At 40.4% G+C, this 144,179-nt stretch overlaps 4 protein-coding genes across 5 annotated transcripts; 2 read left to right on the top strand and 2 right to left on the bottom strand.

Moving 5' to 3' along the window:
* Nucleotides 1–102,260: 102,260 nt before the first annotated feature.
* On the bottom strand, nucleotides 102,261–103,001 carry LOC115914989 (translation initiation factor IF-2-like). Its single transcript, XM_030967899.1, has one exon. It carries the CDS (start codon nucleotides 102,999–103,001, stop codon nucleotides 102,261–102,263), a length of 741 nt encoding a protein of 246 aa, XP_030823759.1.
* Nucleotides 102,659–104,801, top strand: C1GALT1C1 (C1GALT1 specific chaperone 1). 2 transcript variants are annotated; one of them, XM_030967609.1, is made up of 2 exons: nucleotides 102,659–102,706; nucleotides 103,176–104,801. In XM_030967609.1, the coding sequence occupies exon 2, from the start codon at nucleotides 103,181–103,183 to the stop codon at nucleotides 104,135–104,137; it is 957 nt and encodes a 318-aa protein (XP_030823469.1). In that variant the 5' UTR covers nucleotides 102,659–102,706; nucleotides 103,176–103,180; the 3' UTR covers nucleotides 104,138–104,801. The 2 variants fall into 2 exon arrangements, with proteins under 2 accessions (XP_030823469.1, XP_030823470.1); XM_030967610.1 differs by lacking the exon at nucleotides 102,659–102,706 and adding an exon at nucleotides 102,725–102,768.
* Nucleotides 104,802–106,248: 1,447 nt separating this feature from the next.
* On the bottom strand, nucleotides 106,249–113,150 carry MCTS1 (MCTS1 re-initiation and release factor). The gene is made up of 6 exons (XM_030967845.1): nucleotides 113,025–113,150; nucleotides 112,290–112,442; nucleotides 111,483–111,580; nucleotides 110,264–110,397; nucleotides 109,175–109,242; nucleotides 106,249–107,323 (listed from the first exon to the last, which is right to left on the bottom strand). Exons 1-6 carry the CDS (start codon nucleotides 113,033–113,035, stop codon nucleotides 107,242–107,244), a joined length of 546 nt encoding a protein of 181 aa, XP_030823705.1. The 5' UTR covers nucleotides 113,036–113,150; the 3' UTR covers nucleotides 106,249–107,241.
* Nucleotides 113,151–116,156: 3,006 nt separating this feature from the next.
* On the top strand, nucleotides 116,157–141,265 carry CUL4B (cullin 4B). The gene is made up of 20 exons (XM_030967399.1): nucleotides 116,157–117,345; nucleotides 120,006–120,121; nucleotides 124,498–124,601; nucleotides 125,421–125,490; nucleotides 125,968–126,041; nucleotides 127,053–127,215; nucleotides 127,316–127,405; nucleotides 127,680–127,762; nucleotides 128,800–128,867; nucleotides 129,932–130,050; nucleotides 130,876–131,068; nucleotides 132,127–132,231; nucleotides 132,530–132,640; nucleotides 133,370–133,455; nucleotides 133,998–134,105; nucleotides 134,354–134,467; nucleotides 135,388–135,493; nucleotides 135,568–135,740; nucleotides 136,280–136,432; nucleotides 137,558–141,265. Exons 1-20 carry the CDS (start codon nucleotides 116,814–116,816, stop codon nucleotides 137,651–137,653), a joined length of 2,664 nt encoding a protein of 887 aa, XP_030823259.1. The 5' UTR covers nucleotides 116,157–116,813; the 3' UTR covers nucleotides 137,654–141,265.
* The last annotated feature ends 2,914 nt before the right edge of the window (nucleotides 141,266–144,179 follow it).

Genomic DNA, 144,179 nt, shown 5'->3' with positions numbered 1-144,179 from the left:
AAAAGATACTACCAGAGCAATTCACAGCATTCTCTGAGACTCATTTCCTCCACCAAGATCTTGAAAAAGTATTCTTCTCTTTTGGTTAGCTATTAATTGTACTAGAAAATTATTTATACTAAAGAATAGCCAATCCAGCACAAAAGGAGTTTATTGAATATTTTCATCTGAATAAAAAACATGGTTCTGTCTGGGAGCAGAGCTATGCCGGCTGCATTACATTATTGTCAAAGTCAAATTCAACACACCAGTTTTTCAAGACTGTAAAAAATAAAGAGACAGAAATTGAAAGTACATTTAAGATCCTATAAAGCATGATTTATAAGGCAAATGCACATGATTACCCTGTATTAGAGGCATTTTATTTTATTATGTTTCATTTTCAGTAGATTTAGATTTTATTTTTCCTCTCCAGAAGGGGAAGTTCTGATTCATCACTATTTATGAGACTATTCTGACTGGGCTTTATGGCTGCCTGACCCAGCTGTATCTAGATGAAGGGTCAGCTGAGTTCTAGAATTTAGCTCTTTTGCTCTTTTATGCAGAGGGTCCCCAGTGTCAAGAAAATTCAGTGTCCACAGTGGAGGCATCTGAAACACCTCTCTCCTTACATCTAAATGACTTTTTTTGGAAAAGCTCTAGCTGATCAAATTTTCAAACCCTGGTTTGTGTTTTCTGAAAGTACTGTTTAAATTTCTTTTAAACAAATTGAAAGTTATCATATCAGGCCTTGAGCTACACTTTATTCTAAAATAAAACTTTTAAGCCAAGGCCTTTCAGTGCCAGGCACACATGACAAAGCCTTGACTAAGGACTGCAGTAGCTACAACAAATAACTCAAAAGGAGCTGTTTAACAGGGAAGATGCAGCAGCAATCCTACTTCCCACAGCCACAGATGAGATCTAAAGCAGAATACAGACAGTCCAATGCAGGTATTCCAGTGTTAACCATTTAGACTCTCAGTTCCCAGGTCTGAGAGTTTAGCCTCAATGCAGGTGCTAACCCCACACAGTCCTGTAAGTCTAGAGGACTTCCCACACTGGATCCAAAGAAACTTTCCTGAGAACAGACACCTACTGTTTTTGCAAGTGAAGTGTCACAAAATGTGTCTAACAGTACAGAATATATGTTATCAAAGAGAGATAATAGCAAATTCTTCTAACCTGCCAATGATGTGTATGCTCATGTTCTAGCTCCACACCTTAGGGTGCTCCTGTGCCCTCTGAGATAGGACATCATTTAACTGGGCACTCACAGACTATTATTACCACAAGTTCCTGTTACTGACAGCCCAGATAGGACAAGAAGTATTTTGAGATCAAAACAGCTACCTCATTTCCCCAGGATATGAGAGGCTTCACCTCTGAGGTGCTGCTTTGGTGGACTTAGGCGAGGAACAGGAAAGTGCAATCCCCCAGAAACAAGATGCAGGCAAAACATGATGAACACAAACTGGTGTCCATCTTCCCTGGTTGTACACCTGCAACGTTTAATAAGAATTCTGCTTGCATTATGTACATTACATACATGCAAGAATAGTTCATTTTTCAAACAGTTCTTGTCAAGGAAGTAAATTAGGAAAAGTTACTGATTGAGAGACGTTAATTTTGTCTTTTAGTTCTTTCTAGAAAGGTTAGGGTACAAACAAAAGCAAGCTCTCACTGAAGTACAGAGTGTTACTTAACATGGAGTAACATCTCCATGTTACTCAGCATGGAGAAATACAAGTTTTTGACCTCCCATAAAAAAAAAACAAACAAGAGATATCTCCCACATGAAAGCTATTTCTGACTACCTACTTTAGAAACAATTGTGAACTGGACCAGTAAGATCAGACTCCTTCCACATGTTTCAAGTATAAATTGATTGGAAATGTCAAAGAATCAAAATCTCATTAACAGGCATTTGTCCTGCATTGATCTGACCCTCCTTCCAGTCAGCAGAAGTGTTGGGTTGTGTTTCTACAGTGGAGAAATACCATAAATGGATGGTTAAGCAAAAGAGAAAAAAAAATATTAAGCAGGAATACAGACATGTTTTTAGCCTGAGACAATGCAACAGATCTATGACTATTTCATTATTGAAAGTTTAATTATCCAAGCAGCTTGTGGCATTGTTTGGAGGTTTTTTTAAACTAGGAAGATGATTTATTAATCCTGTTACATGGTTCCCATCACAAACTGAAGAGCTATTGAGCCTGAGTCTACTCCAACTCAGACCTGGTAAAAAACTGAGGTGAAGATGAAGAGAAACAGGTTTTCAAATTATACCAGTCACATACTTGCCTGTAGTGGGAACACTATACAGGGCAGCTCACCAACAGGTGAGGAATTTAGGAGGCTTCAAAGCCCAGAGGCAGTCTTTAAACATTCCAAAAACAAAGAGCAGCTCATGCAAATCTACAGAGTTCCCAATATCACCTCATGCCAATGGGAAATGTCACTTTTTCTAAAAAGAAATGTATATTGAATAGCCAAAGAAAATTGCAGACTGCAGTTAAAATGAAAGTTTCTATTTCCCAAAAGAGATGAATTAAATAATTTCCTGATATGAAAAAGAAGTAAGGCATAGGATTTCTCAACAGTCAGTTTAGGCACAGCCTGATACTAGATATGCCACAAGTATTGTGCCCTCCTTTGCCTAAGGAAGGAAATCTTCATTTTCTCCTGATCTCTGCCACAGGTGTCCCCAGCTGGTGGGCTCAAGCCTCTCCAAAGAGCCCCTGTCTTTTCTATTGAAAGGAAGCATCTGCACTGAAATTTGCTCCGCTGAAATATTGTCTCTGTTGTGACTTCCCTACGTGTCTCTAGGTGCTGCCTTTTTCCTGCTGCAACATCTTCCCACCCCTTCCTTTTCAGCACACACACTTCTCAGCCTAGACCATCTCTCAAAATCCTGCACAGCCACATTTCCTGCTACTCATTTCTTATTCATTCCTCTGCTCCACCATCTTTTCTTCCAGGTTATTTTCTCCATCTTGTAAAGCTGTTTTACATCTTTCAGCAGAGAGTGCATGCCTGATCTGAAGTTATTCAGTTATTCTACTAGAATACCACCCAGATACCACCCCAATCTCCCTGACTCTCATGAGCTGCAACTGCTGGAGCCAAAATCATTATTCACTTTGTTAGATGTGTCCCATTTTTAAAATATTCCACCAAAATTTTGTTGCCCTTGTTTCTAATGTGCCTCCTCCATCTACTTTGGGAAACCATTGTTATAACCTTCCATCTCCTAATTTTGCTCCTCTTCCCATCCTGAATAATTATTCCTCCTTGATCCTCATACGTTTAAGATACTTGTCTGGTTATATCAGAGACCCATCATTGTCACTTAGCCAACTCATATGTCAGATTCTTCTCCCTTCCTGGTATGAACTATGTTCCCAAGTGAGTTAATTTCTGAGATGGTCACTGTCTAGGAATGAATGCCACAGAAAGATTTCAATTGTAGGTTATGATAGAGCAATCACTAAAAAACATCTATGGCCACCCCCTAGCAGTTAGAAATTATACAAGTCAAAAGGTTTATTTTCAGTCTTCAGAGCAAACCAGGTGTCTAGTTAACATCATGCAGCCCAAATTCATGACCCACAGAGAGAGAAATATTTCCACACTCTCTACCTGCTGCTCTCTAGAATTTCTGCTAATGTTTGTTGCCAAGCACCAATTGACTGCTGCTCTTTGTTGTTTCCCTGTTTGTCAGTGGCTTAAGTCAGGAAGCTTATAAAACATTTAAATGGACATTGGTGTGTCAAAAGTTTTACAGCAATAAACAAGACAGTACATACAGAGCGAGAAGCCGAAGCCCACCCCTCATCCTTACAAACAGCTGTGGAATCCCACTTTGCAGAAGGTGCTACAATGACACTGCCTAGAGTCCAACCACTTGCTCCATAACTTGATGAATTTGTCACTTGTCATTTGCCACCAACACTTATGCAATCACAGGCAAGACCAAGAGACTTGTTACAAATTAGTTTCCAAGTTATAAACAAAAGATAATAGGACTTCCTTCTTTCACAAGGGTTTAGACAGTGTAACTACCTTGATGATTACAAGGTGCTCAAAAATTATGGCAGTAAGCCGGTATAAAACCTGAAAATATTGATACCATAAGGGGATATTCATTTTGAAAATGTGACCTTTTGTCATCAATCCCTCTTAAGGTAGAAAGGGCAGATCAGGATTCTTCAATTTACAAGCTTGAAAATTGCAAATTGGAAAAAATTCACTTCTGCCCTCTACTGTGAGATAACCAAGTATGAGTGACAAGAAGACGTTCCAATTTTATTTTCCTTTGAAAGCCCTTGCAAAAACTCCTGTTCTCTACAATTCTTACAGTGAATCACTGAAGTAGAAGACAAGCTCTCAATAGTGATGTGAAGATGATGAGGAGACATTCATTTCCATCAAACACATTCTTCAAATATGGCATTTCGTAACAAAGCAATTGTTTAGTGATTTTCCAAGGTAATGAGCCAAAACAGAATAATTAATGTCACTGGTAGATAATGAACCCTTAGAGGTAGTAGGAAACTCATTGCCATTAACACACATTATTGCATCTAATGATTCTGATTTTAAAAAGCTCCTGTAAGGAAATTGCATGACCACAAGGAATTACTTGCATTCTCTACATAGCAAGAAACAATTGGAGACAAGACCTTTGTTTCAGTGTATTTGATTTGTGACAGAATTAATGTTGTGGAATTGATGTTCAGTTCCAGATACTTCTTTGTTTGATTTTCAAACTCACAAGTATTACTGCTTTTCAGGTTATGATTGAATACAGCTGTATCTGACAATGCAGGTTTAAATACTGTGGAAATATCTAATAGTCCTCCAACAATATTTTGTCTTTTAACAACTAGGAACCTATAGGAAAATGCATATTTGCTCATAAACAATGGGAAATATTGTCTTGCCATGGATTCTACCCTAATTAGTGTGATCTAAACTAAATCATAGATCACAGTTTAGTGTATAAACTGAGTTTTACCCAAAAGACATACTTTAAAACCATCAAAGCTAAAATTCATGTGTGGAGCTACAAGGTCCACATGCTCTCCCCACCCTTCCCCACTCCACAGTCTATCCCATATTATGTCTTCCAAAACCAGTTCCTGTCTCAGTACTCCTACCAAGCATTCAAGGCAGAGCATGTTATGCACTCAGACACATCGTTGTGTGGTGAAATTCTACCTTTCCTTAGTCTGAATGGAGATAAAATGGAAACATTCTCCATGCTGCCAACTAGGTTTGGAAATGCCCATAGACGTAGCTACTGCCTGCTTTCCTCACACAGGAAATCATTCTTCATTACTGACTGCACAGAGCACTGTGCAGAGGTACACAGGAGAGCTTTCAAAAGCCACACTAGGTCCTAGAAGCCAGAGGTCAGCTCAACACAGGGTCAAGTCAGGTACCATAAATACCACTATGCTCCTTCCTGTACCACTGCTGACAATGGGCACATTCATTCATGGGGACCAAACCTACCAGCCATTGTCAACATAGCAAATTTCACTCAGCATAGAGACCCTGTGGTGAAAAATATACAAGGTAACTGTAAAATCCAGCTTTGTTCCTTGGGACATCAGAGAAAATCAGCAAATATGGGACTCCCCAACCATTCTGTGATTCTGTGACTTTGTTTCCAAAGAACAGGGATAGGTTTCACATTTTTTCTTGGAAGGTTCAGAACATATGATAAGTTTTTGCTCAGTTACAGGCATCAGGCAGAGACTGAAAGTTCACATGCATACTAAGTGGTACATCAGGCTACATTTAATAATTCAAAGTGCTCATGTGTCTAACATGCATGTTTCTGAAAAAAATAGCAGCTGTTTGACTGTAATTAGCTGTAGGACTTTCAATAAATTGAAGATTAAGTGCAAGGGCAGAGAGAACAAATCTTCTGTAGGTCATTAGCAAGATCAAACACAAAACTGTCAGCATTTATGCACTCAAGGTTTGCAGGGGGAAATAACAGACCTTAGCAAATGGCAGCATTATCATTGCTAAGGTCACTTCTTAAAAAGGACATCCTCACACAAACCCAGGGCATTTCCCAGGTAAATGCTACCCAGGTTAGTGCAGTTGCATTAAGAGAGATGCTCACTACTCCTCCACCTCCTTTCCACTCTTCACAGCCAGGTTACAGGACAAGATGAGAGGCTTCCCAACCTTTGCTGCAGAAAATTCCTAGGAGAGCCTAACTGGCACAAGACAGCAAATTTCAGCTTGCACCCCCAGATGTCCCAAGGCCACACAGACTGGACACAAAGCTCTTGTTTTGCATCCTTCTCTCAGCCATGCTACATGGAACCCAACAGAAGCTCTCACAAGTCCACAGAGGACACAGGGCCTGAATTCACACAGTGCAAAAACTTGGATCTTCAACAAGGGCACAGTCCCAATGTGCCTAGCAAGGGCAGCAGAGCAGGGCTGTGATGGCCACAGGGATCACCAGAGGCAGGTCAGCAGGGCAAGCCAAGAAGCCAAGTCAGCAAGACAAGGACCAGCAAGGCACCTGACAGGGCACAGGCATACCTACAGCACAGCTCAGACCAGAGCCAAAGGCAAGGTGTTTGAGCTGACAAACACCTCCGAATCCCTTTCATCTGACTCAAATTTTGTGGACTCATTGATCCCCCCACCTTTGCATCCTGCAAATATCTTGATACACCTACACTCAAAGCATTCTCATTTGAGATTCTTAACCTTTCCAAAGAACAAATACCCTCCTGATACATTCATGTTGCATTCAACTCATTAATCTCCCTACTTGTCAAGGGTACTCAGAATTGAGCAATAGCACCAAAACCATCCATCCTTTTGTCATAAACCACCCCTGGGATCTGCATAAACACCCACTCACAGCAAGAGGCCAAACCAGTGCTCACAGAAAAGAGACTTGTGTGCTCCCAACACACCTACTTCTAATCTTTCTCTCAGACATACAACAGGGAAATTGGCATGAGAGATGCCCTTCGTATATTTCTATGCATTTTGGGGGAAACTGGACTGTTTTCAAATCTCCATTTGAAATCCTTCTGCTCCTTTAAGTCTAGAGAGGGAGTTCATATTTTTTCATTGGGAACTGGAGCAGCATCTTGTTTTTATGCTATTGATCATTGCAATGTCTGTGTGGAACACCTAATGTAACATAATGCAGTCTTGGAAAGTATGAAGACTGTCAGTCAGGGAAGTCTCTAAATGTTTTGATAGCAGCCTTGCCCCACAAAAATAAGAAGAAAACAGCAAAAAAGAAGAAGCAAGGAGGAAAATCAAGCATTTTCAAATATTTGCCCTAGCCACTTCCTAAAGACCTTGCAAAAGGCCAGAAGAAGGGAAGCAATAAATGACACGCAGGAGCAACCTTGCAAACAAAGATGGCTCTTTCTGCAGATAATTTCGATAGCAGACATGGTACTAGTCTGGGATTCAAGTGGCAGATGTCTTTGCAAAACTACAGATCTCCCTGATGTTCTCAATCAAGTCACTTTATCTTAATTCTTCTTCCCATCCTTGCCTGCTCTTTCCTTTCTAAACGAAAGCTTTCAAAAAAACAACAAAAAAAAGCTTTGACAGCAAAGACTTGTTCACTCCTCTTCACATAACCGCATCTTCAACTGAAGTAGTAGTTTCAACACGTTATCAAAACATATTTACCCAAAACACGTGATAGTAGAGAAGATTAAAACTGAAGTTATTGTGACCACTGGAAGGTCTGTTCAGTTATAATAGGAATTCCAGTATTCCTCATCTCCCACTGTCCCCATGAAGAGCTCAAGAGAAGGACTGCCTGCCAAAGGCAGGCACCTCTCCTCTTCCTTGACAAAATCAATTTCTCACATCCCACATGAGGTGTCATCTCTGTAACACTTGGGGAAGCACTCCTGGCAGGAAGATGCTGTGCAGGCAGAGCTGCTGCTAAGGCAAAATTGAGGGCAGAGTCTACACTACTGTCACTGCTGTGGTGATACCTAAGGCACCTCTGCTTGTAGGTACACATCCAGCCTAGGAAAGCAGCCCCAGTACCATGGAAAATTGTAAGACTTTAGTTTAAGGCTGGCTTCTGTACTTTTTTGTCAATACATTGGGGGAAAAAAAAGAAAGATTGTAAAAGTAAATAGGGATTTAGGGGTTGTTTGAGGAATTTTTTAAAACTCCTTTCTTCTGCATCCTAGGTTCAAGAATAGCCTAAGAAATGTTCTTTAAAATTGTTTCAAGACTGATTAAAACTGACAAGAAACTTCAGTTAGAGGAAATCATCCTAAACTCAGAAATTAGTCAAAGGCTGCATACATTGTATTTGAAATCAATAATCCTGCACGATTTGCAGCCTAAGCTCCTTCCTCCTCTCTCACAGCAACAAAATCACATTTGGGAGAATGCTGTCAAGATCTATCCAGCATAACCAATAATAGCAGAACCCTGAGACAACTCCAGCTTTTGCAGATGCTTACAAACAGAGAACATACCATAAGCACTGACACCAAGCAGTCACCAGAGCTGGTGGGGTTGGCTGTGCTACTGAAGGCCAAGTTCACTCCAAGAGCAGCTCATGTACCCAAACCACACCTACAGAGCCATTTGTCTGCTTTCTTGCTCTCTTGGAAATTTGCTGTCATCCCCATCGCTTTTCACCAAAAGAGGCATTTGATAATCTCAAATCCAGCCTTGGATGATACAAGGTGAATCTTGAGGCTTCCTTGTCAAAAAATCTATTCTGCTTCACTCAGGGGATACATCTCCATTTGACTTACTTCTGCTCAGCCAAGATGCAAAACTCTTGTTGCTAAGACTTGTCTGTCTCATTGCTCCTTTCTTTGACAAATAAATGCTTTTAGAATTATCTATTTGTTCAACACATTTAGTGTTTGCATTCAGAAGAATACAAAAAACGGAAAAGGTTCTGCAGATTTCTATGACACTATCACCTCACAATAAAAGTCTGTAGGAAATGAAAATCCATATATTTTCCATTTCTTACTAGAGTAGTAAGTAAAATAAGATGTTTTTAAAGCTAAAATGATACAAAAGTAACCCAAACAAACTTAAGAGTTTGTGGTGGGTTTACTCTTATTTTACTAACTTGCTTCTATCAGTTTCTGACCAAAGCCTTTATCAGTTTTCGCAAAAGCAAAAATAAAGGTGAAGGATAGGACAGTCCCCATCAACTGACATTTGCATTCACACATAGATGTATTTAATTTCCAACTTCAGAAATTAATGACAGCATCTATTAAATTCACCTGATCAGCAAAATATAGTTAAGCAGAGTAAAACTAGCATATTCTAAAATATTTTACAAGTAAACCAATTTCAAGCTGGGATGAATTCAGGATCAAAACAGCAGATGAAGTGGCAACACAAAGCTGGACACTAGATCAAAGGCTCTCTGCCTCCAGACCCATTCAAGATATATTTGCATTGCTACCAACAAGACAACCATTTACTTGCCATTATTGTCACCAGGTCATGAAAGAATTTATTATCTTAACCATAACACATATTATTTAGTGGGAGTCCTTGTGTGACTCTCTCACAATAATTCATGCTGAAATTTATGGGAGGCATAAAATTCCTGTGGCAGAGTGCCTGTAAGGGAACTAATGTATCTTGTATGACAGTTACTGACAGCAAAAAGAACTCTTAACTTGCAATAGTTCCTTGTTAATTGGCACCTTTGGTCTCAAAGAGGACACATTAAATGAACGTTTTTCAGTAATAAATCTACTTTATACAAATATATAAAGAAATAATAATATATAAATATATTAAATAAATAATAAATCTACTTTATACCTTTAAATTTGAACCTGTTTTGTCCTTAGAGCGTTTTCTCCCAGTCCTCATCTCAACTCATGAGCCCTTTGTTAATATTTTTCCCTCTCCTCTGTCCACTGAGAGTGAGAGGGTGAGTGAACAGCTTTTGTGGGTGCCTGGCATTTGGCCAGTGTCAAACCATGACAAGGACTTACAAAAATCTTTGCAGGATCAAGGAAACTGTTTATTCCATTTCAGTAAGTGCAACTTAAGGTTTCCAATATATATATAAATATATATCATATTTCCCTTAACATCTTGAGAAAGAATGAAGAGAAAACACGAAAGCAGGCAGAAATCAAATGAAGAACAATGGATGAAAGCTGCAGATGCAACTTGAGTTTAGCACATGCACTTAGATATCTATAGTCACAACTTCTGTGTCTGCAAAATTGAGGAACAGGGTGTTTAGGCATGGGCCTTAAAAATACAGTGAAACTTGGAGCAAGATTTGGGTAAGGTGAATGTGCAACTAGGGAGAAGAGACCTGACTCCCTCTAGGAGTGAATGGCAGGAAAAGAGTTTGTCTGGACAAATACTATGCAGCAAGGGCTGCAGTTTCAGTCCTGGAAAATGCTGATACCCACCCATCCAAGTATATCCACCTGATGATTTTTTGTACCAACATTTTATGCAAAAGTCACTTGGTGTTGATTTGAACCAGGAATTTCACACATATAATGAAGCTTCACAGGCAGTGATAAACCTCAGCATGCTACAGGTGCTGGAAAGCTGAGCGCAGAGCTGGCAGCAAAGGGAGCCCAGAGTGGCCCCAAGGCCTTCTTTATCAACTCAGTGTTGGGCCACAATATCTAAAAAAGAAACAAAGCACCCCAGCCAGCAACTACTTGGCCAATTGGTGTAAACTAGTTGTTTGAGAGCCATTAGTTTCCCAAGGAAGAGAACTTCCTTGTGCTGTAATCACTCCTCTGCACAGGCACAGAGATGCCATTGAAAGATGCAGTGAGAGCAACAGCCCCAGCTGACAAAGTTACAGCAGGAGAAACTGAGGAATAAAAGAAACACAAGCCTTAAAAGTGGATTTGGGCTCTAGACCTTTCTTCACCTACTTTAACACAAAAGAAAAATTCAAGTGTGAATTAGAGACACCACTCATCATAGGCTCAGATCCTGTTCTGGACAAGGACCTATAGCCTTGCTCCCCCCAGGCAGCTCCTTGAGGACCAGTGTGTTCCTTCCCTTGCTGTGGGGCAAAAGGCTTCCAATACCTCAGGGGGGAGCAGGCAGATGACATCTCACATGGAAAGTTTTAAAACTGGCAAGAAATAAAAAAGATGACCTAATAAAGCTTCACCCCCTGAGCCGGGTCTGGCAGGGACTGCAGCAGATATTAGAGACCACAGAGTGTATCTGAGAAAGGACAAACGGACAATAAGATAGTCTGGCGTTTCTGCTGAAGATCAGAAAAGTACACTGTTGCAAGCACAGAAAGAGCTCTTACAATTTTAGGAAACATACCATTAGATCACTAGAATATACATTATTATGTACTTCCTGCTATGAAAGGGCAAAGAATATGTGATTTGGCATAAAACTGGGACAGTGGACAGATATAAAACTTGAACTTGCACAAACCCCATCACTCTCAGTTAAACCAGCAAAACACTTTGAAGCAACAAATTCACCATGAATTGATGCTGTGGCCACACATCTGTGGCACTTCTCAAACAGCTGCAACTTCGGAGGAGTTGGATTTATTGTACTATAAACCATACAGAAATAAAAGCTTATATAATACACTGATATCCAAGGTTTGCAGTTAACCAATTAAAGTTGGCAGGCTTCAGATTAACCCTTAACTAAACTGCAAGGAGTAATATCCCCAGGCCACCTTCTGCTCATATACTGGTAGCCACATCTTATTCATACCTGTCCCTTCAGGACAGTCACAGCTGAGATACTTTTTCCTATCTTTGCATGATCAGCACCACATATCAGAACTCTTCCCTTCCTTTAACTCACAAATGTTCTACAAACAGATCCTGGCTTTCAAGAGCTCCCTCATTACACATGCAGCTCTGATAACCTTTTGTGCAAATTAAAAGAAAAAAACTTTTCAAAAGGACTAAGTCCCTTCTAGTGGGAATAGCTCTGAAATCTACACAAATGTCCATGCTGCTTTTGTCTTCTGTGTTTTGTTCTTGGGAATAAGAATTAGCTGAACCAGATGTTCGTAAGTGATTAAAATGTTAGGCAATAGCAGCAAATCAAATCAGCAGGTTTTACAGGAATATTTGCAAATACTTTATTGCTATATTCACTCAACTCCAATCTGAGCTTCTTTGGCTCTACTTCTCTCTCCCACCAGCTACTTCTTCTCTTGATAGTTTTTAACAGATTTCTTGAAGTTTCATTCCTGCTGCAAGTCTCTGTTTTTCTTAGTATTAAATCTGATTCTGTGTTAACTGCATATTGAACATTTTCAAAGAAAATTCCTTTACACTTTAATCTTAATGTGTGTCTTAAGCACCCTTTACCTTCTGTAGCCAAGAACTAGAAGTTCTGTCACCCGGTTTTCATTCCTTTCCCCCAGTATATATTTTCAAACAAAACTAACTTCAGAAATGGAGGTTACAGCATGGTGAAAAATATTAGCCAAGATGGAACCACAATACTTTCATCTCTGTATGAATCATCCAACAGAAGAAAACAAGGACACTGATTAGGCTTTTTGTGATGGAAAGAAGGGTGAATGTTCTGCAGGTTACATCTAATGAGGATACAATTTCACAATAGGCCCATTCTTTCCTGAGCACCTGGGTTATGTCAGTTAGGTGCTCAGCTGAGGGGATTGTGTGAACTTTACAACATAATAACTCAATAAAACAACACAGGATAGTGACTATGCAATGCTGCACTGCAGTATAGGCAGTGTCCCCAAATTTACTGGTTTATTTTTGTGTGATAAATGACTCTTGCTTCTGTCCCTGAGGAAAAATGACTCACTGGCTTCTTAGCTTCCTGCAGAGAAGTTTGCATTCTGCTCTGCTCCACATCCTCTGTTACTACAGTGCTTCCTTTAGGCTTTTCCTTAGGTTGTCCAACCTAAGCCTTCAGGAATAACATAAAACGGCAGAGTTGTTTTTTTTTTTATCCTTGGGCTTTTTACATCCCAAATCAAGGTGGGGTTTGTTTCTAAGAAAACCACCACAACCCAGTATCTCCTCTAAGTCACAGCAGAAGGAAAAGCAAAGCCATAGTAACACTGGTGCAACTCTAGTGGCTTTAGGATACCAGATATGATGCAACATTTTGGGGAGAAACCTATACAAGAAGGGAGTAACAGAGAAAAAGAAAAATGGCTGAAACAAGGCTGGCAGCCTGGTGATTTATATCAGCATTTTCTACAACAGCAGACTGCAAAGAGTAGAAGAATGGGGAAGACACCGGATTTTATTCCTAATACAGCCTCCCCAGTCACTGATGGAGTATTTTCAAGCAGAATCCTCCTGGCAGCCCGAGGTTTAACCCCACAGGGTAACTCAGTCCCACACAGACACTCCCTCCCCTCCTAGCAGGATCAGGGAGAGAAAAAGAAGAGTAAACATAAGACAGCTTGTTGAGATAAAGACAATTTAAGAAGTAAGAGATGAACAGAAAAGCAAAGCAGAAAAAGAAATTAATTCCCCAGGGCAGGCAGGCAGGTGTTCTGCATCCCCAGGACAGCAGGAATAGCAGTGACTGGGGAAGACAAACACCATCACTCCGAATGCCCTCCCCTTCCTCCTTCTCCCCCAGATTTCTGTGCTGAGGATGAGGTCCCATGGTCTGGGATATCCCTGGGGTCAGCTGTCCTGGCTGCGTCACCTCCCAGCTCCTTGTGCACCCCCAGCCTCTCGCTGCTGGGTGGGCTGAAGAGCAGGGAAGGCTCAGCTCAGGCTAAACCCTGCTCAGCAGTAACAAAAACATCTCTGAGTTATCAGCACTGCACCCAGCACAAATCCAAACCACAGCCCCACACCAGTTACTGTGCAGAAAACTAACTCTATCCAGAATCAGCACACAGCCTATTTCTAGCCAGAGTGACCACAGGAGTAGCTCTTGGATGTTTGCAAGATTCTCTAACTCAAATGACTTAACATGTTGAGGTCTCCTGAGTATTGTTTATTTTTTAAAGACAATTTTCTAAAGATTTTCTTTGCAGCTTAAGGTTAAGAAACACTGAAAACTAATGATTTGCAACCAAAATGAAATACATGTCTCCTATTGATTTTGTTTTATTTACTTGGAAACAATATTGATTCCCAAGAGATACATCTAAACACGAAGGCTGAGGCCCAAAGAATTTCCATACCATTGATTAATAGATGCTATCTGTCACTTTCACTTTTAATGAGACATTTTCTCTTCCATGAGATACTGTATTCTATCGAAAGGTCAAATGTGCATTCTGTACAAGAGAGAAACAGCTCACAAATAGCCACAACTCCAGAACAGCTGATTTCTTTGCTTCTTTAATTAAATCAGGAATTATTGTTTTCCTTCCTATCCCCAAAAGTTTTTCTGTTAATATGCTTTGTTCTTTTGATATTCAGCTCTGTTAACATTTAACCTATGCTTTGGTTGGAATTAGTTTAAAACTAAGACTTCTTTTGCCCTGTGGGTTTTATAGTACACAATAAAAGCCTGATTCATGACCAGGTCAGTGCATTACAAATAATAACAAACCTCATTAAAGAAATCCCCATTACTCTTTGAGGCATCCTTCCTTTGGGCCAAATGCCATTATCTGTGCAATGCTCTTAAACAAAACCAGCAAAACCAGAAGTGACAGTCGCTACACAGACATTCATAAAGGAAGATGATTTGCAACGATATCCACCAGCCCATTGGGAAACACATATCACTAGGAATTCAGCAAGTGATACAAGGGCTTATTATGTATTCAGCTTGGTAAATTATGAGAAAATTTCTTCCAGGCCTCAGAGAGAACAGCTTTGAATAAATCCTTACAGATTACCAATACCTCCAGTAGCACTTAGCAGCACAAAGACAGAATACAGAAGTTATAATAGGAAGGCTGAAAAATAGGGAATTTGCATCCACAGAAGTTCAGGGTGACTGGGTAGCAGGGCCCAGACAGAATGAGCTGGATGCAAACTCACAGACAGGAGCAGCAGAGCCTTGTAACTACTGAAAGGAGAACCAGGCTGAAATAATTCAGATTGGGATGGGCCTTGGGAGGGCTCTACCCCAAGCACCTGCTGCCTCTTGCCCTTCGAGGAGCACCCCCAAGAAGGTCCTGTCTCAAACTCCCCTGAGCCATTCCTTTGGGTGGCTGACTTTAGATTCTCTCCACCTCCTTGGTGCCAACATCCCTCAGCAGATGCTCTACCATGTGTCCAATGATGGCTGTTCCTGGAGCACCCCAACAAAAAGAAATGATCTCAGTAAACATCAGCTCTGCTGCACAGCAGGAGACTTGGAATCTGCCTAATTATTTATGCATGCATAAATGCCCCAATTTATGAGCAGGGCAATTCGATGCTCTGGAGATGAGCAAATTCTGCCAGGAAACTGGTGAACTAATGACCAGCATTTACCAATTCAAGGGATTCTCCCACACCCCAACAATGATTAAAAGAATCTGGTTTTATTTAAAATATTTCAGTCTAAAATTTTTCTTCATAATCAGAAATTTCAATATATTATGAATACATTCAGCATCTCAATTTACCAGACTTCTGAAGCACAGTAACAAATTAAATGCTATCATGCCATAAATCAGTCCTGAGAGAATATGTTTCCTATAGTATATTAGGTAAAGTATCAGCAAAAAAATAAAAAGGGTGGCAGTGACATGAACAATTGTATCTTGGCTGGAAAGACAAAGAGTACAAGGCATTTCTTTAATTATATCTTGGCAGTTCCATTCACACTGATATAATCAGGTTGCATCAGCAATTGGATTGTGAGCTCCCTTTAGAGGCTTATGATCAAAAAAGGCTTTCTAGCACCAGTACTTGATATTTGAGGTGCACATTACCAACCTTCCTGTTTGTGCAGTGAGAAGAAACACAGAACATTCAAAATCCCAGGCTCCCCTTGCTATAACATGATTGCAGATTTTTTTCCTGTGCAGTTCTTTTACAGCACTACAAATGCAGGGAAGAGCTGGAAAGAGAAGATTACTGACTGGGACAGCAGCAGCCAATCCATCTGCAAAGCCCAGCTCACTCCCACAGCCACAGGGAACCAGGGCTCCACCACATCAGCTGAGCCTCAGTTTAGAGCCCTGGTCCCAGCTGATTGTAGGTGAGCACTTTACTAACAGGAGCCCCCAAAAAATCCAATTATTCCCAAACTCTTAGGATGGGAATGATTACATACTTTTATAATGGTTATTATGGGTTTAGGGTAACTATTAATCTAAATAAGGTACCACAGATCAAAACAAATGGGTTTCTAGGTATGGTGTAGAAAATAAATGCTTTAATTAAAATCTCCTTGAAAGCAGTTTACCTTTAAAAGCACGTTCTTAAAGTTCTCCCTTAACTCCCCCACCTGCCCACATGGCCCCATGGTTTCTGCTGCCAACTTCTATAATCTCAAGGGCTAGATCCACCAAAATACGGGGCAAGCTACAAGGTACTCACAAGAATTAACTGGGCAAATCCCTGCTACCAAACAAAAACAAAGGAAAAGGTTTTCCCTGTTGAGTACAGACACATCAGAAAATTTGCCTTTAAATAACAAAATGTTAATGACAAAATGCTATTATCAGACAGACTGAGTGATTGATATCAACCAACTAAAAATCATCATGTCCTATTAGAAAGGTAATTAAAGCTGAAGCTCCATCTCTGTATCACAGAAATCTGCAATGAGGGGAACCACCCAGAACCTGGGAGTGATCAGAAGTATTCCAGGCATACTGATCTGGATGAAAAACTGAATAACCAGCTTATTTTATAAAGATATTAGATGCTCTTACAGAGTGTTTCAACATACAAATGCTCAAAATGTATCCTTTAAAATCACATACTCTAGGACCAAAAATTTATAGAAAAGAAAACCTATTTCAGAGCAATTTTAGACAAAGGGTGCTTAGCAGTACTGAAAAAGCATCAGTGGCATGAACTTCAATTTTCTCACAAATCAAAAAACTCATGCAAAACTTCTAAGCCATTTAAATTGCTGTTGTGTTGAATTGTTTCCATGGATTAATTCAGATTTATACAGGACACAGGCTGGTTAAGCAAGCTTTACACACAGACATTTCAGCATTCATATTCTGTCAAGTACACAGAGTTTTTAGAAGATTTTTCCTCCTCACTTAAAAAGAGAAGAGGGGGCTTTGAGATATTTTTCTATTCAGATCATTAGATTTGTCCCAGTTTGCAGGGCTTTTCTTATATCCAGAGGTCATCAGGATGCTAGGATGCCTGAAGAGAGACACAGATGCATATGCGACCTTAATTCCACAGCTTTAAGTTAAGCTAAGTGCTTAAGATGTTACCAACCTGCATTTTACTTCAGTTTCCATTGGTAACCAGGCAGCTTCTCTAAAGAGTCAGATTAGATATACACATGTTGTAGTTTTGCTACCTACCACACAGCTTGTATTTTGGCAAAAATAAGAAATACAGAAAGGACAAGAAATATTAGATATCTACAAAGGTGATTACGAAACAGTCCCTCAGAAGGGTTTTCCAAATGTCATATATGCTTATATCAGGCTGATTTGTTGGGGTTTTTTTAGAGTGTGCATCATAGCAAACTAAATTTTATACACTTTACCAAAATTTACCCCATATTTCTCTTAGCTTTCAATGCGCAAAGCCAAATTGCTCTGTTTTAAATATTCAGGAAGACACGCAGAACAGCTACTGAACTGAAGCCAAGAATGTTTCAATGCTTTCAATTTATATTGTGATTAAATCAGGAATTTCTAAAAACCAGGGGAGCAAGGATAGAAAGTACTGGAGGTCTGGGTTACACCCAGCCATGGGCATGAAGCAGGGATGAAGAGACGAGGAAAGGGAGTGGTGGCAGGGCTGTCCCAGTAACCTCCTTTACAGGCTCATCCTCCTCTGGAGAATGCCACAGGAGATGCCAGGGACTGCAGCCTCAGGACAGCTGTTAAGCACCCTCAGAAAATGAGATGCAAAGAGAGCAAAGGTAAGGCCTTCCTCTTCTAATAACCTGCCTTGTTATTTTAACACTTTTTAACTTTTATTCCACTTAAATTTGGAGTTTGTAAGCATCATCTCTGTATTTGTTAGCATACCCCAGGCCACCTTGGATTGTCAAACCAAGGTACTGGAACCCATTTACAGCAACCAGCTCAGAAACTGTCCTCAGCACCCAAAGATGAGTGGGTGCACTCTGTAAGCTTCACAAATTCATCTGAGAGCTGTAAGGAACTATCTGGAAGTGTATTTAGGGGTGGTGCCAATGCTTGGCGCTGCAAACCCTTGCAGAGCAGCATGCAGGCTGCTCTGCTCAAGGAAAGCCAGAGCAATGAAGTCAGATGCAGCAGAAACCACTCAACCCTTCCTAGCATGAAAGCATTCAGGTCCAGCTTGCTGGGAGTGCAACAAGAGTCTGGAGAGAGAGCATTGAGAGCATTGCATAATTACCAGCTCTCCTCCCTTCCAGAAAAGGCCTCCTCTGTGAGAATGACTCGTGCTCTGATGTTGCACTGGAGTGCAGCTCCCATCTTAAGAAACAGGCCTGTCCAAGATTATCCATAATGCTGCTCCTCTGCTACCAGAGGAAAAACATTAAAGATGCTCTGAAGAAAGGTGTTTGGATATTAGCTCTGCCTTGAAGCATTCTGCAGTTCCCACAGCTCTAATGCAAGCCTGAAAAAGTCAGTAGTTTCCCACTGACTTTGATGGTATCTGGGCTTGGTCTTTGATGGGAAGAAAAACACAGCTATCAGGATTTTAAAAGGCCTCCAGTAAACACAGCTATTGCTACATTACAGGACAAGTAAACAAAATCATTACAGGTAATTCACCCATCTCCAAGGGAACTTCCCTTTAAGAACTACAGATCTGTGGCAGAAAAAGAACATTATCCATTTTATTCCAGATCTTGGGAGAAGGAAATATGCCAGAAAAAGACAATTTATTTCCGCTGGAAAAATGAAGAAATGACTCATCAGATAGCTGCTCTGAATAAAAAGTTCATGTTCACAGTAAAGGGGAAAAATCCTATCCTGGGCTTAGGTGTCACATGGTGAGAAAAGAGATTTACAGATATCCTTAAAAACTGATAAGATCCATCAGATAAATATGAAATCCTCGTCAAAAATTTAAGTAAAAACAGATTTGAGAAAGGAATTCATGTTGTTTAAGGACTTTTGACTTTTAAATGCTTTCACACTTTTTAATACCCAAAAACCTCATGACTCTTGTCAAGATAAAACCTCCAAAGTTTCCTTTTATAGAAGAGCCACATCCTTGATGTGCTCAGCACTGCAAAGCCATTTGAGCAGAGCACTCATTTCCACCTGCAGGAAACAGAGATCTACAGACTCTGAACAGCAACAGATTTTACAAAAGTGAGGTAGGAGAGAGGAGACATGTAAATATTGCTAAAACAACATCTCATCATTTTTGTCTTCCTAAGCAGCACTCAGACATGATGGATGTGCTTCTGACACCCAGTGCTATATTGGTTGCTGCTTTTAAAGATCATGTTTTAAATCTAAAGTACAGATACAGCTACATCGTAGGCACTAATAAATAAAGGGCTTTTTGACAGCTATGGAAAGGGAGAAGTTAGACACATACTGCCAAGTTAAATTACACTCAAAACTCAGGGCTCATAACAAGTTGTAGCAAAAGCTAAGACAGTCAAAAAGCTTCCAGGACATTATTTCTTTCATTTTAATGAAATCAGTGAACAAGCACTTCTCTCAACATGCAAGTCCTGGATCTGTAGTCTACCAAGAACATCACCAAAAATGGTGCTGCAGTAACAAGTCAGTGTTTTATATAGAGCTGCTACTGAGGACAGGCTGGGTGAACCGTGCCATTTACAACAGACAGAATAAACCAAAACATCAAAGTTTCACAGAAGCACCTGACATTCCCATCTCAGCCACTGCATACAATTACATCATCACTACCCTGGACCAGATTCAAACGCAAGTATTGGGTTCCAAGCGTCATAAACATGTCCTAATTGCTTTGGACATGTTTATGACACTTGCTTTTCTCTGTTACAATAATTTACTGTTCATGCTCAAAATTTAACTGGATGGAATTTATAGGTTGGGAGAATAAGAATGCCTATAGTGCTTCCTAGATTTATACATTTATACTAAAAATTGAAAGACATTGGAAAACCTGCTTTGTTAAACAATGTTTTGTGATGGGGCACATTTGACAGGTAGAACATTCAAATACTTATCCAGCAGTAGTTGTGGGCTGCTTAGATGAACAAAAAATACAAAGAGCATGAGTCAAGGCCACAAATGTTGATTTATAAGGGGATGTCATTGTATTAGTAAAAAGTAATTCAGTCAACATCCAGGAAACTTTTAATTGAATGTAACTTTCAACTAAATAGGTTGTGAAATCCTATATAGCCTTCCATTGAAAATCATAGAACAAAGCAACCATTCTTACAAGCGACCTGATACAATAACTGAATGGTTAAATGGTTATGGTTGAAAGGTTAATTCAGAGATGGGTTACAAATGCATATTGCTAAGTACTGCAATCTCTGCTTATTCTTTCCACAGTGAACATACATTTAATTTTTTATTTCCCCAGAAACAATAACTTTGCCAGTACCAAGGAGCAGTGCAGAACTTGATGTGCACAGCTCAGGGGCAGCAGCAGTCCAGCTCACAGGATGGGCACGACTGGAAAGGACAGAGACACAAAGCAAACACTTATCAAGAACAGAAGCTTTGTAAAGCTTTACAATGCAGGAAAGCACCTCAGAGGTACTCAGTGCACGAAGCTAAGCTCTAACAACATGATTTCACACAATTGTCTATCACCATTAGAACCTTCCTGAATTCCTTGCAGGATGTGACTTCCCAGTACCATCTGATTAACCTATCTCTTGAATTTCCCTTCACTGCAGCAAGGGACACTTGGTGACAGCAACACTTGCTGCCTCTGCCCTCCACTTGTGTGCCTCCACCTTCCCTGGCACCCAGTAAGTGTGGGCAGAGCCACACACTGCAGGAGCTGCAGCAGCCACCATCAGACTCCCAGGGCCCCACCTGTCCCTGCTGGAATGGTGACGTGTTGGGGCTGAAAATGGGGATGAAGGCATATCTGCTGGAGCCCAAAGGTTCCCTTGCACCACAAGTCCATTCACCACAGCAGTACAGGGCAGCACCCCTGGACTGCACCATGCTTTACTCCTCACATGGGGCTCTGTGTCTTGAGACGGACCTGCAGCAAACAAGGACTGAGCACCACCATCATGACATGAGCCCTTATTTCATTAGGATCAGATACTGTCACCAAAAGCTGCAGGGAGACCAGACTGCTCAGTTCCTCTCAGGATCAACCTTTTCAGGTCCAACCAATACCTACAGATTTTAGAAAACCTACAAATACAGAGGCAAAAAGCCAGCAGCAGCCAACAGCCTCCTACTTTAGTCCTTTTAAGTGACTTAAGACCAGCCATACGCAAGAAAATCTGTTCTTCTCCCATAAGCAAATTCCTGCCTGATTAACTCATACCTGCAGCTCCAGCAGCTCTCCTGAGAGCACAGGGATGAAACACAGCTCAGGGCTGTAAGAGGAAGTTCCCATTTGTACAGAGAAACACACTCATTTTCAGCTAATACCCCCACAGCTCCTGCTAGTGCCAGGGGAACTTCCTCCCTCCCAGGGAGCTCCAGGGTCCTGCACAAAACACCTCAGGGAGCAGCAGAGGCTGCTGCTTTTCTGTGGGGGGTTTGTTTTCCCCCACAGTTTCCCTGGGCAGCTCGTGTTACCCAACAGCACATTGACAGAGGTGCCAATTCACTGGTAGGGGAGAGGCAAGCCAAACCTTTCCAAGGATTTTTATGATGTTCATACACTGCTGGTATCTAGTCAGATAGTTTTTCCTGCTATTTTTACAGTCAGTAATAAAAGGGTCACATTGCTGCTGCTTTTCAAGTGCATAAATCTGCTTAGTTCCACAAATAATTGAGACAAAAGCAGGCACAACATTTTTATTTTTTCCTAAATTGTGTATGGTTCAGAGTAAGAAAGAGATTACATAAACTGTTGTTAAAAGTTTTTCTGTCATTGTACTCATGCACCAAATAATAGTGCTTTCAACTGTAAAAAAAATTCAATCTATTACTCTGAAATTTTCCAGACATCTGATACAATAGTACCTGCTCTTCCTTGCTACATGCCCAAAATCCTTTACCTGGGAGTCCAATTACCAGTCTCTCACCAGTCATACAAATACAAAAAGTAGCTGTAGCTCCCAAAATAGAGATAATTTTGAACCTTGTAAATCAGCTTGTTTGAGGAGACGTCTTGCTGTTCTGGTCAGATGATTAATGAATCCAGAAGTCCCTAAAACACTAATGCACAGAAACCTTGGTAAAGCTTTCTCCCCCTATCACCAGTTAAAGAATTACACTGTACTTGGTCCTACAGTCTCCCTGTGCCCAAGGTGGGGACACAAGCCTTGAGGACTGCCATTGGAGCAGGCTGCCCAGGGAAGCAGCAGAATCACCATCCCTGGAGATGTTTGAGGCATGTGCGAGTGTGGCACTTGGGGATACGGTTTAGTGGTGAATGTGGCACTGCTGGGTTAACAGCCAGACTCAACCATTAGAGATCTTAGCCAGCCTTGACAATTTAATGATCAGTCTGACCAAAACATTTCCAAGGGAAGTCCAAGAGAGCAGTTAAGAGGTGCCTATACCCATGTAAGGTTTCACAACCCTGGCAAAGGCCAGGCTCCTGCCATTTGCCATACACACACAAGCTACAGCTGCCCTTGAAAACAGAGCCAAGGAGCAAAGCACTCCCCAGGACTCTTCTTCACTTGGAGGTACAAGAAAGGCTTAAAGAAAGCCTAACTGAAACTTTGCATATTTCCCTAGTATTAGAAATCATCACTTTGAAAATTGCATAGGGATAAGAAAAGTATAGTGGGCTGAAGAAGTGACACCCCTGCAAGTGTCTTAGCTCAGTTACAAATCCTACATAACACACCCCAATCCACAGACTTGGGGAGAACACACACAGCTGGAGGCTGCCCAGGGACAGGGTGCCTGCTCCCTCCACTGCCAGTCTGCTGTGAATATTCACTTGTAAGCACAGGCCAAGGGGAGATGCTACACCAGACAGCACCTTGGTGTCACCAGTACATTTCTTCTTCTGGCTCTACACTCCCTTCAGTCCTAGAAAAGGGGTTCAAAGTAAGGTTTTGCAAAATAGATTAGCAACAAGCACAGCACCCTCCTTGAATATGTGAAAAAAACTTGTTTATGGAAAGGTACATCCTTGGTTTCACCTTTGACAGGAATCAGAATCCAGGGTGGGAGATAATTTTTGGAGGGAAACACTCCCACACCACATTGCCTCCCTCCCTCCCTCTGCAGCTGCTGATGCGCCTGCAGGGGCAGCCTGGAGGGTTGGACTCCCACACAACCCTGACACTGCAACAGGGGCTGCATGGAAGTGAGCTTCAGAAAAAAGCACTGCTAAAGCTCCCTAAAAAGAGCTACAGCATGCTTGAAAACAGGACTCCTGGGTGCCTCTAAGTCCATTTGTGGATTTTTTAATAAAAGATTAAAAAAAAATCAAACTGTTTAGAACTTTTTGTATTAAAACCTGCTCAGCAGATATCAATTTAATTTGATGTTGCAACCAACTGCTTTTACAAACTGTAGGAAGAGACAAGTGTGAAAATTACAGTTATTTATATTGAGGCAAACAGCTGACAAGACTCCACAACAGCCCAGTAGCACAACAATGGCTCAGAGTGAAACAAATTAGCCTGGCATTTATAATTTAAAAAAATTTTCTCCTTCCTGGGATGCATCAATTTTCATCTCTTCCTCCATACCACACATTAACACAGTATCTTTAATTGCTTTTATGCAACAAACTATTCATATATTAAATGCAGAAAAATATTTAAATTAGTTGTTTTATCTGCGGAGGCTTTTCTTTGACATACATGCTATAATTGAAATTTTGAATGATGTATGCGACAATAAATTGAAGGGTGGGGAAGCTTGGAGCTGCCTTTGACAGGTAAATTGGGGGACATTGTTTCTTTTTCATTATTTTTAGAGTCTAGGTAGTCTAACTCACTTAGACCTCACTATGCATTTCAGATAATGTTATGTTATTCCCTTACCAAATTGTTTTAGTGCTGCATGATGAAATACTTGCCATGTGATCAAATGCTGCTAACTTGGGACCTCTGATTTTTCCTCAAGTTCAAGTTCCTGAGAGATTCTTAAGTTGCAGTTTGCTTTAAGAATCCTGTCAGCTTTGGTAGCTTCAGAAAAAGGAGTTAACCATTAAGTAGTCCAAAACAGGAATACAATCTTAAAACTTTGAACACTCCCTTAAAACCTGAGCCAATGCTATCATTTTCTCATCCCATTTTCTCAGTGCTTGATGCAGGAGTTTGCAATGTTGTCACAAGTCTGAAAACCTAAGAGTGCAGGTGCTTTCTGAGCTTATCACAGTAATAATATCTTAATAAACACTAGAAAGTCTCATTCTTAGCAAATTTATAGTTGCCATCTGCCACAAATTAGTCAATTATTTCTCAGTGTAGGGAAATGCTCACCTGCCATTTCTGTCCACTTTTGTTTAAACACAGGCCTCAGGGGATTTAATAAATTGAGGCAGCTCCACACTGAAACTCAAGACATTCAGGTTGAGTTGGTGGGGAACAAAATTGTGCAGCAGCATAGTTCTCCTCTGGGAAAGTAAGCATTTTTTCTAGATCTAAATCAACTTCATGTCCTGAAAAAATATTATGAACATGCTGGAATTTTCATTTCTCATAGTTTGTGTGGGGTTTTTATAGGCTAAGGAAACAGTGTATTATCTTCCTTCCTCCCCATTTGAGCAAGGATCTGAATATTTTTGGATGTGAAAATTAAAGAACACATGCTGGGAAAGATAGCACTTACTTGCTCTGAGACTAAACAAACAAAAGCATTACTTAAATTGAGCTTAATTACTCCAATTTAATTCACTTTAAAAAAATACAGAATGCATTGGCCTTTTTCTATCCCAAAAGAACAGAGATTTCTAAACTTCCACATCATCAGAATTAATTAAATATCATGCAGGATATCCCTGAGTATGGAATTATGCAGACAGGAAGGGACTTTCTATGCCTTTCAGTCCAGGACACACCTGAGGGGTTGTATGACACAAGGAACCTTAACAAATAGGGACAGAAAGCATCTCCACTTCCCAATGCTCATGGACAAGCACTCAAAACAGGGTGATGGACAGGAAAGGGAAAATTAAACAGAAAAAATTAGCACACAGAAAAGCTATTTTTTTCATGTATTGAGAATGCAAATCCACCATGGCAGTATTGCACAAACCAGTACAAACCAGATTTGAATTTCTCAGAAAATTTAGCCAGTCCTTTGATTAAGAAATGTTGATCAAATCTATCCCCCCTGAAAGCTGGCGGAATACACAAGGTTGCAACCACCTCTGCTGGCACTGACACAGTAGGTTTGCTACTGGTGACTGGCTTTTCTTCTCAGGCAAGTTGTGGCTGCCCACTAAAGGCTGCAAAGTTTCTTATTAGCCGAGAATTAGGCACTGGAACATTTTTTTGGCATTTAGCATACTATCAAACCATCTATGAAATGTTTTCACGTAGCTGCACCAACTGCCTGATCCATTCAGTCCCCCCATTAATCCCTCTGATTTTGATATTACACAATAAATTATGAGCATTTTTCCTTACTGAGGCTTAGTGCACAAAGCTATCAAGAACAAATGAAATAAAGCAGTACAAACAAGCATATCAAACACACATTGAGCTCTAACTCAAACACATCTACACATGATTTAAAGTGAGCCATACTCACTCACCGCTCATGAATGGAGCGACTTTCCTTAAATCAAGCACTTCATCCTAATGAAAGCAGAGGAGAAGGAGTAGGTAAAGGTCATAATTTTTTATCCTATTTGATACCATGAATACAAAGTATTTTTATTTTTCTTACTGAGCAGCACTGTTACTTTTATGTTACTTGGATCCTTTAATATTGTATTTCCACACTTTGAAGTGTTAAGATTTCCTTTGACAGAAAATTATTTTTTGATATGCAGTACTTGTATGGGGGATAAGTAATATTCCTCACTGAGAATTTTTTGTTCTTAAATGGCTGCAAGCATGTCAGCCTTAACTTCATCTCACCATAGGGGTTTTATGTAACTGTGAGCAAAAACATTCAGTCGAGTCCTCTGTTCTGATTTTTTTCTAGCAGGATCATTTTGATGAGCATATTTGTTACTGAATTTTGTAACCATCTACAATGGATTTTTTTGCTTGCATTGTCAATACTGTGTTCTCTGACTATAAAACATGGGGGGTTTTTTTTGTTTTGTTTTTTTTACAGATGACTAGGAAACCAGGCATCAGCTGGAAAGGTAACACATCTTCAAGTTCAGAGCATTAATGAGTCCCAAATGTCCTGCAACACCATTCTGCTTGTTAGTCTTACCATTAAACAGTCTTGCTGGAAAGCCTGAATATTTGCTTCCAATTACCAACATGTGAAAAATATGCTCATATCCTTTCCATTATCTTCCAAGACATTGCTTCTCCACCAGCATCCCACACACATGCTGAAGGATGGGGCAGACCCGAGGCAGAACCCTGCCCCATTGACCAGTCCAGAGCGTGACAAAACATCACACATCTCACCCCTTGAAATCTGGGGGTTTGTAGGAAACCTGGTGTTAATAATTTGCAGATGAACTGACTCTGCAGCCCTTGTCCAGGAGAGGCTCAGACAGCTGAGCACACTGAGCTTGGAAAGCAGCTGCTCCAGAGGGCCCTGTGTCAGACCCCATCCCCACACCGAGGTTGTTAAAGACATGAGTCAGGTTCTTCCAACACTATGTGCCTTTAGCAATACCTGAGAATGCATCATTAATTACCTCCATAAAAATAATCAACTTCATAAGAGAGTACCAACAGATTGTTCAACTGAAAACTGTACTTATAAATACCCCAGAGAAGCAGGCATGGCATAGGCCATGCCCAAAGTGTACAAGGGAGAAAAGCAGGAACAACAGTATTTAGTGCAGGCAATTTGGAGGCAGAGAAACAAGATGCCTTCACAATTATAGCAGTGATTAACCAAGCTTAAGCATGACTAACACTGCTGACATCTTCCCTGGTGCACTTCAGCAACCCCTTTCCTCAGCTGAGCACAGCCAGGAGATATTCCTAATAAACAGAATAGACCAGGTATTGGGCAAAAGAGAGGGAAGTGAAAATGTGTGCTACTCTGTGCCATTTGATCTTAGTGCTAGAGAGTGGCCATCACAAATTTTATTCACCATTACACCTGCTTTGCTTGCTACCCTGGATCTAGGTTATCCACAAGCTCATTCCGCCTTAAAGTTCTGAGCACACTTCATTCTCTACCCTGTTATCACATTTTTTTCTGCAGTGATTTGAGGAAGAATTTTTAAAAGAGACCTATAAATTAATTCAGTGAGCACATAAGATAGTAACACAACAATATTTAGTTTCCTCCCTACAATGAAGTTGTATTGCTTGCTGCTAATCTTCTGCAAACCTTGCTCATCATCCAGTTAAATGCAAATCTTGGCTAACTTTCGCTTATAAAGAATTTGCATTTACAAGAACTTTGCTATCATTTATATAGTGAAGCCTACATCATGATTTGCATGCAAGGCTCATAAGAACAGCATAACCTCGCTCTTGATGTCATTTTATCTCTTGAATCCAGCCTTCAACCTAACTCATGTTAGATGAAAACAAATCTTAAAATATTCTGTCCAGTGCCAGCACAGCATCTTTAAGCAGCACTACATTTCTATCACACCTTATTTCTCTTTTCAGTTAAGGTAGTACTGTCAGCATTCATTCAGAATTTTCCTTTATTCTACCCTTTTTGGAAAAAAAAAACACAAAACCAAACAACCGATCACCAGCAAATTAAACAGAAGCAAAGTTGCCAGGAAAGAAGCAAACCAGCAAGTTTGCCAAATAAATCATTATGTACTTAATCAAATGAAAACTACTTAGCTAATTCTGATAACCTTCATTTTATGCATGCTGGGTCACATTATAGCAAATTAAAACCTCTACATGACAACAGTAATGCAGTTTCATCTATGTGAAAGATGAAGAGAGCAGTGGCTCTACAAATTAGAGATGGGTAAAGTAAAAACTTGTACAAAACTCTCCAAAATGCATCTGAAGTCACAATAAAGAGAAAAATGTCTTGATGTTCCCAGTGTTCAATCCAAATAGTCTGAAAGCAGCACCAGTGATTGGTTTCACGCAGAGGTGGGCCCAGATGGCAAACTGCCAGTTTGAATGTGGGTGTACTTGAATTCATAGCTTTGGCTTATGTTAATAAGCATTTTAACACTTAGACCTCCTGTCAGGAAAGGAAAAAGAAGATAAAAGGCTGAGCTATTGCAGGAGAAACAGGAACAAAGAAAGAAAGAACAGCAAAATGAAACAAATCTCAAAGAATTTTGGGGATGGGTTCAGCAGAGCTCCAAGCAAGATAATAGTTCTTGCTGTCCTCACACAGATTCTCTTCCTGGAGAGCTTAATGATGTCTTTACTAATTTGAGAAAGATCACCACTGAACTGACTCTTAGACTGAATACTTAGAGAGCAGCACATTCATAAGTTGCCAGTTAACTAGAAGAAAAACAGAAGCTGGAATTTTTTTTAACATTTTGCAACAATAAATTAAAAGCTTAAAATACTGAAAAGTGTTCCCCACACAAAATTGTATATCAAGGTAAAGAGGGGAGAGGGAAAAAAAAGGGTTTATATTAACATCCAACCTCAGATGAGGATTGATGGCACCTTTGATTCTAGCAAGGATTAGGAAAGGAGACATATTCTATTAAGAATGGCCTTAAACTGACTTTGTGTGCAGGCAAGTGACAGCAGCACAAGTAGTGAGGAACAAAGTATCACAGTTTGATTAATATGCAAACCTTTAGATCTTCTTTATCTTACATTCAAGGTTTCAGTTCATTCTGGGGTGGTTTCTATTAATTTATCTCCATTTGAAGTAAAACCAAATCATTTTTCATACACTGACAACTCTTTGCCTTTGAAAATTATACCTGATTCAGCAAGAGGTACAAACAAATGTGAGTCCCATCCATAAGTCAAAAAGTGCATTTCTGCTCAGTTCATTTCTCTCACAGAGTTCTGGTGCTCTATCCCACTAATTATGGACTACTGTGTCACAGAAAGAAAGAGATGAGCATCACACTGACGAGAAAGATTTTTATGTACAGGGATGAGGATATTTAATCCTTCTTTAGGAAGCCATGTCCACTTCTGAAGTCCACCAATTTGTCAAAGCTCTCAGTCAATCCTCAACTAAGTTTTTTCCAGTGTAAATTTGGACAAATGCATATTTGTCAATCTCACAGTCCTCAGCAGTACCTGCCTGGTCACTTCCACAGCTCTTTCCTCTTCCGAAAAGTATCTCATCTTTGTTCCTTAGATGACCTCCACATCTATCGTATTGCTAAGGCCTCTATAACTTGCAGTTTTGTCTCAGGCCTCCTTCCCCAAGTAACTCTATCCATGACCTGCAACCATCTAGAAAATCATTTTATATGGCAACATAAAATCATTAAGCAATATATGAAACTTCAGTTTCATCAACAGTGAGTTTCTAACTTGCTTGTATATTTTATTCCTAATTTTTAATTGGTCTTAAGCATCTAGCACTGGCAGTATCCTTTAAAATCTCAGGATCATTCATCTTTCTCCTCGCTCTCTTCTAATATCCTTTTACCTGCATCTGATGGCATTAACTGTACTCATTCAGCACAAGACATCAGGGAAAAAATATTTGACTTATATTCCACATCACTGACAATCTTCAGTCCAAGAGTTAGGCTAAGCCTTTAACAAAAGGCTACAAACACAGCACAAGATGAATAGCCATTTCTTATAAGCCTCTTTTCCCTGCAAGATCCCTATCATCATTCTCCACCAGCAATAAATTTCTGTGAGAATTAAACATCTCTCGCACTACCCCATTGATCAGTATAACAGGCAGATGCTGTTAAGTGCTGCCTCAAGGGAGAGTGCTGTATTTCCAAGGTCCTGTTATGAACAGGAACTGGAAAAACCCTTCATTACCAAGCAAGAGTGAACTTTCAGAAGAGCCACTCTGCCTCAGAGCCATATTATTTTACACTATATTAAAAGCAGCAATAGTTGATCTTTTCTCTCAGTGCCTTTTTCTCCTCCTCCTATTACCTTGTGCACTTCACTATATATTAAACATTATCAGACAGTTAATAGCCCAAGAAAGGTTTTTACCCCTCAAACACCAGAAAATTCCAGGCATGCTCTCTCAGTCTGGCAACCTCTCTCATGTTTTAGCACACTGAATTCAATAACTGTCTTATCAGATCAGAGGCCTCAGGGATTTTTTCATCATCATCCTAAAAATCCCCTCTCCCTTCTCAAAGATCAGAGGGAGGTGCCCTGCATGGGAATTGCTGCCACCCAAATTTCAGTTCACTTTTTGCCATTTTACACCATGAGAAATCTTGGCAAATCCTTTCTGACTATGACTGGATTTTCTTTGGGTTTTAATTTAGTTTTGGAGAACAGTTGTAGTCAGACACCCTCATTTCAAAGACTAGTGCAGATAATTAAAGAAAGGGCTCATTTACTCCTAAGTAGCTTGTAGAAAACTTTCTTCTCAATATGTGGCCTTCCTCTCCTTCCCCTCCTTTCTTCCATAATCACTATTTGTAATTTGTTATATGTGCCTAATTAAATGTGGGATGAAACAGTTCTTAGGTCTCAAATTTCAGCTTATCTTGGTATTTGTACAAGATGTTCTCATTTTATAAATTAACTGACCTAAAACACAGAGAAGATTATAAATCTTCTGCTGCTTAGTACAGCCTGATATAACTACTGTAGTATTCACTGTATTATAAGAGTATTTTCATTTCATAGCCATATTCTACAATATGCCAGAGGGAGAAAAAAAAATTACACGTTTGCCTCCCAAGCCACCAGGTAAGCAAAAGGTTAAAAGGCTTAGAATGAAAAAAATGCTAGCAAAATGAGATGAGAAACAGTATATCCATGGCTAACGGCTCTGCCTGTTAAATATTGTCTGCAGGGTGAAGAAAAGGCAAGGGGAAAAAAATAGTTTTCCTGTTGTTTGTCTGTTCTGTACAACTTCCCTGTATCAATTATGAAACAAAATATCTTCCTATATAAAGGGCTGTTTTTCCAAAATTTTCAACATTTCATTGAAATGAAAGAGGAGGGAAACAAAAGATATTTAGTAGCAGCAGATTGTTTAAAACAAGGCTCTCTTTAGGAACACTGGCCTGTAAAAGACAAGGAAGGTGTTGAGGCTGCTTCCCTCAAGCCTCTACATGTGGCAGCCAAGGAGCAGAGGATGGGCTGCTGAAACACTTGAGGAATTAGGTGATATTTTATAAATTGCTCTGTTAGACTTTGTCATCTATACTTGGTCCAAAAGGAAAAAACAAACTCAGGTTGGTCTTATTTTATGATCTTGGGCTCCAGTTTCTGAATTGAAAAATCAGGCCTAAGAAGCAGGCCACGCCTGCAGCACCAGCCTTGAAGTTTCTCTCTCAGCCAGCCTGAAGAAAGCATCAGCTCCCCTCGTGAGATGATCCATCAGTGTGGGGGCACCACAGACCTCGTAGAATGGAGAGGTTGGAAAAGCCAAGCCAGAGATGAAAGGGAAATAGACAAGTCTGGAGACATTCTCCCCCAGCTGATGAGCTGACTGACTTTGGAAGAGCAGTGATCACCCACTGGCTGCCCCTGAAGACCCTCAGGGTTCCTGTGCTCTGGTGCCTGATTAGAAAGGGTGGGAACACCCTCCATCCTGCAGCATAAATGTCAGGGCAACAACTCCCACCCACTGAGTCACACTCTATTGTTTTATCAGATGCAAGATTATTTCATCAGGCCAAAAGCAAGCTCTGGCTGCTAGATAAACTAACCCAGAGCTTTGCTGCACTTGCAGGTGTAACAGCTCTGGATCATTGCTTATCCAACACCCTGCACTGGAGTGGGAATACTAACTCGGGGAAACAGTATCTCAAATACATTAGCTATAAAGAGTATACAGCAGGGAGACAAATCAAATTAGAAATAGTTTTCTCCTCAAATTTCAGCCAAAACACTTGAAATGATTTTGAAATATGATTCCCATTCAGATTTGCTTCACAGTCAGATTTGCTTTCGAATTCTACATACTGTGAAATACCTGGAGTTTCTAATACTGGATTTAGCAATTACAGATTTCATGGCAATACATGCCAATATAAACAAACTATAATTCTGGAAACAACACAACACACCTACTTTTGAATAATATGTGAAATATTATTTTTTTCCACTTTAAGTTAATGCTGAAGGTCTCACAGGCTGCAATAATGGGTCAAAGACTTGCAAGCACAGTCCAGTAAAAGCTGGAATTGTTATAATTTAATAATACATTACAACTTTGAAGATTATGCAGAAGCTTTAACAAATACACAGAGTAGTTATCACTTATCTATTAGAGACACAAGAATTATTACAGTTACTCCCTGAAGTTTTCCCTACCTTACAATTTTCTTCCAAGTGCTGGTCAGAGAGATAATTTTTATGCTTAAAATTCCATTCTGATTTGGTATAGGTTCCTGGAGGACAAGAATGAATGTAATATGACCTTCTATAAAAGAATACTATATTCAGAAATGCTATTAATCCTGCATCTTTCTGGCCTTATTTTACTCCTTTTTACTTATTAAGGCAGGAGGCAACACTGCCCATCCAGCCCCACAAGGACATTGACATTTCATTCACTTTCTCCCCTACTAAAATGCAACAGCTGAAATACAACTAAACTACAGGCAAGCATTGAGGTTTTGTCTAAGGAAAAAAAAAAAAAGAGGGGGAGAAAAATACTGCTGTACATTCTTGTTCTAACCTTGCATTATCTGCATTAGCAGAAAGGAAATCCTGTTTGAACCATGAACTCACCTTTTAACAGGCAGACACAGGTTATCAGACAACATGAACTTATTATTTTGGAGGTGAGTTTACATAACAGAACTATTCCTGCCAAAACTAGCAGAGGAGCTGGTAAACACTTGATTAAAGAGATTTTCAGCAGGATCTTTTCCCTGTTTGTATCTGCCAAAAATCATTTCTGCTCTCTAATCTGACTTACTTCTTTGAACCTGTCTGATGTAGAGACTTAAAATGACCATTTTATTCATTATCCTCATGCCCTGACAGAACAGACTGAGCTGAGCTGGGACAGCAGCAGTGTTGCATGGAAATCAGGACTCTAGGGGAAAAAAAGAAGTGATCAACTTTGGTTTAATCTTTCTATGATAATCTGTGAAGACAGACAAGATATCTTTATGACTGAAATCTAATTTTCCCCTCTAAAAGTAATGTCATGCATTTCATCTAGCAAGAAAAACCATATGCCTGTTAACAGATCTTGTAAATCCTGGTTCAAAGGAAGAATTCATCAAGTAATTGCCCTGACATAGCTGCACTAAAAGGCTAAACTGTCCACCAACAACTACTCAAAGGAAGGAAAAAAAAAAAAAAAAACCCAAACTTTTGCCTAGATGCTTTGCCATTCAGATTCTGCTTCTGTCTGTATTGCTTCTCTTGTTGTTCCACCCTACAGTTGTCAGTATAAATCTGCAGCAGCTCTAGCAGGAAGCTACAGCTAATAAAGCAATTCAATTACAAAGAGTATCAGGAGTCCCCCTAAAACTTAATCTTTCAGGACTGCTTCAAAATTCAGTTGCTGTGCAGAACATATTCCCATATTGGCTCCCAAACAAGAAAAAGAGGCTTGTTGCTATGTTCTTGTGAGAGGAAGGATAAATACAATAATCCTCTGTCAGTCTAAAGAAATATGACCCAAGATTCCCTCAGACCATGATGTTTCAACAGATCAGATCTTCACAGCTGCCTGTAGGAAACACAGACCAGCAAGAACAAAGCAGCACCTGAATAGAAGAAATACACTTGTTCTGTCATTTCTCTGATGTTTAAATCAAATTAATTTAAGCAATTTCATGTCTTAAACTAAGATATTGAAATTCTTAGTAATTAAAAGATGCATTCCATCAGCTATTCCCTGTCTGCAAGGAGAGATAAACATATTTAGATTCTGCTTTCCTGAATGGTGACAGGCACCATTCTCCAGACTTGTTACCTGCTCCCAGAATGTTGGTGCCCTGACCCCACAGCAGGAATCCCAAACAGGTTATCACTAATCCCAGTCAAAATGCACTGAGGACAATGGACGCTTCTGGAGAATAGGAACAGAACATGGTAAAACAGGAGGAAGAAACCTGAGCATGAAAGGATACATTCCGGCTTCTTGCAGTAGGAATACTTGTTTTTTCAAAAAAAGGTGTCAGCCAGAAAGGGAACTGATGCCAGACAGGCATTGTTTTGCTCCTAAGCACTGATTCTCACAGGCCTTCTGGCTGAGGAGAACAAACCACCTGGGCAGAACTGGGAGGCAAAGCTGATGTGGTACCACTAGTTCCCTTTGCATATTTTAAACATATTTGTTTAGGCAAGATTTAGTTCTTTATTTCCAGCCTCTAAAATTCAGTAAATCAATGAGAGGCAAGATATTATTATTAAAAATAGAAACCCCAATAATACTCAAAGTCAACAGTAGTCTTATTCCTTTACATATAATGTAAGAGCTACCATTATGTTTCACATATCTTATGTTTCACAATCTCTGACAATTTCCCATCTTCCTTGGTCTTTAGGCATCTGCTTTCTGCTTTATTAACTGGGAAAGAGTCCAGAAGTACATTGTGTTGGGCACATTAAAAACTGAGCTATTTAAAGTATTAATCCAAAATATTTAACTATGCAACCTTGTAGAAATGGTGTAAAACTTGGAAGTGCAAAACACATAGGGGAAAATTATCATCCAGGTTCATTTGATTTAAAACCATTTCTTATTTCTCCAGAAGAAATTTATCATTCTAGTAATTTAATTTATTAGGGCAACACCTCTACTTGTAGAGTTTTTTCCCAAAAAAAACACAGGAAACACTCAGCATAAAAAAAAAATCGATTTCACTGGTAATGGCAACCCATAGCCTGAATCTATAATGACTTTATTAATTATACATTGTTCTCAATGCATAATTATGTAAAGTGTAACAAATTTGGTCTGATTTAGTTTTCCCTTATGTAGCAAGAGTACATCCATATTTAATAAGAGCACTGTAGCAAAAGTGAAAGTCTAAACACTCTGCACTGTCCACAGTTATGAAGACAGTAAATTAGAGCTCCAGCATGGGTCCTTTGAGAAAATGCAACAATTAAAAACTGCACCCAAAAATTACATTTTTTAGTAGAGAAACAAAAATACTAAACACCACGTTCCAAAATTTTTGCTACAAAGCCAGTGATATTTTCACATTTACATCAATGACATTTATTATAGATCACCTTTCAGGTAAAAACATAATATTGTTTCAATCTGTCTGCAACAGGCCATTCACTTTTTAAAGAAGTCTACTCAATGCTTCCAAGCACTCTTTCTAATGGCATTTCAGCTCCCTTCTCCCTGACATTTTAGACCAGATCCAGATTTCTCCAGAACCTCTTTATTCAGACCTTCAATTTGTCAGTTGAGTAGCTTTAGTCACTGTTCTAGACAGAAAGTCTAGAAGACCAACCCAGGGATAACAAAGAACAGCACTGTAGGAAGGAAGCCCAGGAGCACAGCAGTTCATAGCAGTCCTTTTTCCATGATATCCAGCTTCTACAGATTTCCATTTTGAAAAAGCCCCAGAATAGGAGCAGAAAGAGAAGGACTTTGGTGGCTGATTTCTACTGCGCTCATGGAGCAACAGCTGAGGTGGTCTAAGCTCCCACATGCAATATTCCTCTAACACTAGGCTTTTCCTGGATCCTTTCCACCTTTTCTAAATCCAATATCTTCATGAAAGCAAGTCTAGCAATAACAAACTCATGAGAATATAAATCTGTGCATTTGATTAAAAGTCAGCCTGAGTACTTCAAAACAAACCCAGAAATAACTCAGTCTGCTTCTGGTAAATGAGGCTTTGAAGCCATATTCCACCCAAGCTTTTCTCTGCATCTTCCCAAACTAAAAGTTTATTCCTCTACTGTAAGAAAAGTAAAATCCACTGTAGATTTTCTTCTCTTAAGATATTTCTCATTTTAAGCACTGCTGAGTGCATGAAATTTGGCACATGAAATATCAGAGTGCAAAATAGTCTTCAAGGCCCTCAGCATAAAAATCAAATCTAATATTTATAGCTGAAAAAAAAAAGCTGGAGATGATGCATAAGGGAAACTCAGAAGAAACCCAAAAGCATCAAAAATATTAAATTAAAACCATTTATCTGAAGCAGAAGATAAGTTGAAGGAGTTTACAAAAGGAGGGAAAGCCGACAGTGATGAATATAGCAATTTGGAAACTGAGAAAGAAAGAAAAGCATGAGGAGGAGAAGTTATGGAGGAGGGAAGCAGGGAGGACTAATAAAATGAGAGTTCAGAGGGAGGAAAGGAAACACTGCGTAGCCCTGTATGCATCAAATTGCTCTCCATGGAAGTAAAACAGAAATGAGCAACCTCATCCCTCTTCTGACTTTAGTGACCTCACTAGAGCTAAAATGATAAAACAGGCTACAAAATATTAAGCTGAAGTCTCTGCTCTAAAACCCTCTCAAATCATTGCATAAAAATAGCTCATCTCCCTCACAGAATTTTCAGTTCCATTATCTAAAGGCAGTTGACATATTTACAGTTTTGATGCTGAGGCAAAAATCCGGATGGTTTAGGAAAGCCACGGCCTTCCAGGGACTGTAAGGCTGCAGTGGAGTTGAAGTCTTTCTCCTGTTTTCTCCTACTGCAGCATTTGACATACAGCATGTGAGATTTTTTGGTCTTTGTACTAAACATCCTCATTATTTTAATAGACATAGAAGCCACTTAATGATCTGCTTGCAGTGGCTTAGGAGATATTTAACAAGAACGGATATTGCTGTGAAATTCTCTGAATTCAACATCTGCTCTAAAGCTGCCTGTGACTGCAGCAGAATACATTCCACAACCCACGTGCTCCCTGGCTAGCCTGTGGTTTCAGTCATTTCTTTCCTGCTGCAAGGTACAAGAAATGTAGACCTCCAACAGCAAAGAAAGAAGATGCACAAAGCACACATTGAAGAATTTCTTCACAGCCCAAGGTTCTTTATTATTCCTATTGTGAAACAGGAAGGTTCACAAAATCAGAAATTAATTGCTTAACAATGGCAATCACTGATAGAACAGATGTTAATGTTCATTACCATATTAAGAAACTGGCTAGACAGTTAAACAAGCCTGAAGCCATATGAACATTACCCCATAAAAATAATTTTAATTCAACTAAAATATTCTTGGATACTTGTGTTGCATCTTTGGAGTGCTGACAGCTGTATCCAGCCTCCAGCCCATCTAATCAATACCCCTTTTCCTGACAGTCTATAGATGAGTTGGCTATTTATCCCAAGATTCCTTGGAAAATGGCAAAACCAAGGCACAAGGAAATATTTAACTTTGCAAAAGGCTGAAGGACATCAAAGTGCTTTGCAAATTATTCTATTCAAGTTTCTAGAGCTACAGCTCTGGTTTTTGAATAACCTTGAATAGCACATGGAATTTGTTTCTTCATCCAACAGCTTCTCTGTACTACTTATCCTGCAGACTTCCTACAAAAGCTACCCACCTTCTTTCATGCTGGCCCATACACACCATGTGATCTAGCTGAGTGTGAAAATAGAACCTTTTCATGCCACCAAACTGACCAAGGACACCTTCAAAAAAGCAAAGACAAGTGCAATCCAAACAGGCGGTGCTCTGGCCCCATGGTTTCTCCAGCTGCTGGAGAAATCAGACACAGCCTCAGCTGGAAACACAAGAGCTGAGGTGTACAATTGTACATTTTTCTGCCACTCTATATTCATCAATTAATTTAACATTTTCCCCTCCCTCCTTAGCTTTTTGGGGAGGATTTGTTGGGGAGGAGGGTTGGGGTAGGTATCCTGTTTCTGTACCTACTATATTGTGCTCCCTTCACTTTGATGGGTTCAACGCTTATCTTTACTTGCTCTCTTATACACTGATTCCTCTCATGCTTTTCAATATTAACAGCAATGACCTGAAAAAACAAGTGGCAAACTACTAACTTCTAGTTATATCATCTTGGCAAAAAAATTTTGTGCCAGACCAGATAACAGAAGTGGTGATTACCCAGCATGTGGGAAGCAGCACTGTGGGATGAGCCACTCAGCCCTGGTCCAGCAGACAAAAGGCTCCTTTGCAACTGCCATGAGCAAGCCACCATGACAGAAACTTCAGAAGGTTTTGAGACTTTGCAGTGAATTCAATCCAACTATTACACTCCTACATAAAACCTGGGAACAACCAGCAGAATATAATCCATCCATCTTCTTCCAGCCAAGCACAGACTGGAGACCCCTCTGTACGTAAAGTGAAAAGATCAGCATATGAAACTTATGAAAATGTTTTCCTTCCTTTTGTACCAAGGGAATTTATATAACAACTTGGACTTCAAGCACATTCCAAACTCACCAGGCACTTCGACCACATGCTGCTTCCTGCAAGCTCTGCTGGCTGGGGCAAAATGTGTTCTTTCTCTTCCAGCCAAGTTAATGCTGCATTTTGGATCCTTGGCTGAACAAGGGGTTGACACAGTGTCAAGATGAAGATGCCAATTAGCACATTTTACTATGACAGCCACTACATCTTCCAAAGAACCTAGGGATGTTTTAACATCTTTTCTGGGAATTGAGTTGTTAGCAAAACCTGTGGGTTCATGTTCCTCTCAAGAAAAGCTAAATACTCTTCCACACCAGAGATGCAAAAGGGTGGAATCAGAAAAAAGCTATTTTAATGCTGAGGTAGAACAAAAATTAGAAATTAGCAAAGAGAAAAGTAAGTCCTTGATGGAAATCAACTCATTAATGAAGAAATGCACAGAGTTTGCTACTGTCATTTTTCTTTCTGGAGGATTTGCAACATTCTTGATGCAAACTACTTTTGACTGATAGACTCCTATGCATGATTTGCACCTTCACAAGGAAGAAGAATAGCAGCAATCCAGTAAAAAGCAGAGCAATGTGTTACTCTTTCCAACAGACATTCCAGCAGGGACATTGCAAAGGATGATCTTAAAGTAGACTGTCACCAATCATTTGAGCAACTTGTTTTCTAGTTCACCAAGGTTTATAAACTCCTAAGTCTAGAATGGAGGACAGTATCTGGGAAAAGACAGGTATCACTTACATCTTTATGATAAAGGTATAGCATGGGGCCAAATGGCTTAAGAGAAAATAAAACAGGAATTTTCCTGCAGAGTTTTCTTTAAATCATTGAAAACATTCTGTCTTGGGGCATCCAAGCTAAGACAAACTGAAGGGCAAGCACCTACTGTGTGCTTTGAACTTGAGGCAGCTCCACCAGGAGCTCCTTTGCTCAGCTACAGACATGCAGAACCTCTGTCCAGCTCATGGGGATTCCTGCAGTCTTGGGCTTTCCTTGGAGTAGTGCAAAACTTCATTCTGATGTTTCAAGTATACAATAAAAGGGAATGATGATGAGAAGATGTTATCAGCTAACCAATCAGCAAATGGACTTTTCCATACTGCCTCCTGTAAACTCCTTTTCCAGTGGTTCAGTAGGATGTAGAGAAACATCTCAAGAATCTTACAGGCAGTAAGAACTAGCAGCTATTGTTAAGCATCTATTAAATTCTATATGTTTTCCTATAAGGGTTACACTGTTTTGAGCTGAGTGGCTTGAATTTAATTTCATCAGTTAGCCTGAGGCCACAGGAGTGCAGGAGCAATCTATTATGTGTCTTGAAGTCATTATAAGAACTGTTACCAATTTTTGAGGCAGTTTTATTTAATGGCATCCATCAAAGCCCTGCATCCCTTCATCAGTCCTGCCTCAGCACAGTCCCCTCTCAGGCAGGATAACCAAGCCTTCAGACTCCAAAGGGCACGGGAACATGCACCCTGCAGCAGCTCCTCAAAGGTCAAGGTTTAAAATTAGGTTTTGCTGTTTGACTTCATATGAGCAATTTTGGTCTAATAGCTGTCCCATCTCTTATCACTCTGAGTGGTAAGTCATACTGTGAAAGCCCTGCAAGGCACACCTAACAATGATTTCATTTTTTACTGCTAACACATTCAGGCATTCTCCTTGAGCCAGCACAAGAATATTACTTACATTACAGTCAGGAAGCAGACAGATGCTGCATTTTGATTGGTTTCACGTATTGTATTTCTAGGATTCAGAATTTGCACTCAGCCCAGTGGCTGAATACCCCTGGGACTCGTTACTAAATACAGAGTGATCTAGACAAATGTTACTGTTCTAATCATTTGTACTCCTCAAAGGCATCAGCCATGCAACTGCAGAGCAGCAGTTTCAAGGTAGATTTAAAAGACTTTTCATGCTTATCAATTTGCATATTGGAAACAGCAATACTCTTCCTTACAGTTAACAAATGAGATGCTCAATTTACTGCTGATGTTTTTACAGGTTGGCATTTGCAATTCACTACATTCAAATCAAAATGTCGACGGCCTAGTGACGTTTAGCAGAGAGGTTTCCAGCACTATATATATATCAGCAGTAATATCTTTCTACCCTAAATAACCACTGTCACTTACAACAGTAGGCTCAAGTCTGACTTCATCTAGATGCGTGGGAGTTTATGCATGAGCTCCTGATTATGCCTAGATTTTTCACTTCAAGCATAGAATGTGTGCACCTCCATATCATCAGATAGTGGCAGTCCTTGTAATTATCTTGTCTCTTTCGATTTTTCTTAGGCTTTCCAAAGATTACTCTCCCTCTCAGAAATTATTACACCCAAGAAAATTATATGCATTAAATACAATGAGGCAATGCTAATATCAAGGACAAGGAAGGAAAAGGGGTTGAGCTTTTTATCCTTTTCATTCAGGAAAGCTGAGTGAAATTATTTTTATTGTAATCCTGGAATGGGGAAAAGAGTAGTCTCAAATTTTAAATTCTATAAATCTCCAAAGCACTGTTTTCTCCCCAGACTTCTTAAGCTTATCTTTAAGATTTCAAATTTCTTCGCTGAATGAAAATTTATCTCTGTCTTCCAAGAAACATGATTCTTGGGCTAAACAAGTACCTATGTAATACCCACTCAATGCATTCAAATATCCAGTGAGATAATTCGTACTTCTCCCCTTTGCCATTTGCATTTAAATAGCCTGGCATTTTGCTGGGAGGAAAATTTCGTTTAAAAGGCTATAACCTGTATTAGTTATACTTTTGTGAACAGAAAATTAGAAATACTAAAATAATTATACAAAAGCTCTTGAGAAGCTAAGAGACACCAACAACAAAGCCCAAAGCTGAGCTAATGCAAAGTTCTTTGACTACCTAAGATCCACTCAGTATTATCTGCAACTTTGGAAGTGATGTTATTCCTCTGTAAGTCCAGTAGCTGTATTAAACTGATAACACGTGTCTATATATCTTAGGGAAAAGCAATAAACCCTGCTGTGAAACACTATTTCCGTAGTATCTTAGAGAAAAGATAACTTTTTCCACAAACTCATTTTTCATTTCCACAGCACTGTCTTCTTTTTCAAACAGGATATAATGTGATTCCACAGACAACTTCAAAAATGAGTGTTTATCCAAGCCCACTTTTTACACAAAAGCTGCCCACCTCAAGAAATTAATAAAAACAGAAATGCATTCTATTTCCCCAGAAAGCAAAAGACAGCAATGACATCAGCAGAGCTGAATTGTTTCAAGTCATTTTCAAGGCAGAAAAATCACCACCCATGGGTTAAAAGAAGACTCTAGCTGAGAAATAGCATTTTTACAAATAGCCACTTTTATTCTCCCTTTTCCCTTAGAAAAATAAATAATTTGAAATGCTAACTGCATCATAAGATCTTAGGAATGGTGATTTCCCACTTTTTCCCATAGCATTGTCTTTCAACCATTGCTGAAACAAAACTTTCTTACTGTATTTTTTCTAGAAATATTTAGAATGAGCTTTATATATGAGCTGTAATGGTGCAAAGACAAAAGCAGCAGCTTCCACAATGCAAGAAACTCTTCAGTACAGATGAGACCCTCCAGCCCTCTTCATGCTCTTAGCATCACTGACATCCACAAGGGCAACAGTTTACTGTACTTTTACAACTTCCTCTTCATTTAATTTCCCACTGAAGATGTTTTTCAAGTACTAACACTACTGTAATGAGATAATATGGTATTATAATCCTATTGAAACAGAACAACTCAGAAATTATTGCTGTCAGCAGTATAACTGCAGAGGTGACATGACTCCTTGGCTGCAGGGGTGGGAGGGAAGCAGAGCCCCACAGCCCATCCAAACTTCTGCTCCAGCACAGACAGGGACACACCAGACCTGGTTTGGGCTCCAACAAAAGCAATAAATAAGGTCTCCTCTAGCCCAGCAACAATCACCTTCTGCTCAGTGCCTGCAGTCCTCACCAAAAGCAAGGTCTGTGGTACTGCCTGCACACATGGCAGAGGTCCTTGGATTTGCTACAGACCTGTCTGGAGACTGGGAAGGCTGGGGGAGGTCTGCGTCCTGCAGACTGAATATCAGGGCAGCCCCACACAGTAAGTGAAGAAAAGGAAGAAGAGGAGGGAGTTCAAAGAAATTTCTAGAGTGAAGATAATAAGGTCCTGGGTTAATCACTTAGTTCTAATAAAGTGAGAGACCAGGAAACTGCATAAAGCCAAGACTTGAACAAGGGATTCCTGAGTGTAAGGAGTGTCTGAGCTAAGTCTCTGCTGTGACTGGTTCAAGGTGGGGATTTGAATGTAGGCCTGGCACAATCCAGTAAACAATATAATCCAGTTATCAGTGCCTGACAGAGACAAGACTCCTTTGGAGCTGCGCTACTTTTATAAATAAATGTTTGCTGCTAGCAAGATACAAAGATAAGTCATGACTTAGAGCCAGTTTATGACTGACTACAAGGTTCAGTGTCCTTCCCACAAAGTTTTAATTTATTTACATGAAGAAGAGCTGCAACTGCAGAGGTTGAGACCAAACCCTTAGAGAGTCCTAGAACACAGCCTTCCTTTCTTTTTACCAAGAGTCTTAGTCAAAAAAGTATCACAAAAAAAACTGATAAAAATGTATCTAGAGGAAAAATTGATAGCAAGCTCACAACCCTCACAATATGCAAAGAGATAGCTAGTTTACACAGGGACAAAATAAAGCAGAGTTCCTCAAATTCCCCCAGATTTTTAAGAAGCTGGATCTCTTACAATTATTATAATTCTGACCATTACTGTTAAAGATATTGCTTTCTCTGAAGTTACTGCTGAAATGGAGTCCTGAGATTCATAGCATGACATGCTATGAAAATATACATGTTTGCAAGCTACTCTATCCTCAAAACCTGGGTCAACCACAGACAGAACAAATACGCCTATTTTAGAGTATCCGAAATAGTTTTATTACTGTATGCTGGAGTTTTACTTTAGCCCACTCTCAAGGACACACTGAAACTTAGATGGCTGCTTTTCTCTTTCAAAATTGTAACACTTAGGCCAAATGGGAAGAGTTCTTAACACTGGAAGTAAAAACTAATGCACGTGTTTCAGCCCATTTTCCAGATCCCCTAGAGATACTGTTTAGGTCAGACCCAAAAGTCTTGGCTGAGTATTGTCCTTAGCCAGGTGCCATCAGCCATGTGCATGTCCAGCCTGGATGCAGGCACAGGTAGCAGAGTGGTCTGTCCTACATATACATTGAACAAGCAGGGAAGGACTGTCATGGATAAAAATGGTACAGCCCTGTTGGAACAAGAAGCACCACAACAATCAGCCTTGACATTAGGGGGAAAAGTGGTCCTTGTTTCACTTGGGGAGATTAAACAACTTTTCTGCCTTGGAAAAAAAACCATTGCCTCAAATCTCTTGACCCAGAAAGAGATTTATGTTCTATGGACTTCAGCTATAATATATACATTCATGCATGTAATCTTCACTTCAGGTAATTTACCCTTTTACAAATCCTGATACTGGAACAGAAGTCCTCAGATATAAATTATAATAAGAGAAATAATACTTTGGAGAAAAAGCATTAATGCAGATGGAACAGCCTGTGACCAAATCCAGTAACATGAAGTTTTTATGTGCTAGGAACTAGTTCTAGCAGTCTTAAGAGATAAGGGCATGGGGAATTTGTGTAATACCCCATCTGTCACTTCTAATGGCTTTCCTCTGCTGTGCTGTGGGGTCCCTCTCACAGGTAAACATGGAGGGATGTGACATGGGTCATTTCTCCACAGGGTGCCATCCTCTAAGGATAGATTGTTCTAGTTTGGAAGCAAGGGACCTCTCTGTCCATTCAGGTCTTTCACTGGATCACAGCTTTCTCTGGCCTCCACCCACTCTGGTGTGAGCACTTTTCCCGTAGGCTGTGAGTGGATCTCTGTATTACAGAGGGACGGTTTGTTTCACCATGATCCTCACCATGGCCTGCAGAGGGATCTCAGCTCCTACTCTTTAAGCACTTCCTCCCCCACTTTTTTTCCCACTGACCTTGCCGCCGCCATGTTTTTTCCCCTCACAGGTCTTTGCTTCCTTCTCTTCTCTGACTAGAAGCAAAACTGCTGCCTATAGGTACCATTGCCAACAAGTTCCACCAATTCAAAGATTCCTACAGGATCCTGCAGCACTGAGAGGTTGATCTTGTTTAGGTTCAGTGTCAGGTTTAGGTTCACCCGCCATGTTTTCACAGCTGGCCAGGCGGCCCTGCTGCCACTGTGCGGGCAGTGGCGGCTCTGGCGCTGTTTGAGGCCTCTCTTGGTGAGGGCCCCGGGCAGGAGAAGCCGCTGCCGGCCCTGCCCTCCTGCCCGCAGCGGGCTGGCTGGGGCGGCCGTGCAGGCCGGGCTCGCTGCAGGCCGCACCGAGATGGCGGCGGCTGCGGTAGCACATATCACACAGCGCCGGGGCTGAGCCGGGATGGCCCCGCCGGGGGCACCTCGCCAGCCCTGGGAAAGAACTGCCAGTGTGCTGTTTGGATTTTCTTCTTAAATATGTCATCACAGAGGGGTTACCAACCTCTAATTGGGCCAGCAGCATGTCCAACTCCAGAGCCATCAAAGATCAGCTCTGCCAGATGTGGTGGAAGCTTCCAGCAGTTCCTCAGAAGCCACTTCTGTGGCCTCCCCACTACCAAAAACCAGGCCATGCCAAGTCCTTCAGCAAAACATTCAAAACCAATCAAGACTATGGTTGATTATGCCAAATGGGTAAAATATACCCCACTTAAAGAGCACAGTGGTGTGTGGTGATGGCAAAAAAGAAAATCTCCAATAGGCTTACAGGTAAAATATACCACTGAAAAACCTGGTTACCTCTGCTAGAAATATGTGATGGTCATAACATTCAGAATGGACAGACTCACACTGAAAAGGAGAAAAAAGAGAGCACAGTTCATTCAAGTCTGCTTGAAAAATACACAACACAACATCCAGCTGTTTAAATTCAGCACCATATCCCTTTTGCTGCCTGATGCAATACTTTATGCAAAAACAGCACAGGGATACAATGAATAGCCCCTCAGGCAGGGCAGGTGGAAGGGATAAAATACTACAAAAAACCACATACCACTTATTCAGGCTACTGGGACCACAAAGGAGAATAGCCTGTGACAGCAGCCTTGATGCCTGCAACACACCAGAGAGGCAGGATTATTTGAACAAGCACCTTTTCCTCTCAGAGAAAATAACAGTCAATGAGTTTTGGGGGATGGGAGAGGTTTGAGAGAAAAAGAGCAAATCGCTGAGGAAAACTGAGAGAGACCTTGGTGCCTGTTCCATTTCACATTAAAAAAAAATTTAAAACCACCAAACAACCCACACTCACTAAAATACATACCAATTCTTCTTACTTGAAAAACCTAAGCTATATTTTGTGGTAGTTAGGACAGCTCATTTCCATTACAGACAGTCAGAACCTAGAACTTGCTGAACCAGTGTGGTCCATCATACATGTCCTTATTGTCTTCAGGAGAGCTTGGTGCCCACACACACTGAGACTGGCAGAGGAGGGCGAGCCCAGTTAACCCCAAGACAGTTGGTGTCCAGGAGAAACTCCTACCCATACTTCTGGAAAAGGCAAAGCTGGGAGACAGCCCCATCCAGACAGCTGCCACTCCTTCCCATACAAGATGTAATGATAAACAGCAAGGAGGGTGTGGTGAAGCTGTTCAGGTCAGGGTTAGGAGAGCAGCTGGAAGAGAAGTCTCTTGTGAGGGAGTGGTTCAGGGCTGCAGCTGATCAGCAGCACCACAGACCCCAAACAGCCAACAAGCTCCCATTTGTTATGAAATCTGTTGGCCCAGCACACATGGCACCAAGAAGGAGCACTGGATGCACAGCTTTGCAAAGCAGACATGGCTTCAGACTTCCAGAGTTACATTTGAAATGAAAAAACGTGAGAATGGCCAAATGGACTCAGATCAAATATTTCACCTTCCTGCGTCCTAAGAGGCATCATAAGCAGAGGTCACAGGGCAGAACAGGATAAAACTGAATAACACCTCCCTCAGGTCTCTCTTAACCTCTCAGATCCTGGCCCAGGCATTTGGTAATACTCTGGGGTTTTGTGTCATCATTAGTGAACATGACTGCCTGGTTCAGACCTGAGGGATTCATAAGAGATTGGTCCTACCTAATGGCTACCACCAACAGGACCTTCAGGTAACTCTTATTCAGTCAGAGTTGAAAAACCTCACTGTACCTTGTCATGGACAGCCAGAAGTAAAGGAATCTTTCCCTCTGTTTTATTTGCTCAACTGTAGGATTGCCTATCTGAGGAAGCACAGGACATCCCTTTCCAGGGCACTCAGCTCTTCTAACATGATCCAGATCAGCTCTATGAGACTGAGGGGCAAGGAATGCAAAACTCATTTACAGAGCCCTGCAAGCAGCAGCCAATGGTGACAGCCTGTGTCCTTGCTCTGTGATGCAGCTCCACTCTCACAGCCAGGCTCTGAGCAGAGCATACCAGTGATTCAACTCTGTGCTGCTATCACCAGAGTTAGAATGGCTGGACCAAGAAGAGACTTCACTGGATGCTCACTCTTCTCTGTTGAGTCATTTCAGCAGTTTACAAGGTACAATCCAGGGGAGAAAGCAGTTTAGCTATAATGTTAATTTGGCAGAGAACACAAGACACTTGCTTTATCCTCACCAAAGGCAGCAAATGCTTGCTTTGTTCAGTTTAATTGATAGCAGGTTCTACACACTGCAGATATAAGTGACTTTCACAGACTTGGCTTAGCACCTAGAACAAAGAGACATCTGAAAGTAGAAGGCTATTATTTGGGAAACAAAATTGCATCCTGTATTTGTAAACTCTGTGCTATGTCCATACTTCAATGAGTCCAGTAATAAGCAGCCTTAGCTTCAGGTTTCTGCAACTTTGTTTTATTTACTTCTGTTCACAATGTTCTCATAACAATCTAAGCCCTAATTTTATCCTAAAGAATTAGAAACAAGGCCTGAAATAATATTTGCTTTTGTTGCCTAACCTATACAATTGTCCTCCCCTGCAACAACTGTCACCAGAGATTTTGATGTCCTGTACCACTGCAAATATAGCAGAAGAAAACTCCCCTCCTGCACAGTTTTCACTTTTCCAACAAACTAAGCATGAAAAGCAATCCGTGTACCAAGCAGAGTTTTTCACCTGCAGCAGCCTCCCACTGCTTGATCTGGAAAACTTCACATCCTAACCATAAACCTCCCACCTACAGTAGAGCAAGATATAAAGGAAATGAGTCAGAAACATTTCTCAAGCTTAAGAACTTAAAGATGAATTCACACACAGAGAAGAAATGTAGAAAACTGCATTTAGCTTGCAGAAACATCACTAAATTCTGTATGGCAAAACATTTGGTTTAGAGTATAAGAAACTACTAATGATCGAAATTTGTTCTCAAAATATGAGGCAGACTTCTTACTTTATTGTGTAGCTACAAAATAGTAGTCCTGTCACAGGTACAGTACCACTAAATATAAGAAAGGAAATATCTATAATGACCAGCCTAGTCATCAGCCCATCACAAACTGAAGCAGGGGAAATTGAGTTTATAGACTAGAGCAAAAGGCAACACACTGAATATTGTGTGAAACTAACAAAAGAATAAAACCAAAAGAGAAACTTTGTAAATGGTCAGAGCACAAGGAGATTACTGCAAGGGCTGATCCAAAAACTGTGTCACTAAGTCCATCATGAGGCAGGGAGAGACCAGATGGACCAACAGAAGATGTTCAGTCAGATGGTCCCAGGTAATTATATAATCCACAGTTTCAAACATACCAGAAGTGATAGAGATCATCTTGCTTCTATTCCCATCTGTCCCTGGCTCACTCACCCAAAGCTTCAGAGCCTCTTTCCAAAGTGCTGCTGTTCCCAGGCATACAGAATGCACCAGGTAATAAACCTGCACGGCTTGAGCTCCCCTCCACAAAATACTTATAAATACGTTAGAATTCTCGAAATAGAAACTTTACATATACGGTCCCAAAAATTTGGATTCTAACACCATTCCAGCCAAGGCAAAAGTAGATTTCAGGCACAAATTAAGGTCAGCGTAATGTTTACCAGCACAGTCTAAATGGACAGAGCAAATGAGTCACTAGAAGTGGTTGTTTCCAGCCATTTCTTCTCAAAAAAACAACAAAAAACAATCATGGCTACACTGGTTCTCCTATAGTTTTAGTGGTCATTTTGCGCTCTACTCACATCTTGTATTACATATCAGACACATCTAGTGGTACCCTTACTACTAACCATCTGAAACTAACACCCATAAGCACAGCAGGGCTCTGACATACTCAAGAGAGTTTGCTTCCTGCCAGCCACAGACCACATAACTCATTTCTCAGCTCGCCCTCAGCATGCAGCCTCCATTCCACAGACTTCAGCTGTTGGCATTCAGTGCAGAGCATAAAAGGTTACAGTCCTCTGCTCTAAGGAGCAAGGGAAGGGAGACAAAAAGGAAAGAGACCAGAAAAAAAGCATCAGGATGACTTTCCTACAAAGCTGCCTGCATCAGCTGGGCTGGATAGAGAGCAGTCATCTTTATCCAAAATATTTGCATGTGGACAGGGTGCATAAGAGAATGATCACCCACTTGGAGACAGTTACCTTTTCTCTTATGTCTCTAAAGTCCCAGACCAGTAGGAAGGCAGCCTGTAGCCAGTTCCCATGCAAGTGGGATATTTGAGGGAGTGTTGATGAACAGGAATTCTGTTTTGAGGGAGGCCATCAGCTTTAAAGATGGCCTTTGTTCATTGTACATCCGATACAGGTTTCCTTAATTTTTAAATAACTTGTGGTTTTTATTCCCATCTCCTGCATCCAGAATTCTCTTCCCTGCAGCAGTTACTGTGGCCAGGCTATATGCAGTGGTACAGGATCCCTTCCTCCAGCTATTCTGTCCTATTTCCTAGCAGGTTGAGCTGCCTGACCTGGGACTGAGCCTTCCACTACAATCAGCTTCATCGGGGATCCCACCGCCTCGCTGTCTAATGAGCTTAGAGAAACCCTGAACATCTTGTCATGCTTTCACTTGAACAGATTATTTTTCTTTAACTGAGACGGGCAGGAGGCATTACCTCCCATAGCTGCCCTTCGGATGCCCAAGCTGAGCTGCTGAATTCAAAAGCAAGGTTGAGGTGGATCCCCCTCCCTTTCCATTTCTACTGTTCTGTTTGACATTTTGGAGTTCAGAGGGATCTATATGCCAGCAAAAGAAATAATTTCTCACATGGCCAGCAGAAGGTTCCTAACGAGAACAACAAATTAGCAGTAGTAATGGATTACAAGAAGTAAACTGGGTTTTGCTCATCTGCAGCAATGCTCTGCCCCCAAGGGACAATTTTTATAAATACAATATCATTGATATTCAAATGTTTCCCCTCAAATCCAGACTGTCCCTCTTTATCAGTGGCAGGCACTATTGTCAGTGAAAATGAACCATCACAATCATCCAAGGGAGCAAAGAGCAGACTGCAATTGTAAACAGCTCGCACAGTAGCTCCAAAGCAGGCCTTATGTAATCTGCAAGTTTCCTACTCATCTTCATAACATTCTGATTTTATACAGCAATAGTGTAAAGTCAGTTAAACACAAGAAAGGTTTCATAGGTTTCCAGAGAGCTGATGTCGTTTGGGAACTGTGTACTCCATTAATGCATCATGTCTGAATAAAACAGACACAAATCACAAAGAAACACAGTGAGTGTTTTACGAGTTCATAAATTTAAGGGTATGGATATGCAGGGACCAAAATTTTAATCTTTAAGCACCATAATTTATGGACACACAAAGATTCATTTTAACTTTTCAATATTTAGAATGTGAGCAAAAGGTGCTGCAGCACAAATATATCATGCACTAAAATAGCACTAACTAAAAATATTTTATTATCATTGCTCCATTGCACAAGTTCAAAGGCAGTGGCCTGAGCATGTAACAGTGCACATTAATAAGAGATGCTGTGAGAACAGACAGCACATGTGCAGTCCCTAACATAGGCTCCAGTTTAGCTGATTATTCCACAAACTTCTCTTTTCTCTTCCCCCTTTTGTTCTCCATCAAGGAGTAGGAAGAACAAATGCACAGCACAGGGTACCAATTCCCAGCTGGTGAAATGCAATGTTAAGTTCTTCATGAGTGTACATTCCTCTGCTGCCTATCAACACAAGTGCTGCTCAAATATGTATAAGAGTAGAAGTTTAATCAGCACTCATCTGCAGCCAGGAAGCATGCAAGTACACAGAGCAGCAAAGACAATGTGCTTCCAAAAACAAATTTTAAAAAACTTAAAACCTGGATATAATTTTACTTTTTCTAACCCAAATTTTATCACTGCTCCCCAGCTGCATCTGTCCTGCAGTAAAGCATCTCTATGTGACAGCATTTGAAAGCTACGTCAGCCATGATTCAGTGGGGCAGAAAAGTACCTTCTGTTTAAAGAAGCAGGACTTGAGCCATCTTAACAGGCAACATTTGACACTAAATGTCCCAGCAGCTTCTGGGGTGACACAGGTGACACTGTACATGGAAACATTGTCAGTTATGGGTAAGGCTCAAGTACCAAAAGCACTCAGAGGTACTTGAGATATGGCATATCACAGGATCCCACACACATGTACCTGCACACCCACACACACAGAAAGAAGGCACCAGCTGTGGTTTAGAGGAGATTCACACTATGGCCAGAACCAGATCCCTGGTTAAACACAGCAAACACGCCAAACATGAAGGTGTAATGATCACAGACATTTCACAGTGCACCAAGTCATGCTTAGGAGCTCTGCTGACTTTGGTTTAAACCCTAACTCCATTCCAAACCTGAAGGCAATGAGAACACAGAAGACACATTCAAGGCCTCACCACACATCAGAGCAAGGAATCAACCCTGTAAATCCCTCACCTTGGCCTTTCCCCCAGCCCCATTTCACTCATCACAAGTGTTAATACTGCCTCATAAGCTTACTTTGAGTGAGTTCAAGAAGCAATAATGTGTAATCACAGAAATCACAGAACCCACTGATCAGAAGCCATCCTTATTCAGCGCTGCACCACTTGGAGTCAGCAACACCTGGGCATAGCTCCAGACTTTATGGGTCTGAATTGAACTTCACCAAAACACACAGAAAACTTTTTCCTATAGATCAGCAAGATGAGGCCCAGGGTGTTCTCACAAGTGGGCCTAATACCTATTTTGTGAACAAGAGAAGTGAGACACAGATGGGTTCATGTTCATCTCTCACCTCAATGGAATCTCAAGTAGCACTTTCAACTGTGACTCCCAGCTGCTTGATGTGGTCCTGAAGTGCAGTAAAGTACAAGTTCAAAGCCAGTTTCAAGTAAAGAGAGACACAGGGCCTTAGCTGGGACCAATTAGCAAAGGCTCACTAGCTCTGTAATAATCAGGGATGTGCCACAAGTGGCAATCCTCCATCTTAACAGAAGAATGTAGATATGAGCTGGATAGTTTCAGCTGTTTCCCTCCTATTTCCCATCCTTCTATCTTTGTGACACATTGCTACCAATTTTGTTCCATTTGAAGATGACGTTCACATTTTCCTCACTACCACTTTCACTGTAATGCCTAATTAACAGCACTTGGACAATCACAGTAGGTTTTCCAGATGAAAGATTTCCATCAGGAGATCACCAAGCTTCAAATGGCAGGAGATTTGCATCATCTCCTGTTTAGAGGTGGAGAAAGAGATCCAGAAGAATAAAGTGACTCATGGACCATCCAGCAAACTAATAGCAGGACTAGATATAGAAACCGATATTCCCAGTGCCCCTGTGCTGTGCTCTCAGGCTGCTCTCCCAGTAAAGCAGCAGCCTGCTTTCTTTTCTCACAAATTAGACTGTCCCCAGGATGCAATAAAGAGTTTTCTCTGAATTCAAGCCTGTTCCAGTCAACCACTGTTGCCTGTTTTGGTCCAGGCTTCCATTAAGTTTGAAAAAGCAATTCACATAAGGAGTTGAGGAGCTAGCTTAGGACTGAAAACAAAGAAGCAATATGGAGAAAATGCTAAAAATAAAATACAGGTGGGATCTTGAGAGAATGAAAACACACACAGAAATAAATTTAAGGTGGAAGAAAACATACCTATATATCAAAAATATTCATGCATGCAATCCTAAATACTGTTTATTTTAGCATTTGCCCAGTGAAGTAGGCCATGAACCATTAAAGAAACTGCCTTTATTATTTCAAGGGCAATTTTGCTTTCCAGAGCAACATGTTACAGAAAGTTTGTCTAGCACATTCAAAGCTACTGTAGTTAAAGCAAATTACATGTTTGGATTCAATTATGAGACCCTGATGAGTCATAGTCCTCATGTGCATTTACTTAGGAAAAAAAAGTGTTGGAAGCCTCTAGGACCACAAAGAAAATTCAAAGGGAGAGTGAATTCAAGCATTTGAAGTAAAATGAGAGGTGCATTAATCAGCAGGCTCAACCTCCCAAGGCAGGAAAAAAATTTATTGCTTGTCTCAGGCATCCTTCAATCTGACCTGCAAAGCAAGCAAATTTAAAGTAACATCCAGTGCATTACTGAGGCTCACAGGCTGTGAGCCAAAGACTCACAGGCTTTGAGTTTCCATTATTTGCATTTCCCACACACATACAGACAAGTGTCTTAACCACATCAAGGTCATTCAATAACAAGACCACTAAATTCAGTTTTCCTCCAAAATGGGGACTCATTACCAAGACTAATTAAAGAATGACAAATCCTTTTGAACAGTTCCAATCCTCAGCAAAGGCTTATTCATGACTAGAGCATTCTTTAGAAATAAAGTTGGATCAAATTATTAAAAGCTGGTTTAGTGTCTGTGTGTCTGACTCTCAACATTAGAATTGTATAAAAATGCTCAGATGTATGATTTTTCTATCTACAGTTCCACCACGTGCTTTTTATTGATCTTCTGGACTCACTAGTTCCCTGGTTTTGGCAATTATCCATCAATGTTTGGAAGTCAGAATGTATGGGGAAAAGGCAGGATGCTCCATTTTTTCCTCAGGGGCAGTCTGGACTACAGGACTACTTACAGGAGCAGTCATTAGGATTTTATATTCCTGAATCAGATATGGTGTCAAAAACATGTTGAGTGTCTCTCAATGCTAGAACAGAAACAAGCTAGTTTCTCAGTGGCTTGTACAGGTAAGTGTTATTTAGACAGCATCAGACACAGAAGCAGTTTTTTGTGACCTCATCCAAAATCTGAATCTTGCATCCCAAGGACCTGATAGAACACAAAGAATGTAGGAAGACTTGGCAGTGGGCTCTCCAGAGAGTACCCATGAGGCAGACCTCAGCCCCCAGGCTGCTGCCCATCAGTCCTCTCAATCTAATTGAATTAGCCTTGCCATATACACGTCCCCAGGCCTGGAACAGCAATTTCCCAGCATTTCCACCACCACATGTGGGGTGAAATCACCTCATCCATTCAGGCTGAGGCAGGAAGGGCTATCACATCCATCTGCTCCAACCAGGCCTTGGAGGAGTGGCTACCATTAAGGCCTTTGGCTTGCAGACAGACAGAGTATTGCTCATTACTCCTCACTTCTCAGCAGGAAACATTGGTGGAACATCCATGTAGCTCACAAGAGCATTTTCACTGTGCCTAGGGAAGCTGAAAGCAGCTGGAAATGCTGCAAGACAAGCTATGAAAGATTTCATGCTGCATTTCTCAGACCCATGTTGAAGGGATGGATGTGGTCTCTTTTACATAGTCAGATCCTCCTATTGCATTATCAAGAACACAGGGGTAAATCAATTCAATTCTCAGAAATTTCAAAACAAATACAATTTTCAAAATAAAGTGTATCAACTAATAGCAATGGGGTTCTTAAGTAAGAAACCTGCCTGTGAGTAGGGAAAATGCTGCAGAAAAGAAGCTCATCCAGAGTAGCAGGCACAGGGATAATAAAGAACAGCATGCCCAGATACTGGTAAGGCACAGCCCCATGGTAGCAATTTGGAAAAAGGTGCAAAGCTTCTAAGAGGGGATTCTTTCATTTGCTCTCCTTGAAGGGAGATGGTTCCAAGAATGAAAAGAGACTTCTTAGGGTTCTGAAGAATGTGGAAAAACCTGACTCCAGAACACCTTCTAGCATATAAAAATTAAATTGATAAGTTTGCCTCCCAGGATACTTTTTTATATAATGCACATCTCTGGAAGAGGCTCCTTTACTTCATCTTTTTCTTCTCTTCTGCTCTGCTGGATCTCTTCCAACCTCACATAAACCTCTCTCTCTGCCTGTCTCTAGCCTTTGATTCTTCTGATGAACTTCTATTTGCCTAACACTGACCTGTCTTTCTACTTTGGAGGAAAACATCCCATAGAGGTAAAACTCAAAGAAGAAGAAATTATAATAATGGGCTGTCACTGTTAAATGTATTTACTCCATTCTCTATGCTTTACATCAAAAATTCACTCAAAATCCAAGTCATCAATCAATTCTCCATTATTGTAAAACGTATTATAATCCACCTGTATGCTTTGCCAATCTTAAGATTAAAAATTACACTGCCAAGAGATTTTTATAGCTTTTAATTTTATTTTTAATCCATTTTTTAAATACTTTCTCACTAGGCTTGAAAAGCAAATGTCTTTTCTTATTGATTCTGTTCTTTCCCTTTGATGAACACCAATTTATTTTTTACAAATAAATCAAAAATTAACATGTCTGTTCTGTTCCATGATAACACTTTCTCAGTATCAACTCTGCCCACCCCTCTCAGGTTGCCAAAAACTTCATCATTCATGACTCAGCACTATAAAAAGTGACTAAGCACTCCTTACAACACTACTTCTGCTATAAAGACTGAACAAACCAATCATCTGAGACAGTTCATAAAAATATTGCCTTGTGTTTGCTTTAGTTAAAATTGTGATTGCCTAAAGGACAAAAGTGCTCTGAAAATCTACGTGAGCTCCCAAGAAGTGGCAGTAGGACCCAGAAAAGCAGCACAATTTGGATTGCCAAGCCTCACCTGAGACTATTCTTAAATATTAAAACCACACTGACTTCAAGAGCTGTGTGTGGCAAGATGCACTGAACACAAGTGGGCACACATTCATGTACACACCAAGGTGAGGTCCCCACTTCTGGAGTGACAAGCAGCCACCCAGTGCTGTGCTCATCTGAGTAAGCCTCAGGACATTGTAAGGAAAATAATCCCACAATGTTTTTCCTTGCTGTGGTTGCCCACAAGAAACAAGAAAAGACTTTGGACAAGAAGAAAGGGAAAAAATAAAATTAGTATAGTGACTCTCCTGTCATCCACTAGTTTGCCCACATTAATTTTTTGCCTTTGTTAAGCTACTTGCTTTCGGGTTACACAGGGATCCACAGCACTGACATTGTGGGGATACAGCTAACAAGTGAGGAAGGAGGTGAAATTGGCCAGGTGTTTCTGAAGACTGAAAAGACATCAGGAATTTGCTAAAAGAGCAAGGGATTGTACTATCTTCAACAAAATCTTCAAGTGATCTTGTGTACCCCTACAGAATCCAGGAAGATAAGACTTGGCAGGAAAGTAGTAAGGAAAGAAAGCAGATATTAACAACAAGCAGGAAAAGTGCTCTCCAAAGCATCTCAAAAGGTAAATAATGTTCTTTACCACACACAACAGCAACAACTTCCCCTAAAAGAGGCTGAGGGTGCAAGTCTTGAAAAGAGTAATTATATCCTGAACATCTGAAGAAATCTCTGGGGAAGTTTGAGTTGGGGAAGATCAGAGACAACAGAGCAGGTGTGAACCCACCTCGAGGAACTGTCAGAGCTGATCCCCTTTGGAAGAACATGGACAGAGGGGTGGCAACAGGGCAGGGTGAGGAGGGCACAGTGGGGTTTATCAGGTACAAAAACAGGCTGAGTCAAGCTCAGGGCAATGCAGAGAAGGAAAAGACAGGAGCTGAGCAAGGATTTTTAAGTACTAAATTCTGGAGCTGAGTGCTTAATGCAGTGCTTTGATGACCAAATCTCTTCAGAGTCCTGGGAATTAGGGAAGACCAACTCATCTACTTTCAGGTTAAACTTGAAGCCTGCAGAAATCATAGGCCATGCCTGTCACTTTTCAATACGGGCATGAACTTTATCTGTTACAACCTCCACGAGCTCACTATCTACTGTCTCCCTCAAACTGACTTGATGGAAACAGATCACATCCATCTGTAACTGTGTAAAAAGTACAGTTGTAACCTGGCTAAGCACTAAGAGAAGAATTCAAGAAGGGACAATGGGGTAGGGGGGGAAATGCTTTCACTGGTGACTGCACAATACAATTTCTTTACCCTGAATACAGTGCCAGACTGTCAAAGCATGTCTGCCAGGAAGCCCAGAATTCTTTCAGAAGATATTAAACAGGCCACCCAAGATACTTATACAACACTTCATACCTGAGGGAAAACTCAGAGACAATATTAATGCTTTTCATATGATGAACAGAAAAAAAACCTCCAAAACACAAATTGCTGGAGGGAATAAAAACTGCCAGCATAACTGGTCACTGGCTTGCCTGCTGTTAAGAAAGACATCCTCACACATTTTGTACTACACTTTACATCTCCCTGGAATTTTTGACCATTTCACTCCCTAGGGCACCTAAGACTTTGAGATGTTTTACATCAGTATTTTCAGATTTTATTTTTTCTTTCTTACCTGCTCTTTCACCAAATCAATATTCTATTTATCACCCATAGCAGCCCTCCCCCTGAACATACAAATAGTATGACGCCCTTCTTATTTTGGTGTTCCCAAAACTGTCCCCAGGACTGAAGGTGAGGCCAGCCCAGCGCAGAGTGGGACAATCCCCTCTCTTGCCCAGCTGGTGATGCTGTGCCTGATGTCCCCAGGACACAGATGTCCCCCCTGGCTGCAGGGCACTGCTGGCTCATGTTCAACTGCCCATTGACCAGGACTCCCAGATGTCTTTCCACAAGGCTGCACTGCTGCCCCTTGTCCCCCAGTTTGTATGAATAACCAGGATTACCCCATCCTAGGACAAGAAGGAATATTACAGCTGAGCCCATGTGAAGGTGCAGCAATGTGGAGGGAAGCATCGCATCCCTTCCTGGAGCTTCAGTTTCCCTCCCAAATCACAGAAAACAGCCAGAAACACCGCTGTGTTTGTTGTTTGATGAAGTTTGGGGAGGTTGTTTAAGGAGAGTGAAGCCAACACATTACACTACCTCTTGGTAGAATTGTATGAACTTGAAAAACAGCCCAGGAAAAAAGTTTATTCTCATTATAACTAGGAAGTACAAGGTGCTATTCATCCTCATCCAATGGAAACTAATAGCCACAGTTCCTAAGAAGGGGGGCTGCTCCTCATACTGTTTTCTTCTCTGAACAACAAGTCTTATTTTTCTCTGCCAAAGCAGTAGATGAATTAATTATTTTTACAGGCCTATCCTACCAAAGGAAAAAAAAAGCAACAAGGAAAAGGAATGTCTTGAATGATAACATCTACAGCTCTCCTAAAAACCTGAGCAGGAGTCAGGTTGTCAGCTTTGTGTCAACAGAGTCCCAATATCCCATACAAATGAATTTTCTATTCTTGCATCCCATGAGATAGAGGAAGCTATTGCTGTTGCAAATGAGAAATGAAGCAGTGACTTATTCCTAGAGGGCTGGCGAGAGCTCATACCTAAAATGCATTTTGCTGCAGGGTAGTCTGGCAGGACTGTGAAGAGCAGGGAAATAATAAAGTCATCATTTTGAAAAATCCACTGAGCTCATAACAGGGGCAGGGAATAACTCAGCAGGCCTGAGGACAGCAGACAGAATAAGGCAGACACAAAAAGGGAAGAACTAGGAGGGACATTTGTTGGGACCAGGAGGAACTAAAGCTTACAGACCAGATTTTTGGACTTTTGCAGAACATCAGCAATGGTTTTGCACAGAACTTGAGCATCTCTTTTTCAGTCTTCCACAATCTAAATGAAAAGGGATTGTCCAAATATTCCTATCACTAAGCCATTTCTTCCTCTACTACTTGTCTCTCCAAGAGTTTAAGCATAAGAAATTAAGGCTAGAAATATTTCATTCATCTTAAGACAGGAAAAGGATTCTAGATACTAGTACAAGAATTCTTTTAACTATCAATAAATCATACACCATTCAGGCAATAATAAATGTCTCTATTTACTACTGCCCAGCTATAAGAATCACAAATCTCAGATCAATGTTACACAGTGGAAAATCAAGTTACCAAATAAGAAAATGTTGGTCAAAGTGTGTTGTCTCTGGTTTGGTGTTTTTTCTGCATTCTCCTTCCCCTGCTTCAGGAAAAACCAACAAGACTGCAGTTAAATTCTGTGCCTTTCAGACAAAGAGGAAACTTAATTGCAGTCTTCAGGAGACTGAATTTCTATTGAATGAGATAATGAAGCATAACCAACAGCATTTCAGTGCCAAGGCTCAGAAGGCAATTTGCTAAGATGCAGAGGCGTGGAGCAAGCTCCTCAGCAGAGCGATTCACTGAAGCACCGTAACTGGCAGACACAATCAGTCCAGATAGAAGGGTTTCACGGATGACAGTAAGCTTGAAGCTTGTGAAAGGCTCCAGCTCAGGTAAACTGAGAAAGACATATTACCACTGAACAGGTAAGTAATAAAAGATTGCTGTTAAAATTAGCAACATACAGGTATAGTACCTTCCCTAAGGACATTGAAGTAAAACTCTTTACTGTTAGCATAACCACTGAATTACTCATGCAGCCTCTACATAGCCCCTGCTGTCAGCAGTACCTGGATTCCACAAAACAGGATGCTGCTCAGGACAGGAATGTCTAACACTAGCCCAGAATAAATGGACTCTGAAAACACTTACTAACTCACTACACAATACCTAGTGCTATATCACAGGAAACCTCATTCTCTCCTGCTAGAAAAGACCAGTTGAACAGCTTTATTTTCCAGTGTGTTTTTGAAATGTGCTTCTATGAGCTTAAGAGACGGTCTTGAGTCATGAACTCTGGGATTCATCTATTCTGCCCATGCTCAGCTATCTGCAATTCAGAAGGTTGGCAAAGAGATATGAGTTTTTGATTCTCAACAAATTCAGTATGTCCTATAGTCCGCCATGTGCATTCTACCTCCAAAAGCAACTTACAGAATAACTTAAGCAATATATAGAGATGCCCCTTCACCTTATGCATTGCTGTGGAAACACCTGACATACTGAAAAACCCAAAATGAGCTCTACAAAGATAGCTGATCTCACACAGGAAACCCATTCTTTTATCATTGGTGAAGAAAATACATTCAACTTGGAATCAGCTTCACATTGTGAGAATTTGGTGGCTCTATCACTTCACGTTCACTTGCCCACTTAAATACCAGGTGAACCAAATGTTCACAAACAAAATCAAGAGCAGAACCAACACTGACAGCCTTCTGTAAGTATATAAAGAACCAGACAACTACCACCTAAATGAGACAGCTGCTCCTTCAAGAATACCCACCATATTTAGGTTCATCTGACACCACTACCTCACAAAAAAAGAAAAATTCCTTGGCTGAAAGTAGGATGGACTACAGAAAAAAGAATTCACATTCTTCTAGACAACTGTCTAGATAGACCCAGATAGTGTTGGGTCACACACCCCTCTCTTACTAAAGCAGAATGGGAAGATGAGAAAGATCTGACACTTTTCTGTCCTTCTGTGTACTGATTTCTTTCAAACTCTTCCTGGTACAAGACAATTTGACAAAGCAAAGTCTCAAAACACATACTCCACAGACTGACAAGATCTAAAGAAAATTTAAATTAGGGAAGAAACTGTACAGCCTTAGTCTCAACTGTGAGACCACCAACACAATATCCATCATCCAGTAAAGGCATTTATAAAATGGAAACTCAGTGGATGTCAGGAAGAAAGGGCTTGGGATTTGTAGCAAAAGCCAATTAAACAGCTTCCATCTCAACTCTCCAAGCATCTGAGATTCCAGCCAGAAGAGGGTGTCTAACCACACCCAACTGTGACAAAAAACACAAAGCAAACTATTCAGTTGCTCTAACTTCACTGTACTAACAGGAAAGGGAACCCAAATCTACACTTCCAGATTCTAGATTCTGGTAACTCTGGATTACAATGTACAGAAGTTCACAGTCCATTCCTAACCAATTAAAATCAAGACCTTAAACCAAGAACTATATATCATAATATTCCCAGGCTTTGGGGAGCTTCTGTTAGAGACCTTGCCTGGTTTAGCTGTACAGATTTGGTACAGAGTAGCTACACAGAGCAGAAGATGGGTAAAGATCACACACATTTGTCATTAGCAAATTCCCAAACAATTCAGTTTCTCCACAATTTTTAGACAGTGCTCTTCTCAAGACAGAATAGAGAGTTTCTGGACAGCCTTATTTAATATGTTAAAAAGCATTAGGGTTTTTTTAATGAATCAGAAAAACAGAACTTGTTGGTACTAACACTTTGCACACAACTAACATCACAGATTGCACAATGCCATGTACTTGAAGTAGGATTTGTGGAGGGTGGAAATGTGCCAAATTCCAGTGTCACAGGTAGAAAAAAAATGACATTCACAAGGACTGAGGGTTTGTATTTTTGCACCTCCATTTCATCCACAAAGAAACAGCACAAATACTTAACATACTGCTGCCTTGGCACAAACACCTGCCTTTGCCCTGCAAGTGGCCACAGGCCAAAGCATTCAGAGGCACTCCAACCCTGGCACAAGCGAGTTTTCCCTGAAATCAATGGGAATTTCCTCACTGAGCTAATGAGAGGAGACCATAGCCAACACCAGTCCCATCTGTACTGAGTATAATCCATCATTCTAACAAAGTAGAAAATTCATTCATACCAAAACAAATGAATACTCAGCACAATGATACATGACATTGAATCCAGTAGCATTATCAGCTCTATGACACTCATAAGTGGAAAAAACAGCATTCTTGCAGGTCCTCACTAAATGTGAACAGGCAAAAGGCACATTATTTATTACCAGTCTCTGAGCCACACTGTCTCTTTAAAAATGGTTTTAAATTTTTAATTTCTCAAAAATCTCAGCTATTGTTTATCTGTCATCCCCATCTACTAAAACACCAGTTTGCTTCCCCCACTTCTGACTGAGGATGTTGCAACTTCTAAAATCATTCTCTTAGCCCATTTTCTAGCGGGAAGATTCACCCCCCAGCATAACCATTTTACAAAGAACTTAAAGTATTATTTAATCTGTCAGATTCCTTGAAACATATTAAGGAATTTCTGCATTCCCATAGGGTCAAAGTGTCTTAAATTGTTGAATTGCTGAGAGTACTCATATCAGGCAGAAAACTGGAGAGTATTTACTTTGTTCCATGTATTCTTTCCATAGGCACCCTATTTTTGTCACAGTCAGACCGCTGTGCTCAATGGCAACTAGGAAGTATCTATGTCCCACAATGAGTCTGAAATTAAAGGCAGCACATATACATTTGCTTATATTGCTCATCTTCTGCAGTGACCAGGTGCACCCTCTATTTTATCCTTCCACTCTATTCAGACACTATATTCACTGCCCTGTAATTGACAGACAAAAATGTCATATATTAATATAAACCTACGTGCTAATTTGAGATTGCACAGGACAAGCACCAGAAAATAGCATTAAACCTGCAAACCTGCCAAAAACAATTATTTGCTTCTCTTTCCAGTGAAATTAATATAACAGTTCATCAACAGCATTCAGGGAGAAAATTCTCAGGAAGGGAATAATCATTCTCTAATTTCAAATATTTTTTACATAAACAGGTGGTAAAAGCAAAGTCAAATCTGTCCACAGATCTCTAGAAAATCTCTCCTAGAAGACATGTCAGGCAATACTTGTCAACTCCCACTATTTCACAGCCAATATCTGTTTCAGCAAGAAATTCTCAGCCATACAACATCATCATTTCATCCTGGCTGAGTTCCCTGTGCTGTCCTTATCTCCAGCTGCTGAACCTGCCTCACCTTTTCAGAATCTATTTATATCACATGCCAGAAGGCAGCAGGGATTGTCAGCTCCCACCTGCACGGGACACGGCTCCGTAGAAACAGAGGACATGATTTTTACAATAGGAAAATTGTTTGGTCCTTCCAGAAAAAAAAGCAACAGAAAAGTTTCATGTTAAAGGAAAAACCAAAGCAGGGAGTAGTTGCTGATGTAAGGCAGTGATACACACGGTGATACTTTTGCTGAGACCACTGCAATGACACTTGGGACAGTGAGAGTGCTGCAGGAAGCTCCATGCCAGGAGCACAGCAAGGGCTGTGCCACAGGTGGGCACACAGGGACCCTCTGCAGAGCCACACACACAGAGCAGCCTTTGCTCCTCTCCCTGCACACACAGGAGCTTGCCAGGCTGAAATGTGCCCCAGCCACCATGCAAATCAAACAGCAGCAACGTAAAGCTGTCTGTACCTTACACCTTTCCGCTCCCTACCTAAGTACAAAGTGATGAAGACCCACTTGTTTTGTGCTTTAACCTGTCACTTGGCATGTATTAAACCACTCAAACACAATAAGAAAATACATCTCATCAAAGCCTCAGTATCAATAATCAGAAAGTAGGAGTGAAAATTAACTGCCATAAAGCATTCAGCAGATTAATCTCATTGCTTCACCATGACAAATAACTACTTTTCAGTATCACCCACTCCTTCTAAGCACTGCAGAGTTTGCCCCAGCTGCCAGTATGATGACAACATTTTCTTCTCAACTGTATGATCCATTTGCAAAACTGTTGCTTGACAAACAGGGTTAAAGAAGTTAAAATGTATTTATAGTACATATTTTGGCCTATACTGTGCAGTGAATTGATAAGTCATCTATTATGCTTACTGATGGTCTTATCTTAACAATGACATTCCAAATACATTTTTAAAACAGTCCAGTATAAATATCAAAAAAATCCCTCTCTGCTTAGCAGCTTCACTTGGATAAAACCAGATTTCACAATTATAAAACTGACCCCAAGGCAGCAAGACAGCAAATGCTTTTGTGTTATGCCAGGAGCATCCTGAAGGGACTCCCCCACCTGATGGCTTCTGAATGACTTATTCCCATAGCAGGAATGCTCCCATGGGAAGAGCAGCAAGTCAAACACACTCAGGGGATGCAACCACATATCCTAACAGGGGACTTTTCCGTGTAGACGAGAGCACAAATACCTAATAGATACTGTGCTAGCAAGTGAAACACCCTGTGTTTGTCAGCAAGATTATCCTCTCTGAATCATCCATCTGCAAAACATGCTTTGTCCCACTCAAGCCACACACCACAATTTTGAAGTGGATGGTGAAGAACAGACTTTTGGCTGAGCAGTGTCTGGATGAAAACCCATGGAGGAGACATATGGTAGACAAAACAGGATTTTGCAAGAGTCACTGATGAACTCTGCAGCAACAAAAGAAACTCCTGACAGCTTTACCACATGGCACAGATCAGGAAAAGCACTGTGCACACCCTCCCTCACAGATCCAGCAGCATGAGTGGCAGGAGCTCAGTGCTCTCCCAGCACTCTGTAGCTCCACTATTCCAAATTTGATGTAGGTATTCAAGAGTATTTAAATTGATCTTGGAGCCATCTGACCCGATGCCAGGAAGCTCTATCAGGAAACAGTTTGGAAGTATTGTCTGCTCAGTAATCAGGAAATCTCAATATTTTTTTGCTGTTTAATCCAAACAGTAGAAGTTAAATCTTGAAATTCAAAACAACAGTTTTACCTCCCCAAGGAAAAGACAGAAAAGACCTCTTAGGGAATCATTCTAAACATGTACTAATGCTTTTCCCTCTTTCCTGCTGTCAAACAACTTTGCTCCCCAATTTAGGAGTTACTGTTACATTGATTTTTCCATTACTCAGTGTTTGTCTTCATAAGCTGTGATTTTAATAATGGTAACAAAAATACACAGATGATCTCCCTATTACACTTGTATTTCACTAGAATCCATCAAAATTTATGAATTTATGAGCTTCAATTTGCTACAAAAATATAGACAGAAAACAGTGATATACAGTATTATTTTTCTGTTGTCCTAGAACACAGCCACTACATTGCAAGTAAGCAAACAATCCTAGGGAAATATCTCCTACATTAACAAGAAATATTCACTGCTTTATTACTAACAATCCAAAAGCATAATTCATATTCACATATCTGCCAGGAATATTCATTTGTTCTTTAATAACAAGGAGTCGTTCAGCTGTTCTTGCTTTTTCCCCTAATTATGAAAAATGCCATCCTTCTAATTTTGAGTTATAATAAAAGGACTGCCCAGGGTAGTTCAAATTCCCATCTTTCTATTTGTGAATTGCCCTTGAACAAATGCAAGGTAGCTAATGCATCAGCTTTTGAAAAACCTTCCCAGGTAAGAACTGAGGAAGCACATCTGCACGTGTCCTTGAGGCACGCTGGGACATCACCTTTCAATGAGAAATCTGTTTGCAGCCTCAGCTGAAGAGGCACAGAATGGATTTTAGTATGTATTCTGCCCTAGTCACTTCCCCTTAATATCAGCAGAGAACACTCTCTGCAGATATTCCACTGGCATTTCACACATTCTAAAGCATTTAACTTTTCCACACATGCTGCAGTGCATTAGGGGAACATCTAAAGCCTACAGTCTTATCACAGCCTGTGGTTGGGAAATTTCTCCTTGTATTAAGTGACTTATAAAGCACAGGCAGCTTCACATCACTGCTGCTTTGCATTGGGCAGAGCTTCACATTTGGAATTATCTATACCACCACAAACCACAGCAGTGAAACACTGATGAGTTTTACCTCCATGACTGATCATCATGGTATTTTCTCCACTGAAACATTAAAGTTTTATATGCATTTAATTCAGGAGTGTTCAAGTTTACTCTAAATTTAAAGCTAATTACACTTCCCAGCATTCTCATTTGGTGAATTCAGTGAAGGCTTCTTGAAAGCCTCAGGCCTGGATACTGAAGTTGAGTGTGTGAAGAACACCCACTGCCACAAAGGATAATTTAAAGCAGGGAACACACTCTTGAAGAGATCATCAGTAAAAAGCAGAGGTACTGGGGATAAGAGGAGGAAAAAGGGACAGAGACATGAATGGTTGTAACTGCCAACACAAAGGACAAAAAGTTGTATTTGTATTTAATTGCACAGAAAAATCATTTCATTATACACAAAAGATAAAGTACCTGGTTTTTTAATACTTACTGTGCCAGTTTAATAAAACACAGGTGGACAAAGCCTCTTGGAGGCACCCTCATAGCTGTTCCAGTATCCTGGGCTGCCCTGCACAGTGCTATTCCAGGGGAATGTTCATCCCAAATGGATATGCTAAAGTCAAGGATAATATCCAGGGAACATCCACCTGATGCAGCCAAGGTCCAAGAAGACCAAAACATATACAATTATATTCATGCATTGCCGAGTCCAAGTTCTCTAAATTTCTGCCAATAAACATTTGTTCACCCACTTGTTAGAATTTGTTAGTGCAGCTGCAGCATGGTACCCACCACAGCCATGTGATTTTTCTGTTGGCACAAAGCCCAGAGGAGCTCCCATCCACAGCAGGTTTCTCCCTCACAGTACATTTATCAGAACAGTTTGCACATCATAAAAAACAATTTCTAAGTTCATGTTGTTTTAACTTCACCTCATATTTCAGTGACCCTGCAGACATGCTCTGCTAAGTTAGAGAGGTGAGCCTCTGTCTTAATCCTCCCACGAGGATTTTTCCCTCTGCAGCTTGACTGCAATATTCACCCCTGGCCATCACATGAAGCTGCTCATTTTGTCAAGAGGAAAGTCTCCAGGCAGACTGACAGAAGAGTGTGTCAGTCTCAATGGTTTCATCTCAAGAAAAAGATGTACCTAAAGAGCCATCCCCTTCTGTAGCAGGGCATGGATTTCTGCAGTGACTCAAGTACAAGTGCTTAACTGGGATGCCCCTGTGTCTTTTGCCAATTCACAGCCTAGGACAGTATAGCTTCAGGCACTTGAAGATATCTGGGGTTTTGCTTGTGTTTGATTTTTGCCTCGTTTCTGACACAGGTTCATGCTCTCAGAAGCAAGTAATTTCATAAGCCCTTCTACAAGATAGTAAGTAAATACATTATGGTTCTGCATGAAGGAACTGCAATATATACTGAAAATCAATGCTTGCATAATTCTGAGGGCAAGAACTTCAAGATGTAATTTTACTTCAATAACTTACATATTTACATGCTCTCACTGGGTACCAATAAAAGCTTAACAGCGTTCAGTTTGAATATAGCTTTTCTATGGGTATGTACATTTGACAAAATGTGTACTATTAAAGCAGCTTTGATCTATTCACTGTGTGACCTGTTCTTGTTTTCTACTTAAAGAACAAAGTCAGAACCAGAGAAAATTATAGTCAGCAGATTCAAAAATACAAGCAACTGTAGGATAGCAGGCAAGCAGCCTGTGGCTGGCCCAGGAAATGAAGTGCCACTGGATCGTCTACATTATTTGCACATGGCAGCCAGTTCTCATGATGGTTTTGACCTCTTATATCCCAGCAAGGGCTCTTGAAAGGGGCCCCCCAGCTGAAGAGCAGTAGGGTTTCCATGCAGCAGAGAGGAAAAAGAGCAAGTCAAGCAAGAGCAAAGGGCAGCAGGATCCTGAACAGTGCTCAGAGTGTGAAGCTGGAGCACACAGACCTTGCTGCCCCATAGCACTGCCAGACAAAACCCAGAGACAGCAGCACAGACAGACAAGCAGCAGACATCTTGAGCAGCCCTCCATGCCCTTTCAAAGATCCCTCTGGATGGGAGGTGTATTACAACCCACTTTGCTCTTGCAGTTTTTCCTGCCCCTGTTTCAAAACAGGTACTGCAAGGCTCCGTTTCCCTGGCTAGGGTTATATGCAAGCAGCAGAGAGGAGTCATTTTTCCCAGAGAGCACTTGCTTGATATATCTTTTATTTTAAATCAGATTCAAAAGCTTTGTCTTCATCTTCAAAGATATTAGACAAGCAGCATAAGATTTCATGCAGGGCTTAGCTTACAAGAGACTATGTACCTGTCAGCCATCTTTCACAGCAGATTCTCTCTAATGCATCTAAACTAATATATCTAAGTGAAGGCTGAAAGAATGAAAAACAATCTCTGCACTCACACGTCACTTGCAAATCAGTGCGCCAGTCAGACTTAAGGAGAGACATCTCCATAACGAAAGGAGGTCCAATTTTAATATTCACAGACTTCACAATTAAGTCCACCTGATAAAATATCAGCAGGGGGGAAATTAACAAAGAAAACTAAGTATTGGGTTGCTTCCTTCGAGTTTTATGAGATTTAGGAGCTTGTTCTATTTTAGTTTTAAGTCTAAAGTTAAATAAGGCCTGGAAATGTCTGATGGATTTTACTGTGATGAACTGAAGACAGACAAAATCTCCTATGGTTTCACTGCAACTGATACAAGAGCTCCAGCACACTACTGGGTTGCAGCACAGCTTTGCACATGTAACATGTAGTATCTGGAATGTGCTGTGACTTGTCCGAGAGGATATTCCACAGAATTTATCCATAAACCCCTGAAGTAAATGTAAAAAAATAAAAAACCTTGGGAAAAGGTACATTTTAAAACATGAATATTTTTACAAGGTTTAGTTAAAAATACATCATTTTCCTTAAAATGACAAATTGATGATTTTTTACATACTTCTAGTAGAAAAGCAACTGCTGCCTTCTCAAGCCTTTGAAACCTCCCTGTTTGGCATCCTCTGAACACCAGGCAATTTTAAATATCTCATCAACTAGGAAATGCAGGTGGAAAAAGAGGATTGATTGAGAACAGAGATTGAACTGTAACTCTGAACAGTTTCTCCTGTGAAGGAGACAGAAGAACAAATTGCAATACAGTTCACATGAGTAAAGCGGTATAATTGCAAAATGCAATCTCTCTCCATGGATGAGAACAAAGTTTCCCTATCAATATTTATAAGCTTGGTATTTCTGAATCTCATTAGAACATGTCTGATACATCACAGGTTGCATAGAAAATAAAAATAATGGCATATTTGCCATGGTTTTTGAGAAATGCCAACTTCTTTTTAAATAAACACCATCCTGCATCCAGCACCCTGTGCTCACTGAATGTTCTGTCTGATGTTCTGCTTTAGGGAGTGTTTGTTGCTGCATGTAGCAGAGTATGTCACAGTAAAGTTCATCCTTCAAAAAAGTCAAGCCTGCCTAACATATGTTGTTCTCCAACCTAGTAGAAATAAATATTTTAGTTACTTCCCCTCTTCCGCAGTCAGGCTAATGCTTTTCTTCTGCTTCTAGACACAGCCTTTTCCTTTGGGCCTCTTTCATTTACACAACTTGATAAAAGAAACACTCTTCCAAATAACTTCATTTAAATTAAAAGCTTGGTTGGCACTTCCTTCCCCTTTGTGCAAGATCACCAAAGCCACCAAGGAGATTTCAAATAAAAAAATTTAAAAAGGCATTTGAAATCACCACCCAAACTTTGTACAACTCAAGGGGTGGGTGGAACAAACAAACAACACACACATTTTTCAGAACTATAGAAGCCTCAGAGACAGGTCATAGATTCCTGAAAGGGAAATGTACACAAGCGTAGACCTCCTTTCATCCTTGCATTAATCCAAGTGCAAATATTATAGTCTAATTCATCCACAGGCAACATTCTTTCACAAGCAAATCATCTTTATCCTCTGTAATTCTCTTTATAACAGAAACATTTTTAAAGTTCATTTCGAGCCATAAGAGTGACAGAGAGTATATTAAAGGCACTAAAATAATGAAAATCCTGCATTATTGAAGCAGATATATCAATAGAGGCAACACCCAAAAATACATATATTTCTATGTTATCACTCTTCCTTGAGCAGATCAGAACAAATATGAACATTGCACATCATTCAGCAGGAGGATATGGTTCAGCATGTTCAAACCTGGGCAGGAACAGTAATGAGAATAAGGGAACTCTTATAATAGAGAAGTCTTTGCATCAAATTCCATGTTGAACTACTCCACTCCAAATAAATCTTGACACAGTTTCACATTTTCAACTTCATTCTAAAATCTTATCCCTGCTCTGCTAAACACCAAGAACTCCCACTTGGATCTCCAGGACTACTTGGTATAAAATACAATCCTCTTCCAACTTTAAAAACAAGTACTCAACTACTGCTGAAGAAAAGAGAAATTAAGGATGAAATTCCTCTAAGAACAAATAGCAAAATCACCACTGCTGAACACAGAGAACCACTCTGCATGTTTGTAATGCACTGCCAGAAATATTTCACATCTCCCTGATATAAAAACAACAGCATACAACAATAATACTTCTTTCTCCTTTGACAGAAGTGCTTAGATATAAAAATCCCTAAAAGACACAACAGAAATCTAAAACAATTCAAGAACAGCAAAATGAAAAGTAAATATGAAAAGATGTCATTTTAGTATGATCTTTCCTAATTAGGAGTAAACAATAAAATGTTATGTAAAGAGCACTATATTTTCCTTCTGTTAGTTCCACAGAAACTGAGCTAGAACAGGAATGTTTCAGTGGCATGTCAGCTTCTTTCTTTCCTTTCCTGAGTTGCTGCAGGCAGTAATTAATGCTTCTGTAGGGACTCAGTCATTCCCTTTACCCAGTAAAGTCTCAGCAGCCATTCTCCTTTTGAGCCTCAGAATCAATCTCAATAAAGTGCATCAGAGATCCACAGCAATCAGAGGTCAAATCCCACCACATGAAGTGAAACTTGACTATATTGTAAGGAATCATTTGCTTGTCTGAATTTACCCCTAGAACAAAATTAAAGCAACACTGTAATCACAATCAAAAACTTCCTACCACTTTTAATATCACAGCTGCCTCACACCAAACTCTTTCAGAAAGGAGGAAAAAAAATGTTTACACACATACACATTCCCCCACTGTTACAATCAGGAGGTTTAAAAGACAAAGAGCTTACTTGGTCAGGAAAAGAGCATATTAAGCTAGTACAATGTTTAACATTCATTATAGACAAAACCATCCCTCCGCAGCTATGTGTGTTTTAGGGACATATGGCTACACTAAAAGGCATTTAACTGTTTTACTACCACCCTGAAATTAAATTACTCTCCATGATCATCAAATCAAGAAGAGTCCAGAAACTTCCAATACCACGTTTTCTTCATAAGAATAGCTCTGTCTTACAAAAACCTATGCATTTGCAATATTGCCCATGCCAAGATCACCAGCAGGATATTCACAAGGGCCTGTGAGCTAAAATGGTCCCAAAAATACACAACTGCCTCCTCCCCCAGCAGCCTAACAAAGAAGCAGCAAGGTCCTAGAGGCTTGGATAAGTGACTAAACAAAGAACTTCTTTAAAAGGCTTAGAGATCCTTTTTTTCTTTCAGAATTTTCTAGACAATTACTGAAGTCAGCAATGACCAGGAAATAATTAAATGCCTGTGGCGTGATAAAAGCCGGATTTGTAGGCACAGCAAGATGGAAGAGAAGATGCCTAGACTGAGCACTAACCCACTGGGAGCCCCCAGTTTAAATCCTTATGTCACTGGTGGTGTCACTTGGAGGAGACAAGAGCTCCTGTGTGCAGCACTGGCCCACTCCTGGGGACAGCCCTGCACCTGCAGAGCACTAAGCAGAAATATTTTGGACACTGAAGAAATTCAATACAGTGTCCACAGGGCACAGGAACCCGTCACAGGGATGGATGCTGGAACAAGTCAGGAGGTGTTGTTTCATGAGGCAGCCTTTCATCTTGAAGTCAGAAATCAAAAGACAGCTGAAGACACAGCTGACAATATTTACCCTTTTTTTAACCTTTTTATTGTGCCCACACTGAGTCATTCCCACACCAGCTTCTCAGCATGCAAGGTCTGCAGCAGAGAGGAGTTTACACCAAAAGTTTAGGGAGGTATAGTGGATGATGAAAAGGTAGCTCCTTGCCAGTTGTATTTCTGCTCTACAATAAGTACAGCCAGCCCCTGGGTGCCAGAAGGGAAAGCTTGCATTGGACTTTCAGGTATTTAACAAGAGGCACAGAATGAAGCCCTTCCAGCCCAGCTCACAGACACCACAGCTCCCCACTGCCTCTGGGTGCCCATGTTTCCCAAAGCCCAGTAATAGCTGTCATTTACAAACCAAAATATTGCTAGGCATTGTCCACCTGTCTTGAACAGCATCTGTGACATGAAACTGTTGATTGAAGTGGTTGTACCTGAAGAAGTGACAACATTTTGCCTCATTTTCCTTCCCAAAATTCAGGTAGCAAGGTCAGGGACCAGTCATATAAACCCTGCTTTTACCATTTAAAAACATTCCAATAACATTGTTCTGTAAAAGTTTACTTGGGCAAACTGCACAGCCAGTAAACAGCATCTCTTTTTTTGCTCACTGGTAAAATACCTGCCTTGAAGAAGGCTCTGAATGCAGATCAAACTGAGGGAGCTGCAGGCAGGTCTCACATATGAGCTGTAGCAGCAGGAGAAGGACTGGCTTAACAGTCAGACACTCAGTAAACACCATACTGCAAACTTCTTCCACCCCTCAACATGGGCAGGGTTGAAAAGAAAGAGCTTCTATCAAAAAAATACAAGCAGCTAAGACTAGTAATGCATTCCTTTGATATTTAAGTGCATAATCTCCACAAATTAGGCTTTTACTTTAACACCTGCTAAGGGTAGAGCTGTTAAGCACCAACAAAGCTACCCTCAATTGCCTATGCCACATGTGACTTTCTCAGGTCTGGGGATGGTTTCCAAGGACTAAGGATGGATATGAAAGTTACACGAAAACATTATTTATTTCTTCTCTGCAGCTTCACAGTAACCTCCTAGATTCAAACCCCATTTACTGGCAAAAATAAATATATCAAAACATTTAAACTGTCAAAAAATTCTCAAAAAAGCTGAAAACTGAAGGGACAATCCATTAGAAGGATAGGTGTTTAGGATTTTCACTTTGGCATGGAACAAAACTCTCCTATCTCAAGACAGCATGAAAAGATTCTACTCTTCTGTTCAGCCTCCAGAACTCCAGTTACTCACAGTGCTTGTGATGGAGACCAGCACTGCAGGCTGCCTCTCCCAAGGCCCAGCCTCCAACAAACCATTGCTCGTGCTCTGCTGCCAAAAGCTGTTCTTTGTGGCTGGCAAATAAAGCAGAGAATTTCTAGAAAATTACTGTGCTGGTGACCTGGTGAGTTCATAACTCCTGCTCTTGCACACCATGTTGATTAGCAGCTCAGTCATGCCTAAACTGGACTGGTCTGCATGTACATCATTCTGCAGCCTGATTTTATCAGCATTTGTTCTATCATGGCAGCAGTCATTGGAATATTAATGAATTCTGACACATACCACATCTATTGCCAGCTGCAACTGCAGAGGAAAACAGGTAATGTTATCACTCATTGGAAATAAGTGGATGGTGAGACAACATTTGCAATATCTGAGCAAAAAGCTTTCCTGTACAGAACTTCTCATTTTATATCATTCCAAATATGACTGTATAACAGAAGGTGCAAACTTCAATCTGTTTTAATTAACAGTTACAGGGTTTTATAATGGGCATACCACATTTGGGATGACTATCCTTCAAAAAAGCACTTTAGTAGGAAAGTGTTATTGATCTAATGGAAAGAATGACTATCCCTAAGGATTGCTACAAGCAAATCTAATAATATAATATAAAATATACATCCAACACAGTAAGAAAAAAGCCTGAAGCACCTAGGAACAAGCCACAAGAAATTGCTACATTTGTCTACAGGGTAAAACCAATACATTATTACAAATTAACAACTCTTTTAATGAAAATCAGCATCATAGCTCTGAAGTTATCCACTAGCTTAACTTTTCAAGTTATCTTTTCAGTTTTTTAGAGAGGTGGTTGGATTGTATGCAAGTATTTCAAGAGTACTTGTCCAGGCTTAGCCAAGACAAAAATGTTATGTAAGGTCAAGTCAACACTGATTTGCATCATACTGTCCTGCTTACCAGGGAGTTGACCCAGCAACATAAGTCAGGTTACAGCTGCATTTCAAGCCTGTCCCTATCACTTGATAAGGACAAACTTCCTTGGGATTCAGAGAGAATAATTCCAGAAGCAAGTTCTGCCCCCCATTAACAAGATTTCAGGGTGAGGATAACCAAAATAAGGGCACAATTTCTTTACTGCAGATAAACTAAATGAAAACAGGCATCTATTGAGCCACCCAGAGGGCAGAGGTGCCTAGAAAATAATGCTTTGAACAGACAGCCTGCCTGCCACTCTTACTGTCCCCTGCCCAGGATGAAGCCCTTCACTACAGAAGCAGCTCAGCACTGGCACAAAATGTGCCAAGAGATTTGAGTGTACTTGTTGCAACAGACAGTACCTGAGCACAAAGGGAAAAGAGCACAACCAGTCCAGAGGCTCTTCTGCCTGCCTTTGGGACTGGTTATACTCCAGCAGATGTTTGGAAAAGTCAAAATATCTTCTGAGTTCTGAGCAACCCTAAGAATCCAGCAGATGAGATCCTGTTTCAGCTGAATCACAGCCATGGAGATTGTGCCAATGAAAGCCTGACCAGGTGTGATTGTAGGAGGTACTGAATCACAACCAGCTCTCACAGATGATTCACAAATGCAGAACAAATTCTTCAATGCAAACAGGATGCAATTAGTGTTTAGGGATCAAGATATCTCTTCCAGCAATACATTTAACTCAGCAGTGTTTTTGAAAGGGAAAAGATCATTCCATAAGGTGCTGAAGTACACATGATCTTCAGGCTAAAATTAAATTTTAATTCAACAGGGAAAATTGGGCACATCCTTCCCATAGAGAACAGAATCTACAGTGGTCCAAAGCTCAGATAATATAACCCAGAAAATCTTGCCAGAGAGGAATTTTCTCTTTGTTGTGAAGCATTTTCCCTGGGAGTTGCTCTATACAGATCTCTATATCAGCTTTCAATTGAAAGGGGCTCCTGGTGACAGAATCTTGGCCCAGGCAGAGCTCAGTGTCTGTGTGCAGATACACACAGGGCAAAGCCACTCCACTTCAATTATTGGCAATTAGTGGCATGGAAAGAGAACAGCCTCTGCCCAGGGGCTTTCCCATGGGCCATTTTTCATCTGCTTTAGAAATCCTTGAGCTGCCCATGTTGGGACAACAAGACAGGACCCTACAAGCGTATTCCATTTGTCAAAGACAGAAAGGTCCTTCTGTATCATAACCAGCCTGGTCAAAGGGTTGGTCTGACCCTCCCCTGAAAGCTGCTCTAAGGGATCAGAGGCCCTTTCATTTGTCAGTCCTTTGTTGACTGATCATCACCTTCATTGTGGTTCATGTGCCACCACTGCCCAGGGACAGCAGCACCAGGGCTTTTACTTCCACAGCCAGCAAAGCAATAGAGGTTTTATGCCCCTGCAGAGGCAACAGCCTTTCCTTACCAAGGAACTAAGCTTTAGCTGGTCCCCAGCTGGAGCCTTCTCCCTGCCTGATATTTATCGCCTAGATATATTTACAGGCAAACATATCCCTCTCTTGGCCTTTGCAATACCATGTTAAGCAAACAAGCCAAGCTCTTCTAGTCTCCTCTCATAAAGTAAGCTCTCTGTTTTCCTTATCACACTAGCAAGCTTTCTTTGCACCAGTTTATTTCCTTGGACACGGGTCATCAGATCTGTACACAATATTCCAGAAGAAATCAATTCAGGTCCTTGTTAAGTAGCATTTATGCTCCCCACTGGAAGCAAATTCCAACACTCAGTCTCCTGCAGCCACTCCATTTCCATTTTCTGCACTCCTGTCCCCACAAATGCAGAGCCCAGAGCCACCATTTCCATACCCAAGGCACAAGTCTCCAGACAGCAAAGTGAGGATCTCAGGGAAGGCAATACCCAGCTGACATTCCCCACTCCGCAATAGTCAGGGATAGTAGGACACAGATGGTAAAGTGTTGTTATCTTATTGCAGGGTTCCGTACTGTTGTCTCCTTATCACAAAAGTTTCATACCTGCTTGGTGTTTCTCGTGGGCAGTTCCTCAGAGCACTGACTCTTTCGTCACAAAGCAGCCAACTGACTCCAGTTCCCTTCTCACCCAGCCACCCCACTCTTTTCTAGCACTCTTCTTCTCATTGGTTACACCTGTGGCCTGTTAAAGTCAGGCCTGTTCCTAATCTTTGATAATTGGCCCAGCTGCAACTCCTTAGGGGTAAGATTATTTTCTACACTATTTTCTTATATTCTATCCCCCTACAGTAAAGTTCTGTCTCAGCTGGAATTTTGCAATGTTTGAGAGCACAGTCTGGCCAAATTTGGACAAATCTTCCCCAGGTATGACCCTTGACATAAAAATTGCAACCAGATGAACTTGGTTTTTCTACATTTCCTCCACAATAGGCATAGAAATACCAAGACAAGTTAAAGGGCTGCCCTACTTGTCTCATCTACAGCATTTTCAGAGTTTCTTATGGGTAATATTACCAACACATTTCTTTCACAAGAAACCTTCCCTATAATTCTTTTTACTGGAAGTCCTCATCTTTTTGAGTTACAACTGACAATATTATTGACCTGGTTCTTAAATTTTAACTAGAACACTGGAAAAAAAAACCCCACTGAAGTGAGTATGCAGCAACAAGCACTCTGCAAGGAAAACCTTCTGGCACTGGGCAGTCAGAGCATGTTGCATTCCAGTCCTATTTACACCTTATTCCATTGACTGAAAGATTTCACTGGATGGATGCAGCTGCTTGGAAGCCCAGTATAAAATGCAATACCTGCTATCTAGAAAAAAATCAGACACAGTGATATCAATTAACTGTGTTTCACATTGTAATACACACAGCATACCTATTTTTCAAAGAATATGTACTTGTTACATATATTTTAACCAGTAGCCTTTACATAATTCATTTCCACAACTGATCATATGCTCCAAAACTTTGATTTTAACCTATTTTCATTTTCAAAATATAATTTGGGTTTGGAAAAGGAGAATCTAATTAGAACACTCAGTGTCCTTCAAATCAGACTTTTAAAAAAATCAACACTTAATGAGACTATACATTAAATACATATATTGTTCAAAAAATTAATGTATTGTTCATCCTGTTCTAGAGTCATGGCCTTCTGCTATTAACAGGAGCCTTCTCTGACCTTCAGTTATTCCATAAAGAAACATTAATTGAACTATAAAAGTTCTTGGTCAAAATACTATTTATAAACTCAGGAAACACTAAAAGCATGCAGAACTATTCTATGTTTCTTGTGAATACAATTTGGCAATACAGTATGGCCACAAGTCAAAAAGTACCAGAGTTTCAAATCTATAGCAGGTATTTACAAGCCTGTAACTGAATTTGGAGGGGTTGTTGGTGGGAAGATACAAGGTCACACAGGGAATTTTGTTAAGAATGAGGAAAAAAACTGGCTATTAAATCAAGCACTATTCCACTGAAGTATACAAGATGTTTCTTTTCAGGCACCAAGTCCCAGTTTGGAAAGCACATTTCTCCCCTTGCAGTGAAAAGCCAGAATCAAACGTTGACTGAAGCTCTCTCAGCAGAGCAGTCAGGAGCACTGTGCTAGTTAAACACTGACATCTACAGTCGTGTCCTGGGAAAAACCTGGAGTAGGATCCAACAAAACCATCACCCCTACTCACACTCAGACGGCACCTCCCATCCGCCACTGCCGGGTGTGAAACTCTGCCCAGGGTGAGGTCGCGCTGTGACATCAGCCCTGCCACCGCCGCTGTTGGTGGTAACAGTGGAAGGACAGATTCGCACAACACCCGCAGGAGGCAGGAAAAACACACACAGCTCAGCCAGGCTTTAAAAACTTGGTTTTTCAGTGCCTGAACTTCCATCATTTCACCTGATGCTCGTTGTGTGCTGGCACTACCAAGAGGAAGAAACACCTTGCTCCAAATGTGGGGTGAGGGTTAACAATAATATTGATTAGACCAGTAATTGCAATTAAAAGGAAAAATAGTCAATTTGATAAATTATATAGAAGCAGAATCCTATATATATACACATATATATGAATATATATATATGTATTCACATACTGCCAACATATACTACTGTTGGCAGTATATGAATACATACTGCCAACAGACCTGTATGAAAGATACAAGTTTAATAAATTTTCATATTGAAAAAAGAAAAAAACAACATTCACAGCCAGATTGCAACTTTAAATTAGATAACAAACACTAGCTTGACCTTGAATTTTCCTCAGGTAAGACCAGATGCCTGGCTCCACACGAGCCCTTCCCAGATACATGTCTTTTGTTCTAGCTGCTAAAGAATAAGCTCTCAACTTTTTAAAATACCAAGGAAAAATAAAGCTCTAAGAATTCCAGAGCAACAGTTGTTCCCAGACTCTCTTCATCCCGTGCCATATTTTCACTCCACTGTCAGCTCACCATTCCTTGCTTTGTCACTCCAGCAACACCACTGGAAGGATCACAGAAGCATCTCGGAAGTTCACTCCTGCTAAATTCTGGTAGCTGACAAAGTTGTTTTAAATATCTCTAAAAGCCAGAAAATAATGCTGGATAAAGGACTATTCTTGATGTTATCTTACTACATCATGTCAGAGGTCTTGCTATTTAAACAAAAATTCATAAGATAAGAAAAACTGTTATCACAAATGATGTAGGATCCAGGGGAGCCAGCTTAGAAACCATCACTCTGAGCAAGTCTCCAGATGTACGAGGAGGCCAGGCACTTATGTTCATTCCTGACTGATGAAATTGGTATGCACTGCAAACCCACAAGACAAACTATAGGCAAGTTCTAATTGCCCTGATTACACAGCTCTACAAGAAGCTTCCAACAAAATAACACACAGCAGTTTTCCTTTATTTATATCCGACACTGAAGAACATCACAGGCAATCCATTTTTAAAATCTCTCCTGAAGAAGCTATCAGCAGAAGCAAAGAGTAATAAAAACAGGAGATGAAAAAGCAGTGATCTAGTCACTACCCTGAAGTATATCCTGTCTGCTTTAATGCTGCCACTTTGCTTTATTTATGAATGTGTAGGTTTCCCAAAAAAATGCATAACAGTTTTAATGACAAAATAGTAATTTATGTTATAATTTTTCAATGACATAATGTAGCATGAAAATCTTTCTTGAGATATAAAGAAGTGTTTTCTCTCACTAAATAGGCTCACAAAGCAGGTGTGCTGAACAAACATTACTTCTAACTTGAGCTGAATTTCCCCCACTACTTCTGACATAAATGTCAACTTATTCAAAAGCTTATACTGAACTGTCAAAGTCTTTTCCACACTTACTTTTCCTTCCTTCCTGAACAATTGAAGAGCAAGAAATCATATGAGCTACCTAAGCCAACATAAAACCAAATATTAGAGAGGAGGGTAGGGGGGAAAAAGCACCTTCTAGAACCTTCAAAGATTAAATTCTCTCCCAGCTCTCTTCCTGCTGCTGTGCAAAGGAGAGGTGTGCAGGGCAGCAACACTTCAACCCCAGTCCCACAGGCATCCAGCAAAAGCAGGAAACAGCGTAATATCTTTCACTAAGGAAACCCTTCCTCTACCACAAAGGCCTGTTTCACCTCTGGCTCACATGGAGTCTGCATGAAGTAATTCATATGTGCACGTGGACCAGAACAAGTACATAGAAAGCACTGACACCTTTAAATTTTAAAAACTATTATTCATATATCCCATTTGCCAGGTATCCTACGACACAAATGGGAATGTATTGTCCTAAGAGTCAGTCTTGTCCTGCCACTTCAGAAGCTTCAAGTACTGACCACTCCTCTCACCAATAACAATGGGTGGACTACTTCTTTCAGTATTTGTGATCTTCATATTGAATCATGTATCATACTCATCAACAACATTACTTGGCCTGGGTAATCAGTCTTCATTAAACACCATCACTTTTACCGCTTTAACAGACTGGACAGTGAAATACAATCTGACACATGCTAATCATTTGGAAGCAAATAAAAGGCTAAAAGAGACCTTGATCAATACGCAAATTATGACCCCAAATTAGCAAGCCAGAGGTGGCACAGCCTGATCTCCAAATGGAGGAAGCCCCCAGTTGGAACACAGAAATCTAGGTGGAAATTCCTGCTCCATTCCAGATTCTGTGTGATTTGGAAAAATGCATCTGGCCCATGGATGATTTTCCCAAATGGTACTTGGTACTTCTTGCAGCTTTCAGGCAGGTCACTCACTCCCAAAGGAAAACACAACTTCCTTAGACATTCGTAAATCCACATGGGTATTGATCTGCATAACTAAGTGTCTGAAAATAGCTTCGTTTCCCTGTCTTGACTGTCTCCCACTGAAATGAGACAGAGAGACTGAATCAGAAGCTCTGCTGGCATAAATCTGGCACACGTTTATTTGGCATAAACTTGGTCCAGCAGATTTGTTGTCTCAAAGTTTAAAATAAACTAAAAACAAAGCTGCTGAGTCAAAGCTTCATACTTCATTCTTGGAAGCCTGAGATAGTTCTGGAGAATTACTGTGAAAAATACAAATGGCAATAATACATTTTTAATAAAATTGCTGGTTTAAATCACTTGCTTTTAACATCTATTTTGCAAGTCTCAGAGGAAACCAAAAGCAATTTTGTGGCAGCTTCCTCATTTTTATATATTATGAAAAATCTCCAGCTATAAATATATGTTATGAATGGAGTTTGGTACTGAGGACAATAGCTGGAAAATAATGCCTGGGGGAATGAAAAATATACTGAGGCTTTGATATAATGCTGACAGGAAAAGGCCCAATGCATTATTCCAGCATCAAGGTAAATTTTCTGTTCCAAGGACAGTATTTTACACAGTGATTGCTTAAAAAAACCACCAATATTTCTTTTATTACACTTGTCAGTATTTTCCCCCCACACATGCATATTGAAATTGCTATAAATCCTATTTGCTCTGGGGAACATGACCATTTCATTCATTTGAAATGTTATTCATTTGAATATTTTTTCCACTCTTCTGCCCAAGTTTTCAAGAAAAATCTGCATATTGGGTTGTTTTAGCCCAATAGGGGGGAGAAATGAGATGTTCTCAACACAGTTTTAGTGATCCTGACCCCCAAAGAGGTGACATGCATTTCATGTACAGTACATGAAATCAATACTCTCCCCAAGCACAGCCACCAATTCTGCTTGTGATATAGGTCCTGTGCAGATTGCCAGCTGCAAACATTGTGCAGCACAGACTCAAGACACAGGCAGAAATTCTTGTCTTTCAGGAGACACCAGGAAAAAAATATTTGCATACTCTTTAAGCACACCACCTCAGCAGTGCTGTGATTCCCTACAACACCAGGACATGACACCACCTGGCTCTGTGCCCCAGAAGGAAACCTTTCAGACACATGCAAGGAGTTTCTCCTGCAAGGCTGCACGTTGAACAGCTGCAACAGCTTTTACACAGTTTTCCAAATGCACGAGGCATTAAGGGAAGCCTGGTCAGCAGAGGATTTCTGCCAAGAAAGCAGAGATCACACTGGAACACAGAGCCAGCTGGACACGAGATGTACCCTGCACTCTCCAGCTGCACAGCAGAAGGCTCCTGAGCTCAACCCCATTCCCCTCTCACTGTTTCTCAGTTCAGGAGCTGCAAACAACCTTGGAAAGTTTTCCTCTTGTGATATTTCCATACATGAAGACTTTTCCTAACTGACCACTTTTCTAACTATGAACCTATTTTGTCCTATTCCCTCGTGCTGACACTGAAACATGCAGACATGAAGAACATACAGCAGGTCTAAAGGGCACTTGCAGTGCCACAGGTTCCTCTGAAAGGAGGTTAGAGCATTTATATTTGTCAGTGTTTGTTATAATTCTGACTGCATTCCAATCAGGAAGTAAAAACTCCCTTGACTACATTTTTCAAATTTCCTGCATCTTAAGTTTTAGTCACTGTCATCTGTGGGTCTTTTCCATTTCCATCACCTGCAGAGTAACATCTGTCTGAACAGGCAGAAACAACAGCAGCCCTGGGAAATGCCACTGAAACTTTCCTGCTTCAATCCAGGAAGAAGTTCCCACGATCACTGTTGCTTGCAATAGCACAGTGGCCAATAAAACAAATTGGGACAAGGAAGATTGAGTGCTTTTTGTGATCAAATTACAAAAAACAAAATCAACAGTAGCTGAAGGGAACACAGGAGATGCAATATCTTGACTTTCATCAAACATCCACTACAATGCCTCACAAATTGCTTGAATCAAATTGGTTTGGACAGAAGCCTTGTCAGATGGCTGGAAAGTTAACTGGAAATCATAAGCAGTGAGCAACATCGGGCAGCAGTGTTTTGAGTAAGAATGGCATTTATAATTGTGCTTCCACAAAGATTAACATTAGACTCCATTTTATGTAACATTTCTACTGAAGCATCTGGAAAACAAACAAGTAGCATATTAAATTTCTGAAGGGTAACTGCATGGAACAAAGAGAAGCCAGTTTGAATTGAAAGTATGACCACACAACTATTTATAATGCAACAAAACCATACTATTTTAACAAGCATAAAAGCATTGCAACAAGAAAAATAGGACAAAAGCAGTAAAAGCAAGAGATACCTTGTCATTTGGCCAGCAGAGTAGCAGAACCATGACTAAGGCCATCTGTTTTCCAAATATGCTGCCGTCTTCCTGAGCAGAGTAGATCAGACCACAGTAGACATAACAGCTATTTATGATATGCACCATCATTTGATAATATCTGAAGACTAGACACCTCTCAGTAAAGCTGAAAAGTTTTAAAGAAAGGTCTCTATGTTTATTACATGTTGGGAGATTTTTCTTGTTAATTAGCAAGCAATTTTCCCTGAGCAGCAATGAAGATGGAATGCAATAAAAGCTGACCATTGCCAACACCAGGCAAGAACCAGATGGTCCTGCACTCAGAGGGACCAGGCTATGGACTTGGTCTCTTGATGTGCAAACACTATCCCCTTTCTCTTACATTATATAATCTGGAAATAGGGTTCCATAATATAGTCTAGACATCATGCTCAAGCTGCACTTAGTGCTCTCAAATTCACCTTCTGCCAAGTCTGTAGGTGAAACACACAAATTTTTCTTTGATTTCTGTCTGCTGTCAACATATCTCAGGTCTTACCCATATCAGAGAAATTTTCATTAACAGCCTATGATTGTTTTGCACAGCCAGTCTCACAGCTGATTAAGTCACTAGATAAAACACACTAAATTTTCAAGTCCTAATTCCTTTTATCAACTGTAAGAAAACACTCCACATGATAAAATAACAAGTCTTACAGTTAATCTTCAGGCGGAGCCTGGGAGGGAGTGGTGGTGTTATCTGTGATGTTCAGGGTTCTCAATCATTACAAGCCTGACTCCTGTGGGTAAGTAATGGGAACTTCCAAGAGCACAACAGGTCTAAGGCTAGCAGTGGGAAGGCACAAAATCACAGAAAGCTCATTTCTCCAAAGTGCTTTCATTTTCAGGTGCAGACATGGGCCTCAACATAAGTCAAAAGGTCTCACTGATTTCTTCAATGAAAAGAAGCATTTTTTGAAGCACCACTCCTTCCTTCTTGGTTGTTCTCTGAACACCCTTCCCCCAGCTATTGTTGCAACATGCAATGGTTTCTACTAACACACAAAAAGCTGTTGACCTGGCCAGAAAAGAGCAATTACAGAGTCACTAGGAACTTTAAACTCTGCAATAAAGATGCTCAACTAACCCTGTGACTGAGTACACAGAAAGTCATAGGTCCAGACTCCTCTTTGCCAGAGGAAACTCAAGCACACTCTTTCAAGGATGATGTTTCATGAACAGGCTGCTTGGGGCAAAGAAGAAAAAGCATTGCTTGCTCTCTTACAAACTGAGGCAGATCTACTCCATGTTGAGTAGTCAGACAACCACTGACCAGAGAGGAGCACAGTACACTAGCAGAGCAAACAAACTTAGATTACAGTCCTTCTTTCCTTCCTCTGTCACTTCCTCAATTTATTTATATTCTATATATAGCTTAAGGTTCCCTGTTTTCCCTGCTTTTATCCCAATAGAGCCCAAATCCAAAAGTGAAAACATTGTACTCACTCTGACTTCTCTCAGCAGCTCCTGGCTAGGAACCATCTGTTCCCTTCTCCAAAGAGGATGTGGTTCAGCACTCAGAACACTCACCCACAAGCTGGGTCAATTCACTAATATGAATTCTTCCTTAGTACCACTGTTCCTTCCTACAGGGCAACAGAGAGCCCATACCCAGGCTCTAACAAATCAGCTCAGTGGCCCCAATAAAGCCACCCAGCACAGGTGGGATCGATCTCTGAGACAAACAGCAGAATTAAGGGCACCTGTGGCACTTCAGTAACAAAACCCAGATACACCTGAAGACATGAGCTCTCCAGGGTTAATAGTTAGAAGGATTTTAGCTTTGGACTTCCAGGTTGCAAAAGTAGTATCTTGTCCCATAACTGCCTTCTTGAGGATCTAAGCCCAAGTAAATTCAGAAAAAAGGGAATAAGCCTTTGCTAGACACCACTGCCTCCCTTTAAGTATTATTCATTTAGGGCTTGGTGTGAATGTGGGTGAAAGATCAGACCCTCAAGGAATAACCTATCCGCCCTGTCCTGTATGCAGAGACCTTGATAACTTTACACCACCAGTGATGGATTAATGAAGAGTGATTAGAACCAGCTGCATTCCATCTGAGTATTTGCTCTGATCTTCCTGCTGGCATTGTCTTCCATTTTAACTGATTCTGCCAGGGATGAGGCTGTGAATGTAACAAAGCACTTTGCCAAAAAAAAAAAAAAAAAGCCAAATTTCACTACTACTATTAAGGTATTTTTCACAACGGTGAGAAGACTGATGTGACATAACCAACTTTCTGTCAAATGTTTGCATGTGCACATGTTATTGAGGCTTCAAAAACTGAACTAAAATTTTAGGGTCAGCAGACTAGGCAATACAATGAGAGGCTTATGCCACAAACAAACTCACATCCATAAAATATTATTGACAAGTTTCCCAGCTCTTTCTGTGCAACTTAGAGCTTGCTGTCTTTCAAGAAAAAAAATTAGTACTGCCCCAGGCTGCATCATGTACTGTAATAGTTGCCATAGAAATGCATCTCAGTGCTTATCTGTCACAAAAAGCACATTTTGTGGAGGTTTGTATGTTCACAAAGCCTAAATCTAAAGCTGGTGTTGGAGGCCCATCAGAAAAAACTATCATTAAATGATAGCCTCCACCAGGTGACCGAATGATGGGGCAGCACAGATCAGCTGCAAGAGACAGCTCTTCCCTCTGTGACCCAGGCAAGGATCAGCACAGCAAGAAAGGGAATTCACATATAACCAATATCCATTCCCTCTGATGCAGGAGATGTGATAAGTACAGTCTCTTCTAGCACATTCCTGCTCTTTTCTTGGCTCATTTGACTGGAGGAGAAACATTTCCTGGGCACCATCCAAGTCTTCATGACAATGTTTTGAACCAACCCATCATAGTAGAAACACCTTCAGTCCAATCCTCTCTAATACTTATGTCAGGAATAAGGCATTTATTACATGCATATCATGATGTGGAAATATTAACTTCTAAGCCATAAAGAGCAGAGACATTTAAATTTAAACTACAGTGGAGCTTTTTGGACACAAAATAGTAGCTTCTAGAAGAAAGAAAAAAAAACTTTACCCAAGCTGTACTGTGTCCCAGATTGGTCCTTGGACCTAGTGCTGAAAGCAACACCTGGGCAAATGCTGCAATCCCAGCAGCCATATGAATCAAGACAAGTAACTTAATCATGCTGTGCCTCCATCCTCTCATAGGAATAATGCACAGCTGCTTCACTGGGGTAATGCAAAGCTGATTTCATTAGCATTCACAAAGTGCTTTCTGCCCAGCAGAGGAAAGTATTAGGGAAATGTTAAGAATCTCTACTGCTGGGCTTCTCTTCTAAACTAGCTCTTTTCATAAGTTATGTTTTACCAAGCATACAAAAATTTCTTAGAACCTTCTTAATCAAGAAAGCAAACATACCCTCATTTGCCAAATGCAGCCTTGTAATTATGTGGAAATGAGGCAGAAACAGCACATACATGCATTAACATTGACATGATCAAGAGATAACAACACCATTAATACATCCTTTTGGAAATGACAGTTTTCAGCCAGACAAACAGTTGGAAAATCACAAGTAGGGCTCATTAAACGTTTTCTTTTTCAAAATTAATTAAACAAAAAAGAGAAAATACTGCAGTAACTCAAGGGAGAAAAGGACTCATAGTGCTTAACTGCATTAAATACGTTCTAAGCTGTCCATCCAAACGGACCCACAGGTCTTACATACCCAGAGCAGACATTTAATGGACTCTTGAATAGCTGTAAACAACCAGGTGACCTTGTGTGAGCTCCTTCACCTGCTTCAGACAGAAAAAATCTCATTAAAAGTCAATAAAGATAAAAAACACAGGCACCTGATTAATCAATGCTTGCACCAAGGAATGGTATGGGATCAGGAAGGCAAGCAGCAGAACTGGGCATAGAAACAGAGCTGTACATAAAACATTTGTCATTACAATACAGGTTACCTGAAGGAAAGCACTGTGGAAACACTTGAATCAGGGTTGGAATCCATTCAAAAGTCAGGATAACATATAATCCACTCTCCATTTGTAACATTGAAGATATTCCTACTCATATCATAGCATAGACACCCATACAATTTCATAATGTGCTGTCATGTGCTGAATTAATTTCTTTTTCTTCTTCTTGTATTTTTTTTAACTAGAACAATTTTTTTTAATTGGAACAAATTTATCTTTCCAATTATCATCTTTCAGCATCACGAGTCACCATCAAGTTGTCATTCTAACTCTCATTATTTTCAACTATGTTGACATTGAGAAATAGAGGAACAGTCCCTCTGTTGTTTCTTTACTTCCAAACTCCATTGTATTGTAACCATAGGTGACCTTTTTTTTTTCCAAAAGTGACATATTTGGTAGATCTTTCTCCGTGAGACACAGAAGACAAAGCACTTTCATTTTAGCAATGTTTAAGATTGCATTAGGTTAAACAAATGCAAAGCACTTGGAACATTTTCTAAAACAAATTAAGGATCCAATATACTTTATTAGATCTGGGAAATACCGGATATTTCTCCAGACTAAAAGCTATATTGCTTCTGTTGGGTGATATTGGTACAGCTCAGGTGCTCAGAATTTGTATTAGCACCTTCCAACATCTTTACAGTTCCAGCATGTTGTGAAGCTTTAATTATCTTTTTGCCATTTTATCATTGAAGATCTGCTACATTCATCACTGTACTGAGTCACAGAACAGAGATGTGACTTGGGCAAATAGCACTGATGGGGAGTTCTGGCAAAAAAATAATCTCCTTAGTTACATTAATAAGCTTTCCCCATAAGGCAAACTCAGCTCAAGCTGCTGAAGTCTTGATTTCTAAATTGTTTGGAATCTGTTTTGATTTTCTGCCTCCTGTTAAATATAATTCTCTTCTGGGCTCTGTTTTATGCATTGATTTTTGCAATTGCATCCATATTACATTGAGAGCCAAATCCACAGCTCTCAAATTCATGTTACACAGAAAAATTTAGACAAATTATCACAATTTTTTAATTAGACAGATACTTTGCCTCCTTGAGCAAAGGTGGGACTCAGAGTAGTTACGGCACCATTTTTCTCCACAGTCAAGGGTATACACAAGTAAGTGATGGACTGTTGACTTCTTAAGAGCACACTAAAAACTTCTCTCTAGGCTGAACTTCCTAGGGGAGAAATTTACAGTTCAATGAAGTAAAAGTACTATTTTAAATCTCTGTGCTCTAGAGTAGCAATCACTGCTGGCCTAAGAATACAGAGAATCTCCCAAAACTCTCTGCAAAGGCTCCATCACTAACACAGCACACGGTGACTATTTCCATTTAAATAATCACAAGTGGGGCTGACATTTTAATTTCAAAAAAGTAATTTTTACTGATTTTTAAGGCTACTAGTTAAGTTTTAACACGTGGTCATCTCAAAAATACATGCAGAGAAGAGAAATATCATTACCACAGCACATAACAGGTTTCTATTCCTAGCAAGTCATTCAGGGCTTTCTGGGAAATGTAGGTGCAGAGAGTCAGTCTCTTATTCCTGCTCTCAGCTGAGTTACTTGTGCCAGCACAGCACCATACCCAACCTAACCCAGCTGAAACCTCTCTTAGGGAAAGCTTCTCCAGCTACCCTTGTCTTCAACTGGAATGTAAGAAGGCAACAGCTCTGATGATTACAATTCAAAATTAACTGAGCTTGAGACCCTCTCATTTGTAAGGGGCAAATATTAACAACTACTTTTTGGTGGTTTGCCAATTAAGTCACTTGGAGCTTGTAGAATTACTTTGTGGGTATGAAATAGAGAATGATATATAAAAGTTGAGAACCATAAAAGTGGATTTTGGTTTTAGATGTTTTGTCTGTTTTACATAAAAGCGATTAAGAATTCTGACTAGCAGCTGAAAATTTCTGCTGCTAGAAAATATTGTTTCAAAGACAATGAAATCTTTGTACCTACACACACTTTCTTCACCCCCTTTGCTCAAAGGGTGTGATCCCCTCAGTTCAAATAAATATTTTCAAACTTATTTTATATAGACAACAAGAATATTGACAAGAGTCTCCTTTCTCTTTCTCCTCTCACCTCCAGTTCCTTCCTGCAAGGAATATGCCACAAGATAGATACCCATGGCACTATTTCATTAATATTAAGAAATTTGGTTTCCTTTCTCTCAAAAATCAGCTGATTAGAGCCAATTGCATGACAGACTGTTTGCTTTCAGAATAGTCAAGAAATAGTCTGACTGTTTGGGGGCTTGGTTTTGATGGGCTGGAGGGCAATGAGGAAGAGCTCTCTTCTCACTCCTCAAGTGGAGCACGATCAACAATGGCTTTCTGTTATACTGCTCCTTGTCTAAGTTTACTCATCACATTGACCAAGGAGTCTGGAATGCTTTAAGTACCTTTATTGTGTTCTCATTTTCATTTCAGACAGTGCCTCCCCCATCACCTCAGATGGAAGAAAGCAGAGCAGTCTGTGATGTGCTACTCTGCCATTGTGCTGGCCACTTTGTACAGAAGTAGACAGAGTTTTCTATTGCTCCACCAGAGTGATCATTTTTGTGCCTCATTATTTCAAACACTTTCCACTTCATTATAAAAACACCATTTGCTAGAGCTAAGGTAAGTAGCACAATAGCATTTCAAGGCAGCATGAATTAATCAATACAGCCTGTACAGCTGAGAAGTACAATGTCACTCTCACTGGAAGGTGTAGGCTTCATTTCAAGTTGCTCTCCATCCTTCTAATTAAGTATTTTATAACTCATCTTCCACAAAAAGCCTCAGCTCCCAGGTATAAAAACAAACACCTCTGTTGAGAAACAGATGTGAATATAACTAAAGTAGAAACAAAATAACCCATCTGTAGGAAGAAAAAAAGAGAAAAAGAGAAAAATTGAGTCAAACATGTTAGTCCCTACTCCATCTAGAACAATTAGGCTTGACCCATATACACCTGCTATTTTACAGTGGTCTCAAGCCTCAGGGTCACTTATTTGATCTGGTAAGAAGAAAGGAAGCAAGGGCCAAGAGAGCTTTCCTACCCATCCTTTTCACTGCCTAACACCTCATCTCATTGTCAAAGAGCACATTTAGCTTGCAGCTGGCACTCACTAGAACTCAGACAGATTTTTATTTCTAGGGCCACTATTGAACCAGGAAGCTGCCAGGGTTTAAGGCTCATGATGCTATTTCAGCTTCACTGAGTGACCCATGTGGGCTCTACATCCAACATTCAGTCCATTAGCTGCACTTAGAAAAGTCTGACTTTTGTTCTTGAAATAGGCTACTGTGCTCTATTGTGTATTGTGAGTGGAGATAATTTCCACCACCTACCCAGAGCAAACCAGTGGGAGCCAGCAGAGCCCTGGGTTAATTGCTGTAGGAGCTGCCTACCAAAATCCTGTACAGCCCCACCAACCAGTCATCCTTTGTCATTCACAGCCCCTCTGTCCATGCAACTTGCAACTCAGCCTCTCAAGTTAAGAGAAATGTTTTACAGCAAGAAAGTCAGCCCTGGTCCTTTCTACTTTCAAGACATTATTTTAAGATGTAGAAGAAGCCAAGCTCAGAGACTATAGTCAAATAGTAGATCTTTCTAATTGCATGACTAGGAAATGGGAGGAGTAGCACCAGTCCTTGAGAGCAGGAGGAGTTCATCCCTTCCTGCAGTACAGCAGCACTGTCATCTTCTCCTTCGGAAGGCTCAGGGGCACTAACTAGGAGGTAGCACTCACCTGTTTGCACCTTACCATGCTGAGGTGGATCCAGCACACACTTTTACTCCACTGATCATACAGAAAAAAGCAAAAAAAAATGGGAAAACATCAATGCCCTTGTTACTCCCAAATCTTTTATCTGTTCTGCAGTCAAACTATAAAGCAAAGACTTTGAAGCAATAGTCAGTTTGTGCATTAACAAGAGGTCTCACCCAAGTTGCTTTTGTTCAGCTGTGCCATGTACAGGTCTGGTTTGATGTCTTGTAGAAGGCAATGCAGAGCTGACAGAGAGAGAATAAATGCCTTGAATAAGGAAATATTGTGCAATTGTTTAATTTACTTTGTGGAAATCCTCCTCACAGAGCAAGACTAATACTGTGCCAAGAGCCTTATACACAAAACACTGCAGGTCATTCTGTACCATGCTGCTATTTTCCACTGTAATTTAAGGTATGGGATTTTATCACCAGTCTTTCAGGTGCAGACCTCAACCAGAACAAAATGGCTTACAACATCTCTTGCTGGCAAGAGTTTAGATATCTGCTTGAAAGGCAACTGGAGTCAAAATATGACAGGCAGTAGACTAACCTTAACCAAGGATGAAGCTTTCAGACAGCTTTTCTCTCCCAAAACACAGTCAGTTCCTCTGGGGTCTGCTTTCCCTCTGTTATAAAGGCTGGTAACAGGGTTCTAATCCAGCCCTTGGGGGTGGCTCAAAACAGAGATAGTGCTGAGTGCAGGCTTAGGAAAGGGCAGCACTCTTTTGACTGAGGTGAAGCTGACTGGCTGTTATTTACTTTCTGCCTTATGAAGATTTTTGCTTAAAAACAAATGCAATCATGCACTTGACCCTGTGGCAGATGGAAAACAACTCAGTTTTTAGTGAGTTTCATTTTTGTTCAGTTTCTAAGTCTATCTAAAACAAGATCCAGTAGAAACTTGCCTCCACCAAGTTAATCCTGAAGGAAGATGTGCTGGTTTTGCCTGGGGTAGAGTTAATTTTCTTCACAGTGACTGGCATGGGGCTGTGTTTTGGATTTGCTGAACACAGGGCTGATAATATAGAGATGCTTTTGCTATTGCTGAGCAGGGCTTACACAGAGCCAAGGCCTTTTCTGCACTGGTGAGGACATTCCCCCAGCCCTGACTCTGAGTACTCATCAACCCAGCCTGAGCACAACATTCTGGAGCAATGCAAATGGAGGGAAGAGAGCTCAGCATGCAAAGGCTCTTTGCAAGACTGCCCCAAGCTGCAGCACAGACACAAGTGCTGTCTTTGGTTAGCAGGATCAGTTCCAGTTCCCCAGTTTCAGCCTGGGAAGGGTCAGAGAGCACAGCGACATCTCCCACTGTGCTGGCTGACACAGCCCTGACACCTCCTGAGCAATTGCTTTGTTCTGCAAGTGCAGAACAGCAGCTTCTGCAGCTGAGGGAAATGTGCTGGGCTTGCTGCAGAGCTGAAGTGCAGACAAGTGCAAATGCTGTCACCATTCTATGTGCTGGATGCCTGCCAGCACATAGAATGGTGACAGCAAATGCACAGCCCTGTCCTCCCACAGCAGAGATGGCAGGGTGACACTGCACAGGCACAGAGCTGGGGTGGGCTGGTAGCAGCACAGCCCACTTGTTCTGAGGACAGCTCACAGGGAGGGTCTGAGCCACAACAGGCCTCATGTGGCACTCTGAGCAGCCCTGCCCTAAAAATGGGAAGCACACATCTAGCACATTACTGAACAGGCGCTCACCAGGCAAGATATCTGTCCTGCTAGCAATGCTCTTCTGATGCTAGACAACATCAGAGCTACTCAGCTGAAATCCAGTTTTAATCCTTTTGCAGAGTGAGTTTACAGAAGTTCAAAAGAGAGTTCTCTATCATTGTCACAGACCTCATCTCCTGAGACAAGGTGAGGCAAACTAATCAAAAGAGATATGATTACTAAAGCACAGGAGAAACTGATGTATTGGGACTGAGTTGGTTTTCTAACTACAGCTTTGATTCATCTATTTTTCTCAAGCCTGTCTCATCTGTTAAGCTTTCTGAAGTGGTACCAATTCAATGCCTAGCTGAGCTATCAACTTTCCACTATTCCTCTTTCACTTCATACAGCACTCAAGCCTTTACACTGAAAACACTGGCACCACATGGAGAGAATAGATAGTTTAAGTTTAATGCTTGCTATGGCTAAGAGTCATTTGTGTTAATAGACATTTTTGTTCCTTGGAATTAATCTTCCTCTGGGTTTGGGGGTTTTTTTGGTGGCATAAATCAGAACAAATTATTTCCCTTACAATTTAGAATACTCTTTCTCAGATACTAAGAGCAGAGAAAGATAATCAAAAGCAATCAAATTACCATATCCTAATGAACTACCATTTGTCAGCTGAGCCAGGGTTACTACTTCCTTTAACATAGCAGGAAAACATCAAAGAGGCTTGAGAATAGTGATTAAAGGCAGTATGTTTAATTCTGCATTTGCAGAAGGCACTCTCAACCACTTGCCTTCAAATCTCCATCAATTGCAATCTCTTGTCCTTACTCAGCATTTTCAGTTCAGCCTTTTCCAACTCTCCCAACACTTGCTACTCCAGCCAGTTCCTGCAGAATTCCCCACTGGCCTCTGGTGCTGGACAGAGGCTTTCCTTCATGAGCTGCAAAACTTTTTACTTTTCTTTAAAGTTAAAAGAGCTTTCTGCTTTGCCACTTCCATGTCCTGTTTTCCATCATCTGTGTTCTGCCCACTCCATCTGAGGGTTCTCCCTGATTCCCTTCTCCAGATCTGGATCCCCTCTGAACAGCCCTTCTGTTCAAGCAGTTGGGACAGGAAAAACAGATTCCTCTCTTTTCACTCCCCATCAGCAGTGCTTCCCCGTCTGCCCAGAAAACTGCCAGTGCAGAGCAACCCTGTGTGTTGGGGAAGAGCTGCTCTGGGCGGCACATGCTGGACCTTGGGCAGGTGAGAGAGACAACAGGAGAACCAGGCTCCCTCAGGCTGCTTCACACCTGCCTCCAGTAGAAGGCAGGTCTCCAAGGGCACATCCTGACACCTTGCAAAAAGCAGAGCAGCAGGAGCTGGGTGCAGCAAAGAGGAAAGGTCCTGACACCCTAAAAGGATGAAGAATATCATCTAAAAGGCATGGAGAATATCATCACTGTTAGCAAGATGGTGTTGCCTTTGTGCTGATATTTGACATACAGACCTAGCAAACAGACTCTCCAAAGCAAACAACACCCATATTGCAAACGGACTTCTGCAAGCTGCAACTTCCTGTCCTTGGCTGGCAGTTACAGGAATACTGTCAGTATATTCACATCAAAAAGTCCAACCACAAAAGCAAAAAATTTAAGAAAAAGGACATTGCCAATGAAAATCTGACCTTTCTAAGACTGACAAATACTGTAGATATTGGATGGCTCTGCTCCTAAGTACACCTGCAGTCAACCATTAAAAATTGCACAATAAAACTGCCCTATACTGAAAGTTTTGCCCAAGCCTTAGAGGCCACTCATCCTCTAAAGAAGGATTTCCATTGAGCAGAATTACAGGACCACCACAGACAAATAAAACAAATCTGTTAGCAGAGTTAGGTGATGTTCAGGAGAACATCACCTTCTAAAAAAATTACAGATATAAAACTCAAAATTAGTGGGGTTGAAAGGCCTCAGAGGCTTTTGTGTCCTTGATTGCTTCCTTTGAGCCAAGTCAGGCATGGAGATAAGCACTGGGCATATTAATTTCCATGAAACTCACTGTCCTGGCTGTATTTCTTACTGATTTGAGTAATTTCTTAGAATTGTTATTCTTTTAGTGATAATAATCTTGCAGGAACCCTGGCCATAGGGTAGAAGGGGCCTCATGGACGACTGAAACCAGCTTCCTTTGCTTGAAATAGTGCCATATAATCCCAGTCACAAGACTTGCCAACCCAGGCTTTAAACTAGCAAGGCATCCTGTTCCCTGTGCTCTGTGGATATGGCTTTCCAAGAGTGCCCTGATGCCTAACTGGTTCTCCTGTGGTTTTAGCAAGTTTTATAGAACACTTACAGTCTTTACAGCTCTACCTGCAAAGCACTTCAAAAGATTGTTAAGACTTACCACAGTAAACCTGCTGACTCCATAATACAAATTTAAAGTAATTCCAGGTCAAACCTTTAATCAGAGAGACCTCTGTAAGCTGCTTCTCAACCTTATTAAAGAGATTTAGGAAACCATGAAGGAGGTTGGAGAGTTACTGCTGTGCCATTTAAAAAGGCTCCATTAAGATTTGGGTATTTTTATCTTTTAGAAAAAAGCATTTGCAGATTATAACTCTAAGAAGACAATTATAAGAGCATTCTGAGAGTCTTTTCACTTTAACTATATGGGGGGGAAATGGTACAGCAAGTATGGGAAAGAAAATACATTGCCTAAGCCTTTTTCTTGAATAGGATCCTAACTAGCCATGTCACAGCTGCAGTGAAGTGTCTCATGTTCCTGTGATTTATTACTATAAGGGCCACATCATCTGCCAAAGTGTGCTTGTAAGAAATTAAATGGTTTCCAAAGGAAACTTTCAAATAAGACAGATTTTAGATTTGCATTTTCACCCTGATTAGTGTCTGTGAAACTCCTTTGAAAACTTTTGTATCAAGCACAAATACAAAATTATTTCCAAATGCAGTTTTAATTGGGGAAGGCTTCAGGAAGGAAGCCCAGTTACCCACAGAAAGGGAGGAAGAGACTGTTTAGAGGAGTGAGAAGGCAGAAGAGTACTGAGAGAGAAAGGAAGTGGCAAAGTTCCAACATGCTGTGCCTTGGACCCAATTGCTTTCTGCCTAACATGATGAGTTGTTCACAGGCCTGAGTTACTCTGTTACCCTTCTAGCTTGCCTGCAGACAATAAGCCTCAAATCAAGTGTAAGAAACAAATTAAGGGCTTGATCCTACACTCCCAGTTCCCCTTCACTTCAAGCTGAGGAGGGAGAACGGTATTAAGACCTATATTAATATTGATCGTGGTGTCATTCCTGATGGGCATCCATCCAGAAAAATCCCAGAAAAGAAAAATCCCACAATTAGCCTAGCTACTGCAGACAATTTCACACCAGAGCAGAAAATGAAGCAGCAACATTTCCATTGATCCCAATAACATCAGAGAACCTCAGAGTCAGCCTTTCAAGACTCTTGTTTGCATATGAGTGTTTCTGCCAACTTGTATCAAGTTGTCATTTTCAAAGCAAAATAAATTTAACCTCACAATATTTGTCCATTTGTCTTACTTTTGCTGTAAGACCACTCTGTTTTCTTGATGTAGGTCAGCAAAACTGAGTACATCTGTAAAGTCCCAACACTTTCATCAGAAAGACCTTGGAAACATAAAATATGAATCTATTACACCCCTTTTGTCATTAAGGTATGGAAAGAGCCAAAACAAAATAGAAATACGTGGAAAATGAAAAAGTATGTAATAATCTAAACAGATTGGCAAACTGGAACAGTGGGTATTCTCTGTAGAATGCCCAGAAGTTTACTACTTTAGTAACAGGCCAAACAAACATCTTGGTCAGTCTTGACTTATGCTATATAAATTACCAAAACAGCAGCAGTGAGGAAGGACTGACATCTTGCTGGCCTAAACAACTGACTTGATTTACAGATGTGCCAGGAAGTTGCTGATGGTAAGTTACTGTTGTGTCAAATGACATGCACTCTGTAGAATAAATGCTTTAAATAAATAACTTTAGTTCTCTAGCATAAGAATCAAAAAGCACAGATAGTTGCCATGAGACACTGGGAACAAAGCACCTTTGGTAGTTAACACCAAGGAGCAGATTCTCCCCTGAGTTATAGAGTCTTCAGAGGGGATGTAACCAGATGCAGAGAATAACCAGATGCAGGAATAGATGAAAATATGTGCCTAAGAATAAAAACAGAAGGGTTTTTTGAACTTGGTCTTTCTACCTTTATCTGTATTCCTGCTAGAAATGTTTTGCAGAGCTTCTGCAAGAGATTATTTCTGATTTTGAATTTGCAACAGCAATTGCCCCAGTAGCACCTCCCTACAAACCATAAATACACATTCAAGGAGCACGAGTTACTCCACCACAACACCTCAATCCATTTGCTTTAGCACCAACCTGTAAAAGGATGACACACAACTGTTCAGTCTTCTACTTGCTTCCTTTTCTTCCTCCCAAGATAAAACAGGCGTTTCACCTAAACTACTGCAATTCCCTTGGGGAGACAGGATTGCATTATAATGAAGCCCATCAAATTTGTTTTAGAACTATGAAATGCTGGGATCAGGCCAAAAGAATCCCTCCAGGCATATGGCATATTTCTCTTCCTATGCATTATATCTACAGTCTCATTCCAATACCATGTACCAAAGCCTTTTCCTCATGCAGAGAAGCCAAGTAACACATGACAACCCACAGAGGACATTTCTGACAGATTCTTTGAAAGGTGCTCAAGACATGCTGTTGACATTATATTTTTTACCTGGTTGAGATTAATAATTAAAACTGATTCAGCGCTAAGAATCTTCTGACTCTGTACTGATCAGGAAAAAACATGTCCAACTATGAGATGACTAGAATCATTAAAATTCTATTTCAGAGAACTGCTGTTAAGTGATAATTCTGCTCTTCAAACTGGAAGAGAGGATTAATAATTGAATCCAAAGACTTAGTTATATATATTTGGTGGGTTTGTTTCGTAATAGAAAGAATGACTTGAGCAGAAATCCATTACAATTTTTAGTATTCCCATGCTAGTCTGATTCTAAGCTTTTCCATTAAGCAGCACAGTTATAATGGCATTAACTACTTAAGCAGCAAAAACAGCACATAATTACCACTTTTAATTCAATCTTTTAGCATGTGAATAGATACTGCACATCACTGACAATTCATATTCCTAAACAGATTTCTCTATTCTGTCATAGCAGCTTCACCTCCTCTTGTACTGATATAACTGATCCAAACATGTATAATTTTTTCCTCAATTAAAATTCTTCAGATTAATGAGATAGCAAATTTGAACCCAAAGGTGTAGCAATCAGCTACTGCTTTATTTACCTTAAGATAGATGTTTAGATATGAGCAGGAACTAGGGCACAATTACCCATGTACCAGCATATCAGCATCTTAAACGATGTGTGTACTCTCCAAATTATGAGTATGTTAGATATCGCACTTATTAAAAACAAAAGTCGCACATAAAGAGTATAAAGTACATGGAAGCTCTAGAGAAATTAGGGGAGAAGAGAAAAGACTATGCAGCATATAGCATCCCATAATTTCCTCCAGAGGGCCTTATTCAAATAATCCCAGACTGACAACACTAAGCTCCTTAAAGATGCCACAAAATCACTGCATCACTGTTTCATGCATTTTATTTTAAAGGCCTATTAAGAACCCATTCCTTCTAGTAGAATGCTATTTTCATCTCAACTTTTTTTTTCCTTTGGGATAGTGAAAATAAGATTTCCCTATCATTGCCTCTTTTTTTTTCCTCTATTTGATCAATGATGATTCATTTTTTTTCCTGTGCTTCTAAGAGAGTTGACATTAAAATGCCTAGTTTATATTCTCTTTCTGTTGTACTTTTGCATTGGAGCCACTCACAACGATGTCAGCTCAGCTCTAGGCATTGTCTCTGATAGTTCAATTCCAGCTGAATTGCTGGAGCCAGCAGGACATTAGCATTCACTTGATTGATTTAGCATACTCAGAGAATAAGATGGGTTTTGTATTCAGGGACACACATGAAAAACTGAAGAAATTATAAAGCACTCCAAAGTTCTTTTAGAGTCACGTATCTTTTCCTTCTCACATGCCTTCCTGAGCTTGAGGGCATCATCTAAATAACAGCCATGTCAATGCCAAGCTCTTCCCTGGCAGTGCTCATGGAAGAAAGAGGAGAGAAAAGCAATTTAAAACTTGTTTAACATAGTTCATCAATTTAACGGATTTCAAGTCTAAAAGATCATATTATGCATTACCTCCTATAAACACAGGAGAATTTCAACTGTAATTTTCACATTTTGTCCAACAATTGGAGAGAACATTTTTTCAAAGGTAAATACTTCAAACTGAGTTCTGAAATAAGTATTAAAAATATAACACTTGATGGCTTTAAATCTTTCTTCCCTTGTCCAGTGCCTACCCTTATGACAAGGTTTTGGTGTTGTATATGACTCAAGATGCACATGACCCACGAAGAGTTTGTGTCTTTTCAGATTCCAGATTCTTAAATGTAAAACTGAAGTGAAAAAGAGAATGCAGGCCAAAATTTTCAGAAGAGGTGGCTAAAGTTTGGCTCAGGAATCCATCTACCCCCAAAAGAAATGCTGAGCTGAGCAGGTGCCTGTGAACTGAATCAAGAAATATGGCTTTATTTTCCTGCAAACTAGAATCTCCACCTCACTATTGTATGACTTCAAAACAGGGACTCCCAAACTTTTCAACAATAGGACTGAAGATCTCAGCAGATAAGTTTGTTCAGTTAGACACTTTATGGGCTGCATGAAACGATTGGAAGGACCATACTGTAATAGAACATAGTTGACCTCTTCTTAAAAGTCCTTTTCCTACACCATCTCTGTTGGCTCAAATGGGTGTTCAGCTATTCAAGGTGAGTTTGCAGCCTTCAGACCATAACCATACTTGACCCCTGTGACAGGACCTTTCACCTCCTGACACAGCAAAAGCTTATCTCTACTTCCCCCATGGCTAAGCTAGGCCAGAATGGTTTGTCTTGGGATGAATTACCTCAGCTGAAAACCCCTTCAGCCAGCAATAAACATCCTTCCTTGAGTGGTGGGAAAGGATAAGCCAAAAACAAGTGACTGACATACAAGCACTTTTTACAGCTATAAAAGACCACTATGATTTTCATGAAACCAGAAATCTCCTCTACACTCTCTGAGTGTGTAGAGAGGTCTCATCAATGTGGGGACATTCACATCAAGATTCTTCCCTGGGACTTAGAGAAATTAGGAGACTCTTTGCACACCACAATCATTTGTTGGTAAGTGACATTGGCTCTAATCTGTACTATTTCTTTGCTAGCTGTAACATGGGTACCTTTATTATTGTGTGCTGTATTTTTATCTAGTAGTAGTTCTTTTGTTTATCCTGTGTTGTAAGTAAGCCTGTTAAAACCTTGATTCTGTTTTCCTTATGTCTATTCAATAAATAATTCACGTTGTAATAGGCCTGATTGGTCATTATTAAGGACTTGAGAGAGAGAGTGGGTTTTGGGGTGCTGGCTGCCTCAATAAAGCTGCTGTCTAGTGCCAGAGAGCTGAGCAAGGCAGAGACTTGTCTAAGCTCTCCCCTTTCATTCCTAACAACCTCCCTCTTCCGACGCAGTCAAATGGAGAGGTAGAATTTGTGCATTTTCCAGTAGATTCAGCATTATAAATAAATGGATGATGTGACAACAATGTGAGCTGTCCCAGTTGAACCTCACCTTTGCATCTCTTAATTCCAACAGTATCTCCTAATTAGGAGTTCTCTCTATATGACATGTAGCTCAGCTGGTGTTTTAACTGCTCAGAAACACCTGCAATAGCTCTCCCTGGCCTCAGTTACCTGTTCTGAGTGCAACTGCAGGCTCCAGCCCAGCCTCCCCCTGCACACACACATAACAGGAAGACAGATGGGTCTGGACACTCATTTGTGATCATTAACACGCAGTACCTGTAAAAGATGACAAGTCATGTGTCAGCTGAAACATTTCACATTAATTGGAACAAAGTTCCCATCAAATATATTTTGATAATAGCCAATCTCTCAAGGATATTTTGCACCACACAGCGAGAACATGTTTGATGTCTTTCCTTGGAGGCAAGAAAGAGAACTAGAAGGCAAATGCAGCTACAGCCAGTGAAGAAAGACAAACAGAAAATAACAAAGAAACAGTTCTGTCTATGGAGATAAGCAATGAACCATGGAGCTCTGTCAACAGTGTAGATCCTGACACAGGTCTGTAGGTTCCAAAGGCTGCTATTGTTCCAGAGGGTCCTAGAGACACTATGAAGGATCAGTAGGAAATAGGAGATAACATTGCAGCCAATGAACATCTCCATGGACAGCGAGTCAGTACTCAAAGCTGAAATCTGGCAATACTCCCTATGAATACAGGAGTGCGTGTTTTAATACAAAACTAATACAAGGCCATTTGCAGTGATCTTAGAAGAATCAGTTCTCCTGCTCATTCCTACAACATGACTGAGCGTTTCCCTTGACTTTCCCCACTTAACTTCCATGTTAGGGCTGGCCCTTTCTCGGTTACAAGATTTGGTTTGTTCCCAGCCAATGGCAGAGTGACTTCAAATACTTATCCTCTGAAGTTCCTAAGAATAGTTTCATGTAGTAATTTGAGATAGATAGTTAACAGGAGTACATGTGTGTCTAAATGAGCTCCAAAATACTTCACAATCACTGTGGTGAGACCTTATGCATTACAATCCCATTTTAGTCTTTTTAACACCAAGCAACAACTTCAGAAGCCAGAGAGTCTCTCTGGGTTTGTAGCATGCTTTCCATGTTGCTTAGACTTTCTCTTCACTGATCTACTGCTGGATAAAAGCAATGTTGAAAAGACATTAAAGCAACAGTCAAGATCTGTAGCTACATTAGTCATTCTGTCAGAGACCTGGAAAGAACCTCACTGAAGTTAAGCAGGAAAACAATTTGTTGAAGCATCTGCTGAAGCAGTGAGTCGCAACTCATTCAAATCTCTCTAATGTACCTGATCAAGCAACTACTGAAGCCCTGAAAGCCACAATTGATTCTGCAAACAGGAGATGCTAAAAAAAGCTTTGAACTCATCTCTAGACTCTGGTATGTGATAAAAACCTGACTGTCCATATATTTACTCCTTTAAAGAAGTCAGGTGAGGAAATACAGGATGAGTGACGTTCCCCTAGTGCAGCAACAGAACTACCTGTACAAGCTGACAGTGCTCTCCTATCACTGTGTGTAATTGGCATTAGTTCCACTGAACTGAGCCATTTTGGACATGCATTAACCCAGCCAAAGGAATTATTTTGTAACAGTTTTACCTGAACCTCCACCAATTGTTCCCCAGGTCCAGAAGAGCTAAGCAATCAATCATCTCACAGGTCTTTTTGCCGAATATAACATTGTTAAGCATTGAATTCTACAGTACAGCCTAAAAAAAACCTTACCAAATAACTGAGGCATCTGAGGCACCCAGACAGGTGCCGTAAAATCCAGAGCACCTCAGCTGTAAATTGACTAATATAAAACCTGCTAAATTCATCCAGCCAGGATATACCTTACAAGATAGAGAAAAACTGTATAGGGCTTTATCCTAATCGATGTCTTGGCTTAAGGGTACAGTTTATCAGCTAACAAAGAGATAAAACTTGTAAAACCTTTTTTTTTTTCCCCCAAGAGGCAGGTGGAAAAAGGGAGCAAACTGTTGTTCTGTGATGCTTGTTCAAATCAGGTGTCAACTCCAAGTTCTTGACAATTGATGAAAGTGATTCTGACAATCTGGAGATCAGAATAATTATCACTGAAGAAAAGAAAAAGTTCTATCAGCTGTAAATAAGGTTTTTGGTTATTCTAAATATTAACTAATTTTGTGTGTGTTGTGCTGTCTGCCAGGGAGGCAGAGGAACGAGACATGTACCATGCTTTAAGCACAGTTTATTGTGTCGGATAGGAAATTTATGGCAGTATGTCCGGGATTTGTCCCTGGATATACCTCCAATACTGATATACTTGATATATATTTGATCCTAGATATACTTGGCTATATTTGATTTGACCGTGGATACAGTTTAAGGCCAGTTCTGCCTTTCCTTTACTATTCTGTCCCCAGTCATATACCTTCTCATTTAAAAGCAGAGTTTGTGCTGAAAAGTTGAACTTTTCCTGCCAGATATGGCTTGTGATGCATATTGAGCTCTGGATGGGAGTCCGAGGCGAGTTCTGAACTGCCAATCTTTGGGATAACAAAGGGCATAAAGATGGGTGATGCCAGCCAGGTGAATGGAAAGACAGACATCGCAGGAGCCCGGAACTGCCGATCTTTTTGGATAATAAAGGGGACGAGGACGGGCGCCAGTGAGGTGGATGGACAGAGAGACTGGGGCAGGGGTAGGGGACTGAGGAGGGAGAGCGACACTTGTGGGAGGGGGCATTGTGAAGGGATAAAAGCCCAGGGGTTGCTTAACTGGGATTCTCCTCGGAGGAACCAGCTCGAGCTGTTTAGGTGTTGTTGTGGGGGGAATAAATCTCTTTATGGGACGAGACATCCGAGACTGAGCTATGGGAAACCTGAGGTCGAACCGGTGAGGAAACCTGGTCCGACTGTGCGAGCGCGGTGTGGGGGGAGCCAAGCGGGGGACCCGTCGTGTGCCTGGGGCCGCCGTGAAGAGGCTTCTGTCCCAGCAGCGACTGTCCCTGGCGCTGGGAGCGTGACTGCCAAGGGTCAGAACGGTCCGAGTGGGAAGGTTCTCTAACACCGGCGCTGGCACGGCAGAGCCCGCGGCTGTCCCCGTCCCTGAGGGGAGCGGAGGGAGGCAGGGCCGTGAGGGAGGCAGGGCCGCGCCCGCACCGCCAGGCGGCGCCTCCGCCCCGCCGAGCGCGCGGAGCCCGGGGCGGCCGCGCGGCGCTTCCGGCGGCGCAGGAAGGGGGCGGCGCGCGCGGCTCCGGTGAGCGGCGGGAGCGGCGGGGCCGCGGTCGGGGAGCTCCGGGAGCTGCGGCGGGAGCGGCGGTACCGCCGGGGCCGCGGGTCCGGGAGTCTGGGGAGCTGCGGCGGCTCCGGCACCGAGCGCCGTGGAGCGGGGCAGGCGGGGACCGGGCTCCGGGAGGGCTCCCCGCGGGCCGCGTCAGCGCCCGAGCCCGTCCCGTGGCCTCTCGGTGCTGCGGGCGAGGAGACGGCGGGGCCGGGGCCGTGCGGTCACGGCAGCGGAGAGGGGCCGGGGTACAGGGCTCGTGTCGTACCATTACCGAGAGCTGCGACCGGGAACCTGGAGATCACCGCTTTCACCCGCCTCGTCCCGGTGCGGGAGATAAGGGAACTGCAGCTGGGTTTAGAGATTGAGGACTGCATTAGAACCGTATGGAACCTGCACTAGTGCGCTTATTCCTGTGAGTTCTTACAGTGCATCTCTTTTCTAGGAAAAATGATTTCCGAAAGCAGCTCCTTCATCAAGGGTGTGGTGCTTGGAGGAGTCTTCTGCATGTTGGTTACACTCCTCGGACACATTAAGGTGGGCCACGGGACCAAAGCACATCACCACGAGCATCATCACATCCAGGCTCCCAACAAGGAAGATGTCTTAAACCTCTCAGAAGGTGAACGTATGGAGCTTAGTAAAAACATCAATGTTTACTGTATCATCCTTGTCAAACCAAAAGATCTGGGGCACTGGGCTGCAGCAAGGGAGACCTGGAGCAAGCACTGTGACAAGGCAGAATTCTACAGCTCAGAAAAGGTCAAAGTGTTCGATTCTGTGGCCGTCAACACAAACGATATGTGGGCAATGATGCGGAAAGCTTACAAGATAACGTACGAACGCTATAAGGATGAATTCAGCTGGTTCTTCCTTGCATATCCAACAACATTTGCTATAATTGAAAATCTCAAGTATTTCTTACTGAAAAAGGACCCCTCTCAGCCTTTTTACATAGGCCACACTGTGAAATCTGGTGACCTTGAGTATGTAGATGGCGAGGGAGGGATCGTCTTAAGCATTGAGTCGCTAAGACGCCTCTCCCGTGTTCTTGAAGACCCTGACAAGTGCCCAGAGCAGGGAGGTATGATTTGGAAACTGGCAGAGGACAAACAGCTGGCAATCTGCCTGAAGTACGGCGGCGTGTTTGCCGAAAACGCTGAAGATTCCGAAGGGAAAGACGTCTTTAACACTAAATCCGTGGGGGCCCTCATCAAGGAGGCCATGTCCACGCACCCACAGCAGGTGGTGGACGGCTGCTGCTCCGACATGGCCATCACCTTCAGCGGGCTGGCCCCCAACCACATGCACGTGATGATGTACGGCGTGTACAGGCTCCGGCCCTACGGCCACTCCTACAGCGACGCCCTGGTCTTCCTGCCCCCTCCGGGCTCAGACAATGACTGATGGGGCCTCAGGGAAGGCCTGGAACCATGGAGCTGGCTCTTGTCACAACACACACAGTTGTACTGACACATTCTGGTACTGGTGTACAGGTTCTTTTGCACACTGAGGGTTGGTAAAGCTCTTCATTTTAAAAGTGGAAGGAGAATTTTTTTTCTAAATATTTTATAGAGAAATGTTTCTGGCTTTTGACAGTGCTGGAATGAAAATGATAAAAAGATGTTGATGTTTATTATAAAATGAAATTAAGTTTATAGGGGGGATTTGTACATGTAAATATTTATTAATGAAAACTGAAATGAACTTTAGTCTACTCTTAAAAATATATTTTTGCAAGACTTTGATTATTTCAGTTCTTCCAGGCATTTCTAGAATGTCTTTATATCTTTCTAAGTTGTACCAATAAAACTGACTACAGATTGAGTCTCAAAGACTGTAACTTTAAGCTATTTCTTTTACACTCAATACACACTCAATATCTTGAGCTTACATAGCACCTTCCACCTCATGTACAGCCTTCTAACAGCAGGAAGCAAGGCAACAAGAAATCTTGCAGCAGAGTAATATCAAGTGCCCTTTGGACTACTGTTTCTAAGCAGACAGAAGAAAACGATAAACTGTATTTGAATAGGTATTAACATGGTCAGGGAGTCTGTTAGCACAAGATTAATTGCTCATTTAAAATTTCACTCCATCTATAAGCATGTTAGAATAAAGGTTCAGTATTATTTTTGCTCCTGTTAGTGAATGCTAATAGTGTTTACAAGGAAGAAGTTGGTTAATTGTCAGTACAATTTGATGTTTGGTTTAGGGTTTTTTCATGCTTTTTTTTTTTAACAATAGAGTGCACTCAGTTTTACACAAGTTCCTGGGTCACACTCCTATCCACCCACAGCCTGTGCAAACAGCACTTCAGTACTTACTCCATTTAGAATTCAGTGACCTGACATGAATGGGTGTTTCAAGACTTGAGGAAGGTATTACATCCATCTGTAACATCTGTGACTGTCACAGGCTTTGTTGGTATTACAATATCCATAAAACACAGGAGCAGACTCTGTTCTCTCACCTTTAACCAAGCAGTTGTAACACCCTACCCTGAGCTGCAGGTGGGCAGATGGGGAAGTGAAACAGCTGCTTCAGAGCTGATGAGACTATCCACATCTTGGGTTGTTTGTTTTAAGCATCAGGTTTTTGACAAGGTAAGACAACTGCTCAGACCCCCACACAGGCTCCCACAGCTCAGCTGCTATTTGAAAGGTGAGACAAGAAGCACCTTCTCATCCCCCCATCTGTCAGAGCTCAGCTGACAGCAATACAATTGCTGCCAAAACCTAGGTAAAACTTGTACCTTTGATGTTTTGCTAACCTGGTATATAAATTAAGCCTGATTTGACTTGTATCTCCTTACAGATTAATACAGCTGCAAAAACTTAGACAAAACCAGATAAAGCAAGCAAAACTTTCAGTGTTTGATTATTAAAAACAGTTCTGACCCCCTGCAGCAACAGCAGTCATAGGAGAATGAGAGTGAACAATTCCAACAAGAAAAAAATCTTGTTTGTCACAGATTTGAAGTGCTGAGGACAACAGGAAGAGATAAGATGGAAGCAAACCACAAAAGGCAAGATTAGCTCATTTTACACAAAAAAAACACCAACACTGAAGAATTAGCTGATTTCCCATAGTACCAGAAATCAATACATTTACAATGAAATCTTTAAGATGCACAGAAATGTTCACCAGCATTCTGAAGTTCTGAGGTATGATCAGAACTCTTTCTGCAACACTGCTTAAATTTTGTCTTCCTACATTGATAGTTTCAGATTTACCCTATCATTTTCAGAAGTACAGTCTTGTAAATAATTTTACAGAATTTCAAAAGCAGCATTCCTTCTGCCATGTCTTAATCTGGCTTTAGAATCAGCTGGAGAACACCTTGGCTACTATCATCTGTAAAGGTCCAGGGTGGGGAAACCAAGCCTGCAGAACAGCACCAAGACAAGGCACTGGCACACAAAGTTACATTCTGCTGCTGTAAAATGCATGTGTTAGAATAAAGACTTGAAATATTAATAAATGCTTCCAGAGACAGTTATGAGTGGTAGACCTTAAAAGTTTCCTTAATTTATTACAGTTTTCCATTTTTCCATAGGCATAGCTTTGGGTATGCTGAACAAAGGACTGGGTTATCCAGACAGACACACAGTGCTCCTGAACCCCTTCTGTAGCTGTACAGAGACGTGTGGCAGTGTGCACAAGCTGAGAGCTCTTCAAGTTCCACCTGAAAAAGTTGCTCCTGGCTAAACTCAAAAACATGTTTTGCTGTCATGCCTTTATTTAACAGTGATTTTGTTTTTGCTCCTAAAATAAGGCGGCACACAGGGAGTAGAGAGCATCAGGCACCAGGGTGGCACACGCTTCACTGGCAGTGTGCCCACCAGTACTACAAACTCCTCTAGAAGGAGAGCAGTATCAAAGTGTTGGCAGGTAGAAATCTGAACACACATACAGTCTTCAGATATGAGCCACCATAAAAGAATTTCTAACCCACATATCAGTCTGAGTTCATAAATCCTATACAGACAAATGCATATTAAAAAGAGAAACTCCTTAAGTAAAATGAAGTTAATGCTCTTAATAAGTTAAAAAATAATGTCCAAAAACCTGATTTCTCCACATTCAAGAAACTAGGTAGACTAACAAGGTGTCAAGAAAAAATCTGAAATGCTTCAGAAGTTTTGTAAACCATATTTATATTTCACACACACTTTATATTACGCTTTTAGAAGAGCACAAAAATGTAAACATTTCTTGGCTTTTTCCTCCTTTCCATTTGAAATAGTCTACTCACAGTCCATGCAGAGTCTTTCATCAAATATCTTCAGTCACTGAAGACTCAGGTTTAAGACAAAACAAAATAACTGTAATAAAAAGAAATCTAGAAAACTATTGTAGCCTAACACTACTTTTGCATTCAACTGATTTATTTAGCATAGCCACAGAACAAAATAATTTGTACATTCAGTCACATTAAAAACAAGGAATTACAAAGCAGTCCACATTTAATCTAAGTGCATTCCTTTGGAGTAACAGTTCCTGTTGTTTCACTTGTACGTCTTCATATGCCAAAGGCCATCATTTAAATAGTGGATATTCTCAATACCAATCCCTTTGTTGACCTTCTCACTGTAGGAGGAAAAACATACAGAAGTATTAGCTAGGTTAAATACGAGAGCACTACAAAATACATTATTTCAAGTAGAAACTGCAACATTTGTCAACTGGAAGGGGAAAGCTACCAACCACAAAGTCTTTATCTTCCACAACAGGTGGACAAGAAACAATATTTGTTATTACATGTGCCCACATAGCTGACTGATAAGAGGACAATATTTGCCTTCCACGTTTTTTCAACAGCTTTCCGCAGTATTTTTACTACTTCTTTGTGGGACACAGTGTTTCAGACAACACTTCTGCTACTTTTCTCCATTTTACCATTTCTCCATCAAAGTAGCACAGCAGTTGTGCACCTCTCCTCCAAGCACAGGATGTGGTACAAGATGACTGGAATGTAGAATCTAACAAGTTCTGGTTCCAAGTGTGCCAATGACACAATCAAATGCAGGTAAGCTGCCTCACTTCTAGTTGCAGGTCATCTACCCACTTCATAAAAAATTAAAAATGCTAAATTTATTTGCCAAGGACATTCAGCTTGTTAGAGACATACTATCCTCCATAGTATTGACTATCTTTTGAGTCATGTCATCTTTTAAAAATATTACTGGTTTCTGTCTGTTTATTTTTCCAGTTAAAAAAAGACACCAATGAACTAGTTTTGCACAATAAACAAAACAAACCTCTTTTTGGGAGCGAGAACAGGTTTTACAATTTACTCTATTTACACCAAGTGTTCTATTACCTACACAACCTGTCCAAAAGTATCAGGGAGGGAAATGCTGCTAACACAATATTAACATATTATATGGAGTAATTACACCAAGAGATTGAAATCCCACTGCCTAAACCAGAAAATTGTGGAACAATGTGACACAAAAAAAGCAGCTAACAGGCTGCAGAGAGGAGTATCATTTCATTTTCCTCTCCAGTTCATGTTGCTTCTCACAGGAACAGGATATTCAGATGCAAGGCTGGTGGATTTGAAGTTAGGTATACAAAGGACCTTGGTTTGCAATGATCACAGTGTGTCACTGCTCTCTCAGGACTGGGACACAGGAAGCTTTTCTTTACACTTACTCTTGGAGTCTTTTGAAGTATCACAAAGAATCCTGAAGAACAGAATTCCTCAACAGCTACAGCAGGTCCAAATCCAGGTTTCAGCAGTCCCACTCTATCCCTGTCTTCCAAGACACTTCCCCCATCTCTGCCTCGTGTGACTATTATGACTTAGGACAGGCTTGTTGGGAGTTAACCACACAAAAAAGACTGACTTGTTTCCACCAAAAAAGCTTCCTCACTGCCCCAAGTGACAGACAGGTCTGGAAACCAACACAGCCTGCTGGGTGCACCTCACATCCTACAAGATGTTAACAGAACTTAAAATAACAAAGTGATTTAGCTACTTATGATTTAGCACTATCTGAAAGCCAAGAACAACTAACATCCATTTTCATTTTCTGTATCTCTTTTCCTTCTCAAATAGTTTTCTGTTTATCCCAAGCAGAACTCTAAATTTCACAAGAGGCTCAGCTAAGTTAGTCAGCACATCAAGCAGGAATGCTGAGCTACTTGTGGGTACACGAAGAAAAAGAGCAGGCCACAGAGAAAAAAAAAAAGCCTGGACAGGCAACCAAGATCCAGCAGGACTTGAGTCTCTGCTGTCCCTGCAGACAGAAGTCTCTTCAATGTTTTCAATCCTCTCAAATCCAAATTACATCTCTTGCCTAGCCCAGGTAGTACTCTGTACTCAACACACGCTGCAACAGCAATGCAGTAAGCTTGACAGTGGTGCTTATACTCCAAACTAACATAAGAATAATAACATGGGACAGGTTATAGTTCAGCTTTTAAAACACTTACATGTCCTCAGCTGACATCTTCATTACTCCCACACACAATGCATGTTGTTTCCCCTCTGCCATAATTGCCTACAAATTACTGCTAAGGAAAACAGAGTTATTTTTAAACTATTTCAGAAAAGTCAAAGCAATATGAAGAAATTACTTCCAAAAACACTTTCAAAAGCCAGTGTTGAACTTTTAATCCTTTAGTAATTCTAGAGTTCCAGTTCTTAAAGATAAGCAAAACAATGCACTGAATTTAACAATTGAATCAGTGTGTAGAACAAAGCATGCATTTATGAACTTGGAACAGCAATTACAGAAAAAATCTCCCAGTGCTAAATTTCTTCCTTTGTGTCTAACAAAGAGATGACAGTCTCTGCCTTTCTGGAACAAAACAGCACATGTTTGTGGGGCCATTTTAGATTCCAAGGCACAGAAGAATTGAGACACCCATTTAAAAACCACAAGTACTGAAATCACATGTGTCCTTTTCAGAGTTTAGCAACACGTGATGTTAACTGCTGATCTTTCCTATAGCATCCAACTAACAACAAAAGCAGGACAGCTTGGTGTTATAAATGCTGTATTTGTTCAGGGCTCTTTTCTCAGTAATATAAGGAGTGAATTAGCATACTTTCCTCATTTTACATACACTAATTTCAGACACAGAGAGCAAGTCCTGACTGCAGTAAAGCTGATCCTACTCCCTTTCCTAATTCCCTATGAATAGGAGAATTCTTCTGAAGGGAATACAAGATTGACTAACATGGCAGGGCACAAATTACACTGCACCTCATCTACTTTTCCATTCTGCATAAAATCACTAAGGAGCTCCACTTACCAACGAGATTAATGGAACAGCAGCCCACCCAACAGGACAGCAGGAATAGTTATGTGGTTTGGAACATACAGTAAGTGAAAAAATATGAACAACTTTAACCTTGCCAAGCAATATCTAAACCTGTGCAGCTCCTTTCTGATTACTAGTTATTTCATGAAATCAAATTAAAACCCAAAGTAATACAGATAATAATCAACTGAGAACACAAGAACAGAAATGTAACTCATCTCACAGTGAGCAATAATTCATATTTAAGAAGGATACAACAACAGTGTCAACAGCAGCAGGGTAAAGCTTTGCTCCAGGAGATGTCAGGCCAGGGCACATTATATTAGCTCCACTCAGGACGAATTTAATGGCGCCTTTATCAACCTGCTGATGCGGGAGAATAAATGGGTCTAGGAGGGGAAAGACACAGCATTGCCATTAATACAGCACCAGCACAACATGAACAGCTCATTATAAAGTCAGTTTAAACAGGGCAATTAGATATAGTGTCCTGCAAGGGTAGGAAGTTTGAGAAACAACTACCTGAGCTCCTGCTGGGTGGTACCATCCCAAAAGGACACAAATACTGACCCAAAGGGACAAAAATACTGAGCCAAAGGGACACAAATACTGTCCTCCCAGATTACATCTTTTATCTGAGAACCAAAGGTAATCCAGCACTTCAGGCTATGGCTCCTGCACACTCACAGACCCATAGACTGAGCAAGAATTTTTCCGTAGGAAAAACAACCACACAAGTGCCCATCCTAAGACATCTTAAAATCAAGGGGTCTTAAATCCTGCAAAGTCCATGTACTCTAACAAATTACTCCAATATGAAAGAAAAACAGTTCAACGTTAACAGAACAAAAAAGGCAAACAAAGACAAAATTCATGAAAGCTGTCAGCTTTCCAAGCCATCCTTCAAGTGCAGGCACACTCCTGAAGCATTTCCAACACCAAGATGTGACTGAATAACATTCTTTGGGATTCAAAACAGAGTAACACAATCAAGCAGAACAGCAAGAAAAAAAATGCAAGAGTAAATTGTGAAAAGTAAAAAGCATGCAGCCCAAGTTCCTACAGGAGACAGATATACATCATTAAACTCAGGAAGACAGATATTTTTCTAGTAAGAACTTACAAGTATTTGTATAACAAGACTTGAAAGAAAAAAGATAGGGACCAACAACAGTAAATTTATATCTCTGTCCTAAGGGAGCCTCTCAAGATTTTTTTAGAGCTTTACACAATTTAATTCTTACTTAAGTTCAGATTGCTTAGCATATAGCATGGAAGCAATTAACATAGACACGTGAAATAGAAAATAAATTCAAGTTAAGAAAGCATACTGTGTCTTTAACATCTATTCTGGAATACGCATATGCATGGAATATATGGAATGGAAGCTCCTTTTAATTTGTTTCTACAGATGTCCTGTGGAATCACACTGTCACCCTTCTCTTCCCAGCACAGCCACCCTCAGGAAACTTACATTTGTGAAGCAACCTTAGCGTCGGGTAAAAAATCCCTTCTCTTTGCCTGAAGAACAGCAACTCCCCATTCACAGTGAGGATTTCTATATGTTCATGACTGCAAGATTTAATAAAAAAAAAAGAAAATCCAAGTGCTACTTAACCCTTTTATGCTTTAAATACAGTATTTTACTTAATGGAGTGTGGTCTATCTTAGCACCTGAGAATAAAAACAGTCAATTAGTAACAACATTTAAAACTAAAAATATTATCTTTTTGTATGACTTGTTCTTCAGCAGTGGTCTCCTTCTTCCCCCTTTGAGAAAGAAGAAACCTACTGACAAAATACACAAACAGCATTTCCTTGCCATTGCTTTCTGAATGCAATACAAACAGTGAATAATGAGAAGGAATCAGCAAAAATGTACTACTATCTATTTAAAAAAAAGGAAAATAATCAAGATAATCCATGGAAGCCCAAAAATAATACAAAATGTTACTAACAGGAATCCAAACAATTTTGAGCTTCTATGTGCATAAAGCTGAATGCTTCCCTTCAATAACAGGCTGATCCTTGGAGACACCCTGAATACACTGCACCTGAGCTACTAGGAAGCATTTTTAAGTTCCTCAAGCATCCTACTAGCACATGCCTTTAAAGTACAATGAGCACGTGCCAACTTTCCACTCTGGCCATAACAAGGACTACTAGTTATTAAGAGATGATGGATGCCTATCAAAGGTGGTAGGCTTATTTACTGTACAAAGGAAACAAAGGAAGCAATCCTAGCATCTTGAAAGCAAAGTTTAAGAGAAGAGATACTTACCATCTTACTATTTTGACTGGATCTTTCTTTGGCATGATTTGGTTTAGCCATGGTTCAATAACAGGAAACTGGTCTATCAGTTGATTCTTGATGCCTTTAATAACGGAAGTCTTCAGCTGGATACAGTTTGATACATTCTCCTTTTCATCAAATCTGTAGAGTGAAAGTATTTTAGAAATGCACAAAAGATGTATTTTTCAGGAGCTGTCTTCAGAAGTGTTTATAAATTCACTACAGAAGTCTAGTAGCAGACTGACTGTCCAACTTTCAAGCGCAGGATTTCATTAATATCAAATTTGTCCCCGGGGAACACCTGGGCTGGGGGAAGGCAGGAGGTCCCCCCTTAGTAGCCTGTCTTCATCCCTAAACTTTTTGTACGGCCACAGCCCATGTTCAGTCTCACAGATAAACCCTGGCCCACGGCGCTATTTTATCCAACTCCAAGAGAACTCTGCCGGTAACACAAACACCCACAGCCCTGCTCCGATGCGAACCCTCCAAGTCCACCACAGAAACACGACCAGCGCCCTGTACCAGCCGACGTTGGGATAAGTTAATGACTCAGCTCCATTTACCGAGCGAGTGCCCTGGGCAAAGCCGAGGGCTGCGGGCGGCGGGGCCCAAGGAGGCCGCGGGGCCGCTCCCGCCAGCGCAGCGCCGAGCCCGGGGCTGAGGGGGCGCCGGGCCCCTTCCCTCCCCTCCCTTCCCCCGCGCCCCCAGCCCGGCCGCACTCACTTCTTGAACATCCTGCGGGCGGGCAGGCCGGGGCCGGCGGCGGGCGGGCAGCCACAGCCTCGGCGCTGCTCACACGCGGCTCCGGCCGGGCCGTGCCTCGCTCCGCGCCCGCCGGAAGCGCCGCTCCATCCCCGCGGAACGGGCGGGGCCGGCCGGCAGCGCCGGGGCGGTGCCTGTGCCGCCCGCCTCGGCATCGCCCCCTGCCCACCGCTGCCCCGCGCACAACGCTGTATTATTGTTGTTATTATTATTATTGGGCTTTCACAGCCACCGGCTGCCTGGTACTTACAGGCACGGCGATGTTTTCCCAGGTAATGTATCGATTTTTGGTAAAATAAGAAGAGCGAAGTGCTAATAGCTACTGGCATTATTTAAACACAAAATATATTTAACGGGAAAAAACACAGCCATCTTCAAACTAGCGGAGCAGAAGCTATCCTCGCGACAGCTTCAGAGAAGGACACAAGATACTGTCAACAGCAATCTGGGGGGGAAATAGAGTTCTTGTCAAACAGCAGATACTGGAGCCGGGCAGGGAATCGGGCCCAGGTGACAGTGCCACATCTTCAAGGAGGGGAGGGAGCAGAAGCCTGGCTTGCAGAGAAGATCTCGGCTGCCAGGCAGACAGATGGATTCTAGTGGAGACGGCCATCCATAGTGTTTATTAGAATCAAATTAGGTTTTGCCATCACGATGCAACAATTGTGAATAGAAAGCCATAGGCAGACAGAATTTACCACACTGTTTTTTCACTCATTGAGGAGCAGACCTGTGTTTGTTCTTCAGGCTGGTGTTTGCTATATAAATAGACATGCAGGTGATCACCCAGTTTCTTTTAGAGTCAGGGAAATGCCACCACTGGCATAAAGGGGAGGGAGGAGTGGACATAAAACACCAGGTTACCATTGTGCTAACAACTGAGTTCTTTTTTCCATACAAAACAATTTAATCACCTTTGAAACTATACACATAATTAAAACCTAATACTTAAAAGTTACATCAGCCAAACAAAGTAAAACCAAGCTTTATACATGGTATCATTTAAATAGTGCACTACAGCTTTGGGAAAACCACACTAATAACTTTTTAAAAGGATAAGAATTAACTATAGCATTACATAAATAGTCAAGCATTTCATTCATGAATGCCACCTTCATCTACTTTGTAGCATCATTAAAAATACTGAGTGATGATCAAGAATTTAATTTTAACTGAAACACAGTGACACTGCTCATCCCCAGGATTAGAAAATGAGAATGGGAGTTAATCACACTGACAAACTATTCCATATGTTCTGGTGATCCTCAGAAAAGTTTTCATCACATAATACTTTGCTATGCAAACAACATTTTTTTTTAATGTAATGAAAAGTTCATCATATTCTATCTCAAATTATAGAAACAAAAGGTAAACTTCTACCCTTCTTGAGAAAGCACATCTCACTGAAGTCACCTCAGCCACTGTTTTCACACCTGCCTAAAACAGCAGGATTAGGCCCAAATTTTCAAATATTGCCTTGGTCAAGAGGAAGGTCTTACCTCTACACTTCTGCTAACTTAAAGCACTGTTACTGTTCAGCCTCAACACCAAAAGGCTGGAGACATTTGCTCTGGTTGCAGGGTCACTTTTAAGTACCAAAATTTTAAAAGCATGGTACCTTGACAAGACTGACAAAGTAAGGGGAACATCCAGCAACTCCTCTGACAGAAACCATCCCTCAGGATCACATGCTAAATAGAAAGGACTTAGGATTTCACCTCCCCCATAAGTTTTGGTAGAAAAGGGGGAAAATCCATCACACCTGGCTTCTTCCTGGATCCTCAGAACATCACCTTGCCTCCACCTGCTCTCTCATATCCAAAAGCTGAATATTCTAACTGATGGGACAAACTCATTGACTGTCCTGGCCCTGAATGATTGCACAGACAGCAACTTCAGGAAAAGGGACTCTTACTCATGTCTTTTTTACAAATCCAATCCTTTCAATGAACCAAGAATATGTAGAAATTTGGCATCTCTCACATCTCTAGACTTCATATCTAATTTGGCTTAAGTGAACATGACAGTAATGGGGAACAGAGCAAAACTTTCCGGCATACTCGCCTAAGTTTTATTTACTTAGCAAACCTGTTTATTTCTGTTACATCTGACTCGGAATGTAATTTAGTAGCCTTGGGAACCATACAACCTGTTCTAAAGCCAGTCAAAACCAGACTGAAGCTTTGTTTTGCTGGTTTTTTTCAAATGTACTTTTCTACACATCACAAGCATGACCTTCCTGGCCTCAGGAGTTGTCTGACAGTGACTCAGTCATAAAACATACTCCAGAAGAGCCTCAGTAACATTACATTCCTATCTCTATGTACCAGTTTCTGTCAAGATAAGTTAGCCCACCTTTTCCTATCCAACATAAAAGTGCCACTAGACTTCCCCTGAGAAGCTCTGCTGTCTGCTGTACGAGGTGTACGCTCTCTGCTCAATCTCCTGGAACAAAACCTCATCACTTGGTTTGTTACTTTTTCCACAGCCATTTGTCAACAGTGTTTGAATCCTAACAACATTCCTGGGGAGTTTACAGTCCCTTTGGTAACAGATCCACCAACATCAAAAAAGAGACTCTGAAGGCCTACGAGTCCTGTTCTTGTTTGTAAAAGTTACAAAATAAATAAACAAAACAAAAGCAAACCATAGGCTGTAGCCCAGTGCAAGCCTATATGTATTAAAATCATATCAAAAAGCTGACGCTAAATTACTGTTTATAAATAAGTGTAAGAAAAATCATTTCCAAACCAAGCTAACAGGCCTCGGCCTAGGCCGCAGGCTCCGGGGGGACGAGCTGCCGCGAACGCCGCCGTGCACCGCCCGGAGCGCGGCCGGAGCAGGCGGCGAGCCTGAGGCGGGGACGGGACGGGACTGGACGGGACTGGACGGGACTGGACGGGTGAGGCAGGGCGGGACGCCGGGGCGGAACTCCCCCGTGCGGAACTCCCGGGCCCCGCACTCCGGGCCCAGGGGGCGGCCGCGCGCCGGCGCGGGGGGCACCGAGCCACGATCAGTTCCGGTGGGGCCGAGGGCGCCGGCGGGGCCGGGGGCGGGCCCCGGGGAGGATCCCGGGGCGGTCCCAGCGCTTCCCGGCAGCGCTTCCGTGCGCCGCGCCCCGTCATGCACGGCGGGCGGATGCGCCGCCATTTTTGCGCTCCCTCTGCCGTGCAGTGACAATAACAACCCGGCCGGGCCGTCCCCCCTCAGGGAGCGCGGGCACAGGCGGAGAGGGGGGAGCGGGGCCCGAGCGGAGCGGCCGCGGAGCGGAAGGCGTGTGGGGCGAGGGGCTGGAGCCGAGGCGAGAGAGAGCCGTGCTCAGCCCTCCCCGCTGCTGCTCGGCGGAGACGAGGCGGCCGGAGCAGGAGGGGAGCGCAAGGAGAAGCCGGGGCAGCGGGCGGCTTTCCGTGGGGAATTCTGCGGCTGGAGAGGAGAATTGAAAGGAACTGGTGGGCGGCGAGAGGCAGGAACGGAAACGCTCCGCTGGGAAAGGAGTAAAAGCAAAAAGGCAGAGACAAACTACGAGAAGAACCAAAGTAATAAAGAAAAGGGGAAGAGGAGATAAAGTGATTGCTCCGATAAAGAAGAACGCGAAGGAGAAGGAATACGGAAGGACTCTGCTGATGAGAAGGAGGAGTTGAAAGACCCCCCCCAGAGACAGCAAACAGAGACTGACTCTCAAACTCTCCCCCTCTCTTTGTCACACCACAAGGATTTGATGCCCCTCAGCCTGTTCACTTCTGTGTGTTCATGTTTCCCACAGGTTTCTCTTCCCCCAACCCCCCAGCTGCAGCCCAGGAGGTCAGACCTGCCACTGATGGTAACACTAGCAGCAGCTCCTCCTGCAAGAAGAGAAAGTTAAATAACAGCAGCAACAGTAATTCCGAAAAAGAAGAATTTGATTCCATTTCCTCCTGCACCTCTTCTCCTTCCAAAAACACCTCCTCATCATCTTCCTCTGTCATCACCACTTCCTCGTGCTCCTCCTCAGGGGTTGCTTCCTCCAACCATCACCTCCAGAAGAAGCTGCGCTTTGAGGACTCCGTGGATTTTATTGGACTCGATGTGAAGATGGCTGAAGAGTCTTCTTCCTCCTCCTCTCCTGCTGCCTCTTCTCAGCAGCAGCACCAGCAACAGCTTAAAAATAAAAGCCTTTTAATTTCGTCAGTGGCTGTGGGGCACCATGCAAATGGCCTGACCAAAGCTGCCTCCTCTACTGTTTCCAGTTTCGCCAACAGTAAACCTGGCTCTGCCAAGAAATTAGTGATCAAGAACTTTAAAGGTAACAGGCCATAATTTGTCACAACCTGTGGGGATCTGACACTCGACTTTGTGTTTTGTTTTCAGCCTGGAAACCGGTTCCTTTCAGATAGCCCCAGGTTTTGTGGGAATTGCTTTTCTGTGGTGAACATTTCAAAACTTATGTAAAGGGGAATCATGATTTCTGATGTGTGCTTGCCTGGTCATGTACACATCCTGGGCTACACTTTGCTGCTTGGAATTATTTTTCAGACTCCCTTCACTCTGTCTCTTGAGAAGGTCTTAATTTGCATGTTAAGTGTAAGGTTTTACTGCCTAAGTGTGTAAATCGCCTTTGTTTAAACTTTTAACGTCTGATAGCTCTTTTCTGGTAATCCTGATTCAGAACTTAGTGTATATTTTAGCCCAGTTTATGATAAGTCTTTGTATAGAATGTGGGGTTTTTTTTTAAATTGGCCTTGAATCTGCATGCCTTGTCTCTGTCCCTGTTGTCTGTTTATAGGATAATCTGCCTGTGCTTAGTTTTAAATGTTGAAACTAAGGTGATTATCGGGCTATTATAGTGGATTTCCTTTCTGATTTCCCTGCTTGCCTTTAAAGTAGGTAGTTCAGATTTTTGTAGAGTATTTTTCCTTGTAATGTCCTCACTGTAATTTTTAATTGTAGTATCTTTTCTCTGTCGTAGCTTACTCTGACTTTACAAGTTACATTATTTTATAAATTCTGTCCAAACATGTATTTGAGATTTTTGAGTAGTGTTACTAGAGACCAAGGTGGAGAAATTAAACTTTACTGATGTGATGCTGCTTCATTTTCTAGTAAATAAAAATACAAATAGGTAGGCAGAAAGCTTAGCTAAAATGCTGCCATTTTTTCCTTATAAAAATGAGGCTGTCATGGGCTTTTTTTATTTCCTGCTTCTTGCTCTCTTCCACAGTACTCCACTGCCTTGCTTTCTTGGGTTGTTTCTTTCTCCTCATGCGTTTTGGTTTGTGGATGGGTAAAAGATATTACCGAAATTAAAATTAATTTCTAAGTACACAATTGACAGGAATGTTCTGTAGACATATTGCATTAGCTAAGGATTAGGACTCACTGTAATGTTTTGCAGGAATTCATGATCACATTGTAACTCTTTGCTTTAAGGTTCCAATTCTCAAAAATGTTCTCTGCCCATCAAAGCATCATCATATAATTTGACTGATTATTTTAAAATACAAACCTATGATGCATTATAGGCTGCTCTTCAGTTGCTTGTGCACTGTTATCTTTAAGGGAAGTTAACTTCTCACCTTTAAAATACCTGTTAAATGTCATGGATTGCATGGTGCTGTGGTCATCACTGCTTATGAATGGTATTTGAACCTTGCTTAAAAAGGATGTCCTGGTATTCTGACAGCCTTGCTTTTTATTTATTCACAAGTACTAAACTGAATAGTGATCTTAAGATTTTTGTCTTTATTTTAGTGTGATAGCAATAACATCCTTTACCACTTAAATAGCTTCTTAAAATCCATAACCTTGGTGTTGCCTGCTGAGCAGCATAGTCAGGAGCTGCTAGTGAAAACAGGCAAGTCCATGGCCACTTGTCTCTAGATCCAGATCAGGCAGCTAATGTTGGGATATTGCCAATATTGTAGGGAAATGCTTGGAAGAACAAAATAATTATTTCTCTCTGTTAGTAATTTCTAAGGAAATCATAAAGCTTTAAAAATTGTTTTTTACTTTTAAGTGTGTAAAAATCAATTTTAATAGAGTATAAACTCTGGGCCAGTTTCACCTGTTGGTAGCATGAATGTGCATGTGTCATCTTCCTCCTCAGATTTTCTTCTTCTGTCTTCTCCATTTAGGAATGTCCTTATTAGAACAAAAATGGTCACTTTAGGTAGTTACAAGAATAGAAAATTTTTGAATAGTTCTTATATTCTGAGGATGTGACTTGGGGAATATCTCAGCATGTTGTAAATGCTGTGGTCTTGCTGAAGGTGCTGCAGAGCAGGGGCATCTCTAGAAAAGAGCCAAAAAAAAAAATAACTGAGAGGGTCAGATCTGGAGCTGTTTGAACATTAAAAGAGGCTTAACTCTAAAAAATATCCACTGGCCAAACCCAAGAGAGACATAAGTGGATTCCTTTAAAATTGGAAGGTTTTCCTTGGGACCATAAAGCCTGTACAATAATTACAGTGTTTCCATGAATGTTTCTTGAGTTCTTTCCAACTGTTAATACAGAGTAGAATTAAAGAGCAGTAAATTAAAAACTGAGATACACACAACTGTGTATCTTTTAATGCATGATTTTTGCCTTTTATGTTCCTTTATTTTGGCTCTGCTGTCCTAGTAATGAGAGTTTAAGGAAGGTATAGATCATTCTTGCTGCTTTTAGCCCTTCTTGAGCTGCTCAGGCACAGGATTGTGATTTTTGTAAACCACAGGTACTGTTTGCGCTACAAGTGCTGTGGTGTGTATATGAAGAGCAATGCTGAATTCCTTCAATATGTTACTCTTTCAAATGTGAATAAGATACTGCTTTTACACAAATGCTTTCTTTCCATGTAAGTATAAATTAAAAGCTGGACCATCAGCCCATACCTCTTTCCCCTCAAAACTACATCCTTTTAATTTCTGTGAAAGGTTCTGCTTTATTTAAATACATTCTCAAACTTTATATCATTTATTTTAAAGATAAACCCAAATTGCCTGAAAACTACACAGATGAAACCTGGCAAAAACTGAAAGAAGCTGTAGAAGCTATCCAGAACAGTACTTCAATTAAGTACAATTTAGAAGAGCTCTATCAGGTAAGTGCATTAAGTACAAGTAATGGGTTGAGGCTTTTCTGTTTTGTTCTCAGATTTTTTTGCTTAAAACACTTGATATGGTGGTAAGAATATGGCATTTTGCTTGATAGCTGCTTTTGTCATTGAAAAACTTGTCACCAAATAGTTTCTCCATTTTTCAATCATGAGATACAATTTCACAAGACCTAGCATCACACTCATGTTTTGGTTTTTTTTTTACTTGTCTCAACAAAACCCAAGGTATAGTTTCCCTTGCAGCAGTTGATGAGAATTAACTAAGGCAAGGAGCTGTATTCCCTTTTCTTTTTAGGGGGTTGTGCTGTTTATCTGCTAAAGGTGAACTCCTCAAATATTGGTGTTTAAGAATAAGGTGATTTATAGTAAAATACAATTTCTTTTCTGAAGAAAGTATCTGTTCACAATCAAGTATCACAAATCACTTAACACCTGAAATCTTCTATTGACTTCTAGTAGGTAAATAGAACACCATTTTTCCTTCATGAATTGTATTATTTTGGTTTGATTGTAATTTTCCGGCATTGCAGCATTTGTTCTATTCTAACAATTGAGAATCCAACTTTATTGCCAGCAACAGCTCTGATTGTGTTTTTTTAAATACTTTAGGAAGTGATCAGATTGAACTGCATTTCCTAATGGTTTTTATAAGCTCCACTTCTGCTTTTTCAGCTGAGTGTGCTGGGGAGATTTCCCCTGCTTACCTTTTCCCTACTAACGTCACTTGCAGTTTTAGCAGCGTAGCAATGGTGCTGCTTTAGCTGGGTATTAAGAAGCACTTGAACTTTTTACTCTACTTCTAAAGCCTTTATTACCTGGTTAGTTGTTTAATTTGTTCCTCTGTGTGTGTGTATAGCCTTCTCACCACTGCTTTTTAGTGTCTCTTCTTCCCCTGCCCTCCCCTTTTCAACAAAAGCTGCATTTGTATATGAGGGAAAAATCCTGTTTGTACAAGGCTTGGGGACAGATTTAAGGAAGAATTATTTGCTGTTCCTCAGTCCACGGCATTCTTAAGATTACTATAGTCTTTTGAAATGTTCAATTAATTAACTAAAAATACTGGGTTTTTAACAGTTTGTCAGAATAATAGATAGTATTGTTATTTTTGTAAAACTTGGTGGAAGTGATAGCAAATTACAACCAGTTGTACTGGATGGTATTGTAAATTACTTACTCTAGACTGAATAATGGTGCAAATCACTGTTAATTAAGCGCTTGAAGGCTATCCAAAATTGTTAAAAAATACAGAGTTCTATTGAAATACTTGCTTCTGTTTAACAGTGTTGCATAAATTTTTGCTCAGTCTTACCACAAGCTTAATTTAATATTGCTTGTGACCAGAAAACAAAAAATAAGCTTTTTTGTTTTGAATCTCAGTGTTTCAACATTGTTAGTACTTAGATGTTTCTCAGTGAAATAGAGTGCAATGAAGTATGATTTTTTTTTAATATAAATCTAAAAATAAATGTCTTGATTTAAAAATAGTAATAGGAATCACTAGTGTTTTTAGATGCTAACTAAACTAATGTCATTTCTGAACAGCTGCTTGGTAAAAGGATCTGATCCCAAATATGCCTTGGCAGACACCATTATCCAACATAGAAGGGAATTATAAAAGAGTCTGCAAAAGTTCTGCTGTGCACCTCAAAAGAGGATAATTATTTTTTTAATGGAGTTAAACTTCTTGCTTTTGGTTTAACTCTTGTCTGTGCTAGAAAAATTCTGCTGGGCAAACATTTTGAAGCTTTATTTCTTTGCAGGACCTAAGCTTCATACTTGCTTTGTTCTTCCTCAGCAAACAAAATTATTCCTGTCCTTGAGTAGCTGAAGTACTACAGAATTGAATGCTTCTTTCACAGAATAATTTTCCTTATATTAGTACCTGAAAGTAGAGATCTAGATCTTTGGTACCTGATACATAGCTATTTTTAAAAAATCAATCAGAGTTAAGTACTTCAGGAGAGTTCTGATTTTATCTTATCAGAGTTGTGTTCAGTTCTTTTTCCGTACCACAGACACCCAGGTGTGGATGCTGCAGTTAAAAGGGGAAAGAAAACCAACCAAAAAAAAAAACCAAAGAGAAAACCAGAAAACCACATCTAACTATATATGTTACACAAAGGAAGTAGGGCTCTTCAGATTTTCTCACCATTATTAGGTGAGAAACATTTTTTCCACTAATTCAGAACAGGATAATTTTGTGAAGTAGAGGCCCTAAAGTTTTCACATGTATTGATATTGATACATTTTATATACCATAAGTATTGTCTAGCACTAGTAATTAAGCAAAGCATAATGCTGCAGTAGGGAGTTCATCTCTTAAAGCATTTCTGTGTATGTCATCAGCAAAGATGCAGAAGTTTTGTACTTTGTTCAAACATCCAATCCTAGCAGGCATGTTTAACACTTTAGAATTTCTGATAGACAAATGTAAAAGCTGAGCTTTATATGAACACTCCATAAAAGTAGGTGTGTGTTAATACAGGCTTATTTCACTCAGAGTTAATTGTATGCATTTGTCCATCTACAGTGCAGAAGCTAATTCTTTTAAGGATTTTGAGCAGCAGTACTTGTTTGATAGCAGCAGTTGTAACAGTGTTGGGAAAGGCAGAATAGTGCTGGTTCTGCAGGTGACAGGCAAGCTCCATCCAAAACATTCACCTTCCCAGCTCTCAGCTGGCTTCTCCAAACTGGAAGAAATTAAGAAACTTTGGAAGATTGCACTTGCTGAAGTTCTAATCAGGCTCTTCAAGCTCAGTGTTTCCCATCCCCTTGTTCTACTGAATTAAGTATCAGGTTATATCCTGGTTATATCCAATAGCAGAATAGAGTTTAGCAGTGCTCATAACCTCCTCTGAGCAGTGAGCTATAGGACACATTTTCCTATCACTTTATTCTATGTTTGGTGTTTAAGTGTTGAGGCTGAGAGTCAAACCTGTTGTGGTTTCCAAATACTAAGATATGTATAGTTGGGTGATAATTTTGGCTTTCCTTACAGTCTTCATTCAGACCTGTTTTGGTTAATTGGCACTTTCACTCTCTTGCTCTACCTGTTTATTCCTGACACTAAGCTCACGCAGGTTTGGGGAGTTTTGTGGTTATTGTGTGGGATGGTTTTGTTGTGGGGTTTTGGTTTTCGTGGAGGTTTGGTTTGTGTTTGTTTGGGGTTTTTTAACTCCTCTGTGTGCTAGAGCCAGTATTAGATGTAGTGCACTTGCACTCAGAATTATTCCTGTTGGTATCCTGGGTTGAACCCAAGAACTCTTGTTTAGCTATTTGGATTGTTGCTGTGCTTTTAGTGGTGACTGCTCACTGTGCTTCCATTTGGACTGTTGGGAAATATTCTGGGGTGATGGCATAAATCTGCTCTGTGCACTTCTGAGCTGTGCAATCCCTCCATGGTTGCCTGCAGGTGCTGGGGAACAAACTTTACCTTCCAGTCCTTCTTTTTCCCAAGGAGCTGGTCGTACTAGCAACTGAAATCTTTTCCAATAAGTAAATAATAGCACAATAGATTAGTTGAAAATCAAATATGCTTTTCCTCTAGCTTCTACAGGTGTTTTACAGAATAATCCCTTACTGTGTCTTTCACCAGCATGCAAAGAGTTAAAGTTCTTTAGTTGCTTTTGAATTCTGGACAATGGGTTTGGATTTTAGAAGTCTTGAGATACACTAATGGACTTAAAAATGATTGTTTTCTTGATCAGTCTCCAAGACATGGCCCCATTAAACTTCTTTTCACTTCTTACTGTGAGCACAGTGGTAATTCTTCTAATACTTGATGAGATCTAGAAATCTGGGATTGTCACTGTAAATGTAGTCATGCTACTAATATTCAGGATTATAATTAAACTTATTCAGGCAGGGAGTTGGTGGATGGATAGATAAGATAGCTAATATATGTATACATATGTGCTTTTGGGGATGAGGGAAGCTTAATCAAGGAAAGGACTGCAAAAGGAAATTAATCTGGCAGTGCTTTTCCACTAATATCAGTGTGACTTGCAGAGCACAGCAGTTGATAAAATTATACCTTAAGTGACTGCTTTGAGGTATGAAGCCCAGCAAGCTAGTGGAAGATATTAAAGTACCATCCTTGTTTTTAGAGATGCCAGTCCTGCAGTTCCATGTGAGACTGACACTCCAGCTAAATTGATGGTCTGTGAGCTGTTCAGGGCACAGCCTGCCTTCATCTCCTGTTCCATTGCAGTGCCATTCTGTCTCTGGTGTTCGCATGCAGCAGTTAATTGGGTTAAAAGCTGGGAGAAGCAGAATTCTTTTCTGGGAAGGGATGTCCTCCTTTCTTGTAAAACCACATGTAAGAATATAGCAAGATTTGTTTCTCTTTCTCTTTACTTCAGGCTGTTGAAAATCTCTGCTCCTACAAGATCTCTGCAAATTTGTACAAACAATTGAGGCAGATCTGTGAAGACCACATTAAAGCACAAATTCACCAGTTCAGAGAATATCCTTTTCTTAGCTGTTGACAAGCCAAAATTGTTTTACCTGCAAGTATATAGTGATGGATTTCTTTGACATTAGGCCATGATAATCTGAATTCCTAGGCTTTGTGTAATTGGTTTTGCTTTTATTTCTTTGTGGGACCTAGGGAAACATTACTTGTTCCTTCATGCCTGTAACCATTGAAAAGTTTCTGAGAAAGTTTCACTGGTATTTCTGAAACACTTTGACATCTTACAGAAATTTGTGTTAGATTTGCAGCAAGGTTTAAAAAGCCTTCATTGGCTGTATCATGTCAGGCTTTTTTATATTGAACTTGCCAAGCTTAGATAAAGTGAAAAGTCATCCAACAAGTAGCTGTTTGGTTTTTTTGGAAAAGTAATTGGGGTCTGGCAGCATGTCAGAGCTCAATAAAAGATTTATTTGAAGGACAGAATTTATTTCTTAAGGTTAACTCTTAACATGAGCTGAAATTACAGTGTAGTGGTAAGCTCTTACACATATTGGATATTGTTGGTTTTTGAGGTATCGGGATATGTATGTTTGTTCCATTCCCCAGGGATGGAGATTAAACAAAATATTCAAAATTATTTAGATAATTTTTTAAAAATTTGTTCAGATAATTTTGATTTCTCATTATTAACACAAAGACTCTCATTAAAAAATAAAAATAAATGTGTTGCAAGGAATTACCTGGTAGTTCTTTCTGAGACTAGGTGAGTTTGTTGTGCTCCCTGCTAAGTGTCTTTAAAAAATAATAAAGTTGATTCATTTCATTGTTTACACCATCTATTAATCATGATTTTCTTAATGATTTCTTCATGGATTCATTGGATAGTGTCCTTTTTCTAAAGAAAATAGACAAATGCTGGCAAGATCACTGCAGACAAATGGTAAGTTTATCTTTTTAAGGAAAACCAGTTGCTTTGTCAGCCTGTTTTGCTTAACTTTGATTTTTTTTTTCAAACTTCTGAAATGTCTTAAATTTATGTAAGGTTTTTTTGTGATATACAGCTGTATCTAGTTGGTTAGAAATCAAGCCTTGAAAATAACTTCCAGTAGTGTGTTTCTTGGCATATGGGTCTGATCTTGGACACACAGACACCCCTAACTTCTCATTGTCAGTTTTATGCAAACCTTTCTCCTTTACACCTATTTTTAAAGGAGCTGTTCTGTTGTATAGAAATATGCAAAGTGTCACATTGTTCACCTTGCAGAGATTGGCAGATGTTAAATAATTCAGCAGTGTCCAAGAAAGAACTGCCTGAAACCAATTGGTGGGATTTCTTGTTGTTGTTGAGCATAATTGGTGTTGCTCTTCAGTTTCAAGAGTAAAATGATTGTGGCTGTTTTATTCCTTCTCATGACAGATTATGATTAGAAGTATCTTTCTGTTCTTGGATCGAACTTATGTCCTTCAGAATTCAATGCTGCCATCTATTTGGTAAGGGCACAAAGAATTAAATTATTTGGGAGGGCAGAAATAAAATTATTTGGGGGTGTGTTTCAACTATTGCTTATATCTTGCTGATTTTCAGATGGATTTTTTTAATATAAACCTCATAGTGACCTTTAAGTTACATGATGAATGCACGAGTGCTTGTTGCAAAGGAAGACTTTTAATTTATTTGCTATAAGTTATAGGATTGTTCTAGAATAACTGTGAAGTAGATTGTATCTGCAGTGAAGTAGATATCAGCCTCCGGTTTGCACAGTTAAAGGAAGGGGTCTGGTCCACAACTGAAGTGCAAGGGTTTGGGGTGCCCAGTATCTGCCTTAGCGGGCACAGTATTTCAAGTTGGAAAGAGTTACTTAAAATAAAAGCAAGAATATGCTTTTTTGGACTTCAACTTCTGCTCCTTGTATTATTAGTAATTAGTATATGCCTTACTGTTCTTTGGTACCTGAATTACTTTGGAAGAGATTGATGGAGGGCCTGACTTTTCCTAAGAATGACCATACCCATAGTTCGAAATTCATAGAAAGTTTTAACTGGGATGGTCATTGCAGAGATCCTTGTCTGTCACATCACTGAGTTCTTCTAAGCTGTGCCTGAGAATTAGAGATGAGTAAGTGATGGACAAAAAAGGAATATTGTCCAGCACTATAACGATAGAATTGGAACCCAGGATGATATTTTTCTTTTCTCATGAAGGTTGGTGTTCCAACATCCTGCCGACCAACTGAAAAATAAAGATGTTGCAAGTTACATGGTTATTTAGGAAAAAAATATCTGGATTGGTGTTTAAAATGTGTAGCTTCGTGTTGGTGCAGTGTCATGGTTTATTCTAGTGTTCATATATTGGTTCATCTTGAGTGATTTGGAGGCAGAGGAATGAGGAATTGGAAGAATGCTGGTATTGGCCTCTTTATTAGATTTAGATCATGTTTTAATAAGAGATATCTGGGATTTATTCTTAAACAATTTATTGAGGAGTCTTTGCTTTCTTTGTAGGGATATGGGACTAGAATTGTTCAGAACTCATATAATCAGTGATCAGAAGGTTCAGAACAAAACTATTGATGGCATTCTGCTGCTGATTGAGAGGGAAAGAAATGGTGAGGCCATCGACAGGAGTTTACTGCGAAGCCTTCTGAGCATGCTTTCTGACTTGCAGGTGAGTACACCTGTTTCACCTTTAAACCAGTAAATAGCTCAAATTCTTACTTGGTGCTCAGTAAGCTTTACCCTGGGTTTGTGTCATGTTGTTTCCCCAGATTTATCAGGACTCTTTCGAACACAGATTCTTGGAAGAGACCAATCGCCTGTATGCAGCAGAGGGACAGAGGCTTATGCAGGAACGAGAGGTATTTGGGATGTTTAACAGTGTTTGTTGTGCCTAATGTCAAAGCAGAGTCAGGGAGTAGAAATACTCTGCTGCCTTAGTGTGCAAGGCAGTAATAGGACTTTGTTTTATAGTAGTCTGAAAAAGGAAATGCACCTGCACTTGCCTTCAGTCACAGTGCCAATGATTTTTGATTAAAACTGGAGCTGCTACATCTGTCAGACCAGTACTGTCTCTCTTTTTCCCTTCTTGTTGTTTGTTTTCTTTAACATACAAAACTACTCTGGCATTTTCAGGTTCCAGAATATCTTCACCATGTCAACAAGCGCTTGGAAGAAGAAGCAGACAGAATAATCACTTACTTAGATCAGAGCACACAGTAAGTGCAATCTCCCCTTGCCTGGTTGTATGAGCTGTTTGGCTCCTCTTCTGGTGAGGGCCATTTAAGTAGCTGCAATTTATTTCTGTTATTGACTGACCATCAAATGCTTTTCACTTCCCACAGTTCCATGTTTACAATGAAGCACTGTCTTGGCTCACACAGCTAATAGCCTTTTCTTCTTCTAAGTCACTGTTATTTTGGCATAAATGTTGTTAAGTATTTGCTTGAAGAAGAATAGGCTGCCTCTCCCAGCCCAGATGTCTCTTTCCTGCTGAAATGTAATTAGTCAACTGTTGTCCTACCTGAAAATGATAAGACTTGGCATAGAATATTCTTAAGCTAAAGCCTCTGAATATTTCCAAAAAATATTTGCATGTGGAGTCTGGGAAATTTTTAAATAATGTCATTCTCCAGTCTTTTCTACTTAGAGGCAGGATTTCCTCCAACACAGTCAGGTGGAGGCCTTCTAACCTAAAGCTACAGCTGTTGTGTCTGAGAGAAAATGTAGGTCACTGATATCAAAACCTCTGAGAGAGAGGTGTTTTATTGCTGCTGTCATACATTTTGATTTCCTTCTTCTTTCAGCTGTTAAAAGCATTTAGCTTGTTCAGTGGCTTTCTTCTTCCATGCCAGTATTAGTGGCCAATTCCCTGGGTTTTTTTTAATATCTCTTGACTTGAGGTCTGTCCTTGGTTTGTCTCCCAAGACATGAATGTCCTCCCACAACACAGGATTAGGCAGATTATTTGATGAATTCTCCCCAACTTCTTCACTGATGGAATCATTGTCCAGCTGCCTACAGGTCATGTACAACAGGCTTATTGTGTGAATGAAAATCATCAGTCAGCAAACAGAAACAACATATTGTTTACTAGGGAGAAAAAGGATAAATATGTGTATAATCATTTTAGGTCTTTGGCCACAGATAATTAGAGGACTCCCAATGATAATATAATTAACATGATCTCAAAAGAAGGATTTAAAACTGTCAGTAATGGAAAAAGGAAAATTAATTCTAAACATTTCTTCTGTAGGAAGCCACTAATTGCTACTGTAGAAAAACAACTTCTAGGTGAACATTTAACAGCCATTCTTCAGAAAGGTAATCTTTCTTCTTTATGGAAATGTTTCTAATTACTGCTTTGGGGCTTTCAGTTCCTGTGCTGAAAGAAAGCCATGGGTGCTGGGGGAGGACAAGCTGCACCATTCCTTAATTCCCTTTGCTACTCAGTGCCCAAAATAGCACTGGCCATTCTGGTTGCAGATAAGGGGACACTGTGCTGTCTTCTGATAACACAGCAAAGCAAAAGGAAAATTAGAACAGGAGACTCAAGCTCAATGTGTTAAGTGGCATTTTGAAGACTTGGAGGTAAAGAAAGGAGCACACTTTGAATTATGGCTGTAACAGAAAAGGGAGATATTGAGTACTTGCTGCTGACAGAAAGCAGCTTGTTTTAAAAATGTAGTATAATTTGAGCTATGAAATAGATTGCCTCAGTTCTGCAGTAGTCTCTGTGGAGTCAAGTGACCTTCTGGTGATCTCATAGGTAATCTGGAAATAGAAACAGATGCAGCAAGAGTTGAATAATAAACAATCAGGTCTGTAGTAGCCAGATTCTGAATGAAACAGGTATGTGAGCATCTTCCTGCACATGTGTAACAAACTGTTCGTTGAGTGGAGTATCAATGTTTACCCATGTACTTTTTTAGAACCTTGCTGTAGAGCATCAGACCTCCTCTAGAAAGTTAAAGTGAATGGTGAAGATATTTTTTTGAAGCTGATTGCCTTCAAGCATCTGTAAGATTTATTTTACAGCTAGAGTTGAAACCCAGAGCTGTCTTGCCAAGGAATTTTTCCTGCTGATCAGTACAGTGTAAACTTTTCAAATCTTTAGGGAATAGTAAAGCAGTAAGCAAAGATGTAGTGATAAGGTTGTTATATAAAGTACATGTATCCTAAGTGCAATAATAAGATTCTTAAGGTTTCAGCCAGATATTGTGTTTCACTGTTAAATTAGGCACTTTAAAATAAAATTAAAACCCAAAAAGCCCCACTAATGGTTTGATAAAAAATACTAGTTTTGAAGAGGCCTCACTGTAGTAATGAGCTGTGCTTTCTTTGGGTTAGTCTGGTTTTAATTTCTATTGAAATTCTCCCATTTGCAGGTCTAAATCACCTTCTTGATGAAAACAGAATTCAAGACCTGTCTCTTCTGTACCAGTTATTCAGTCGTGTGAGAGGTGGAGTACAGGTTCTTTTGCAGCACTGGATTGAATACATAAAGGTACTGTTCTAGAGCTCTGGAACAGATACCACTGTTGTATCACTGGGGTGTATACACACATACTTGAGTCATCTCTGTAAACTATTGCATTTTTCTAAAAACTGAAGATATTTGCTTATAAGCATGTATTTAATAGACAGCTTTTGAAACATCCCAAGAAGGGAACAGTAACTGTTCTAGCTCTATTGAAGAAAACGGTGAATATTCAGTTGAATGATTGAACTCCAAATACATTTGGATTTTATAATCTTACTTTTAGTTAGTTTGTGCGACAGCCATATTTCTTCAGTAGTTATTTGGGTAATGGCAGAATGTTTGTCTTCTTCCTAATAAAATTTCCTATGAGAATGAGTGGTTGTGCAAGTTACCAACCAGCTGAGGTTCAAAAAGCACTTGAATATCAGTTAGGATGATTCATTTTATTTCTCAGTGAAAATGTCACCGAAAATTTGGTTGTTGTGAAGGAAGAATACTATAAAATACAATTCAGTTTAGTGGGAGCATTACCTGTGTAAAACCTGAGGATATAGATGGTTTAAAAGGATGTGCAAATTTTGTCATGCAAAACTTCATTTCTTTAGACAGAAGTTCTGAATCCATTCACTTTTTCATCAGTTGGTTTTGAATCAATATGCAAGGCCTAGGGATGATTATATACTAAATACTTCATAATACAGTAATACATAATAAAGTAATACTTTTGTTGTTACTGGAACTAATATGAGTACCAGAAACAACACATTACAAAGGTAACTTAAGATTTTAGAACTCTTGTAATTTAAATTAATTATTCGGGCTAATTGAAAGATATGTTTTATTTTGCAGGCATTTGGTAGCACCATAGTAATTAATCCTGAAAAAGACAAAACCATGGTCCAAGAACTTCTGGATTTTAAAGACAAAGTTGACCATATTATTGATGTTTGCTTTCTCAAGAATGAGAAGTTTGTAAATGCCATGAAAGAAGCCTTTGAAACATTCATTAACAAAAGACCAAATAAGCCAGCTGAACTCATAGGTATTTTTCTTCAATTTCTTTCCTGTGAGAATTTGGGTGCTGAGTTGCTGATGCACTTACAGATGGGATATGCTGGAATTGTGTGTTAATACATGCACAGTGCACATCAGCCTGGGATCTGCTGTGCCACCTGATGCAAGGGAATTGTTTGGGAGGGTAGCATCAAACATTAAAAGCAAGCTCATCATCACTTAACTGGCTAGGCTATAAAAAAGTGCAGAACATCAGAATTTGGGCATTCCAGCAATTGGCTGGTGTCCAGACATGAGAATACTGCTAATAATTAGAAATTTTCAGAAGCTTACATAACTGTGCCACCAGCATGTGTGCACAGAGCTGTCAGGGGTTTAATACATGAAGGGAAGAGAGCTGAAGATGCACTGAACCTCTTATGGTGTGAGGATAGTCTCTGGTTTGCAAAGAATGTTTCTTACGGATCTGTGCATTACATGCCTGGTACTCTGCACTTTGGAGTCATTTCCCCACACAGTGAATAATAAATAAATAAAAACCTGCTTTGCAATTGGTTGTGCTGTTAGGCTTGTGGAGTGATACTTTCTGCCCTCCTTTTTTGTGTTAATTCCCTAACTGTAATGTGCTTACCAGCCCATTTGAAATTAAAACAAACAATCTAGTTTGATTGAAACTGGAAATTAAAACGAAATAATGATATGCTAGAGAAATTCAGCAATATAGTCAACACATTTAAATAACTGATTTACATCTTTTCATCTGATCTTTTTGCTTCTATTACAGCCATGTCAATCTGCAACAGCAGTGACTTTACTTTGAGACCACAACATAAACCAAGAGTTTTTTCATAGGCATAATGTTTTTAGTTAAGATGCAGTCATTGCTTATCTGAAAAAAGATACTAGGCTGTAATGTTTGTATAACTTTGTAACCTCTATGAAAATGTATTAAGGTAGCTGTTATGAGGCAGATAGAAAGTGATTTCAGGATCCTTTCCATTTTCAAGTTTTCATATTAGATTTAGAGGTTTTGTTTCACTGTGATTTTAAGCATGTGCTAAACTCTATTCTTCAACACTCTTTTAGCTAAATATGTAGATTCAAAGCTTCGTGCAGGCAACAAAGAAGCTACTGATGAAGAACTTGAAAAAATGCTGGATAAAATTATGATCATATTTAGATTCATATATGGTAAGTATTGGGGGTTTTTTGGTGGGGATACAGTTGTTTACCCAGTAACATAAAGGTACTTTGAAATTATTTTTGCAGTCTGGTTACATTTTCAGGTGTTTGTTCTCTGTGGATGTGTTTTGTTGGTGTAGTGCTGTTTAATTACTTTGCCTGTCAAATTGCAAATAACAGAACCTGTGGAAATCTTCATATGAAGGTCCTTTTTGTTTTTCTGAGCTTTGAATCGGGTCTTTTGTAGGTAATGTATCTTTAAAACCAGCAGTGCTTTGTGTTCACTTTCAAATCTCATCTCTTACAGGAAAAGATGTCTTTGAGGCCTTTTATAAAAAAGATCTAGCAAAGAGACTGTTAGTTGGGAAGAGTGCATCAGTAGATGCTGAAAAATCTATGCTTTCCAAACTCAAACATGGTAAATATCTATCATTTCTATCCATCAGCTTTCTTTTGAAAGTAGTTGTTTTAACAGGCCTTCACAGAAGCACTGTTGGTATTTCCCTTTTCCATGAGGGCAAAAGTCTCTGTGCAGGTCCTGAATGACTGGTGGGTTTTGAGGAGATTCATTTGATTTTAGTTTTGTAATTTTAACAGGAAAAGCCAAAACTCAGGAACTTAAAAGTGCACAGTGTGTCTTGGCCTGTGGGATAGGGTTGAGGTTCCCTGCTGAGTAAATCAGTGATGTGCTCAGAGAAAAGATGACTTCCAGTTGTTATTCACTGCCAGCTAGTTGTTCTCTAGTCTTGTCTTCATTGTTTCATTGGATGGAGCTTAAGGTGGTAAGGGTGAGATTTTTAGAGCTTGATCTAATTCTGCCATCAGGACACAGTTTGAAAGGCAGCTGGTTGGGATTAGAATTTCATCTGAGTGACCAGTGGCCACCATAGTCAAAGAATGAACAGTCAGGTCCATGGAGAAGAAATGTGGAATAACAACTGGGTTGCAAAATAGCAACCACATCAAAACATCTTTTTTGTTGTTTGTAACCTTATTCTGTTCCTTAATTAGAATCCAGGTTTTTATGTAAGAAACTCTGGTGAAAAAGGTCATCTTGCTTAGAAGTACATTCTTGCACTTAAAATAACTACTCTGAGATGCTGAAAATAAACAGATTAATTTCTAATATTTATGTTTTCTTTTATAGAATGTGGAGCTGCTTTCACCAGCAAACTTGAAGGAATGTTTAAAGATATGGAGCTTTCAAAAGACATAATGATACAATTCAAACAGGTACTGAGGGAAAGTCCTGTCTGTCCTGTCTGTGCTTTTGAAAATATTACTGATTTTATTAAAGGTTTTTCCTGAGCAAAAAAACTGAGACAAGCTTCTTCAAACAAACAACCCACAGCAATAAGAGAATTGTAAACTTACAAAACATTTTAACACCAGCTCTGAGACATTTTTAACACCACTGTATTCTGGTGCCTGGCTTGGAAGTTTTTGCACATTTAGTTCTGGTGATTTTGTAATGTTTTGATTACAAACAATTTTTAACATTCTTTCCTCTATTCACACTTAATTAGATCTTCACCTCAGCCTGCTAAAACACTGCATTTGCTGTTTTCTTCCTGTATGGAAGTGTCTTTTGAACCTCAGAAAATGCTTGTTCTTACCTTCATTTTCTTATATGTAACTTGCAGTTTATACAGCAGACACTTCATGTGATCACTGGTCTTCTCTGCTTCTGCAATGCCTGTTCTAAATTTCAGTTCTGCCTGAAATATGTATAATTAACATAGCTCTATTTCAATTTATTTTGTTTCTCTTTGCAGTATATGCAAAATCAGAATGTCCCTGGCAACATTGAACTAACAGTGAATATTCTGACTATGGGTTACTGGCCAACCTATGTGCCTATGGAGGTCCACCTGCCCCCAGAGGTAATGAACTTCATGGGTTATACAACTATTGGCCTGTCAGAAATGCAACTTGAGGTCCACTGACACTTGGTTTTCAATATGCATAGAGAAGGAAATGCAGAGCTATCTTCTTAAAATGAAATTTGTTTTCTTGCAATTCCCTTTATCATTCTAAGCCTTGCTTTAAGGCTTAATTGATTGTGGAGGAGGGAAGGATGCTTTTAAAGTAGAAATTGTGTTTCAGTGTTTTGGGATTTTTCTTTCTTTAGATGGTAAAACTGCAGGAGATTTTCAAGACCTTTTATTTAGGAAAACACAGTGGTAGGAAACTTCAGTGGCAGTCAACACTAGGACACTGTGTGCTAAAAGCAGAATTTAAAGAGGTGAGTCTATTGTTTCTGTTACTCCTGTTGTGTTGTTGATTGCAAGTCTGGGTTGTACCTTAGGGATATATGGGGAAGCTTTTTTGTGCTGTGATGGAGAACTTAACACTGTTTCTGCAATTACTTTTAACCTCCTACTGTCTTTTCCAGATATTGGTAGTTTCTGAAACAGATGTGTTAATGTCTAAGAACATGCACCCAATTTCTGTATTGGTGGGGAAAGAGAAACCTGTTGGGGAAAATATCCACTGGCTTTAGCTCCAGATTAAAAACTGCCCTCATTTTTATAGTGGGGAGAAAAAAAAAGGGGACCTTGCTTCTTCAATGGCCTTACTTCATCTGATAGCATTAAGCATCTTCACAGTAAGCTTTTCAGTACTGAAATACTGAAAAATTCTGGATTGTACAAGAACACAACTGTTTTGAAAGGGTTTCCAGTTATTCCCCTTCAGCATTTCTATGGACACGAGATTCTCATGAAATAGGAATACTTACCACAACAATTTTCAGAAAAAGTTAATGGCAAAACAAGTATTATCAAACTTGATTGTTTCAAAGATTCTATGGTTGCATATACTGTGTTCCTTAAACTAATGTTTGTGTTAGATTTTGACTTAAAAGCCTTCTAAATTGTAATTTTAAGCACCCAGTGCTTTAAGTCATCTGATGCATATCTTGGTTGAGTTTTGTCACTGGATAGAATAGTCCAGCCTTGTGGCCTCAAGTTTGTGCTGCATTTCATAGTAATACAAGTGACCAGTAACTTCTATTCTTCCATATTCTCAAGTGAATAAAATAACACCCTGTTAGTGAAATAATTGACATGCAAGAGTGGCATGTTCCTCATGTTCCTCTCATTCCTTTCCCTCCACCCCCCAGAAAAAACAGCCTGGTGATTCTGTTTATTTCCCTTGTGACAGGGCAAGAAAGAACTTCAGGTCTCCCTGTTCCAGACACTGGTGCTGCTCATGTTTAATGAAGGAGAGGAGTTCAGTTTAGAGGAGATAAAACAAGCCACTGGGATAGGTTGGTATCGAAAACAACTGAGTACTTCCAAGTGTTCTTACTAAAAAAACCTAAACAACTTGTTTCTGCTTTAGAGGATGGAGAGCTGAGAAGGACACTTCAATCTCTGGCTTGTGGCAAAGCCAGAGTACTGACTAAAAGCCCCAAAGGCAAAGATGTGGAAGATGGTGATAAATTCACATGTAATGATGATTTCAGACATAAGCTCTTCAGGATAAAAATCAACCAAATTCAGATGAAAGAAACGGTATATTTTTTTTAATCTCTGGGGTTTAGATCCTTGGGTTAAGAACTTTGTCGCCTGCCCTTGTACAAGCTTTTTTCCTCCTGGTTGTCATGTACATGCTGATATCTCTGTCAGAGTTACAGTGTAATTTGGATGACAGCACATACCTAACAGTGGTGATTTAAATGTGTGCCTGTGTACCAAGACACCAGTGATGCTGGATGTCTCTAAGTAAGGTTAAGAGAAGTTCCAATTCTGAAATGCTTTTTTTATTCTTTATCATTCCATGGAGCTTTACTGACTGTTTGTGAACATGGAAAATTCACTGTGGACTTGTTTCTCTGACAGCCACCCAATGTAAAATCTGAGCAAAGGTTTTAAATCTTAGTACAAGAGTGTTTTTCAATAGACAATCAGCCTTCGTATTTCTAATGGCTTTATGTCAGATATTTGACAGCAGGCATTTCACTGTCTTACACTGAGAATTGTCTGGGAGACTGAAAGAATTGTTTTGACAGTGCTGGTGTTCTCATTAAAGCTTTTCTGAATGGCTCCTTCAGGTGGAGGAACAGGCAAGCACTACAGAGAGGGTGTTCCAGGACCGGCAGTACCAGATCGACGCCGCCATTGTGCGGATCATGAAGATGCGCAAGACGCTGAGTCACAACCTGCTCGTGTCAGAGGTCTACAACCAGCTGAAATTCCCAGTCAAGGTGCTGTGCTGATTTTAATACTTCTAAAACTCTGTTAGTTCTTTTTATCTTCCCTGGCCTGCCCTCTGTTGAACAGTGGTTCTGTCTAAAGTATGCATCTTTTTAGTATTAGAGCAAATACTCACTTTCAGGAGTTTCTAAAGTGCCGGTTGTTACTAAAATGTATTTCCAAAGGATTTCAGCCCTGGAGTTTGTTAGAAGTAAGGGAGCAGCTGGCTCTCCTTGTACACTGCTCTTCCACTGTTTGCAGTGTTCTGGCAAAGCATTCTTGGACAAAGGAGAAAATGCTTCAGATCTCAAAACCAATTCTGCATTGCAATCTTAACTTCGTTGATGCTTTTGAAGTACAGTGGTTTTTCTGGATGGATTATACTGGTTAAGATATATACACACATATATAGGAATAAAAATAAAATATTGGTGATTGTCTCAAAGCTGAAGAAGCCCACAGTTGCAATATAAAATCACTGGCTTATTGTGTACAAATAGAAATGGGTTTTCAAACAAACAGTGATGCATTGTTGGAATTCAAATATATGGTGCTTTCTATCAATGGAATTGTAAAACAAAAGGTCCTGCTATTTCATTCCATTGTATTACCATGTTGAGTGCCTACAGGTCTGTAAGTGTTGCATAAACTGCAGTTGGGCTGTGTAAGATTATAGCAGATCATTTGAATAATTTTCCTCACTTGTTATCATGAGGCATTTTTATAAAGTTCCTCCCCCCAGAAAATCACAGGGCACACAAACTATTGCACAACTCATTTGCTTCAAGAGGAAATGAAACTTGTACTTTTACTGGCTTAAAGTCAGAAATAGAAACACTTTGGTACATGATGCACAAACTGCACTTATTCAGAGTTCACTTCAAACAGCAGCAAGTATCTTCCCTTCCTGTAAAAATCTGTTTAGCTGCAGGTGATAGCTAACTTTGTAACTTTCTCTTCTATCAGTTATACATTGCAGACTTTAGAAGCTCTAATACTTTAAAGGATTTTTTTTAAGTGGGATTTCTGTTTCCTCAGCCATCTCAAACAATATAGATATTTGACTCAAGTGGAAGGAAAGAACCAAGAAGCATTGACTGCAAAGTAATAATGCTGACATGTGCTTTGTTTTACAGCCTGCTGACCTTAAGAAGAGAATAGAATCCTTGATTGACAGGGACTACATGGAAAGAGATAAAGAAAACCCGAATCAGTACAACTATATTGCATAAACATATGTTGGCCTTTGTTTTACTGCACACTTGGTGTCCTACACAGTTGCCAGTGGATAAAGTAGCCTCTTGATCCCGTTAATTGACTTTTTATACTACCGATGATTGAATGAAAGCAGTGTAACGGAAAAAGTATAGTAGAGTGGACTTCTTTCAGTGGTTAACATGCCCATTTAAAGAGTAATATTTACATTTTAAGAAGAATGCTGTTGAACTCTTTGCATGTTATTTAGTAAGATGTGCAGAAAGCTGAAAGAAAGTACCTGGTCTTTCTGATTCCATTTGTCTCTGGGTCTGAAGAGGAGTCCCTTGATATATGACAGATATCTTTCACATCTTTAAATGGAAACAGAAGGTTCATTAATATAAGAAAATAGCCTTTAAAATGCTTAAACTGCATGCAAACTTTTAATTTACTGTACAGAATGCATTTCAGTTATACATACCATTGGTTTGGTTGATGCCCACACTTGGATTTGTTTCTCTTGAGGGGGGGGAAATGGGGAATAAGCCAAGCTATGCTTATTGCTGATCTAATGGAAAATATTCTTGGTTGCAATTAAGACAAAATGGTGCCATTATAAAAGTATGTATAAAGTCTGCAGTGTGGGCATATATACTGTATATACAAACACCATTCTTAAATAACTGCTACAACAAAACAAGTTCAGATTAGATTTATATGGCTTGCCTATGAGACTTGGTGTTCACCTTTGGGAATTTTAAGCATAAAACAGCCATAATGGAAGAAGTGACAGTTTTTACTAGTCATGGGTAGGAGGCCTTCACCTCTTGGCAGCAATACTCTAGAATAAAGATAATCTATTAACAGATGAAAAGCCACACTGTTACTGTGGTAAAGCTGTAAGAACAAAAATTGCAAGTGGATTTTAATACTTGTTTTGCTTTGCAACATTCTAAACTTGAACTAACCTCAAGGTTTAGACAGGGCAGCTCTTCTAAGACTGCCCTGCTTTGGATTGCTTTAACTTAAAGCTTTAAGAACTCAGCCCTAGAGCCTAGCAGGCCTCCTAGAACCCAGAAGCCTACCTCTCATATAGTAAGTTAAGTATTGCTACAAGGCATCTAAAATATATTTTCTTAGATGACCAGAGAGCATTCTTTGCATCTTTATAAGACATGGGAGAGTAAGTCACTTGAATGTAGAGCTTTGTTTCAACAAAATACATTTTTTATTGCTTATAGCAGCATGTGCCAGGAATATATGGGAAAAAAAAGGTGTCAGCAGAAAAGGAACTCCTCCACATACCAGTTCTTCCTTACCCAGCCAGGCTTTGTACCTATGATTAGCTGTGTTGCAGAGCACAATGAAAAACCTCATCCTCTTTCAGGCACTGATAGTCCTGGGGAATACCAGATATCTTTTGAAAGCAAGATGTTACTTTTGTTTAGTGGCAGTGTAACTTAGCTCTCTCTGACTCTAACTTCTATCACTGTGATCCCACATTCAGGGGTGTGCATGTGAGAGTGTGTGTGTTTTCTATCTGACACATCCCATCCTTAGTGCTTTTTTTTATCTGCTGTTTAATTCCATATATTCTCCAGCCATGTTTTCTCTCAGGCTCTTTTGTATGCAGTCCTCAGCTGACAGATGAAACAAATGTGGGTGGTTTTTTCCCTACTAACTTATTTGCAGTCACCCTCAACTAACCATCATACAGCTCTTTGTGATCTGCAGAAAATCTGCCTTGCCCCTTGACACTATTGCAGCATAACCACTGGTAGACATCCAGGGCCACCCCTGCCTCTGTGAGACAAATACTGACAGTAGAGTTATGTGGGAAGAACCTTGGAGACTCCTCCTGCAAATCTTCAAGTGTTAGCTCAGAGATCCACTGGGGAGGAAAGAATGCCTCCCACCATAAAACAAACTTCTGTGTTTTGCATTCAATGTTCCTTTTCTTGTATGTGTTTTGTACCTTCAGCCAATAAAAGAATCCTTTTAAAGAGAAATGGAGAAGAAGCATAAGACTTAACTCTTTGGGAGACAGGAGCTGATGCATTGAGCTGGTTCCATTCAGTCTGTTGTAGCATATAAATCTAACACCACTACATGTGTGAACACCCATTGTGGCAAAACCCTCCCTCATTACACAAGTGTCACATTCACTCAAACAAACTGCAAAGGACTGTAGGTTTATTTCATTTTTATCCTGTCTAATGCAGAAAATATTATACCGAAAATGTCCTGAAATCTCATCAGAATTCACAATCTGAGGCAGACCCTAAGCTCAATCCAGTTAAAGCAACCCAAAGAATGGACTTTGAGAACCCTGGCCAGACCAGGAGAGGGGTGAGCGAGGGGAGGGAAGAAGGCTTCTCCTTGTAGCTCATGGATTTTCCCCAAGAACTTGTTCATCTCTTCTGCTAAGGTCTGGCTCATTCCTGGTTCATGACAAAGCTGCAGCCAAGATTTGTCATCGTACAACTCCGCAAATTCTTGCTGGGATCATGTGCCTGCTTCTTGAGCCATATATATCTCTGTAAGAAAAAACTGAAATGGGCTTGGACCACAACTCATCTGGCTAGAACACAGCTTGTCTTTTTGGCCACACATTTTTAATCTTGACTCTTGCATGCAGTTTATAGCACCTTGTTCATAAGAAATTGCAGTTTATTCTTAGAAATATATATTTTAGGTTTTTTAATCTTTATACCCATAAATGGACTATTTTTTTGTCTTGGCTGGTTTCAAAAGTGACCATTTTGTTTAAATGCTGTAATTGCAAATGTGTTGTAAACGTTGTTTTGTTCTATAGTTTACACAAAGGTGCCAAAGTAAATAGTTAATAAAAATTTAAAAAAAAAAACCCTAGCAAATTGTTAAGTTGCTTTAGCTGTTCTTCATATTTTGGTCTCAGCTTTTTTTTTTTTTTTGTCAGCCTTTCATTTTTTCCTAGACATATCATTTGCCCTAATGCTTTCTTTTAAAACAAAAAAAAAAAGTGCATCTAAAAAAATGTTCAAATACCACTCTTTTTTTAGTGCTCTCATATAGTAGGAAGAACATTTTCTTTGAAATGTTACACTAAAATTGTAAGAGTACAGCAGCATTCAAAAATGTAATATACTTTTTGTATAACAGTCTTGAGAGTGTGTCTGGAGTGGGGGGGAAAAACTAACCCTGTTACTTTTCAGAAGCCTCTTCCCTCAGCTACCAGAATATGAAAATGTGCTTTTTCACAGCATCAAAAACTTATAGTTTATGCAGACTTGCAAACAGGGCATGTATCACCATTGCATCCTTCGATGCAAAAAGCAGCAAAACCTTTTTTATGTTTCATAAGTCTGATATGGGTACAGAGAGTCTTTCTTAAGTTGGTAAATAATGTAAATACATGTCCTTTCAGAGAGTGAGTCTGTTATCTAGGTATTTTGTGTCATTTAATAAATATTAAACAGTTTTGTGTTGATAAACTCTTGTGTGTAAAATGCCTTCTTACTCCAAGTTCTGTATGTTGGGCTTACTAATGTTTATGGCTTCTTTAAATTCTTTAGCTTGTGCTTTGATAGCAAAATACTTGTTTGCTACTTAAATATAATAAGTAGTTCTTTATTCATTCAGTCATTAAAATCCCTTGAGTTTTCTAAGTGGCTTCCATTCCTGAATTTTTATTTTTTGGGGGGTTTTTGCTAAGTCTTCTATGGTTCTTGGAGGAGAAGGAAATAAGCATCCTCATGGACCCTGAACTGGGATTAGAATGTGTACAAGTGGCAGAAATACACAAAAATACCAGAGGTGGTGCCTTGTTGCTCCTGAAGGAGGCACCTCTCCAGCTGTGTGAATATTCCTTGTCTCCCACTTTATCATTATTTTAATGATTCTGGAATGATTATTGAAGTGTGAAAGACAGAGCTGTATACAGAATTTGCTTCTCTTATTAAGAATGGCCAACTGGCCATTTCTTGATTTTTCGTCTTCACCCTGAGAGCTGGGTTAAATCTGAGCAGAAGGGCTGTGTCCCGCCTGGCCCTTCCCAGCTCAGGAGGGGGGAGATGCAGTGTTTTGGATTTCCTTTTTGAATTCTGGAAACTGGGATAGCTGCAGCAGAGCAGGAGCTGATCCTGTGAGCTGTTCTGGGAAGGCTGCATGGGCTGACCCTGCACTGCTGGAACCACACAAAGGCCTGGGGCAGGTGGGTTTAGATGGGTCTGGAAAGCATCTGCCACCAACCCTGCTCAGCCTCTTCCTTCCTGTCTTACAGTCTCAAGGCATCTAAATGCATGGGAGGGTTTTTCCACCAACTCTTTCTCCTTAAGGAGAATATTTCCTACATTCTTCACAAAAAAAAAACTCCTACAGGAACAGATGACTGTTTGGAGACTGACAGAGTATCTGTCTGCTCTGAGAAGAAAAACCAGAGCAGTAAATTCTTTCATTCCTTTTCCTGTGTGAAGTGCAATATATGCCACTGTACTTTCTCCTGATTGAGAATAACTGATGACAAATCAAATTGAAGATGGTCGCTTTGGATTTGCCTTTTTTGTTCCCCCTTAAAGAGGTCAGGGCCTGTGGACATACTGTGGAATTTAAACAACACCTCAAAACTCACTGGAGTGGTTGAGAGGCATTGAACTTTGTGCAAAGGGTATCTTGTAATACATGGAATTAACTGGGAAAAGAAACAATGGATGTTGGTTAATCTACAAAGGAGCAGCTTTTTCTCCTGGTTAAGTAATTGTTTCCTGGTACAAGGTCACCTTTCAAACGACTCACAGCTTGTCCTGCTGCTGCTTATAGAATATTAGCATTAGGATATAAATTAAACAAAAAAAGTAACTTTGAAAGTGAATTTTCTAGAATCAGTAGGACATTGCAGCACTGCAAATAACCTCTTAAGCTGAGGAAAAGTAGTTCACATCCAGCAAATACTAAATTTTTATCAATTGCTAGAGATTTAGACACAGTAACTGTGTCTGACCCCAGGACCCCACTAAGAATGCCAAGTCCAAGTGACTGTTTCCAGTTAGTCTCCTGTTAGTTCTTTGGTTGCAGCTCAAACTGGTGCCTCTGGAGAGGGACTCCTACCCCAATTCACACTTCTCAGTTATACCCCTGACACTCATCACCCAAACCAAGTCAAACACAAAATTCTGGTCAGTGGATTCTTGATTTCTTTCTGGGTTCCATTGTTGCTGGGCTGGCCACCTTCTCATGTAGCTTTTTCTCTTGGAATTGTCTCCTTATCAAATCCCTTCTGCTTGTATCTGCTGAATTCCAAGAGTTCTTCTGCTCCCAGCATTTTTACATTTGTTAGATCAAAAGTTTGGTCAGCTCTTGCAGCCTAAGGAGACTATTCAGACAGGAGAATACAAATAACCTAATTTTCTCTGTAACTGTTGATAGATCTTTATCTTACTCCTTAAAACACTCAGTTGTTTGTCTGCTTGCAACACCTGTATTTTAAAGCTGGAGGAAAACACGATGTCACCAGGTACTTCTGTGTTAAAATGCCTGAGTAACCATAACTTGGTATGAAATTCTGTCTTTTCAAAAAGATAAATCTACAGATTCTGTTGCATCTAATGATATTTACAGTAACAAGGAAGTTGCAGTAACTGCTTTCAGTAGATCCAACATTTAGATGTGTTATGCAATTAAGGAGTGTAGAGGGTCACTGCCCAGGCCTTTGCAGGGCTCAAGGGCTCCTGTGTTGCTTTGCAAAGCTTAGTCACTATGACTTTGCAGAAAGGGGCTAGCATGCAAGTGAATTGCATCTGAAATGATAAGGAATAGATTGCTTGTTACTATTTGGAGCAATAGTAGTTTTAATTCATTGTGAAATATCAGTGCTGAATTATTAGCAACACATTCACTTAATATATAGTTTTATTTTCCCCTTCTGGACCGAACTTCCTAGGAAATTATCACAGTGCCTGTTCTGTTTTATCCTTGTGTAGTCTCTGAAGCTTGAGGTATAGCTGAAAAAAATTCATTATCATGGCCAAAACCAGATACCTGTCTCAAAAGCAGGCCCTTAATTACATCCACAAAGCCCTTCAGCTGGTGCTAGTTTTAGGCTCAAGGCAAAGCTGCTCTTTAATTAATTAATTTTCAGTGAAGGCTGGGCAGGGCACTGCACAGGCCAAGTTCTGCCACGTGCATGCTGGGGAGAAGGTGCAGCTCTCAAGCATGAGACAGGAACAAAAATTACAAAACAGCCTCTGCAGAGGTGAGCTGAACCTTGTCACTGCACAGGTAGAGCTGGTTTGTAGGATGTGGCTGGGGAGTAGGTCAGAACCAGTTCTGCAACCACAGGGCTGTGATTCTGTCACTTGCAGAACTGGCACTGTGTGTGTATCCCTTCAGTTTCTCTCTTTTTATTCCTACAGCAGCAGTCGCTGCTTCAAATCCCAGCTCTAAAAGCACAAAGCAAACACACAACCTCAAACTGGAGAGAGATCATTCCCCAAAGAGCACTGTTTCAGGACAACGCAGTGAACAGGCATTAGCCTGGTGTGTGCCAGACCTGGTTTCTGATCTCTGTCAGAGCTGGAAACTACA

Source organism: Camarhynchus parvulus, chromosome 4A (genome assembly GCF_901933205.1).
Source record: "Camarhynchus parvulus chromosome 4A, STF_HiC, whole genome shotgun sequence".
NCBI lineage: Eukaryota > Metazoa > Chordata > Aves > Passeriformes > Thraupidae > Camarhynchus > Camarhynchus parvulus.
Note: the sequence above shows the minus strand (reverse complement) of the source record. Positions and strands in the feature narration are given on the sequence as shown.

Excerpts from the sequence above, each read along its gene's own strand:
- LOC115914989 (XM_030967899.1), bottom strand. The coding sequence starts at position 103,001 with ATGGTACGACACGAGCCCTGTACCCCGGCCCCTCTCCGCTGCCGTGAC.
- C1GALT1C1 (XM_030967609.1), top strand. The coding sequence starts at position 103,181 with ATGATTTCCGAAAGCAGCTCCTTCATCAAGGGTGTGGTGCTTGGAGGA.
- MCTS1 (XM_030967845.1), bottom strand. Across the intron at positions 111,581-112,289 it reads CCAGTCAAAATAGTAAGATG|TCATGAACATATAGAAATCC; the intron begins GTAAGTATCTCT and ends TAAATCTTGCAG. Across the intron at positions 110,398-111,482 it reads GCTAAGGTTGCTTCACAAAT|ACCCATTTATTCTCCCGCAT; the intron begins GTAAGTTTCCTG and ends TTCCCCTCCTAG.
- CUL4B (XM_030967399.1), top strand. The coding sequence starts at position 116,814 with ATGTTTCCCACAGGTTTCTCTTCCCCCAACCCCCCAGCTGCAGCCCAG. Across the intron at positions 120,122-124,497 it reads ATTTAGAAGAGCTCTATCAG|GCTGTTGAAAATCTCTGCTC; the intron begins GTAAGTGCATTA and ends TCTTTACTTCAG. Across the intron at positions 130,051-130,875 it reads ACTGGATTGAATACATAAAG|GCATTTGGTAGCACCATAGT; the intron begins GTACTGTTCTAG and ends TTTATTTTGCAG.